The sequence below is a fragment of the Mobula hypostoma genome, assembly GCF_963921235.1.
Source record: "Mobula hypostoma chromosome 30 unlocalized genomic scaffold, sMobHyp1.1 SUPER_30_unloc_7, whole genome shotgun sequence".
Lineage (NCBI taxonomy): Eukaryota > Metazoa > Chordata > Chondrichthyes > Myliobatiformes > Myliobatidae > Mobula > Mobula hypostoma.
In genome coordinates, this window is record NW_026948164.1 from 2,838 (window position 1) to 144,330 (window position 141,493).

Below are 141,493 nucleotides of genomic sequence, written 5' to 3' on the forward strand. Positions count from 1 at the left end.
ATAGTGACAGAGACTGGGAGGTGACGGGTGGATCCAGGTGAGGGGGAGTGATGGACAGACGGAGGAGGGGAGAGTGGGAATAGTGACAGAGACTGGGAGGTGACGGGTGGATCCAGGTGAGGGGGAGTGATGGACAGACGGAGGAGGGGAGAGTGGGAATAGTAACAGAGACTGGGAGGTGACGGGTGGATCAGGTGAGGGGGAGTGACGGACAGACGGAGGAGGGGAGAGTGGGAATAGTGACAGAGACTGGATGGATTGTGATCCATTTCAGTGATGGATTGAGTGAGGTTATCCTCACTGGTTCAGGAGCCTGATGGTTGTGGGTAATAACTGTTCCTGAACCTGGTGGTGTGAGTCTTGAGGCTCCTGTACAACCTTCCTGATGGCAGCAGTGAGAAGAGAGCATGTCGTGGGTAGTGGGGGTCCCAGATGATGGATGCTGATTTTCTACAACAGTGTTTCGTGTGGATGTGTTCAATGGTTGGGAGGGCTTTTCCCGTGATGGACTGGGCCATGTCCACTGCTGTTGTAGATTTCCTGGAAGAGTACATTATTATATATGCAAATATGATGATGCAGAATAAAGTGTAAAATTACAGAGTAAGTGCAGTGCAGATAAACGATAACGTGCAACATCATAACAAGGTAGATTGTGAGGCCAAGAGTCCATCTTATCGTATAAGAGTCTGATAACAGTTGGGTAGAAGCTTTCGTTGCGCCTGGTGGGACGTGCCTTCAGGGTTTTGTATCTTCTGCCTGATGGGAGGGTGGCAAAGAGCGAATGTCTGGGTTGGGTGAGGTCCTTGAACATACTGGGGCAGTGGGAACTGTAGGCAAAGTCCGTAGAGGGGTGGCTGGTTTCCATGATGTGCTGAACTGTCCACAGCTCCCCACGGTTTTTTGCAGAGCAGTTGCCGATGGAAATAGAGGGCAATGGTGAACTTTGTTTTCACACAGGGAGTGGAACTCGCTGTCAGAGGGGGTGATGGCATTGCTGTGTTTAGGAGACATTTACACGGACACTTATGTAGGGAAGACTTAGAGGGATAGAGTACTAACCTAAGTAAATGGGAGTAGTGTGAATAGGCGAAGGGCTAGCAGGGACATGCTGGGCAGAAGGGCCTGCTTCTGCACTGTGTGACACTCATTCTGGGGCTGTGCGAGCTTACAGATTTTATGTTAATCAACGAATCTACTGTAAGTTTGGCGTGGAGAAGTGGTGCCAAGGTGAAATGTTGCAGTCGGGCTGCTCGTACTGCGGGTTGGATGCTGACCTCCGGCCCTGTGTGTGTTTTTGGAGTTTTCACTCTCTCCTTGTCACGTCGTGGGTTTCCCCCGGAATCTCCGGTTCCCTCCACATCCCAGCGACGTGGGCAACGCCTCGGCCACTGTCTGAGTGACCGGGTGAATCCGGCCGCAGACTTGATGAGAATGTGGGGGGCGGCGGGATTGTTCACAGCGTTAATGCAATTGATGCTGATGTTCTGAGACATTTGGAAACACACGGCACGGAAACAGGCCCCGTCGCCCGCCGGGAAGCTGATCGGACATGGCACCAACTCTTTTTTGTGTGGAGACAGGAATTCATTGAGAGAGAGCCGGCATTGATTCGATGCACTGAATGGCCGCCTTCTATCATAATGTCAGCTGCTTTTCCCCGAGAAAGTCGGTGCCTGGACCAAACGTCTGTTCCACCGCGCCCAGAGAGATCCCAGGCCAGGGTGTCTGACGCCGCCCGGGAGGGTTGAGCCGACACCTCTGGAGATGGAGGAACTCGCGGAGCCCGGAACCAAAGTGCCGCCCTCGGAGGTTGTCCGGCCGGACGGGTCGCACAGGTGCACACAGGGAGGAAGATGGCGGCGCGGTGCAGCCACGTTTGGATCGGAGAAGAAACGGGCATTCTCAAAGGTGAGAGTCGTGGGAGGGCAGGGGGAGAGAGAGAGGGCAGGGGGAGAGAGAGAGAGGGCAGGGGGAGAGAGAGAGGGCAGGGGGAGAGAGAGAGGGCAGGGGGAGAGAGAGAGGGCAGGGGGAGAGAGACAGAGGGCAGGGGGAGAGAGAGAGAGGGCAGAGGGAAGGAGAGAGAGGGCAGGGGGAGAGAGAGAGAGGGCAGAGGGAGAGAGCAGGGCAGAGGGAGAGAGCAGTGACAGAATGAGGGAGGGAGGGCAGGGGGAGAGAGCAGTGACGGAATGAGGGAGGGAGGGCAGGGGGAGAGAGCAGTGACGGAATGAGGGAGAGAGGGCAGGGAGAGAGAGCAGTGACAGAATGAGGGAGGGAGGGCAGGGGGAGAGAGAGAGAGGGCAGAGGGAGGGAGGGCAGAGGGAGAGAGCAGTGACAGAATGAGGGAGGGAGGGAGGGCAGGGGGAGAGAGAGAGAGGGCAGAGGGAGGGAGGGCAGGGGGAGAGAGCAGTGACAGAATGAGGGAGGGAGGGAGGGCAGGGGGAGAGAGCAGTGACAGAATGAGGGAGGGAGGGCAGGGGGAGAGAGCAGTGACAGAATGAGGGAGGGAGAGAGGGCAGGGCAGGGAGAGAGCAGTGACAGAATGAGGGAGGGAGGGAGGGCAGGGGGAGAGAGCAGTGACAGAATGAGGGAGGGAGGGCAGGGGGAGAGAGCAGTGACAGAATGAGGGAGAGAGGGCAGGGGGAGAGAGCAGTGACAGAATGAGGGAGAGAGGGCAGGGGGAGAGAGCAGTGACAGAATGAGGGAGGGAGGGCAGGGAGAGAGAGCAGTGACAGAATGAGGGAGGGAGGGCAGGGGGAGAGAGCAGTGACAGAATGAGGGAGGGAGGGCAGGGGGAGAGAGCAGTGACAGAATGAGGGAGGGAGGGCAGGGGGAGAGAGCAGTGACAGAATGAGGGAGGGAGGGCAGGGGGAGAGAGCAGTGACAGAATGAGGGAGGGAGGGCAGGGGGAGAGAGCAGTGACAGAATGAGGGAGGGAGGGCAGAGGGAGAGAGCAGTGACAGAATGAGGGAGGGAGGGCAGGGGGAGAGAGCAGTGACAGAATGAGGGAGGGAGGGCAGGGGGAGAGAGCAGTGACAGAATGAGGGAGGGAGGGCAGGGGGAGAGAGCAGTGACAGAATGAGGGAGGGAGGGCAGGGGGAGAGAGCAGTGACAGAATGAGGGAGGGAGGGCAGGGGGAGAGAGCAGTGACAGAATGAGGGAGAGAGGGCAGGGAGAGAAAGCAGTGACAGAATGAGGGAGGGAGGGCAGGGGGAGAGAGAGAGGGCAGAGGGAGGGAGGGCAGGGGGAGAGAGAGCAGTGACAGAATGAGGGAGGGAGGGCAGGGGGAGAGAGCAGTGACAGAATGAGGGAGAGAGGGCAGGGGGAGAGAGCAGTGACAGAATGAGGGAGGGAGGGAGGGCAGGGGGAGAGAGCAGTGACAGAATGAGGGAGGGAGGGCAGGGGGAGAGAGCAGTGACAGAATGAGGGAGGGAGAGAGGGCAGGGGGAGAGAGCAGTGACAGAATGAGGGAGGGAGGGCAGGGGGAGAGAGCAGTGACAGAATGAGGGAGGGAGGGCAGGGGGAGAGAGCAGTGACAGAATGAGGGAGGGAGGGCAGGGAGAGAGAGCAGTGACAGAATGAGGGAGGGAGGGCAGGGGGAGAGAGCAGTGACAGAATGAGGGAGGGAGGGCAGGGGGAGAGAGCAGTGACAGAATGAGGGAGGGAGGGCAGGGGGAGAGAGCAGTGACAGAATGAGGGAGGGAGGGCAGGGGGAGAGAGCAGTGACAGAATGAGGGAGGGAGGGCAGGGGGAGAGAGCAGTGACAGAATGAGGGAGGGAGGGCAGAGGGAGAGAGCAGTGACAGAATGAGGGAGGGAGGGCAGGGGGAGAGAGCAGTGACAGAATGAGGGAGGGAGGGCAGGGGGAGAGAGCAGTGACAGAATGAGGGAGGGAGGGCAGGGGGAGAGAGCAGTGACAGAATGAGGGAGGGAGGGCAGGGGGAGAGAGAGAGAGGGCAGAGGGAGGGAGGGCAGAGGGAGAGAGCAGTGACAGAATGAGGGAGGGAGGGCAGGGGGAGAGAGAGAGGGCAGGAGAGGGAGGGAGGGCAGAGGGAGAGAGCAGTGACAGAATGAGGGAGGGAGGGCAGGGGGAGAGAGAGAGGGCAGAGGGAGGGAGGGCAGAGGGAGAGAGCAGTGACAGAATGAGGGAGGGAGGGCAGGGGGAGAGAGCAGTGACAGAATGAGGGAGGGAGGGCAGGGGGAGAGGGCAGTGACAGAATGAGGGAGAGAGGGCAGGGGGAGAGAGAGCAGTGACAGAATGAGGGAGGGAGGGCAGGGGGAGAGAGCAGTGACAGAATGAGGGAGGGAGGGCAGGGGGAGAGGGCAGTGACAGAATGAGGGAGAGAGGGCAGGGGGAGAGAGAAGTGACAGAATGAGGGAGGGAGGGCAGGGGGAGAGAGAGAGAGGGCAGAGGGAGGGAGGGCAGGGGGAGAGAGAGAGAGGGCAGAGGGAGGGAGGGCAGGGGGAGAGAGCAGTGACAGAATGAGGGAGGGAGGGCAGGGGGAGAGGGCAGTGACAGAATGAGGGAGGGAGGGCAGGGGGAGAGGGCAGTGACAGAATGAGGGAGGGAGGGCAGAGGGAGAGGGCAGTGACAGATTGAGGGAGGGAGGGCAGGGGGAGAGAGAAGTGACAGAATGAGGGAGGGAGGGCAGGGGGGAGAGAGAGAGGGCGAGAGAGAGGGAGAGGGAGGGAGGGCAGGGGGAGAGAGCAGTGACAGAATGAGGGAGAGAGGGCAGGGGGAGAGAGCAGTGACAGAATGAGGGAGGGAGGGCAGGGGGAGAGGGCAGTGACAGAATGAGGGAGGGAGGGCAGAGGGAGAGGGCAGTGACAGAATGAGGGAGAGAGGGCAGGGGGAGAGAGAGAGAGGGCAGAGGGAGGGAGGGCAGGGGGAGAGAGCAGTGACAGAATGAGGGAGGGAGGGCAGGGGGAGAGAGCAGTGACAGAATGAGGGAGGGAGGGCAGGGAGAGAGAGCAGTGACAGAATGAGGGAGGGAGGGCAGAGGGAGAGAGCAGTGACAGAATGAGGGAGGGAGGGCAGGGGGAGAGAGCAGTGACAGAATGAGGGAGGGAGGGAGGGCAGGGGGAGAGAGCAGTGACAGAATGAGGGAGGGAGGGCAGGGGGAGAGAGCAGTGACAGAATGAGGGAGGGAGGGCAGAGGGAGAGGGCAGTGACAGAATGAGGGAGAGAGGGCAGGGGGAGAGAGAGAGAGGGCAGAGGGAGGGAGGGCAGGGGGAGAGAGCAGTGACAGAATGAGGGAGGGAGGGCAGAGGGAGAGAGCAGTGACAGAATGAGGGAGGGAGGGCAGGGGGAGAGAGCAGTGACAGAATGAGGGAGGGAGGGAGGGCAGGGGGAGAGAGCAGTGACAGAATGAGGGAGGGAGGGAGGGCAGGGGGAGAGAGCAGTGACAGAATGAGGGAGGGAGGGCAGGGGGAGAGAGCAGTGACAGAATGAGGGAGGGAGGGCAGGGGAGAGAGCAGTGACAGAATGAGGGAGGGAGGGTAGGGGGAGAGAGCAGTGACAGAATGAGGGAGGGAGGGCAGGGGGAGAGAGCAGTGACAGAATGAGGGAGGGAGGGCAGGGGGAGAGAGCAGTGACAGAATGAGGGAGGGAGGGCAGAGGGAGAGAGCAGTTACAGAATGAGGGAGGGAGGGCAGGGGGAGAGAGCAGTGACAGAATGAGGGAGGGAGGGAGGGCAGGGGGAGAGAGCAGTGACAGAATGAGGGAGGGAGGGCAGGGGGAGAGAGCAGTGACAGAATGAGGGAGGGAGGGCAGGGGGAGAGAGCAGTTACAGAATGAGGGAGGGAGGGCAGGGGGAGAGAGCAGTGACAGAATGAGGGAGGGAGGGAGGGCAGGGGGAGAGAGCAGTGACAGAATGAGGGAGTGAGGGCAGGGGGAGAGAGCAGTGACAGAATGAGGGAGGGAGGGCAGGGGGAGAGAGCAGTGACAGAATGAGGGAGGGAGGGCGGGGGAGAGGGCAGTGACAGAATGAGGGAGGGAGGGCAGAGGGAGAGGGCAGTGACAGAATGAGGGAGAGAGGGCAGGGGGAGAGAGAGAGAGGGCAGAGGGAGGGAGGGCAGGGGGAGAGAGCAGTGACAGAATGAGGGAGGGAGGGCAGAGGGAGAGAGCAGTGACAGAATGAGGGAGGGAGGGCAGGGGGGAGAGAGCAGTGACAGAATGAGGGAGGGAGGGCAGGGGAGAGAGCAGTGACAGAATGAGGGAGGGAGGGCAGGGGGAGAGAGCAGTGACAGAATGAGGGAGGGAGGGCAGGGGGAGAGGGCAGTGACAGAATGAGGGAGGGAGGGCAGAGGGAGAGGGCAGTGACAGAATGAGGGAGAGAGGGCAGGGGGAGAGAGCAGTGACAGAATGAGGGAGGGAGGGCAGGGGGAGAGAGCAGTGACAGAATGAGGGAGGGAGGGCAGGGGGGGAGAGCAGTGACAGAATGAGGGAGGGAGGGCAGGGGAGAGAGCAGTGACAGAATGAGGGAGGGAGGGCAGGGGGAGAGAGCAGTGACAGAATGAGGGAGGGAGGGAGGGCAGAGGGAGAGAGCAGTGACAGAATGAGGGAGGGAGGGCAGGGGGAGAGAGCAGTGACAGAATGAGGGAGGGAGGGCAGGGGGAGAGAGCAGTGACAGAATGAGGGAGGGAGGGCAGGGGGAGAGAGCAGTGACAGAATGAGGGAGGGAGGGCAGGGGGAGAGAGCAGTGACAGAATGAGGGAGAGGGCAGTGACGAGGGAGGGAGGGCAGGGGGAGAGAGCAGTGACAGAATGAGGGAGGGAGGGCAGGGGGAGAGAGCAGTGACAGAATGAGGGAGGGAGGGCAGAGGGAGAGGGCAGTGACAGAATGAGGGAGGGAGGGCAGGGGGAGAGAGAGAGAGGGCAGAGGGAGGGAGGGCAGGGGGAGAGAGCAGTGACAGAATGAGGGAGGGAGGGCAGGGGGAGAGAGCAGTGACAGAATGAGGGAGGGAGGGCAGGGGGAGAGAGAGAGAGGGCAGAGGGAGGGAGGACAGGGGGAGAGAGCAGTGACAGAATGAGGGAGGGAGGGCAGGGGGAGAGAGCAGTGACAGAATGAGGGAGGGAGGGCAGGGAGAGAGAGCAGTGACAGAATGAGGGAGGGAGGGAGGGCAGGGGGAGAGAGCAGTGACAGAATGAGGGAGGGAGGGCAGGGGGAGAGAGCAGTGACAGAATGAGGGAGGGAGGGCAGGGGGAGAGAGCAGTGACAGACTGAGGGAGGGAGGGCAGGGGGAGAGAGCAGTGACAGAATGAGGGAGGGAGGGCAGGGGGAGAGAGCAGTGACAGAATGAGGGAGGGAGGGCAGAGGGAGAGGGCAGTGACAGAATGAGGGAGGGAGGGCAGGGGGAGAGAGAGAGAGGGCAGAGGGAGGGAGGGCAGGGGGAGAGAGCAGTGACAGAATGAGGGAGGGAGGGCAGGGGGAGAGAGCAGTGACAGAATGAGGGAGGGAGGGAGGGCAGGGGGAGACAGCAGTGACAGAATGAGGGAGGGAGGGCAGGGGGAGAGAGCAGTGACAGAATGAGGGAGGGAGGGCAGGGGGAGAGAGCAGTGACAGAATGAGGGAGGGAGGGCAGGGAGAGAGCAGTGACAGAATGAGGGAGGGAGGGCAGGGAGAGAGAGCAGTGACAGAATGAGGGAGGGAGGGCAGGGGGAGAGAGCAGTGACAGAATGAGGGAGGGAGGGCAGGGGGAGAGAGCAGTGACAGAATGAGGGAGGGAGGGCAGGGGGAGAGAGCAGTGACAGAATGAGGGAGGGAGGGCAGGGGGAGAGAGCAGTGACAGAATGAGGGAGGGAGGGCAGGGAGAGAGAGCAGTGACAGAATGAGGGAGAGAGGGCAGGGGGAGAGAGCAGTGACAGAATGAGGGAGGGAGGGAGGGCAGGGGGAGAGAGCAGTGACAGAATGAGGGAGAGAGGGCAGGGGGAGAGAGCAGTGACAGAATGAGGGAGGGAGGGCAGGGGGAGAGAGCAGTGACAGAATGAGGGAGGGAGGGAGGGCAGGGGGAGAGAGCAGTGACAGAATGAGGGAGGGAGGGCAGGGGGAGAGGGCAGTGACAGAATGAGGGAGGGAGGGAGGGCAGGGGAGAGAGCAGTGACAGAATGAGGGAGGGAGGGAGGGCAGGGGGAGAGAGCAGTGACAGAATGAGGGAGGGAGGGCAGGGAGGGCAGTGACAGGAGGGAGAGCAGTGACAGAATGAGGGAGGGAGGGCAGGGGGAGAGAGCAGTGACAGAATGAGGGAGGGAGAAGAGCAGTGACAGAATGAGGGAGGGAGGGCAGGGGGAGAGAGCAGTGACAGAATGAGGGAGGGAGGGCAGAGGGAGAGAGCAGTGACAGAATGAGGGAGGGAGGGCAGGGGGAGAGAGCAGTGACAGAATGAGGGAGGGAGGGCAGGGGGAGAGAGCAGTGACAGAATGAGGGAGGGAGGGCAGGGGGAGAGAGCAGTGACAGAATGAGGGAGGGAGGGCAGGGGGAGAGAGCAGTGAGAATGAGGGAGGGAGGGCAGGGGGAGAGAGCAGTGACAGAATGAGGGAGGGAGGGCAGGGAGAGAGAGCAGTGACAGAATGAGGGAGGGAGGGCAGGGGGAGAGAGCCGTGACAGAATGAGGGAGGGAGGGCAGGGAGAGAGAGCAGTGACAGAATGAGGGAGAGAGGGCAGGGGGAGAGAGCAGTGACAGAATGAGGGAGGGAGGGAGGGCAGGGGGAGAGAGCAGTGACAGAATGAGGGAGAGAGGGCAGGGGGAGAGAGCAGTGACAGAATGAGGGAGGGAGGGCAGGGGGAGAGAGCAGTGACAGAATGAGGGAGGGAGGGAGGGCAGGGGGAGAGAGCAGTGACAGAATGAGGGAGGGAGGGCAGGGGGAGAGAGCAGTGACAGAATGAGGGAGGGAGGGAGGGCAGGGGGAGAGAGCAGTGACAGAATGAGGGAGGGCAGGGGGAGAGAGCAGTGACAGAATGAGGGAGGGAGGGCAGGGAGAGAGCAGTGACAGAATGAGGGAGGGAGGGAGGGCAGGGGGAGAGAGCAGTGACAGAATGAGGGAGGGAGGGCAGGGGGAGAGAGCAGTGACAGAATGAGGGAGGGAGGGAGGGCAGGGGGAGAGAGCAGTGACAGAATGAGGGAGGGAGGGAGGGCAGGGGGAGAGAGCAGTGACAGAATGAGGGAGGGAGGGCAGGGGGAGAGAGCAGTGACAGAATGAGGGAGGGAGGGCAGGGGGAGAGAGCAGTGACAGACATGAGGGAGAGAGGGCAGGGGGAGAGAGCAGTGACAGAATGAGGGAGGGAGGGCAGGGGGAGAGAGCAGTGACAGAATGAGGGAGGGAGGGAGGGCAGGGGGAGAGAGCAGTGACAGAATGAGGGAGGGAGGGCAGGGAGAGAGAGCAGTGACAGAATGAGGGAGGGAGGGCAGGGGGAGAGAGCAGTGACAGAATGAGGGAGGGAGGGCAGGGGGAGAGAGCAGTGACAGAATGAGGGAGGGAGGGCAGGGGGGGAGAGCAGTGACAGAATGAGGGAGGGAGGGCAGGGGGAGAGAGCAGTGACAGAATGAGGGAGGGAGGGCAGGGGGGGAGAGCAGTGACAGAATGAGGGAGGGAGGGAGGGCAGGGGAGAGAGCAGTGACAGAATGAGGGAGGGAGGGCTGGGGGAGAGAGCAGTGACAGAATGAGGGAGGGAGGGCAGGGGGAGAGAGCAGTGACAGAATGAGGTAGGGAGGGCAGGGGGGGAGAGCAGTGACGGAATGAGGGAGGGAGGGCAGGGGGAGAGAGCAGTGACAGAATGAGGGAGAGAGGGAGGGCAGGGGGAGAGAGCAGTGACAGAATGAGGGAGGGAGGGCAGGGGGAGAGAGCAGTGACAGAATGAGGGAGGGAGGGAGGGCAGGGGGAGAGAGCAGTGACAGAATGAGGGAGGGAGGGAGGGCAGGGGGAGAGAGCAGTGACAGAATGAGGGAGGGAGGGCAGGGGGAGAGCAGTGACAGAATGAGGGAGGGAGGGCAGGGGGAGAGAGCAGTGACAGAATGAGGGAGGGAGGGCAGGGGGAGAGAGCAGTGACAGAATGAGGGCAGAGGGAGAGAGCAGTGACAGAATGAGGGAGGGAGGGCAGGGGGAGAGAGCAGTGACAGAATGAGGGAGGGAGAGCAGTGACAGAATGAGGGAGGGAGGGCAGGGAGAGAGAGCAGTGACAGAATGAGGGAGGGAGGGCAGGGGGAGAGAGCAGTGAGAATGAGGGAGGGAGGGCAGGGGGAGAGAGCAGTGACAGAATGAGGGAGGGAGGGCAGAGGGAGAGAGAGCAGTGACAGAATGAGGGAGGGAGGGAGGGCAGGGGGAGAGAGCAGTGACAGAATGAGGGAGGGAGGGCAGGGGGAGAGAGCAGTGACAGAATGAGGGAGGGAGGGCAGGGGGAGAGAGCAGTGACAGAATGAGGGAGGGAGGGCAGGGGGAGAGAGCAGTGACAGAATGAGGGAGGGAGGGCAGGGGGAGAGAGCAGTGACAGAATGAGGGAGGGAGGGCAGGGGGAGAGAGCAGTGACAGAATGAGGGAGGGAGGGAGGGCAGGGGGAGAGAGCAGTGACAGAATGAGGGAGGGAGGGCAGGGGGGAGAGAGCAGTGACAGAATGAGGGAGGGAGGGCAGAGGGAGAGAGCAGTGACAGAATGAGGGAGGGAGGGCAGGGGGAGAGAGCAGTGACAGAATGAGGGAGGGAGGGAGGGCAGGGGGAGAGGGCAGTGACAGAATGAGGGAGGGAGGGCAGGGGGAGAGAGCAGTGACAGAATGAGGGAGGGAGGGCAGGGGGAGAGAGCAGTGACAGAATGAGGGAGGGAGGGCAGGGGGGAGAGAGCAGTGACAGAATGAGGGAGGGAGGGAGGGCAGGGGGAGAGGGCAGTGACAGAATGAGGGAGGGAGGGCAGGGGGAGAGAGCAGTGACAGAATGAGGGAGGGAGGGCAGGGGGAGAGAGCAGTGACAGAATGAGGGAGGGAGGGCAGGGGGAGAGAGCAGTGACAGAATGAGGGAGGGAGGGCAGGGGGAGAGAGCAGTGAGAGAATGAGGGAGGGAGGGCAGGGGGAGAGAGCAGTGACAGAATGAGGGAGGGAGGGCAGGGAGAGAGAGCAGTGACAGAATGAGGGAGGGAGGGCAGGGGGAGAGAGCAGTGACAGAATGAGGCAGGGGGAGAGATCAGTGACAGAATGAGGGAGGGAGGGAGGGCTGGGGAGAGAGAAGTGACAGAATCACGGAGGGAGGGCAGGGGGAGAGAGCAGTGACAGAATGAGGGAGGGAGGGCAGGGGGAGAGAGCAGTGACAGAATGAGGGAGGAAGGGAGGGCAGGGGGAGAGGGCAGTGACAGAATGAGGGAGGGAGGGCAGGGGGAGAGAGCAGTGACAGAATGAGGGAGGAAGGGAGGGCAGGGGGAGAGAGCAGTGACAGGGGAGAGAGCAGTGACAGAATGAGGGAGGAAGGGAGGGCAGGGGGAGAGAGCAGTGACAGAATGAGGGAGGAAGGGAGGGCAGGGGGAGAGAGCAGTGACAGAATGAGGGAGGGAGGGCAGGGGGAGAGAGCAGTGACAGAATGAGGGAGGGAGGGCAGGGGGAGAGAGCAGTGACAGAATGAGGGAGTGAGGGCAGGGGGAGAGAGCAGTCACAGAATGAGGGAGGGAGGGCAGGGGGAGAGAGCAGTGACAGAATGAGGGAGAGAGGGCAGGGAAGAGAGAGCAGTGACAGAATGAGGGAGGGAGGGCAGTGACAGAATGAGGGAGGGAGGGCAGGGGAGAGAGCAGTGACAGAATGAGGGAGGAGGGAGGGCAGGGGGAGAGAGCAGTGACAGAATGAGGGAGGGAGGGCAGGGGGAGAGAGCAGTGACAGAATGAGGGAGGGAGGGCAGGGGGAGAGAGCAGTGACAGAATGAGGGAGGGAGGGCAGGGGGAGAGAGCAGTGACAGAATGAGGGAGGGAGGGCAGGGGGAGAGAGCAGTGACAGAATGAGGGAGGGAGGGCAGGGGGAGAGAGCAGTGACAGAATGAGGGAGGGAGGGCAGGGGGAGAGAGCAGTGACAGAATGAGGGAGGGAGGGCAGGGGGAGAGAGCAGTGACAGAATGAGGGAGGAGGGAGGGCAGGGGGAGAGAGCAGTGACAGAATGAAGGGAGGGAGGGGGAGAGAGCAGTGACAGAATGAGGGAGGGAGGGCAGGGGGAGAGAGCAGTGACAAAATGAGGGAGGGAGGGCAGGGGGAGAGAGCAGTGACAGAATGAGTGAGGGAGGGCAGGGGGAGAGAGCAGTGACAGAATGAGGGAGGGAGGGCAGGGGGAGAGAGCAGTGACAGAATGAGGGAGAGAGGGAGGGCAGGGGGAGAGAGCAGTGACAGAATGAGGGAGGGAGGGCAGGGGGAGAGAGCAGTGACAGAATGAGGGAGGAGGGAGGGCAGGGGGAGAGAGCAGTGACAGAATGAGGGAGGGAGGGCAGGGGAGAGAGCAGTGACAGAATGAGGGAGGGAGGGAGGGGGGAGAGCAGTGACAGAATGAGGGAGGGAGGGCAGGGGGGGAGAGCAGTGACAGAATGAGGGAGGGAGGGCAGGGGGAGAGAGCAGTGACAGAATGAGGGAGGGAGGGCAGGGGGGGAGAGCAGTGACAGAATGAGGGAGGGAGGGAGGGCAGGGGGAGAGAGCAGTGACAGAATGAGAGCAGTGACAGAATGAGGGCAGGGGGAGAGAGCAGTGACAGAATGAGGGAGGGAGGGCAGGGGGAGAGAGCAGTGACAGAATGAGGGAGGGAGGGCAGGGGAGAGAGCAGTGACAGAATGAGGGAGGGAGGGCAGGGGGAGAGAGAGCAGTGACAGAATGAGGGAGGGAGGGCAGAGGGAGAGAGCAGTGACAGAATGAGGGAGGGAGGGCAGGGGGAGAGAGCAGTGACAGAATGAGGGAGGGAGGGAGGGCAGGGGGAGAGAGCAGTGACAGAATGAGGGAGGGAGGGCAGGGGGAGAGAGCAGTGACAGAATGAGGGAGGGAGGGCAGGGGGAGAGAGCAGTGACAGAATGAGGGAGGGAGGGCAGAAGGAGAGAGCAGTGACAGAATGAGGAGGGAGGGGAGAGAGCAGTGACAGAATGAGGGAGAGGGCAGGGGGAGAGAGCAGTGACAGAATGAGGGAGGGAGGGCAGGGGGAGAGAGCAGTGACAGAATGAGGGAGGGAGGGAGGGCAGGGGGAGAGAGCAGTGACAGAATGAGGGAGGGAGGGCAGGGGGAGAGAGCAGTGACAGAATGAGGGAGGGAGGGCAGGGAGGAGAGGGACAGAATGAGGGAGGGAGGGAGGGGGAGAGAGCAGTGACAGAATGAGGGAGGGAGGGCAGGGGGAGAGAGCAGTGACAGAATGAGGGAGGGAGGGCAGGGGGAGAGAGCAGTGACAGAATGAGGGAGGGAGGGCAGGGGGAGAGAGCAGTGACAGAATGAGGGAGGGAGGGCAGGGGGGGGGAGAGAGCAGTGACAGAATGAGGGAGGGAGGGCAGGGGGAGAGAGCAGTGACAGAATGAGGGAGGGAGGGCAGGGGGAGAGAGCAGTGACAGAATGAGGGAGGGAGGGCAGGGGGGAGAGAGCAGTGACAGAATGAGGGAGGGAGGGCAGGGGGAGAGAGCAGTGACAGAATGAGGGAGGGAGGGCAGGGGGAGAGAGCAGTGACAGAATGAGGGAGGAAGGGAGGGCAGGGGGAGAGAGCAGTGACAGAATGAGGGAGGAAGGGAGGGCAGGGGGAGAGAGCAGTGACAGAATGAGGGAGGAAGGGAGGGCAGGGGGAGAGAGCAGTGACAGAATGAGGGAGGAAGGGAGGGCAGGGGGAGAGGGCAGTGAGTGGAGGGAGGGAGGGGGAGAGAGCAGTGACAGAATGAGGGAGAGAGCAGGGGGAGAATGCAGTGACAGAATGAGGGAAGGGAGGGCAGGGGGAGAGAGCAGTGACAGAATGAGGGAGGGAGGGCAGGGGGAGAGAGCAGTGACAGAATGAGGGAGGGAGGGCAGGGGGAGAGAGCAGTGACGGAATGAGGGAGGGAGGGCAGGGGGAGAGAGCAGTGACAGAATGAGGGAGGGAGGGAGGGCAGAGGGAGAGAGCAGTGACAGAATGAGGGAGGGAGGGCAGGGGGAGAGAGCAGTGACAGAATGAGGGAGGGAGGGCAGGGGGAGAGAGCAGTGACAGAATGAGGGAGGGAGGGCAGGGGGAGAGAGCAGTGACAGAATGAGGGAGGGAGGGCAGGGGGAGAGAGCAGTGACAGAATGAGGGAGGGAGGGCAGGGGGAGAGAGCAGTGACAGAATGAGGGAGGGAGGGCAGGGGGAGAGAGCAGTGACAGAATGAGGGAGGGAGGGCAGGGGGAGAGAGCAGTGACAGAATGAGGGAGAGAGGGAGGGCAGGGGGAGAGAGCAGTGACAGAATGAGGGAGGGAGGGCAGGGGGAGAGAGCAGTGACAGAATGAGGGAGGAGGGAGGGCAGGGGGAGAGAGCAGTGACAGAATGAGGGAGGGAGGGCAGGGGGAGAGAGCAGTGACAGAATGAGGGAGGGAGGGCAGGGGGAGAGAGCAGTGACAGAATGAGGGAGGGAGGGCAGGGAGGAGGGACAGAATGAGGGAGGGGGCAGGGGGAGAGAGCAGTGACAGAATGAGGGAGAGAGGGCAGGGGGAGAGAGCAGTGACAGAATGAGGGAGGGCAGGGGGAGAGAGCAGTGACAGAATGAGGGAGGGAGGGCAGGGGAGAGAGCAGTGACAGAATGAGGGAGGGAGGGCAGAGGGAGAGAGCAGTGACAGAATGAGGGAGGGAGGGCAGGGGGAGAGAGCAGTGACAGAATGAGGGAGGGAGGGCAGGGGGAGAGAGCAGTGACAGAATGAGGGAGGGAGGGCAGGGGGAGAGAGCAGTGACAGAATGAGGGAGGGAGGGCAGGGGGAGAGAGCAGTGACAGAATGAGGGAGGGAGGGCAGGGGGAGAGAGCAGTGACAGAATGAGGAGGAGGGCTGGGGGAGAGCAGTGACAGAATGAGGTAGGGAGGGCAGGGGGGGAGAGCAGTGACAGAATGAGGGAGGGAGGGCAGGGGGAGAGAGCAGTGACAGAATGAGGGAGAGAGGGAGGGCAGGGGGAGAGAGCAGTGACAGAATGAGGGAGGGAGGGCAGGGGGAGAGAGCAGTGACAGAATGAGGGAGGGAGGGCATAGAATGAGGGAGGGAGGGAGGGCAGGGGGAGAGAGCAGTGACAGAATGAGGGAGGGAGGGCAGAGGGAGAGAGCACTGACGGAATGAGGGAGTGAGGGCAGGGGGAGAGAGCAGTGACAGAATGAGGGAGGGAGGGCAGGGGGAGAGAGCAGTGACAGAATGAGGGAGAGAGGGCAGGGGAGAGAGCAGTGACAGAATGAGGGAGGGAGGGCAGGGGGAGAGAGCAGTGACAGAATGAGGGAGGGAGGGCAGGGGGAGAGAGCAGTGACAGAATGAGGGAGGGAGGGCAGAGGGAGAGAGCAGTGACAGAATGAGGGAGGGAGGGCAGGGGGAGAGAGCAGCAGTGCAGGGGGAGAGAGCAGTGACAGAATGAGGGAGGGAGGGAGGGCAGGGGGAGAGAGCAGTGACAGAATGAGGGAGGGAGGGCAGGGGGAGAGAGCAGTGACAGAATGAGGGAGGGAGCAGGGGGAGAGAGCAGTGACAGAATGAGGGAGGGAGGGCAGGGGGAGAGAGCAGTGACAGAATGAGGGAGGGAGGGCAGGGGGAGAGAGCAGTGACAGAATGAGGGAGGGAGGGCAGGGGGAGAGAGCAGTGACAGAATGAGGGAGGGAGGGCAGGGGGAGAGAGCAGTGACAGAATGAGGGAGGGAGGGCAGGGGGAGAGAGCAGTGACAGAATGAGGGAGGGAGGGCAGGGGGAGAGAGCAGTGACAGAATGAAGGGAGGGCAGGGGGAGAGAGCAGGAGGGAGGGAGAGCAGTGACAGAATGAGGGAGGGAGGCAGGGGGAGAGAGCAGTGACAGAATGAGGGAGGAGGGCAGGGGAGAGAGCAGTGACAGAATGAGGGAGGGAGGGCAGGGGGAGAGAGCAGTGACAGAATGAGGGAGGGAGGGAGGGCAGGGGGAGAGAGCAGTGACAGAATGAGGGAGGGAGGGAGGGCAGGGGAGAGAGCAGTGACAGAATGAGCAGTGGAATGAGGGAGGGAGGGCAGGGGGAGAGAGCAGTGACAGAATGAGGGAGGGAGGGCAGGGGGAGAGAGCAGTGACAGAATGAGGGAGGGAGGGCAGGGGGAGAGAGCAGTGACAGAATGAGGGAGGGAGGGCAGGGGGAGAGAGCAGTGACAGAATGAGGGAGGGAGGGCAGGGGGAGAGAGCAGTGACAGAATGAGGGAGGGAGGGCAGGGGGAGAGAGCAGTGACAGAATGAGGGAGGGAGGGCAGGGGGAGAGAGCAGTGACAGAATGAGGGAGGGAGGGCAGGGGGAGAGAGCAGTGACAGAATGAGGGAGGGAGGGCAGGGGGAGAGAGCAGTGACAGAATGAGGGAGGGAGGGCAGGGGGAGAGAGCAGTGACAGAATGAGGGAGGGAGGGCAGGGGGAGAGAGCAGTGACAGAATGAGGGAGGGAGGGCAGGGGGAGAGAGCAGTGACAGAATGAGGGAGGGAGGGAGGGCAGGGGGAGAGAGCAGTGACAGAATGAGGGAGGGAGGGCAGGGGAGAGAGAGACAGAATGAGGGAGGCAGGGGGGAGAGAGCAGTGACAGAATGAGGGAGGGAGGGCAGGGGGAGAGAGCAGTGACAGAATGAGGGAGGGAGGGCAGGGGGAGAGAGCAGTGACAGAATGAGGGAGGGAGGGCAGGGGGAGAGAGCAGTGACAGAATGAGGGAGGGAGGGCAGGGGGAGAGAGCAGTGACAGAATGAGGGAGGGAGGGCAGGGGGAGAGAGCAGTGACAGAATGAGGGAGGGAGGGCAGGGGGAGAGAGCAGTGACAGAATGAGGGAGGGAGGGCAGGGGGAGAGAGCAGTGACAGAATGAGGGAGGGAGGGCAGGGGGAGAGAGCAGTGACAGAATGAGGGAGGGAGGGCAGGGGGAGAGAGCAGTGACAGAATGAGGGAGGGAGGGCAGGGGGAGAGAGCAGTGACAGAATGAGGGAGGGAGGGCAGGGGGAGAGAGCAGTGACAGAATGAGGGAGGGAGGGCAGGGGGAGAGAGCAGTGACAGAATGAGGGAGGGAGGGCAGGGGGAGAGAGCAGTGACAGAATGAGGGAGGGAGGGCAGGGGGAGAGAGCAGTGACAGAATGAGGGAGGGAGGGCAGGGGGAGAGAGCAGTGACAGAATGAGGGAGGGAGGGCAGGGGGAGAGAGCAGTGACAGAATGAGGGAGGGAGGGCAGGGGGAGAGAGCAGTGACAGAATGAGGGAGGGAGGGCAGGGGGAGAGAGCAGTGACAGAATGAGGGAGGGAGGGCAGGGGGAGAGAGCAGTGACAGAATGAGGGAGGGAGGGCAGGGGGAGAGAGCAGTGACAGAATGAGGGAGGGAGGGCAGGGGGAGAGAGCAGTGACAGAATGAGGGAGGGAGGGCAGGGGGAGAGAGCAGTGACAGAATGAGGGAGGGAGGGCAGGGGGAGAGAGCAGTGACAGAATGAGGGAGGGAGGGCAGGGGGAGAGAGCAGTGACAGAATGAGGGAGGGAGGGCAGGGGGAGAGAGCAGTGACAGAATGAGGGAGGGAGGGCAGGGGGAGAGAGCAGTGACAGAATGAGGGAGGGAGGGCAGGGGGAGAGAGCAGTGACAGAATGAGGGAGGGAGGGCAGGGGAGAGAGCAGTGACAGAATGAGGGAGGGAGGGCAGGGGGAGAGAGCAGTGACAGAATGAGGGAGGGAGGGAGGGCAGAGGGAGAGAGCAGACACAGAATGAGGGAGAGAGGGCAGGGCGAGAGAGCAGTGACAGAATGAGGGAGGGAGGGCAGGGGGAGAGAGCAGTGACAGAATGAGGGAGGGAGGGCAGGGGGAGAGAGCAGTGACAGAATGAGGGAGGGAGGGCAGGGGGAGAGAGCAGTGACAGAATGAGGGAGGGAGGGCAGGGGGAGAGAGCAGTGACAGAATGAGGGAGGGAGGGCAGGGGGAGAGAGCAGTGACAGAATGAGGGAGGGAGGGCAGGGGGAGAGAGCAGTGACAGAATGAGGGAGGGAGGGCAGGGGGAGAGAGCAGTGACAGAATGAGGGAGGGAGGGCAGGGGGAGAGAGCAGTGACAGAATGAGGGAGGGAGGGCAGGGGGAGAGAGCAGTGACAGAATGAGGGAGGGAGGGAGGGCAGGGGGAGAGAGCAGTGACAGAATGAGGGAGGGAGGGCAGGGGGAGAGAGCAGTGACAGAATGAGGGAGGGAGGGCAGGGGGAGAGAGCAGTGACAGAATGAGGGAGGGAGGGCAGGGGGAGAGAGCAGTGACAGAATGAGGGAGGGAGGGCAGGGGGAGAGAGCAGTGACAGAATGAGGGAGGGAGGGCAGGGGGAGAGAGCAGTGACAGAATGAGGGAGGGAGGGCAGGGGGAGAGAGCAGTGACAGAATGAGGGAGGGAGGGCAGGGGGAGAGAGCAGTGACAGAATGAGGGAGGGAGGGCAGGGGGAGAGAGCAGTGACAGAATGAGGGAGGGAGGGCAGGGGAGAGAGCAGTGACAGAATGAGGGAGGGAGGGCAGGGGGAGAGAGCAGTGACAGAATGAGGGAGGGAGGGCAGGGGGAGAGAGCAGTGACAGAATGAGGGAGGGAGGGCAGGGGGAGAGAGCAGTGACAGAATGAGGGAGGGAGGGCAGGGGGAGAGAGCAGTGACAGAATGAGGGAGGGAGGGCAGGGGGAGAGAGCAGTGACAGAATGAGGGAGGGAGGGCAGGGGGAGAGAGCAGTGACAGAATGAGGGAGGGAGGGAGGGCAGGGGGAGAGAGCAGTGACAGAATGAGGGAGGGAGGGCAGGGGGAGAGAGCAGTGACAGAATGAGGGAGGGAGGGCAGGGGGAGAGAGCAGTGACAGAATGAGGGAGGGAGGGCAGGGGGAGAGAGCAGTGACAGAATGAGGGAGGGAGGGCAGGGGGAGAGAGCAGTGACAGAATGAGGGAGGGAGGGCAGGGGGAGAGAGCAGTGACAGAATGAGGGAGGGAGGGCAGGGGGAGAGAGCAGTGACAGAATGAGGGAGGGAGGGCAGGGGGGAGAGAGCAGTGACAGAATGAGGGAGGGAGGGCAGGGGGAGAGAGCAGTGACAGAATGAGGGAGGGAGGGCAGGGGGAGAGAGCAGTGACAGAATGAGGGAGGGAGGGCAGGGGGAGAGAGCAGTGACAGAATGAGGGAGAGGAGGGCAGGGGGAGAGAGCAGTGACAGAATGAGGGAGGGAGGGCAGGGGGAGAGAGCAGTGACAGAATGAGGGAGGGAGGGCAGGGGGAGAGAGCAGTGACAGAATGAGGGAGGGAGGGCAGGGGGAGAGAGCAGTGACAGAATGAGGGAGGGAGGGAGGGCAGGGGGAGAGAGCAGTGACAGAATGAGGGAGGGAGGGCAGGGGGAGAGAGCAGTGACAGAATGAGGGAGGGAGGGCAGGGGGAGAGAGCAGTGACAGAATGAGGGAGAGGGAGGGCAGGGGGAGAGAGCAGTGACAGAATGAGGGAGGGAGGGCAGGGGGAGAGAGCAGTGACAGAATGAGGGAGGGAGGGCAGGGGGAGAGAGCAGTGACAGAATGAGGGAGGGAGGGAGGGCAGGGGGAGAGAGCAGTGACAGAATGAGGGAGGGAGGGAGGGCAGGGGGAGAGAGCAGTGACAGAATGAGGGAGGGAGGGCAGGGGGAGAGAGCAGTGACAGAATGAGGGAGGGAGGGCAGGGGGAGAGAGCAGTGACAGAATGAGGGAGGGAGGGAGGGCAGGGGGAGAGAGCAGTGACAGAATGAGGGAGGGAGGGCAGGGGGAGAGAGCAGTGACAGAATGAGGGAGGGAGGGCAGGGGGAGAGAGCAGTGACAGAATGAGGGAGGGAGGGCAGGGGGAGAGAGCAGTGACAGAATGAGGGAGGGAGGGCAGGGGGAGAGAGCAGTGACAGAATGAGGGAGGGAGGGCAGGGGGAGAGAGCAGTGACAGAATGAGGGAGGGAGGGCAGGGGGAGAGAGCAGTGACAGAATGAGGGAGGGAGGGCAGGGGGAGAGAGCAGTGACAGAATGAGGGAGGGAGGGCAGGGGGAGAGAGCAGTGACAGAATGAGGGAGGGAGGGCAGGGGGAGAGAGCAGTGACAGAATGAGGGAGGGAGGGCAGGGGGAGAGAGCAGTGACAGAATGAGGGAGGGAGGGCAGGGGGAGAGAGCAGTGACAGAATGAGGGAGGGAGGGCAGGGGGAGAGAGCAGTGACAGAATGAGGGAGGGAGGGCAGGGGGAGAGAGCAGTGACAGAATGAGGGAGGGAGGGCAGGGGGAGAGAGCAGTGACAGAATGAGGGAGGGAGGGCAGGGGGAGAGAGCAGTGACAGAATGAGGGAGGGAGGGCAGGGGGAGAGAGCAGTGACAGAATGAGGGAGGGAGGGCAGGGGGAGAGAGCAGTGACAGAATGAGGGAGGGAGGGCAGGGGGAGAGAGCAGTGACAGAATGAGGGAGGGAGGGAGGGCAGGGGGAGAGAGCAGTGACAGAATGAGGGAGGGAGGGCAGGGGGAGAGAGCAGTGACAGAATGAGGGAGGGAGGGCAGGGGGAGAGAGCAGTGACAGAATGAGGGAGGGAGGGAGGGCAGGGGGAGAGAGCAGTGACAGAATGAGGGAGGGAGAGAGGGCAGGGGGAGAGAGCAGTGACAGAATGAGGGAGGGAGGGCAGGGAGAGAGAGCAGTGACAGAATGAGGGAGGGAGGGCAGGGGGAGAGAGCAGTGACAAGAATGAGGGAGGGAGGGCAGGGGGAGAGAGCAGTGACAGAATGAGGGAGGGAGGGCAGGGGGAGAGAGCAGTGACAGAATGAGGGAGGGAGGGCAGGGGGAGAGAGCAGTGACAGAATGAGGGAGGGAGGGCAGGGGGAGAGAGCAGTGACAGAATGAGGGAGGGAGGGCAGGGGGAGAGAGCAGTGACAGAATGAGGGAGGGAGGGCAGGGGGAGAGAGCAGTGACAGAATGAGGGAGGGAGGGCAGGGGGAGAGAGCAGTGACAGAATGAGGGAGGGAGGGCAGGGGGAGAGAGCAGTGACAGAATGAGGGAGGGAGGGCAGGGGGAGAGAGCAGTGACAGAATGAGGGAGGGAGGGCAGGGGGAGAGAGCAGTGACAGAATGAGGGAGGGAGGGCAGGGGGAGAGAGCAGTGACAGAATGAGGGAGGGAGGGCAGGGGGAGAGAGCAGTGACAGAATGAGGGAGGGAGGGCAGGGGGAGAGAGCAGTGACAGAATGAGGGAGGGAGGGAGGGCAGGGGGAGAGAGCAGTGACAGAATGAGGGAGGGAGGGCAGGGGGAGAGAGCAGTGACAGAATGAGGGAGGGAGGGCAGGGGGAGAGAGCAGTGACAGAATGAGGGAGGGAGGGCAGGGGGAGAGAGCAGTGACAGAATGAGGGAGGGAGGGCAGGGGGAGAGAGCAGTGACAGAATGAGGGAGGGAGGGAGGGCAGGGGGAGAGAGCAGTGACAGAATGAGGGAGGGAGGGCAGGGGGAGAGAGCAGTGACAGAATGAGGGAGGGAGGGCAGGGGGAGAGAGCAGTGACAGAATGAGGGAGGGAGGGCAGGGGGAGAGAGCAGTGACAGAATGAGGGAGGGAGGGCAGGGGGAGAGAGCAGTGACAGAATGAGGGAGGGAGGGCAGGGGGAGAGAGCAGTGACAGAATGAGGGAGGGAGGGCAGGGGGAGAGAGCAGTGACAGAATGAGGGAGGGAGGGCAGGGGGAGAGAGCAGTGACAGAATGAGGGAGGGAGGGCAGGGGGAGAGAGCAGTGACAGAATGAGGGAGGGAGGGCAGGGGGAGAGAGCAGTGACAGAATGAGGGAGGAGGGAGGGCAGGGGGAGAGAGCAGTGACAGAATGAGGGAGGGAGGGCAGGGGGAGAGAGCAGTGACAGAATGAGGGAGGGAGGGCAGGGGGAGAGAGCAGTGACAGAATGAGGGAGGGAGGGCAGGGGGAGAGAGCAGTGACAGAATGAGGGAGGGAGGGCAGGGGGAGAGAGCAGTGACAGAATGAGGGAGGGAGGGCAGGGGGAGAGAGCAGTGACAGAATGAGGGAGGGAGGGCAGGGGGAGAGAGCAGTGACAGAATGAGGGAGGGAGGGAGGGGGGAGAGAGCAGTGACAGAATGAGGGAGGGAGGAGGGCAGGGGGAGAGAGCAGTGACAGAATGAGGGAGGGAGGGCAGGGGGAGAGAGCAGTGACAGAATGAGGGAGGGAGGGCAGGGGGAGAGAGCAGTGACAGAATGAGGGAGGGAGGGCAGGGGGAGAGAGCAGTGACAGAATGAGGGAGGGAGGGCAGGGGGAGAGAGCAGTGACAGAATGAGGGAGGGAGGGCAGGGGGAGAGAGCAGTGACAGAATGAGGGAGGGAGGGCAGGGGGAGAGAGCAGTGACAGAATGAGGGAGGGAGGGCAGGGGGAGAGAGCAGTGACAGAATGAGGGAGGGAGGGCAGGGGGAGAGAGCAGTGACAGAATGAGGGAGGGAGGGCAGGGGGAGAGAGCAGTGACAGAATGAGGGAGGGAGGGCAGGGGGAGAGAGCAGTGACAGAATGAGGGAGGGAGGGCAGGGGGAGAGAGCAGTGACAGAATGAGGGAGGGAGGGCAGGGGGAGAGAGCAGTGACAGAATGAGGGAGGGAGGGCAGGGGGAGAGAGCAGTGACAGAATGAGGGAGGGAGGGCAGGGGGAGAGAGCAGTGACAGAATGAGGGAGGGAGGGCAGGGGGAGAGAGCAGTGACAGAATGAGGGAGGGAGGGCAGGGGGAGAGAGCAGTGACAGAATGAGGGAGGGAGGGCAGGGGGAGAGAGCAGTGACAGAATGAGGGAGGGAGGGCAGGGGGAGAGAGCAGTGACAGAATGAGGGAGGGAGGGCAGGGGGAGAGAGCAGTGACAGAATGAGGGAGGGAGGGAGGGCAGGGGGAGAGAGCAGTGACAGAATGAGGGAGGGAGGGCAGGGGGAGAGAGCAGTGACAGAATGAGGGAGGGAGGGCAGGGGGAGAGAGCAGTGACAGAATGAGGGAGGGAGGGCAGGGGGAGAGAGCAGTGACAGAATGAGGGAGGGAGGGCAGGGGGAGAGAGCAGTGACAGAATGAGGGAGGGAGGGCAGGGGGAGAGAGCAGTGACAGAATGAGGGAGGGAGGGCAGGGGGAGAGAGCAGTGACAGAATGAGGGAGGGAGGGCAGGGGGAGAGAGCAGTGACAGAATGAGGGAGGGAGGGAGGGCAGGGGGAGAGAGCAGTGACAGAATGAGGGAGGGAGGGCAGGGGGAGAGAGCAGTGACAGAATGAGGGAGGGAGGGCAGGGGGAGAGAGCAGTGACAGAATGAGGGAGGGAGGGCAGGGGGAGAGAGCAGTGACAGAATGAGGGAGGGAGGGCAGGGGGAGAGAGCAGTGACAGAATGAGGGAGGGAGGGCAGGGGGAGAGAGCAGTGACAGAATGAGGGAGGGAGGGCAGGGGGAGAGAGCAGTGACAGAATGAGGGAGGGAGGGCAGGGGGAGAGAGCAGTGACAGAATGAGGGAGGGAGGGCAGGGGGAGAGAGCAGTGACAGAATGAGGGAGGGAGGGCAGGGGGAGAGAGCAGTGACAGAATGAGGGAGGGAGGGCAGGGGGAGAGAGCAGTGACAGAATGAGGGAGGGAGGGCAGGGGGAGAGAGCAGTGACAGAATGAGGGAGGGAGGGCAGGGGGAGAGAGCAGTGACAGAATGAGGGAGGGAGGGCAGGGGGAGAGAGCAGTGACAGAATGAGGGAGGGAGGGCAGGGGGAGAGAGCAGTGACAGAATGAGGGAGGGAGGGAGGGCAGGGGGAGAGAGCAGTGACAGAATGAGGGAGGGAGGGCAGGGGGAGAGAGCAGTGACAGAATGAGGGAGGGAGGGCAGGGGGAGAGAGCAGTGACAGAATGAGGGAGGGAGGGCAGGGGGAGAGAGCAGTGACAGAATGAGGGAGGGAGGGAGGGCAGGGGGAGAGAGCAGTGACAGAATGAGGGAGGGAGGGCAGGGGGAGAGAGCAGTGACAGAATGAGGGAGGGAGGGCAGGGGGAGAGAGCAGTGACAGAATGAGGGAGGGAGGGCAGGGGGAGAGAGCAGTGACAGAATGAGGGAGGGAGGGCAGGGGGAGAGAGCAGTGACAGAATGAGGGAGGGAGGGCAGGGGGAGAGAGCAGTGACAGAATGAGGGAGGGAGGGCAGGGGGAGAGAGCAGTGACAGAATGAGGGAGGGAGGGCAGGGGGAGAGAGCAGTGACAGAATGAGGGAGGGAGGGCAGGGGGAGAGAGCAGTGACAGAATGAGGGAGGGAGGGCAGGGGGAGAGAGCAGTGACAGAATGAGGGAGGGAGGGCAGGGGGAGAGAGCAGTGACAGAATGAGGGAGGGAGGGAGGGCAGGGGGAGAGAGCAGTGACAGAATGAGGGAGGGAGGGCAGGGGGAGAGAGCAGTGACAGAATGAGGGAGGGAGGGCAGGGGGAGAGAGCAGTGACAGAATGAGGGAGGGAGGGCAGGGGGAGAGAGCAGTGACAGAATGAGGGAGGGAGGGCAGGGGGAGAGAGCAGTGACAGAATGAGGGAGGGAGGGCAGGGGGAGAGAGCAGTGACAGAATGAGGGAGGGAGGGCAGGGGGAGAGAGCAGTGACAGAATGAGGGAGGGAGGGCAGGGGGAGAGAGCAGTGACAGAATGAGGGAGGGAGGGCAGGGGGAGAGAGCAGTGACAGAATGAGGGAGGGAGGGCAGGGGGAGAGAGCAGTGACAGAATGAGGGAGGGAGGGCAGGGGGAGAGAGCAGTGACAGAATGAGGGAGGGAGGGCAGGGGGAGAGAGCAGTGACAGAATGAGGGAGGGAGGGCAGGGGGAGAGAGCAGTGACAGAATGAGGGAGGGAGGGCAGGGGGAGAGAGCAGTGACAGAATGAGGGAGGGAGGGCAGGGGGAGAGAGCAGTGACAGAATGAGGGAGGGAGGGCAGGGGGAGAGAGCAGTGACAGAATGAGGGAGGGAGGGCAGGGGGAGAGAGCAGTGACAGAAATGAGGGAGGGAGGGCAGGGGGAGAGAGCAGTGACAGAATGAGGGAGGGAGGGCAGGGGGAGAGAGCAGTGACAGAATGAGGGAGGGAGGGCAGGGGGAGAGAGCAGTGACAGAATGAGGGAGGGAGGGCAGGGGGAGAGAGCAGTGACAGAATGAGGGAGGGAGGGCAGGGGGAGAGAGCAGTGACAGAATGAGGGAGGGAGGGCAGGGGGAGAGAGCAGTGACAGAATGAGGGAGGGAGGGCAGGGGGAGAGAGCAGTGACAGAATGAGGGAGGGAGGGAGGGCAGGGGAGAGAGCAGTGACAGAATGAGGGAGGGAGGGCAGGGAGAGAGAGCAGTGACAGAATGAGGGAGGGAGGGCAGGGGGAGAGAGCAGTGACAGAATGAGGGAGGGAGGGCAGGGGGAGAGAGCAGTGACAGAATGAGGGAGGGAGGGCAGGGGGAGAGAGCAGTGACAGAATGAGGGAGGGAGGGCAGGGGGAGAGAGCAGTGACAGAATGAGGGAGGGAGGGCAGGGGGAGAGAGCAGTGACAGAATGAGGGAGGGAGGGCAGGGGGAGAGAGCAGTGACAGAATGAGGGAGGGAGGGCAGGGGGAGAGAGCAGTGACAGAATGAGGGAGGGAGGGCAGGGGGAGAGAGCAGTGACAGAATGAGGGAGGGAGGGCAGGGGGAGAGAGCAGTGACAGAATGAGGGAGGGAGGGCAGGGGGAGAGAGCAGTGACAGAATGAGGGAGGGAGGGCAGGGGGAGAGAGCAGTGACAGAATGAGGGAGGGAGGGCAGGGGGAGAGAGCAGTGACAGAATGAGGGAGGGAGGGCAGGGGGAGAGAGCAGTGACAGAATGAGGGAGGGAGGGAGGGCAGGGGGAGAGAGCAGTGACAGAATGAGGGAGGGAGGGCAGGGGGAGAGAGCAGTGACAGAATGAGGGAGGGAGGGCAGGGGGAGAGAGCAGTGACAGAATGAGGGAGGGAGGGCAGGGGGAGAGAGCAGTGACAGAATGAGGGAGGGAGGGCAGGGGGAGAGAGCAGTGACAGAATGAGGGAGGGAGGGCAGGGGGAGAGAGCAGTGACAGAATGAGGGAGGGAGGGCAGGGGGAGAGAGCAGTGACAGAATGAGGGAGGGAGGGCAGGGGGAGAGAGCAGTGACAGAATGAGGGAGGGAGGGCAGGGGGAGAGAGCAGTGACAGAATGAGGGAGGGAGGGCAGGGGGAGAGAGCAGTGACAGAATGAGGGAGGGAGGGCAGGGGGAGAGAGCAGTGACAGAATGAGGGAGGGAGGGCAGGGGGAGAGAGCAGTGACAGAATGAGGGAGGGAGGGCAGGGGGAGAGAGCAGTGACAGAATGAGGGAGGGAGGGCAGGGGGAGAGAGCAGTGACAGAATGAGGGAGGGAGGGCAGGGGGAGAGAGCAGTGACAGAATGAGGGAGGGAGGGCAGGGGGAGAGAGCAGTGACAGAATGAGGGAGGGAGGGCAGGGGGAGAGAGCAGTGACAGAATGAGGGAGGGAGGGCAGGGGGAGAGAGCAGTGACAGAATGAGGGAGGGAGGGCAGGGGGAGAGAGCAGTGACAGAATGAGGGAGGGAGGGCAGGGGGAGAGAGCAGTGACAGAATGAGGGAGGGAGGGCAGGGGGAGAGAGCAGTGACAGAATGAGGGAGGGAGGGCAGGGGGAGAGAGCAGTGACAGAATGAGGGAGGGAGGGCAGGGGGAGAGAGCAGTGACAGAATGAGGGAGGGAGGGCAGGGGGAGAGAGCAGTGACAGAATGAGGGAGGGAGGGCAGGGGGAGAGAGCAGTGACAGAATGAGGGAGGGAGGGCAGGGGGAGAGAGCAGTGACAGAATGAGGGAGGGAGGGCAGGGGGAGAGAGCAGTGACAGAATGAGGGAGGGAGGGCAGGGGGAGAGAGCAGTGACAGAATGAGGGAGGGAGGGCAGGGGAGAGAGCAGTGACAGAATGAGGGAGGGAGGGCAGGGGAGAGAGCAGTGACAGAATGAGGGAGGGAGGGCAGGGGGAGAGAGCAGTGACAGAATGAGGGAGGGAGGGCAGGGGGAGAGCAGTGGGAGGGAGGGAGGGCAGGGGGAGAGAGCAGTGACAGAATGAGGGAGGGAGGGCAGGGGGAGAGAGCAGTGACAGAATGAGGGAGGGAGGGCAGGGGGAGAGAGCAGTGACAGAATGAGGGAGGGAGGGCAGGGGGAGAGAGCAGTGACAGAATGAGGGAGGGAGGGCAGGGGGAGAGAGCAGTGACAGAATGAGGGAGGGAGGGCAGGGGGAGAGAGCAGTGACAGAATGAGGGAGGGAGGGCAGGGGGAGAGAGCAGTGACAGAATGAGGGAGGGAGGGCAGGGGGAGAGAGCAGTGACAGAATGAGGGAGGGAGGGCAGGGGAGAGAGCAGTGACAGAATGAGGGAGGGAGGGCAGGGGGAGAGAGCAGTGACAGAATGAGGGAGGGAGGGCAGGGGGAGAGAGCAGTGACAGAATGAGGGAGGGAGGGCAGGGGGAGAGAGCAGTGGAATGAGGGAGGGAGGGCAGGGGGAGAGAGCAGTGACAGAATGAGGGAGGGAGGGCAGGGGGAGAGAGCAGTGACAGAATGAGGGAGGGAGGGCAGGGGGAGAGAGCAGTGACAGAATGAGGGAGGGAGGGCAGGGGGAGAGAGCAGTGACAGAATGAGGGAGGGAGGGCAGGGGGAGAGAGCAGTGACAGAATGAGGGAGGGAGGGCAGGGGGAGAGAGCAGTGACAGAATGAGGGAGGGAGGGCAGGGGGAGAGAGCAGTGACAGAATGAGGGAGGGAGGGCAGGGGGAGAGAGCAGTGACAGAATGAGGGAGGGAGGGCAGGGGGAGAGAGCAGTGACAGAATGAGGGAGGGAGGGCAGGGGGAGAGAGCAGTGACAGAATGAGGGAGGGAGGGCAGGGGGAGAGAGCAGTGACAGAATGAGGGAGGGAGGGCAGGGGGAGAGAGCAGTGACAGAATGAGGGAGGGAGGGCAGGGGGAGAGAGCAGTGACAGAATGAGGGAGGGAGGGCAGGGGGAGAGAGCAGTGACAGAATGAGGGAGGGAGGGCAGGGGGAGAGAGCAGTGACAGAATGAGGGAGGGAGGGCAGGGGGAGAGAGCAGTGACAGAATGAGGGAGGGAGGGCAGGGGGAGAGAGCAGTGACAGAATGAGGGAGGGAGGGCAGGGGGAGAGAGCAGTGACAGAATGAGGGAGGGAGGGCAGGGGGAGAGAGCAGTGACAGAATGAGGGAGGGAGGGCAGGGGGAGAGAGCAGTGACAGAATGAGGGAGGGAGGGCAGGGGGAGAGAGCAGTGACAGAATGAGGGAGGAGGGCGGGGGAGAGAGAGGGAGGGAGGGCAGGGGGAGAGAGCAGTGACAGAATGAGGGAGGGAGGGCAGGGGGAGAGAGCAGTGACAGAATGAGGGAGGGAGGGCAGGGGGAGAGAGCAGTGACAGAATGAGGGAGGGAGGGCAGGGGGAGAGAGCAGTGACAGAATGAGGGAGGGAGGGCAGGGGGAGAGAGCAGTGACAGAATGAGGGAGGGAGGGCAGGGGGAGAGAGCAGTGACAGAATGAGGGAGGGAGGGCAGGGGGAGAGAGCAGTGACAGAATGAGGGAGGGAGGGCAGGGGGAGAGAGCAGTGACAGAATGAGGGAGGGAGGGCAGGGGGAGAGAGCAGTGACAGAATGAGGGAGGGAGGGCAGGGGGAGAGAGCAGTGACAGAATGAGGGAGGGAGGGCAGGGGGAGAGAGCAGTGACAGAATGAGGGAGGGAGGGCAGGGGGAGAGAGCAGTGACAGAATGAGGGAGGGAGGGCAGGGGGAGAGAGGGACAGAATGAGGGAGGGAGGGCAGGGGGAGAGAGCAGTGACAGAATGAGGGAGGGAGGGCAGGGGGAGAGAGGGCAGGGGGAGAGAGCAGTGACAGAATGAGGGAGGGAGGGCAGGGGGAGAGAGCAGTGACAGAAGAATGAGGGAGGGAGGGCAGGGGGGAGAGAGCAGTGACAGAATGAGGGAGGGAGGGCAGGGGGAGAGAGCAGTGACAGAATGAGGGAGGGAGGGCAGGGGGAGAGAGCAGTGACAGAATGAGGGAGGGAGGGCAGGGGGAGAGAGCAGTGACAGAATGAGGGAGGGAGGGCAGGGGGAGAGAGCAGTGACAGAATGAGGGAGGGAGGGCAGGGGGAGAGAGCAGTGACAGAATGAGGGAGGGAGGGCAGGGGGAGAGAGCAGTGACAGAATGAGGGAGGGAGGGCAGGGGGAGAGAGCAGTGACAGAATGAGGGAGGGAGGGCAGGGGGAGAGAGCAGTGACAGAATGAGGGAGGGAGGGAGGGCAGGGGGAGAGAGCAGTGACAGAATGAGGGAGGGAGGGCAGGGGGAGAGAGCAGTGACAGAATGAGGGAGGGAGGGCAGGGGGAGAGAGCAGTGACAGAATGAGGGAGGGAGGGCAGGGGGAGAGAGCAGTGACAGAATGAGGGAGGGAGGGCAGGGGGAGAGAGCAGTGACAGAATGAGGGAGGGAGGGCAGGGGGAGAGAGCAGTGACAGAATGAGGGAGGGAGGGCAGGGGGAGAGAGCAGTGACAGAATGAGGGAGGGAGGGCAGGGGGAGAGAGCAGTGATAGAATGAGGGAGGGAGGGCAGGGGGAGAGAGCAGTGACAGAATGAGTGACAGAATGAGGGAGGGAGGGCAGGGGGAGAGAGCAGTGACAGAATGAGGGAGGGAGGGCAGGGGGAGAGAGCAGTGACAGAATGAGGGAGGGAGGGCAGGGGGAGAGAGCAGTGACAGAATGAGGGAGGGAGGGCAGGGGGAGAGAGCAGTGACAGAATGAGGGAGGGAGGGCAGGGGGAGAGAGCAGTGACAGAATGAGGGAGGGCAGGGGGAGAGAGCAGTGACAGAATGAGGGAGGGAGGGCAGGGGGAGAGAGCAGTGACAGAATGAGGGAGGGAGGGCAGGGGGAGAGAGCAGTGACAGAATGAGGGAGGGAGGGCAGGGGGAGAGAGCAGTGACAGAATGAGGGAGGGAGGGAGGGCAGGGGGAGAGAGCAGTGACAGAATGAGGGAGGGAGGGAGGGCAGGGGGAGAGAGCAGTGACAGAATGAGGGAGGGAGGGCAGGGGGAGAGAGCAGTGACAGAATGAGGGAGGGAGGGCAGGGGGAGAGAGCAGTGACAGAATGAGGGAGGGAGGGCAGGGGGAGAGAGCAGTGACAGAATGAGGGAGGGAGGGCAGGGGGAGAGAGCAGTGACAGAATGAGGGAGGGAGGGCAGGGGGAGAGAGCAGTGACAGAATGAGGGAGGGAGGGCAGGGGGAGAGAGCAGTGACAGAATGAGGGAGGGAGGGCAGGGGGAGAGAGCAGTGACAGAATGAGGGAGGGAGGGCAGGGGGAGAGAGCAGTGACAGAATGAGGGAGGGAGGGCAGGGGGAGAGAGCAGTGACAGAATGAGGGAGGGAGGGCAGGGGGAGAGAGCAGTGACAGAATGAGGGAGGGAGGGCAGGGGGAGAGAGCAGTGACAGAATGAGGGAGGGAGGGCAGGGGGAGAGAGCAGTGACAGAATGAGGGAGGGAGGGCAGGGGGAGAGAGCAGTGACAGAATGAGGGAGGGAGGGCAGGGGGAGAGAGCAGTGACAGAATGAGGGAGGGAGGGCAGGGGGAGAGAGCAGTGACAGAATGAGGGAGGGAGGGCAGGGGGAGAGAGCAGTGACAGAATGAGGGAGGGAGGGCAGGGGGAGAGAGCAGTGACAGAATGAGGGAGGGAGGGCAGGGGGAGAGAGCAGTGACAGAATGAGGGAGGGAGGGCAGGGGGAGAGAGCAGTGACAGAATGAGGGAGGGAGGGCAGGGGGAGAGAGCAGTGACAGAATGAGGGAGGGAGGGCAGGGGGGAGAGAGCAGTGAGGGAGGGAGGGCAGGGGGAGAGAGCAGTGACAGAATGAGGGAGGGAGGGCAGGGGGAGAGAGCAGTGACAGAATGAGGGAGGGAGGGCAGGGGGAGAGAGCAGTGACAGAATGAGGGAGGGAGGGCAGGGGGAGAGAGCAGTGACAGAATGAGGGAGGGAGGGCAGGGGGAGAGAGCAGTGACAGAATGAGGGAGGGAGGGCAGGGGGAGAGAGCAGTGACAGAATGAGGGAGGGAGGGCAGGGGGAGAGAGCAGTGACAGAATGAGGGAGGGAGGGCAGGGGGAGAGAGCAGTGACAGAATGAGGGAGGGAGGGCAGGGGGAGAGAGCAGTGACAGAATGAGGGAGGGAGGGCAGGGGGAGAGAGCAGTGACAGAATGAGGGAGGGAGGGCAGGGGGAGAGAGCAGTGACAGAATGAGGGAGGGAGGGCAGGGGGAGAGAGCAGTGACAGAATGAGGGAGGGAGGGCAGGGGGAGAGAGCAGTGACAGAATGAGGGAGGGAGGGCAGGGGGAGAGAGCAGTGACAGAATGAGGGAGGGAGGGCAGGGGGAGAGAGCAGTGACAGAATGAGGGAGGGAGGGCAGGGGGAGAGAGCAGTGACAGAATGAGGGAGGGAGGGCAGGGGGAGAGAGCAGTGACAGAATGAGGGAGGGAGGGCAGGGGGAGAGAGCAGTGACAGAATGAGGGAGGGAGGGCAGGGGGAGAGAGCAGTGACAGAATGAGGGAGGGAGGGCAGGGGGAGAGAGCAGTGACAGAATGAGGGAGGGAGGGCAGGGGGAGAGAGCAGTGACAGAATGAGGGAGGGAGGGCAGGGGGAGAGAGCAGTGACAGAATGAGGGAGGGAGGGCAGGGGGAGAGAGCAGTGACAGAATGAGGGAGGGAGGGCAGGGGGAGAGAGCAGTGACAGAATGAGGGAGGGAGGGCAGGGGGAGAGAGCAGTGACAGAATGAGGGAGGGAGGGCAGGGGGAGAGAGCAGTGACAGAATGAGGGAGGGAGGGCAGGGGGAGAGAGCAGTGACAGAATGAGGGAGGAGGGCAGGGGGAGAGAGCAGTGACAGAATGAGGGAGTGAGGGCAGGGGGAGAGAGCAGTGACAGAATGAGGGAGGGAGGGCAGGGGGAGAGAGCAGTGACAGAATGAGGGAGGGAGGGCAGGGGGAGAGAGCAGTGACAGAATGAGGGAGGGAGGGCAGGGGGAGAGAGCAGTGACAGAATGAGGGAGGGAGGGCAGGGGGAGAGAGCAGTGACAGAATGAGGGAGGGAGGGCAGGGGGAGAGAGCAGTGACAGAATGAGGGAGGGAGGGCAGGGGGAGAGAGCAGTGACAGAATGAGGGAGGGAGGGCAGGGGGAGAGAGCAGTGACAGAATGAGGGAGGGAGGGCAGGGGGAGAGAGCAGTGACAGAATGAGGGAGGGAGGGCAGGGGGAGAGAGCAGTGACAGAATGAGGGAGGGAGGGCAGGGGGAGAGAGCAGTGACAGAATGAGGGAGGGAGGGGAGGGGGAGAGAGCAGTGACAGAATGAGGGAGGGAGGGCAGGGGGAGAGAGCAGTGACAGAATGAGGGAGGGAGGGCAGGGGGAGAGAGCAGTGACAGAATGAGGGAGGGAGGGCAGGGGGAGAGAGCAGTGACAGAATGAGGGAGGGAGGGCAGGGGGAGAGAGCAGTGACAGAATGAGGGAGGGAGGGCAGGGGGAGAGAGCAGTGACAGAATGAGGGAGGGAGGGCAGGGGGAGAGAGCAGTGACAGAATGAGGGAGGGAGGGCAGGGGGAGAGAGCAGTGACAGAATGAGGGAGGGAGGGCAGGGGGAGAGAGCAGTGACAGAATGAGGGAGGGAGGGCAGGGGGAGAGAGCAGTGACAGAATGAGGGAGGGAGGGCAGGGGGAGAGAGCAGTGACAGAATGAGGGAGGGAGGGCAGGGGGAGAGAGCAGTGACAGAATGAGGGAGGGAGGGCAGGGGGAGAGAGCAGTGACAGAATGAGGGAGGGAGGGCAGGGGGAGAGAGCAGTGACAGAATGAGGGAGGGAGGGCAGGGGGAGAGAGCAGTGACAGAATGAGGGAGGGAGGGCAGGGGGAGAGAGCAGTGACAGAATGAGGGAGGGAGGGCAGGGGGAGAGAGCAGTGACAGAATGAGGGAGGGAGGGCAGGGGGAGAGAGCAGTGACAGAATGAGGGAGGGAGGGCAGGGGGAGAGAGCAGTGACAGAATGAGGGAGGGAGGGCAGGGGGAGAGAGCAGTGACAGAATGAGGGAGGGAGGGCAGGGGGAGAGAGCAGTGACAGAATGAGGGAGGGAGGGCAGGGGGAGAGAGCAGTGACAGAATGAGGGAGGGAGGGCAGGGGGAGAGAGCAGTGACAGAATGAGGGAGGGAGGGCAGGGGGAGAGAGCAGTGACAGAATGAGGGAGGGAGGGCAGGGGGAGAGAGCAGTGACAGAATGAGGGAGGGAGGGAGGGCAGGGGGAGAGAGCAGTGACAGAATGAGGGAGGGAGGGCAGGGGGAGAGAGCAGTGACAGAATGAGGGAGGGAGGGCAGGGGGAGAGAGCAGTGACAGAATGGGGAGGGAGGGAGGGCAGGGGGAGAGAGCAGTGACAGAATGAGGGAGGGAGGGCAGGGGGAGAGAGCAGTGACAGAATGAGGGAGGGAGGGCAGGGGGAGAGAGCAGTGACAGAATGAGGGAGGGAGGGCAGGGGGAGAGAGCAGTGACAGAATGAGGGAGGGAGGGCAGGGGGAGAGAGCAGTGACAGAATGAGGGAGGGAGGGCAGGGGGAGAGAGCAGTGACAGAATGAGGGAGGGAGGGCAGGGGGAGAGAGCAGTGACAGAATGAGGGAGGGAGGGCAGGGGGAGAGAGCAGTGACAGAATGAGGGAGGGAGGGCAGGGGGAGAGAGCAGTGACAGAATGAGGGAGGGAGGGCAGGGGGAGAGAGCAGTGACAGAATGAGGGAGGGAGGGCAGGGGGAGAGAGCAGTGACAGAATGAGGGAGGGAGGGCAGGGGGAGAGAGCAGTGACAGAATGAGGGAGGGAGGGCAGGGGGAGAGAGCAGTGACAGAATGAGGGAGGGAGGGCAGGGGGAGAGAGCAGTGACAGAATGAGGGAGGGAGGGCAGGGGGAGAGAGCAGTGACAGAATGAGGGAGGGAGGGCAGGGGGAGAGAGCAGTGACAGAATGAGGGAGGGAGGGCAGGGGGAGAGAGCAGTGACAGAATGAGGGAGGGAGGGCAGGGGGAGAGAGCAGTGACAGAATGAGGGAGGGAGGGCAGGGGGAGAGAGCAGTGACAGAATGAGGGAGGGAGGGCAGGGGGAGAGAGCAGTGACAGAATGAGGGAGAGGGAGGGCAGGGGGAGAGAGCAGTGACAGAATGAGGGAGGGAGGGCAGGGGGAGAGAGCAGTGACAGAATGAGGGAGGGAGGGAGGGCAGGGGGAGAGAGCAGTGACAGAATGAGGGAGGGAGGGCAGGGGGAGAGAGCAGTGACAGAATGAGGGAGGGAGGGCAGGGGGAGAGAGCAGTGACAGAATGAGGGAGGGAGGGCAGGGGGAGAGAGCAGTGACAGAATGAGGGAGGGAGGGCAGGGGGAGAGAGCAGTGACAGAATGAGGGAGGGAGGGCAGGGGGAGAGAGCAGTGACAGAATGAGGGAGGGAGGGCAGGGGGAGAGAGCAGTGACAGAATGAGGGAGGGAGGGCAGGGGGAGAGAGCAGTGACAGAATGAGGGAGGGAGGGCAGGGGAGAGAGCAGTGACAGAATGAGGGAGGGAGGGCAGGGGGAGAGAGCAGTGACAGAATGAGGGAGGGAGGGCAGGGGGAGAGAGCAGTGACAGAATGAGGGAGGGAGGGCAGGGGGAGAGAGCAGTGACAGAATGAGGGAGGGAGGGCAGGGGGAGAGAGCAGTGACAGAATGAGGGAGGGAGGGCAGGGGGAGAGAGCAGTGACAGAATGAGGGAGGGAGGGCAGGGGGAGAGAGCAGTGACAGAATGAGGGAGGGAGGGCAGGGGGAGAGAGCAGTGACAGAATGAGGGAGGGAGGGCAGGGGGAGAGAGCAGTGACAGAATGAGGGAGGGAGGGCAGGGGGAGAGAGCAGTGACAGAATGAGGGAGGGAGGGCAGGGGGAGAGAGCAGTGACAGAATGAGGGAGGGAGGGCAGGGGGAGAGAGCAGTGACAGAATGAGGGAGGGAGGGCAGGGGGAGAGAGCAGTGACAGAATGAGGGAGGGAGGGCAGGGGGAGAGAGCAGTGACAGAATGAGGGAGGGAGGGCAGGGGGAGAGAGCAGTGACAGAATGAGGGAGGGAGGGCAGGGGGAGAGAGCAGTGACAGAATGAGGGAGGGAGGGCAGGGGGAGAGAGCAGTGACAGAATGAGGGAGGGAGGGCAGGGGGAGAGAGCAGTGACAGAATGAGGGAGGGAGGGCAGGGGGAGAGAGCAGTGACAGAATGAGGGAGGGAGGGCAGGGGGAGAGAGCAGTGACAGAATGAGGGAGGGAGGGCAGGGGGAGAGAGCAGTGACAGAATGAGGGAGGGAGGGCAGGGGGAGAGAGCAGTGACAGAATGAGGGAGGGAGGGCAGGGGGAGAGAGCAGTGACAGAATGAGGGAGGGAGGGCAGGGGGAGAGAGCAGTGACAGAATGAGGGAGGGAGGGCAGGGGGAGAGAGCAGTGACAGAATGAGGGAGGGAGGGCAGGGGGAGAGAGCAGTGACAGAATGAGGGAGGGAGGGCAGGGGGAGAGAGCAGTGACAGAATGAGGGAGGGAGGGCAGGGGGAGAGAGCAGTGACAGAATGAGGGAGGGAGGGCAGGGGGAGAGAGCAGTGACAGAATGAGGGAGGGAGGGCAGGGGGAGAGAGCAGTGACAGAATGAGGGAGGGAGGGCAGGGGGAGAGAGCAGTGACAGAATGAGGGAGGGAGGGCAGGGGGAGAGAGCAGTGACAGAATGAGGGAGGGAGGGCAGGGGGAGAGAGCAGTGACAGAATGAGGGAGGGAGGGAGGGCAGGGGGAGAGAGCAGTGACAGAATGAGGGAGGGAGGGCAGGGGAGAGAGCAGTGACAGAATGAGGGAGGGAGGGCAGGGGGAGAGAGCAGTGACAGAATGAGGGAGGGAGGGCAGGGGGAGAGAGCAGTGACAGAATGAGGGAGGGAGGGCAGGGGGAGAGAGCAGTGACAGAATGAGGGAGGGAGGGCAGGGGGAGAGAGCAGTGACAGAATGAGGGAGGGAGGGCAGGGGGAGAGAGCAGTGACAGAATGAGGGAGGGAGGGCAGGGGGAGAGAGCAGTGACAGAATGAGGGAGGGAGGGCAGGGGGAGAGAGCAGTGACAGAATGAGGGAGGGAGGGCAGGGGGGGAGAGAGCAGTGACAGAATGAGGGAGGGAGGGCAGGGGGAGAGAGCAGTGACAGAATGAGGGAGGGAGGGAGGGCAGGGGGAGAGAGCAGTGACAGAATGAGGGAGGGAGGGAGGGCAGGGGGAGAGAGCAGTGACAGAATGAGGGAGGGAGGGCAGGGGGAGAGAGCAGTGACAGAATGAGGGAGGGAGGGCAGGGGGAGAGAGCAGTGACAGAATGAGGGAGGGAGGGCAGGGGGAGAGAGCAGTGACAGAATGAGGGAGGGAGGGCAGGGGGAGAGAGCAGTGACAGAATGAGGGAGGGAGGGCAGGGGGAGAGAGCAGTGACAGAATGAGGGAGGGAGGGCAGGGGGAGAGAGCAGTGACAGAATGAGGGAGGGAGGGCAGGGGGAGAGAGCAGTGACAGAATGAGGGAGGGAGGGCAGGGGGAGAGAGCAGTGACAGAATGAGGGAGGGAGGGCAGGGGGAGAGAGCAGTGACAGAATGAGGGAGGGAGGGCAGGGGGAGAGAGCAGTGACAGAATGAGGGAGGGAGGGCAGGGGGAGAGAGCAGTGACAGAATGAGGGAGGGAGGGCAGGGGGAGAGAGCAGTGACAGAATGAGGGAGGGAGGGCAGGGGGAGAGAGCAGTGACAGAATGAGGGAGGGAGGGCAGGGGGAGAGAGCAGTGACAGAATGAGGGAGGGAGGGCAGGGGGAGAGAGCAGTGACAGAATGAGGGAGGGAGGGCAGGGGGAGAGAGCAGTGACAGAATGAGGGAGGGAGGGCAGGGGGAGAGAGCAGTGACAGAATGAGGGAGGGAGGGCAGGGGGAGAGAGCAGTGACAGAATGAGGGAGGGAGGGCAGGGGGAGAGAGCAGTGACAGAATGAGGGAGGGAGGGCAGGGGGAGAGAGCAGTGACAGAATGAGGGAGGGAGGGCAGGGGGAGAGAGCAGTGACAGAATGAGGGAGGGAGGGCAGGGGGAGAGAGCAGTGACAGAATGAGGGAGGGAGGGCAGGGGGAGAGAGCAGTGACAGAATGAGGGAGGGAGGGCAGGGGGAGAGAGCAGTGACAGAATGAGGGAGGGAGGGAGGGCAGGGGGAGAGAGCAGTGACAGAATGAGGGAGGGAGGGCAGGGGGAGAGAGCAGTGACAGAATGAGGGAGGGAGGGCAGGGGGAGAGAGCAGTGACAGAATGAGGGAGGGAGGGCAGGGGGAGAGAGCAGTGACAGAATGAGGGAGGGAGGGCAGGGGGAGGGAGAGAGCAGTGAGGGCAGAAGTGACAGAATGAGGGAGGGAGGGCAGGGGGAGAGAGCAGTGACAGAATGAGGGAGGGAGGGCAGGGGGAGAGAGCAGTGACAGAATGAGGGAGGGAGGGCAGGGGGAGAGAGCAGTGACAGAATGAGGGAGGGAGGGCAGGGGGAGAGAGCAGTGACAGAATGAGGGAGGGAGGGCAGGGGGAGAGAGCAGTGACAGAATGAGGGAGGGAGGGCAGGGGGAGAGAGCAGTGACAGAATGAGGGAGGGAGGGCAGGGGGAGAGAGCAGTGACAGAATGAGGGAGGGAGGGCAGGGGGAGAGAGCAGTGACAGAATGAGGGAGGGAGGGCAGGGGGAGAGAGCAGTGACAGAATGAGGGAGGGAGGGCAGGGGGAGAGAGCAGTGACAGAATGAGGGAGGGAGGGCAGGGGGAGAGAGCAGTGACAGAATGAGGGAGGGAGGGCAGGGGGAGAGAGCAGTGACAGAATGAGGGAGGGAGGGCAGGGGGAGAGAGCAGTGACAGAATGAGGGAGGGAGGGCAGGGGGAGAGAGCAGTGACAGAATGAGGGAGGGAGGGCAGGGGGAGAGAGCAGTGACAGAATGAGGGAGGGAGGGCAGGGGGAGAGAGCAGTGACAGAATGAGGGAGGGAGGGCAGGGGGAGAGAGCAGTGACAGAATGAGGGAGGGAGGGCAGGGGGAGAGAGCAGTGACAGAATGAGGGAGGGAGGGCAGGGGGAGAGAGCAGTGACAGAATGAGGGAGGGAGGGCAGGGGGAGAGAGCAGTGACAGAATGAGGGAGGGAGGGCAGGGGGAGAGAGCAGTGACAGAATGAGGGAGGGAGGGCAGGGGGAGAGAGCAGTGACAGAATGAGGGAGGGAGGGCAGGGGGAGAGAGCAGTGACAGAATGAGGGAGGGAGGGCAGGGGGAGAGAGCAGTGACAGAATGAGGGAGGGAGGGCAGGGGGAGAGAGCAGTGACAGAATGAGGGAGGGAGGGAGGGCAGGGGGAGAGAGCAGTGACAGAATGAGGGAGGGAGGGCAGGGGGAGAGAGCAGTGACAGAATGAGGGAGGGAGGGCAGGGGGAGAGAGCAGTGACAGAATGAGGGAGGGAGGGCAGGGGGAGAGAGCAGTGACAGAATGAGGGAGGGAGGGCAGGGGGAGAGAGCAGTGACAGAATGAGGGAGGGAGGGCAGGGGGAGAGAGCAGTGACAGAATGAGGGAGGGAGGGCAGGGGGAGAGAGCAGTGACAGAATGAGGGAGGGAGGGCAGGGGGAGAGAGCAGTGACAGAATGAGGGAGGGAGGGCAGGGGGAGAGAGCAGTGACAGAATGAGGGAGGGAGGGCAGGGGGAGAGAGCAGTGACAGAATGAGGGAGGGAGGGCAGGGGGAGAGAGCAGTGACAGAATGAGGGAGGGAGGGCAGGGGGAGAGAGCAGTGACAGAATGAGGGAGGGAGGGCAGGGGGAGAGAGCAGTGACAGAATGAGGGAGGGAGGGCAGGGGGAGAGAGCAGTGACAGAATGAGGGAGGGAGGGCAGGGGGAGAGAGCAGTGACAGAATGAGGGAGGGAGGGCAGGGGGAGAGAGCAGTGACAGAATGAGGGAGGGAGGGCAGGGGGAGAGAGCAGTGACAGAATGAGGGAGGGAGGGCAGGGGGAGAGAGCAGTGACAGAATGAGGGAGGGAGGGCAGGGGGAGAGAGCAGTGACAGAATGAGGGAGGGAGGGCAGGGGGAGAGAGCAGTGACAGAATGAGGGAGGGAGGGCAGGGGGAGAGAGCAGTGACAGAATGAGGGAGGGAGGGCAGGGGGAGAGAGCAGTGACAGAATGAGGGAGGGAGGGCAGGGGGAGAGAGCAGTGACAGAATGAGGGAGGGAGGGCAGGGGGAGAGAGCAGTGACAGAATGAGGGAGGGAGGGCAGGGGGAGAGAGCAGTGACAGAATGAGGGAGGGAGGGCAGGGGGAGAGAGCAGTGACAGAATGAGGGAGGGAGGGCAGGGGGAGAGAGCAGTGACAGAATGAGGGAGGGAGGGCAGGGGGAGAGAGCAGTGACAGAATGAGGGAGGGAGGGCAGGGGGAGAGAGCAGTGACAGAATGAGGGAGGGAGGGCAGGGGGAGAGAGCAGTGACAGAATGAGGGAGGGAGGGCAGGGGGAGAGAGCAGTGACAGAATGAGGGAGGGAGGGCAGGGGGAGAGAGCAGTGACAGAATGAGGGAGGGAGGGCAGGGGGAGAGAGCAGTGACAGAATGAGGGAGGGAGGGCAGGGGGAGAGAGCAGTGACAGAATGAGGGAGGGAGGGCAGGGGGAGAGAGCAGTGACAGAATGAGGGAGGGAGGGCAGGGGGAGAGAGCAGTGACAGAATGAGGGAGGGAGGGCAGGGGGAGAGAGCAGTGACAGAATGAGGGAGGGAGGGAGGGCAGGGGGAGAGAGCAGTGACAGAATGAGGGAGGGAGGGCAGGGGGAGAGAGCAGTGACAGAATGAGGAGGGAGGGAGGGCAGGGGGAGAGAGCAGTGACAGAATGAGGGAGGGAGGGCAGGGGGAGAGAGCAGTGACAGAATGAGGGAGGGAGGGAGGAGAGGGCAGAATGAGGGAGAGAGCAGTGAGAGAGCAGTGACAGAATGAGGGAGGGAGGGCAGGGGGAGAGAGCAGTGACAGAATGAGGGAGGGAGGGCAGGGGGAGAGAGCAGTGACAGAATGAGGGAGGGAGGGCAGGGGGAGAGAGCAGTGACAGAATGAGGGAGGGAGGGCAGGGGGAGAGAGCAGTGACAGAATGAGGGAGGGAGGGCAGGGGGAGAGAGCAGTGACAGAATGAGGGAGGGAGGGCAGGGGGAGAGAGCAGTGACAGAATGAGGGAGGGAGGGCAGGGGGAGAGAGCAGTGACAGAATGAGGGAGGGAGGGCAGGGGGAGAGAGCAGTGACAGAATGAGGGAGGGAGGGAGGGCAGGGGGAGAGAGCAGTGACAGAATGAGGGAGGGAGGGCAGGGGGAGAGAGCAGTGACAGAATGAGGGAGGGAGGGCAGGGGGAGAGAGCAGTGACAGAATGAGGGAGGGAGGGCAGGGGGAGAGAGCAGTGACAGAATGAGGGAGGGAGGGAGGGCAGGGGGAGAGAGCAGTGACAGAATGAGGGAGGGAGGGCAGGGGGAGAGAGCAGTGACAGAATGAGGGAGGGAGGGCAGGGGGAGAGAGCAGTGACAGAATGAGGGAGGGAGGGCAGGGGGAGAGAGCAGTGACAGAATGAGGGAGGGAGGGCAGGGGGAGAGAGCAGTGACAGAATGAGGGAGGGAGGGCAGGGGGAGAGAGCAGTGACAGAATGAGGGAGGGAGGGCAGGGGGAGAGAGCAGTGACAGAATGAGGGAGGGAGGGCAGGGGGAGAGAGCAGTGACAGAATGAGGGAGGGAGGGCAGGGGGAGAGAGCAGTGACAGAATGAGGGAGGGAGGGCAGGGGGAGAGAGCAGTGACAGAATGAGGGAGGGAGGGCAGGGGGAGAGAGCAGTGACAGAATGAGGGAGGGAGGGCAGGGGGAGAGAGCAGTGACAGAATGAGGGAGGGAGGGCAGGGGGAGAGAGCAGTGACAGAATGAGGGAGGGAGGGCAGGGGGAGAGAGCAGTGACAGAATGAGGGAGGGAGGGCAGGGGGAGAGAGCAGTGACAGAATGAGGGAGGGAGGGCAGGGGGAGAGAGCAGTGACAGAATGAGGGAGGGAGGGCAGGGGGAGAGAGCAGTGACAGAATGAGGGAGGGAGGGCAGGGGGAGAGAGCAGTGACAGAATGAGGGAGGGAGGGCAGGGGGAGAGAGCAGTGACAGAATGAGGGAGGGAGGGCAGGGGGAGAGAGCAGTGACAGAATGAGGGAGGGAGGGCAGGGGGAGAGAGCAGTGACAGAATGAGGGAGGGAGGGCAGGGGGAGAGAGCAGTGACAGAATGAGGGAGGGAGGGCAGGGGGAGAGAGCAGTGACAGAATGAGGGAGAGAGGGAGGGCAGGGGGAGAGAGCAGTGACAGAATGAGGGAGGGAGGGAGGGCAGGGGGAGAGAGCAGTGACAGAATGAGGGAGGGAGGGCAGGGGGAGAGAGCAGTGACAGAATGAGGGAGGGAGGGCAGGGGGAGAGAGCAGTGACAGAATGAGGGAGGGAGGGCAGGGGGAGAGAGCAGTGACAGAATGAGGGAGGGAGGGCAGGGGGAGAGAGCAGTGACAGAATGAGGGAGGGAGGGCAGGGGGAGAGAGCAGTGACAGAATGAGGGAGGGAGGGCAGGGGGAGAGAGCAGTGACAGAATGAGGGAGGGAGGGCAGGGGGAGAGAGCAGTGACAGAATGAGGGAGGGAGGGCAGGGGGAGAGAGCAGTGACAGAATGAGGGAGGGAGGGCAGGGGGAGAGAGCAGTGACAGAATGAGGGAGGGAGGGCAGGGGGAGAGAGCAGTGACAGAATGAGGGAGGGAGGGCAGGGGGAGAGAGCAGTGACAGAATGAGGGAGGGAGGGCAGGGGGAGAGAGCAGTGACAGAATGAGGGAGGGAGGGCAGGGGGAGAGAGCAGTGACAGAATGAGGGAGGGAGGGCAGGGGGAGAGAGCAGTGACAGAATGAGGGAGGGAGGGCAGGGGGAGAGAGCAGTGACAGAATGAGGGAGGGAGGGCAGGGGGAGAGAGCAGTGACAGAATGAGGGAGGGAGGGCAGGGGGAGAGAGCAGTGACAGAATGAGGGAGGGAGGGCAGGGGGAGAGAGCAGTGACAGAATGAGGGAGGGAGGGCAGGGGGAGAGAGCAGTGACAGAATGAGGGAGGGAGGGCAGGGGGAGAGAGCAGTGACAGAATGAGGGAGGGAGGGCAGGGGGAGAGAGCAGTGACAGAATGAGGGAGGGAGGGCAGGGGGAGAGAGCAGTGACAGAATGAGGGAGGGAGGGCAGGGGGAGAGAGCAGTGACAGAATGAGGGAGGGAGGGCAGGGGGAGAGAGCAGTGACAGAATGAGGGAGGGAGGGCAGGGGGAGAGAGCAGTGACAGAATGAGGGAGGGAGGGCAGGGGGAGAGAGCAGTGACAGAATGAGGGAGGGAGGGCAGGGGGAGAGAGCAGTGACAGAATGAGGGAGGGAGGGCAGGGGGAGAGAGCAGTGACAGAATGAGGGAGGGAGGGCAGGGGGAGAGAGCAGTGACAGAATGAGGGAGGGAGGGCAGGGGGAGAGAGCAGTGACAGAATGAGGGAGGGAGGGCAGGGGGAGAGAGCAGTGACAGAATGAGGGAGGGAGGGCAGGGGGAGAGAGCAGTGACAGAATGAGGGAGGGAGGGCAGGGGGAGAGAGCAGTGACAGAATGAGGGAGGGAGGGCAGGGGGAGAGAGCAGTGACAGAATGAGGGAGGGAGGGCAGGGGGAGAGAGCAGTGACAGAATGAGGGAGGGAGGGCAGGGGGAGAGAGCAGTGACAGAATGAGGGAGGGAGGGCAGGGGGAGAGAGCAGTGACAGAATGAGGGAGGGAGGGCAGGGGGAGAGAGCAGTGACAGAATGAGGGAGGGAGGGAGGGCAGGGGGAGAGAGCAGTGACAGAATGAGGGAGGGAGGGAGGGCAGGGGGAGAGAGCAGTGACAGAATGAGGGAGGGAGGGCAGGGGGAGAGAGCAGTGACAGAATGAGGGAGGGAGGGCAGGGGGAGAGAGCAGTGACAGAATGAGGGAGGGAGGGCAGGGGGAGAGAGCAGTGACAGAATGAGGGAGGGAGGGAGGGCAGGGGGAGAGAGCAGTGACAGAATGAGGGAGGGAGGGCAGGGGGAGAGAGCAGTGACAGAATGAGGGAGGGAGGGCAGGGGGAGAGAGCAGTGACAGAATGAGGGAGGGAGGGCAGGGGGAGAGAGCAGTGACAGAATGAGGGAGGGAGGGCAGGGGGAGAGAGCAGTGACAGAATGAGGGAGGGAGGGAGGGCAGGGGGAGAGAGCAGTGACAGAATGAGGGAGGGAGGGCAGGGGGAGAGAGCAGTGACAGAATGAGGGAGGGAGGGCAGGGGGAGAGAGCAGTGACAGAATGAGGGAGGGAGGGAGGGCAGGGGGAGAGAGCAGTGACAGAATGAGGGAGGGAGGGCAGGGGGAGAGAGCAGTGACAGAATGAGGGAGGGAGGGCAGGGGGAGAGAGCAGTGACAGAATGAGGGAGGGAGGGCAGGGGGAGAGAGCAGTGACAGAATGAGGGAGGGAGGGCAGGGGGAGAGAGCAGTGACAGAATGAGGGAGGGAGGGCAGGGGGAGAGAGCAGTGACAGAATGAGGGAGGGAGGGCAGGGGGAGAGAGCAGTGACAGAATGAGGGAGGGAGGGCAGGGGGAGAGAGCAGTGACAGAATGAGGGAGGGAGGGCAGGGGGAGAGAGCAGTGACAGAATGAGGGAGGGAGGGCAGGGGGAGAGAGCAGTGACAGAATGAGGGAGGGAGGGCAGGGGGAGAGAGCAGTGACAGAATGAGGGAGGGAGGGCAGGGGGAGAGAGCAGTGACAGAATGAGGGAGGGAGGGCAGGGGGAGAGAGCAGTGACAGAATGAGGGAGGGAGGGCAGGGGGAGAGAGCAGTGACAGAATGAGGGAGGGAGGGCAGGGGGAGAGAGCAGTGACAGAATGAGGGAGGGAGGGCAGGGGGAGAGAGCAGTGACAGAATGAGGGAGGGAGGGCAGGGGGAGAGAGCAGTGACAGAATGAGGGAGGGAGGGCAGGGGGAGAGAGCAGTGACAGAATGAGGGAGGGAGGGCAGGGGGAGAGAGCAGTGACAGAATGAGGGAGGGAGGGCAGGGGGAGAGAGCAGTGACAGAATGAGGGAGGGAGGGCAGGGGGAGAGAGCAGTGACAGAATGAGGGAGGGAGGGCAGGGGGAGAGAGCAGTGACAGAATGAGGGAGGGAGGGCAGGGGGAGAGAGCAGTGACAGAATGAGGGAGGGAGGGCAGGGGGAGAGAGCAGTGACAGAATGAGGGAGGGAGGGCAGGGGGAGAGAGCAGTGACAGAATGAGGGAGGGAGGGCAGGGGGAGAGAGCAGTGACAGAATGAGGGAGGGAGGGCAGGGGGAGAGAGCAGTGACAGAATGAGGGAGGGAGGGCAGGGGGAGAGAGCAGTGACAGAATGAGGGAGGGAGGGCAGGGGGAGAGAGCAGTGACAGAATGAGGGAGGGAGGGCAGGGGGAGAGAGCAGTGACAGAATGAGGGAGGGAGGGCAGGGGGAGAGAGCAGTGACAGAATGAGGGAGGGAGGGCAGGGGGAGAGAGCAGTGACAGAATGAGGGAGGGAGGGCAGGGGGAGAGAGCAGTGACAGAATGAGGGAGGGAGGGCAGGGGGAGAGAGCAGTGACAGAATGAGGGAGGGAGGGCAGGGGGAGAGAGCAGTGACAGAATGAGGGAGGGAGGGCAGGGGGAGAGAGCAGTGACAGAATGAGGGAGGGAGGGCAGGGGGAGAGAGCAGTGACAGAATGAGGGAGGGAGGGCAGGGGGAGAGAGCAGTGACAGAATGAGGGAGGGAGGGCAGGGGGAGAGAGCAGTGACAGAATGAGGGAGGGAGGGCAGGGGGAGAGAGCAGTGACAGAATGAGGGAGGGAGGGCAGGGGGAGAGAGCAGTGACAGAATGAGGGAGGGAGGGCAGGGGGAGAGAGCAGTGACAGAATGAGGGAGGGAGGGCAGGGGGAGAGAGCAGTGACAGAATGAGGGAGGGAGGGCAGGGGGAGAGAGCAGTGACAGAATGAGGGAGGGAGGGCAGGGGGAGAGAGCAGTGACAGAATGAGGGAGGGAGGGCAGGGGGAGAGAGCAGTGACAGAATGAGGGAGGGAGGGCAGGGGGAGAGAGCAGTGACAGAATGAGGGAGGGAGGGCAGGGGGAGAGAGCAGTGACAGAATGAGGGAGGGAGGGCAGGGGGAGAGAGCAGTGACAGAATGAGGGAGGGAGGGCAGGGGGAGAGAGCAGTGACAGAATGAGGGAGGGAGGGCAGGGGGAGAGAGCAGTGACAGAATGAGGGAGGGAGGGCAGGGGGAGAGAGCAGTGACAGAATGAGGGAGGGAGGGCAGGGGGAGAGAGCAGTGACAGAATGAGGGAGGGAGGGCAGGGGGAGAGAGCAGTGACAGAATGAGGGAGGGAGGGCAGGGGGAGAGAGCAGTGACAGAATGAGGGAGGGAGGGCAGGGGGAGAGAGCAGTGACAGAATGAGGGAGGGAGGGCAGGGGGAGAGAGCAGTGACAGAATGAGGGAGGGAGGGCAGGGGGAGAGAGCAGTGACAGAATGAGGGAGGGAGGGCAGGGGGAGAGAGCAGTGACAGAATGAGGGAGGGAGGGCAGGGGGAGAGAGCAGTGACAGAATGAGGGAGGGAGGGCAGGGGGAGAGAGCAGTGACAGAATGAGGGAGGGAGGGCAGGGGGAGAGAGCAGTGACAGAATGAGGGAGGGAGGGCAGGGGGAGAGAGCAGTGACAGAATGAGGGAGGGAGGGCAGGGGGAGAGAGCAGTGACAGAATGAGGGAGGGAGGGCAGGGGGAGAGAGCAGTGACAGAATGAGGGAGGGAGGGCAGGGGGAGAGAGCAGTGACAGAATGAGGGAGGGAGGGCAGGGGGAGAGAGCAGTGACAGAATGAGGGAGGGAGGGCAGGGGGAGAGAGCAGTGACAGAATGAGGGAGGGAGGGCAGGGGGAGAGAGCAGTGACAGAATGAGGGAGGGAGGGCAGGGGGAGAGAGCAGTGACAGAATGAGGGAGGGAGGGCAGGGGGAGAGAGCAGTGACAGAATGAGGGAGGGAGGGCAGGGGGAGAGAGCAGTGACAGAATGAGGGAGGGAGGGCAGGGGGAGAGAGCAGTGACAGAATGAGGGAGGGAGGGCAGGGGGAGAGAGCAGTGACAGAATGAGGGAGGGAGGGCAGGGGGAGAGAGCAGTGACAGAATGAGGGAGGGAGGGCAGGGGGAGAGAGCAGTGACAGAATGAGGGAGGGAGGGCAGGGGGAGAGAGCAGTGACAGAATGAGGGAGGGAGGGCAGGGGGAGAGAGCAGTGACAGAATGAGGGAGGGAGGGCAGGGGGAGAGAGCAGTGACAGAATGAGGGAGGGAGGGCAGGGGGAGAGAGCAGTGACAGAATGAGGGAGGGAGGGCAGGGGGAGAGAGCAGTGACAGAATGAGGGAGGGAGGGCAGGGGGAGAGAGCAGTGACAGAATGAGGGAGGGAGGGCAGGGGGAGAGAGCAGTGACAGAATGAGGGAGGGAGGGCAGGGGGAGAGAGCAGTGACAGAATGAGGGAGGGAGGGCAGGGGGAGAGAGCAGTGACAGAATGAGGGAGGGAGGGCAGGGGGAGAGAGCAGTGACAGAATGAGGGAGGGAGGGCAGGGGGAGAGAGCAGTGACAGAATGAGGGAGGGAGGGCAGGGGGAGAGAGCAGTGACAGAATGAGGGAGGGAGGGAGGGCAGGGGGAGAGAGCAGTGACAGAATGAGGGAGGGAGGGCAGGGGGAGAGAGCAGTGACAGAATGAGGGAGGGAGGGCAGGGGGAGAGAGCAGTGACAGAATGAGGGAGGGAGGGCAGGGGGAGAGAGCAGTGACAGAATGAGGGAGGGAGGGCAGGGGGAGAGAGCAGTGACAGAATGAGGGAGGGAGGGCAGGGGGAGAGAGCAGTGACAGAATGAGGGAGGGAGGGCAGGGGGAGAGAGCAGTGACAGAATGAGGGAGGGAGGGCAGGGGGAGAGAGCAGTGACAGAATGAGGGAGGGAGGGCAGGGGGAGAGAGCAGTGACAGAATGAGGGAGGGAGGGCAGGGGGAGAGAGCAGTGACAGAATGAGGGAGGGAGGGCAGGGGGAGAGAGCAGTGACAGAATGAGGGAGGGAGGGCAGGGGGAGAGAGCAGTGACAGAATGAGGGAGGGAGGGCAGGGGGAGAGAGCAGTGACAGAATGAGGGAGGGAGGGCAGGGGGAGAGAGCAGTGACAGAATGAGGGAGGGAGGGCAGGGGGAGAGAGCAGTGACAGAATGAGGGAGGGAGGGCAGGGGGAGAGAGCAGTGACAGAATGAGGGAGGGAGGGCAGGGGGAGAGAGCAGTGACAGAATGAGGGAGGGAGGGCAGGGGGAGAGAGCAGTGACAGAATGAGGGAGGGAGGGCAGGGGGAGAGAGCAGTGACAGAATGAGGGAGGGAGGGCAGGGGGAGAGAGCAGTGACAGAATGAGGGAGGGAGGGCAGGGGGAGAGAGCAGTGACAGAATGAGGGAGGGAGGGCAGGGGGAGAGAGCAGTGACAGAATGAGGGAGGGAGGGCAGGGGGAGAGAGCAGTGACAGAATGAGGGAGGGAGGGCAGGGGGAGAGAGCAGTGACAGAATGAGGGAGGGAGGGCAGGGGGAGAGAGCAGTGACAGAATGAGGGAGGGAGGGCAGGGGGAGAGAGCAGTGACAGAATGAGGGAGGGAGGGCAGGGGGAGAGAGCAGTGACAGAATGAGGGAGGGAGGGCAGGGGGAGAGAGCAGTGACAGAATGAGGGAGGGAGGGCAGGGGGAGAGAGCAGTGACAGAATGAGGGAGGGAGGGCAGGGGGAGAGAGCAGTGACAGAATGAGGGAGGGAGGGCAGGGGGAGAGAGCAGTGACAGAATGAGGGAGGGAGGGCAGGGGGAGAGAGCAGTGACAGAATGAGGGAGGGAGGGCAGGGGGAGAGAGCAGTGACAGAATGAGGGAGGGAGGGCAGGGGGAGAGAGCAGTGACAGAATGAGGGAGGGAGGGCAGGGGGAGAGAGCAGTGACAGAATGAGGGAGGGAGGGCAGGGGGAGAGAGCAGTGACAGAATGAGGGAGGGAGGGCAGGGGGAGAGAGCAGTGACAGAATGAGGGAGGGAGGGCAGGGGGAGAGAGCAGTGACAGAATGAGGGAGGGAGGGCAGGGGGAGAGAGCAGTGACAGAATGAGGGAGGAGGGCAGGGGGAGAGAGCAGTGACAGAATGAGGGAGGGAGGGCAGGGGGAGAGAGCAGTGACAGAATGAGGGAGGGAGGGCAGGGGGAGAGAGCAGTGACAGAATGAGGGAGGGAGGGCAGGGGGAGAGAGCAGTGACAGAATGAGGGAGGGAGGGCAGGGGGAGAGAGCAGTGACAGAATGAGGGAGGGAGGGCAGGGGGAGAGAGCAGTGACAGAATGAGGGAGGGAGGGCAGGGGGAGAGAGCAGTGAGCAGAATGAGGGAGGGAGGGCAGGGGGAGAGAGCAGTGACAGAATGAGGGAGGGAGGGCAGGGGGAGAGAGCAGTGACAGAATGAGGGAGGGAGGGCAGGGGGAGAGAGCAGTGACAGAATGAGGGAGAGAGGGCAGGGGGAGAGAGCAGTGACAGAATGAGGGAGGGAGGGCAGGGGGAGAGAGCAGTGACAGAATGAGGGAGGGAGGGCAGGGGGAGAGAGCAGTGACAGAATGAGGGAGGGAGGGCAGGGGGAGAGAGCAGTGACAGAATGAGGGAGGGAGGGCAGGGGGAGAGAGCAGTGACAGAATGAGGGAGGGAGGGCAGGGGGAGAGAGCAGTGACAGAATGAGGGAGGGAGGGCAGGGGGAGAGAGCAGTGACAGAATGAGGGAGGGAGGGCAGGGGGAGAGAGCAGTGACAGAATGAGGGAGGGAGGGCAGGGGGAGAGAGCAGTGACAGAATGAGGGAGGGAGGGCAGGGGGAGAGAGCAGTGACAGAATGAGGGAGGGAGGGCAGGGGGAGAGAGCAGTGACAGAATGAGGGAGGGAGGGCAGGGGGAGAGAGCAGTGACAGAATGAGGGAGGGAGGGCAGGGGGAGAGAGCAGTGACAGAATGAGGGAGGGAGGGCAGGGGGAGAGAGCAGTGACAGAATGAGGGAGGGAGGGCAGGGGGAGAGAGCAGTGACAGAATGAGGGAGGGAGGGCAGGGGGAGAGAGCAGTGACAGAATGAGGGAGGGAGGGCAGGGGGAGAGAGCAGTGACAGAATGAGGGAGGGAGGGCAGGGGGAGAGAGCAGTGACAGAATGAGGGAGGGAGGGCAGGGGGAGAGAGCAGTGACAGAATGAGGGAGGGAGGGCAGGGGGAGAGAGCAGTGACAGAATGAGGGAGGGAGGGCAGGGGGAGAGAGCAGTGACAGAATGAGGGAGGGAGGGCAGGGGGAGAGAGCAGTGACAGAATGAGGGAGGGAGGGCAGGGGGAGAGAGCAGTGACAGAATGAGGGAGGGAGGGCAGGGGGAGAGAGCAGTGACAGAATGAGGGAGGGAGGGCAGGGGGAGAGAGCAGTGACAGAATGAGGGAGGGAGGGCAGGGGGAGAGAGCAGTGACAGAATGAGGGAGGGAGGGCAGGGGGAGAGAGCAGTGACAGAATGAGGGAGGGAGGGCAGGGGGAGAGAGCAGTGACAGAATGAGGGAGGGAGGGCAGGGGGAGAGAGCAGTGACAGAATGAGGGAGGGAGGGCAGGGGGAGAGAGCAGTGACAGAATGAGGGAGGGAGGGCAGGGGGAGAGAGCAGTGACAGAATGAGGGAGGGAGGGCAGGGGGAGAGAGCAGTGACAGAATGAGGGAGGGAGGGCAGGGGGAGAGAGCAGTGACAGAATGAGGGAGGGAGGGCAGGGGGAGAGAGCAGTGACAGAATGAGGGAGGGAGGGCAGGGGGAGAGAGCAGTGACAGAATGAGGGAGGGAGGGCAGGGGGAGAGAGCAGTGACAGAATGAGGGAGGGAGGGCAGGGGGAGAGAGCAGTGACAGAATGAGGGAGGGAGGGCAGGGGGAGAGAGCAGTGACAGAATGAGGGAGGGAGGGCAGGGGGAGAGAGCAGTGACAGAATGAGGGAGGGAGGGCAGGGGGAGAGAGCAGTGACAGAATGAGGGAGGGAGGGCAGGGGGAGAGAGCAGTGACAGAATGAGGGAGGGAGGGCAGGGGGAGAGAGCAGTGACAGAATGAGGGAGGGAGGGCAGGGGGAGAGAGCAGTGACAGAATGAGGGAGGGAGGGCAGGGGGAGAGAGCAGTGACAGAATGAGGGAGGGAGGGCAGGGGGAGAGAGCAGTGACAGAATGAGGGAGGGAGGGCAGGGGGAGAGAGCAGTGACAGAATGAGGGAGGGAGGGCAGGGGGAGAGAGCAGTGACAGAATGAGGGAGGGAGGGCAGGGGGAGAGAGCAGTGACAGAATGAGGGAGGGAGGGCAGGGGGAGAGAGCAGTGACAGAATGAGGGAGGGAGGGCAGGGGGAGAGAGCAGTGACAGAATGAGGGAGGGAGGGAGGGCAGGGGGAGAGAGCAGTGACAGAATGAGGGAGGGAGGGCAGGGGGAGAGAGCAGTGACAGAATGAGGGAGGGAGGGCAGGGGGAGAGAGCAGTGACAGAATGAGGGAGGGAGGGCAGGGGGAGAGAGCAGTGACAGAATGAGGGAGGGAGGGCAGGGGGAGAGAGCAGTGACAGAATGAGGGAGGGAGGGCAGGGGGAGAGAGCGTGACAGTGACAGAATGAGGGAGGGAGGGCAGGGGGAGAGAGCAGTGACAGAATGAGGGAGGGAGGGCAGGGGGAGAGAGCAGTGACAGAATGAGGGAGGGAGGGCAGGGGGAGAGAGCAGTGACAGAATGAGGGAGGGAGGGCAGGGGGAGAGAGCAGTGACAGAATGAGGGAGGGAGGGCAGGGGGAGAGAGCAGTGACAGAATGAGGGAGGGAGGGCAGGGCAGGGGAGAGAGCAGTGACAGAATGAGGGAGGGAGGGCAGGGGGAGAGAGCAGTGACAGAATGAGGGAGGGAGGGCAGGGGGAGAGAGCAGTGACAGAATGAGGGAGGGAGGGCAGGGGGAGAGAGCAGTGACAGAATGAGGGAGGGAGGGAGGGCAGGGGGAGAGAGCAGTGACAGAATGAGGGAGGGAGGGCAGGGGAGAGAGCAGTGACAGAATGAGGGAGGGAGGGCAGGGGAGAGAGCAGTGACAGAATGAGGGAGGGAGGGCAGGGGGAGAGAGCAGTGACAGAATGAGGGAGGGAGGGCAGGGGGAGAGAGCAGTGACAGAATGAGGGAGGGAGGGCAGGGGGAGAGAGCAGTGACAGAATGAGGGAGGGAGGGCAGGGGGAGAGAGCAGTGACAGAATGAGGGAGGGAGGGCAGGGGGAGAGAGCAGTGACAGAATGAGGGAGGGAGGGCAGGGGGAGAGAGCAGTGACAGAATGAGGGAGGGAGGGCAGGGGGAGAGAGCAGTGACAGAATGAGGGAGGGAGGGCAGGGGGAGAGAGCAGTGACAGAATGAGGGAGGGAGGGCAGGGGGAGAGAGCAGTGACAGAATGAGGGAGGGAGGGCAGGGGGAGAGAGCAGTGACAGAATGAGGGAGGGAGGGCAGGGGGAGAGAGCAGTGACAGAATGAGGGAGGGAGGGCAGGGGGAGAGAGCAGTGACAGAATGAGGGAGGGAGGGCAGGGGGAGAGAGCAGTGACAGAATGAGGGAGGGAGGGCAGGGGGAGGGAGAGCGGAGAGAGCAGTGACAGAATGAGGGAGGGAGGGCAGGGGGAGAGAGCAGTGACAGAATGAGGGAGGGAGGGCAGGGGGAGAGAGCAGTGACAGAATGAGGGAGGGAGGGCAGGGGGAGAGAGCAGTGACAGAATGAGGGAGGGAGGGCAGGGGGAGAGAGCAGTGACAGAATGAGGGAGGGAGGGCAGGGGGAGAGAGCAGTGACAGAATGAGGGAGGGAGGGCAGGGGGAGAGAGCAGTGACAGAATGAGGGAGGGAGGGCAGGGGGAGAGAGCAGTGACAGAATGAGGGAGGGAGGGCAGGGGGAGAGAGCAGTGACAGAATGAGGGAGGGAGGGCAGGGGGAGAGAGCAGTGACAGAATGAGGGGAGGGAGGGCAGGGGGAGAGAGCAGTGACAGAATGAGGGAGGGAGGGCAGGGGGAGAGAGCAGTGACAGAATGAGGGAGGGAGGGCAGGGGGAGAGAGCAGTGACAGAATGAGGGAGGGAGGGCAGGGGGAGAGAGCAGTGACAGAATGAGGGAGAGAGGGCAGGGGGAGAGAGCAGTGACAGAATGAGGGAGGGAGGGCAGGGGGAGAGAGCAGTGACAGAATGAGGGAGGGAGGGCAGGGGAGAGAGCAGTGACAGAATGAGGGAGGGAGGGCAGGGGGAGAGAGCAGTGACAGAATGAGGGAGGGAGGGCAGGGGGAGAGAGCAGTGACAGGGGAGAGCAGTGACAGAATGGGAGAGAGGGCAGGGGGAGAGAGCAGTGACAGAATGAGGGAGAGAGGGCAGGGGGAGAGAGCAGTGACAGAATGAGGGAGGGAGGGCAGGGGGAGAGAGCAGTGACAGAATGAGGGAGGGAGAGAGGGCAGGGGGAGAGAGCAGTGACAGAATGAGGGAGGGAGGGCAGGGGGAGAGAGCAGTGATAGAATGAGGGAGGGAGGGCAGGGGGAGAGAGCAGTGACAGAATGAGGGAGGGAGGGCAGGGGGAGAGAGCAGTGACAGAATGAGGGAGGGAGGGCAGAGGGAGAGAGCAGTGACAGAATGAGGGAGAGAGGGAGGGCAGGGGGAGAGAGCAGTGACAGAATGAGGGAGAGAGGGCAGGGGGAGAGAGCAGTGACAGAATGAGGGAGGGAGGGCAGGGGGAGAGAGCAGTGACAGAATGAGGGAGGGTGGGCAGGGGGAGAGAGCAGTGACAGAATGAGGGAGGGAGGGCAGGGGGAGAGAGCAGTGACAGAATGAGGGAGGGAGGGCAGGGGGAGAGAGCAGTGACAGAATGAGGGAGGGAGGGAGGGCAGGGGGAGAGAGCAGTGACAGAATGGAGGGAGGGAGGGCAGGGGGAGAGAGCAGTGACAGAATGAGGGAGGGAGGGCAGGGGGAGAGAGCAGTGACAGAATGAGGGAGGGAGGGCAGGGGGAGAGAGCAGTGACAGAATGAGGGAGGGAGGGCAGGGGGAGAGAGCAGTGACAGAATGAGGGAGGGAGGGCAGGGGGAGAGAGCAGTGACAGAATGAGGGAGGGAGGGCAGGGGGAGAGAGCAGTGACAGAATGAGAGAGGGAGGGCAGGGGGAGAGAGCAGTGACAGAATGAGGGAGAGAGGGCAGGGGGAGAGAGCAGTGACAGAATGAGGGAGGGAGGGCAGGGGGAGAGAGCAGTGACAGAATGAGGGAGGGAGGGCAGGGGGAGAGAGCAGTGACAGAATGAGGGAGGGAGGGCAGGGGGAGAGAGCAGTGACAGAATGGGGGAGGGAGGGCAGGGGGAGAGAGCAGTGACAGAATGAGGGAGGGAGGGCAGGGGGAGAGAGCAGTGACAGAATGAGGGAGGGAGGGCAGGGGGAGAGAGCAGTGACAGAATGAGGGAGGGAGGGCAGAGGGAGAGAGCAGTGACAGAATGAGGGAGGGAGGGCAGGGGGAGAGAGCAGTGACAGAATGAGGGAGGGAGGGCAGGGGGAGAGAGCAGTGACAGAATGAGGGAGGGAGGGCAGGGGGAGAGAGCAGTGACAGAATGAGAGAGGGAGGGCAGGGGGAGAGAGCAGTGACAGAATGAGGGAGGGAGGGCAGGGGGAGAGAGCAGTGACGGAATGAGGGAGGGAGGGCAGGGGGAGAGAGCAGTGACAGAATGAGGGAGGGAGGGCAGGGGGAGAGAGCAGTGACAGAATGAGAGAGGGAGGGCAGGGGGAGAGAGCAGTGACAGAATGAGGGAGGGAGGGCAGGGGGAGAGAGCAGTGACAGAATGAGGGAGGGAGGGCAGGGGGAGAGAGCAGTGACAGAATGAGGGAGGGAGGGCAGGGGGAGAGAGCAGTGACGGAATGAGGGAGGGAGGGAGGGCAGGGGGAGAGAGCAGTGACAGAATGAGGGAGGGAGGGCAGGGGGAGAGAGCAGTGACAGAATGAGGGAGGGAGGGCAGGGGGAGAGAGCAGTGACAGAATGAGGGAGGGAGGGCAGGGGGAGAGAGCAGTGACAGAATGAGGGAGGGAGGGCAGGGGTAGAGAGCAGTGACAGAATGAGGGAGAGAGGGCAGAGGGAGAGAGCAGTGACAGAATGAGGGAGGGAGGGAGGGCAGGGGGAGAGAGCAGTGACAGAATGAGGGAGGGAGGGAGGGCAGGGGGAGAGAGCAGTGACAGAATGAGGGAGGGAGGGCAGGGGGAGAGAGAGTTTGATAATATGTGTACGTAGGGAGACTAGAGACTTTGATAATACGTGTGCATATGGAGATTGTATAGAGACTTTGATAATACGTGTATTTATGGAGACTGTATGGATACTGATAATACGTGTACGTATGGAGACTGTATAGAGACTTTGATACTACGTATACGTAGGGAGACTGTATAGAGACTTTGATAATACATGTACGTATGGAGACTGTATAGAGACTTTGATAATACGTATACGTAGGGAGACTGTATAGAGACTTTGATAATACGTGTACGTATGGAGGCTGTATAGAGACTTTTATAATGCAAACCCCATTTCCAGCAAAGTTGGGATATTTTCCAAAATGCAATAAAAACAAAAATCTGTGATATGTTAATTCACGTGAACCTTTATTTAACTGACAAAAGTACAAAGAAAAGATTTTCAATAGTTTTACTGACCAACTTAATTGTATTTTGTAAAGATGCACAAATTTAGAATTTGATGGCTGCAACACACTCAACAAAAGTTGGGACAGAGTTAAAATAAGATTGAAAAGTGCACAGAATATTCAAGTAACTCGGGTTTGGAAGACTCCACATTAAGCAGGCTAATTGATAGCAGGTGAGGTATCATGACTGGGTATAAAAGTAGCGTCCATCAAATGCTCAGTCTTTGCAAGCAAGGATGGGTTGTGGCTCACCCCTTTGTGCCAAAATTCATGAGAGAATTGTTAGTTCAAAAGGAACATTTCTCAGCGCGAGATTGCAGAGAATTTAGGTCTTTCAACATCTACAGTACACAATATTGTGAAAAGATTCAGAGAATTCAGAGACATCTCAGTGCGTAAAGGGCAGTGCGTAAACCACTGTTGAATGTGCGTGATCTTCGAGCCCTCAGGCGGCACTGCCTAAGAAACCGTCATGCTACTGTGACAACTACAGCCACCTGGGCTCAGGAGTACTTCGGAAAACCATTGTCACTCAACACAGTCCGTCGCTGCATCCAGAAATGCAACTTAAAACTGTATTACGCAAGGAGGAAGCCATACATCAACTCTATGCAGAAATGCCGGCGAGTTCTCTGGGCCCGAGCTCATCTCAGATGGACCGAAAGACTGTGGAACTGTGTGCTGTGGTCAGATTAGTCCACATTTCAGCTAGTTTTCAGAAAAAACGGGCGTCGAGTTCTCCGTGCCAAAGATGAAAACAACCATCCAGGTTGTTATCAGCGAAAGATGCAAAGGCCAGCATCTGTGATGGTATGGGGGTGCATCAGTGCCCATGGCATGGGTGAGTTGCATGTATGTGAAGCTACCATTGACTCTGAGGCGTATATTAGGATTTTAGAGAGACATATGTTGCCATCAAGGTGTTGTCTCTTCCCGGGACGTCCATGCTTATTTCAGCAGGACAATGCCAGACCACATTCTGCACGGACTACAACAGCGTGGCTTTGTAGACACAGAGTGCGTGTGCTTGACTGGCCTGCTGCCAGTCCAGATCTATCTCCTATTGAAAATGTATGGCGCATCATGAAGAGAAGAATCAGATAACGGAGACCACGGACTGTTGAGCAGCTGAAGTCTTATAGAATGGACAAAATTTCCAATTGCAAATCTACTACAATTAGTATCCTCAGTTCCAAAACGATTAAAAAGTGTTATTAAAAGGAAAGGTGATGTAACACAATGGTAAACATGCCTCTGTCCCAACTTTTGTTGAGTGTGTTGCAGCCATCAAATTCTAAATTTGTGTATGTTTTCCATAGAAAAACTACAGCTTTTGGCCCTTCTTGGCTGTGCCAAACCATTTTCTGCCTAGTCCCACTGACCTGCACACGGACCATATCCCTCCATACACCTCCCATCCATGTATCTGTCCAATTTATTCTTAAATGTTAAAAAAGAACCCACATTTATCACCTCGTCTGGCAGCTCATTCCATACTCCCACCACTCTCTGTGTGAAGAAGCCCCCCCAATGTTCCCTTTAAACTTCTCCCCCCCCCCACCCTTAACCCATGTCCTCTGGTTTTTTTCTCCCCTTGCCTCAGTGGAAAAAGCCTGCTTGCATTCACTCTATCTATACCCATCATAATTTTATATACCTCTATCAAATCTCCCCTCATTCTTCTACGCTCCAGGGAATAAAGTCCTAACCTATTCAACCTTTCTCTGTAACTGAGTTTCTCAAGTCCCGGCAACGTCCTTGTAAACCTTCTCTGCACTCTTTCAACCTTATTTATATCCTTCCTGTAATTTGGTGACCAAAACTGAACACAATACTCCAGATTCGGCCTCACCAATGCCTTATACAATCTCATCATAACATTTCAGCTCTTATACTCAATACTTTGATTAATAATGGCCAATGTACCAAAAGCTCTCTTTACAATCCCATCTACCTGTGACGCCACTTTTAGGGAATTTTGTATCTGTATTCCCAGATCCCTCTGTTCTACTGCACTCCTCAGTGCCTTACCATTAACCCTGTATGTTCTACTTTGGTTTGTCCTTACAATGTGCAATACCTCACACTTGTCAGTATTAAACTCCATCTGCCATTTTTCAGCCCATTTCTCCAGCTGGTCCAAGTCCCTCTGCAGGCTCTGAAAACCTTCCTCACTGTCTACTACACCTCCAATCTTTGTATCATCAGCAAATTTGCTGATCCAATTTACCAGATTATCATCCAGATCATTGATATAGATGACAAATAACAATGGACCCAGCACTGATCCCTGTGGCACACCACTAGTCACAGGCCTCCACTCGGAGAAGCAATTCTCTACTACCACTCTTTGGCGTCTTCCATTGAGCCAATGTCTAATCCAATTTACCACCTCTCCATGTATACCTAGCGACTGAATTTTCCTAACTAACCTCCCATGCGGGACCTTGTCAAAGGCCTTACTGAAGTCCATGTAGACAATATCCACTGCCTTCCCTTCATCCACTTTCCTGGTAACCTCCTTGAAAACCTCCAATAGATTGGTCAAACATGACCTACCACTCACAAAGCCATGTTGACTCTCCCTAATAAGTCCCTGTCTATCCAAATGCTTGTAGATTCTGTCTCTTAGTACTCCCTCCAATAACTTACCTACTACCGACGTTAAACTTGCTGGCCTATAATTTCCCGGATTACTTTTCGATCCTTTTTTAAACAACGGAACAACGTGAGCCACTCTCCAATCCTCCAGCACCTCACCTGTAGACAGCGACATTTTAAATATTTCTGCCAGGGCCCCTGCAATCTCAACACTAGTCTCCTTCAAGGTCCGAGGGAACACCTTGTCAGGTCCAGGGGATTTATCCACTTTAATTTTCCTCAAGACAACAAGCACCTCCTCCTTTTCAATCTGTACAGTTTCCATGATCTCACTACTTGTTTCCCTTAATTCCATAGACTTCATGCCGGTTTCCTTAGTAAATACAGACGCAAAAAAACTACTTAAGATCTCCCCCATTTCCTTTGGTTCCGCACATAGCCGACCACTTTGATCTTCAAGAGGACCAATTTTATCCCTTACAATCCTTTTGCTTTTGATATACCTGTAAAAGCTCTTTAGATTATCCTTCACTTTGACTGCCAAGGCAACCTCATGTCTTCTTTTAGCCCTCCTGATTTCTTTCTTAAGTATTTTCTTGCACTTGCTATACTCCTCAAGCTCCTGATTTACTCCCTGTTTCCTATACATTTCATACAACTCCCTCTTCTTCTTTATCAGAGTTGCAATATCCCTTGAGAACCAAGGTTCCTTATTCCTATTCACTTTACCTTTAATCCTGACAGGAACATACAAACTCTGCACTCTCAAAATTTCTCCTTTGAAGGCTTCCCACCTACCGATCACATCTTTGCCAGAGAACAACTTGTCCCAATCCATGCTTTTTAGATCCTTGCTCATTTCTTCAAATTTGGCCTTCTTCCAGTTCAGAACCTCAACCCTAGGACCAGATCTATCCTTGTCCATGATCAAGTTGAAACTAATGGTGTTATGATCACTGGAACCAAAGTGCTCCCCTACACAGACTTCTGTCACTTGTCCTAACTCGTTTCCTAACAGGAGATCCGATATTGCATCCCCTCTAGTTGGTCCCTCTATATATTGATTTAGAAAACTTTCCTGAACACATTTTACAAACTCTAAACCATCTAGACCCCCTAACAGTATGGGAGTCCCAATCAATATATGGAAAATTAAAATCCCTACCACCACAACTTTATGTTTCCTGCAGTTGCCTGCTATCCCTCTGCAGATTTGCTCTTCCAATTCTCGTTGACTATTGGGTGGTCTGTAATACAATCCCACTAATGTGGCCATACATTTCCTGTTTCTCAGCTCCACCCATAAGGACTCAGTAGACAAGCCCTCTAATCTGTCCTGCCTGAGCACTGCTGTAATATTTTCCCTAGCAAGCAATGCTACTCCCCCACCTTTCATTCCTCTGCCTCGATCACATCTGAAACATCGGAACCCTGGAATATTAAGCTGCCAGTCCTGCCCCTCCTGTAGCCAAGTTTCACTAATTGCTATAACGTCATAATTCCACGTGTCAATCCACGCCCTCAACTCATCCGCCTTCCCCGCAATACTCCTAGCATTGAAATATATACACCTCAGAAGATCTTTACCACCACTCACAACCTTTCTATTAGCAGATTTGCTTGAACTTTTAACATCATTTATTTTCACCCCAGCCAAACTGTCAGCTCTGGCACTCTGGTTCCCATCCCCCTGCAAATCTAGTTTAAAGCCTCCCCAATAGCACTAACAAACCTCCCATTCAAGGATATTGGCGTTTCCATGCCAGGCCGTGATGCAGCCAGTTAATATACTCTCCACTACACACCTATAGTTGTTTCTCAAAGTCTCTTCCACATCTTTACAGTTATCTTCTAAATGATGCATTTTAAGGTCATTACGGGCAAGGATATGCTCTTCTTAAAGTGGTACATGTGGCGTATGTCTATCGATCCAAGACTGGTAAGAGGTACAGGAGCCTTGGGTCTCACACCACCAGGGTCAGGAAGAGCTATTAACCTACAACCATCAGGCTCCTGAACTAGAATGGATAACTTCACTCCTCTCAACTCTGAACAGATTCCACAACCTCACTTTCAGGGACTCTATAACTCATGTTCTCAGTATTGAAAAAGGACCTAGTGCTTTCCCAGCGTCTATGATGAATAAACTCTTCTCGGGCTTCCAGCCGAGTACAGGTATAGATAGTAACTGACATTTCAATGAGAAACTCTGCCATCCTCTTCAGGGATGATGTCTGGCCATGTCTAGTCCGGTGGTATTTATACCCCCGTCGTCCATCCCTCCTGATTGGTCAGTCCTCATCCAATCAGGGATTATGTCTGGCCATGTCTAGTCCGGTGGTATTTATACCCCCATCGTCTGTAAATAGTTAAGTTAAAGGAAGTAGAGCAAAAACAGAAATAAAAAAGCAGTGAGGTAGTGTTCATGGGGTCAATGTCCATACAGAAATCTGACGGCAGAGGGGAAGAAGCTGTTCCTGAATCGTTGAGTGTGTGTCTTCAGGCTCCCGTACCTCCTCCCTGATGGTAGCAATGAGAAGAGGGCCTGTCCTGGGTGACGGGGGTCCTTAATGATGGATGCTGCCTTTTTGAGGCATCGCACCTTGAAGACGTCCTGGATGCTGGGGGGCTGGTGCCCATGATGGAGCTGACTGAGTTTATAACTTTCTGCAGCTCATTTCAATCCAGTGCAGTGACCCCCTCCTCCCCATACCAGACAGTGATGCAGCCAGTCAGAATGCTCTCCGCAGTATATCTGTAGAAATTTGTGAGTGTGGTAATAGAGGACCTGGAAGATCTGCGGACGTGGGCCAAGGAATGGCAGATGGAGTTTAACGAGAAGGCGTGCATCTTGTTCAGCGAAGCTTGGACAAGACTTGCACAGTGAATGGCAGGCCACTGGGCAGTGTGGTGGAACAGCAAGACTTTGGGATTCGGGTACGTTGTTCCCCGGCAGGCAACACAGGTAGATGGTGGAGAAGGAGGTGTCTGCCTTCAGTATTCAAGGGACTGGTACAGGAATTGGGTCGCCTTGTTACAGCTGTACAAGATGCTTGTGCAACCACACTTGGAGTTCTGTGCACAGATGTGGTCGCCCGGTTATGGGAAGGATGTCATTAAAGGTGCACAAAAGATTCATGAGGATGTTACTGGAGGGCTTGAGATAGAAAGAAAGGTTAGACAGGCTGGGACTTTTTCCTGGAGCGAAGGAGGAGCCCGAGGGGTGACCATGGGTCAGGGGTTCCCAATCAGACCAATACCATTAAACAAGTGGTCCGTGGGCCCATGTCGGGAACCCCTGCTCTAGAGGTTTACCAAATCATGAGGGGCACACTGTTCCCCAGGGTAGGGGAGTCTGACACTAGAGATCAGAATCAGGTTTAACATCACCAGCATATGTCGTGAAATTTGTTGTTTTGCGGCAGCAGTACAATGCAATACATAATAATAAAAACTGACTTACAGTAAGAAGTATGTAAAAATAAAGAGGAGTAGTGAGGTGGTGTTCCTGGGTTCGATGTCCATTCAGAAACTGGATGTCAAAGGGGAAGAAGCTGTTCCTGAATCACTGAAGGGAGAAAGATTTAAAGGGACCATGAGGGCAAGTTGGGGGTTATATGGGACGAGCTGACAGAGGAAGGGGTGCGGGTGGGTATATTTACAGTGTTTGGACAAGTGCATCGACAGGAAAGTTTTAGATCAGGGATTCTTAACCTTTTTAATGCCATGGACCCATTTGGCAGTCCGGTGAAGCCCAGAAAAAGAATAAAATACACAGGATTACAAAAGCAACATGTTATCAAAATATTACCAAAAGAAACCCTACGTTTGTGATCTAGTAATATATGTGCGTCTTCATTACCACACCAGTGTCTGCAGACGGGAAGACTGCGGTCAAGGTCTATCTAGCAGCAGGTCTCAGAACTGCTGTAATTTTGAAGTAGTGTAGAGCGTGCCATAAATGATATTTTGAGATACTTGTAACGTGGCATGAAAATATCTGTGATTTTTGTTGGTGACAAAGTCACAGGCACGGTGGTTTTGAGGCCTGCGTTCATCACTGAAGGAATTGCTAAATTTCGGTTCCAGGTAAGTGAAAACAGAAACGTAAATTTTTTTTGTCCATGCCCACAGACCCCTGCTTTAGAGGGATTTGGGCCAAACGCAGGCATATCAAGCTAACTGAGATGGCAGTCCTGGTCAGCAGAACGTCTCAGTGCCAAAGGCCCAATTTCTGTGCTGTAGTACTGTCTGGCTGTGTGGCTTTGTGGGGGTCGATGTCACCCACCCAGTCCTGGCTGGCGATGGGAGTGGAAATGTCCTCGGACTGTGTCAGGGGAGCCACTGTTGATGTTTCTCTTGGGGAGGGGGGCAGCCTGACTTTTACTAATGCTCGCGTCTGCCCCCTCCCTAGGCGTCAACCTTCACAAGAAGCAGGCCACCAACTACACGGACGTTTCTGTGCTGAGCCGTGACCAGGAGGTCTGTGCCATGTGCTGGGAGAGCCCCCTGGAGTCTGAGGTAACAGGTTGCTCGGAGACCTGGGCTTCTACCAAAAGCCTCTTGAAGCTAGTGTCAGAGTGTGTGTGCATGTGTGTGTGTCTGACAGAGAGAGATCAGTATGGTCTGCATCTCAGTCAGAGCAACAACCAAACCATTGGAGCAACTCAGGGTCGGCCAGCGTTTAGAACACAGAACATTACATCAGAGTACAGGCCACTCGGCCCACAATGTTGTGCTGACCTTTTAATCTACTCTAAGATCAATCCGGCCCTTCCCTCCTACCTAACCCAGCAATTTCTAATCATCTGTCTCCTCATGTATCTACCTTAACCACCACCTCAGTAGGCACTCCATGCACCCACTACTCTCTGAGTGACAAACTTTCCTCTGGTGACACCCTGTACTTTCCCCCAATCACATTAAAATTATGCCCCCCTCGTATTAGCCGCTTCCACCCTGGGGAAAAAGTCTCTGGCTGTCTACTTGACCTTTGCCTCTTGTCATCTTGTCCTCCAGCAAGTTACTTCTCTGTCAACTTCACTCCAAAGATAAAAGCCTGTTGTCATAAGAGATGGCCTCTAATCCAGGCAGCATCCTGGTAAATCTCTGCACCCTCTCTATCCAGGCAGTATCCTGCTAAATCTCCTCTGCACCCTCTCTAATCCAGCAGGATCCTGGTAAATCTCCTCTGCACCCTCTCTAATCCAGGCAGCATCCTGGTAAATCTCCTCTGCACCCTCTCTAATCCAGGCAGCATCCTGGTAAATCTCCTCTGCACCCTCTCTAATCCAGGCAGCATCCTGGTCAATCTCCTCTGCAGCCTCTCTAATCCAGGCAGCATCCTGGTCAATCTCCTCTGCACCCTCTCTAATCCAGAAGTATCCTGCTAAATCTCCTCTGCACCCTCTCTAATCCAGGCAGCATCCTGGTAAATCTCCTCTGCGCCCTCTCTAATCCAGGCAGCATCCTGGTGAATCTCCTCTGCGCCCTCTCTAATCCAGGCAGTATCCTGCTAAATCTCCTCTGCACCCAAAGGTGATCAGAACTGAACACTATACTGCAAGTGTGCTGGGGCAATTGCATCATCGCGGTGATGCCATTAATAAATTGAGAAACTGATTGGAAAGGCTGGCCCTGTTATAGGAGTCAAACTGGACACACTGGAGGCTGTGGTAGAAAATCCTGGCAATTCTGGACAATGTTTCTCACCCTCTGCATGCCGCCTTGGCTGAACAGAGGAGCACTTTCAGTGACAGACTAAGACAACTGTGCTGCTCCAAAGAACGCTGTGTGAGGTCATTCTTACCCTCGGCCATCAGGCTCTGTAATGAGTCAACCTGCAGCCGGGGAAGTGATGACTCCTGTTAGACGGTTTGAGGTAACTTATTTTTTTATTCTTTCTTACTTCTCTTCTACTATTTATCTGTGCATTTGTGATGCTACAGTGACACTGTAATTTCCTCTGGGATCAATGTTTTATCCAGCTGCAGCAGGTCTACTTTTGTATTTGATGCTCTGACCGGTGTAGGCGAGCACGATCTACACGAGTGTCCACTGTCAGGCACCCCGAGACCCCCCCCCCCCCGGTTAGGTTCCGTGGTCGAATGCCGTACTGAAGTCGTTGTGGTCGGTCCTGCCCCTCCGACGGTGTAGCACTTCCTCGTGCTGGCCCTCTCCAGTGCATCAGCCATTAAAGCTGTTTGTCCCACGTTCAGAGGAATGCGCGGTGGGGGCAGCCCGCGAGTGGCGCCGACATCGCGTGCCCACGACGGGCTGACCCCAACCCCTCGGTCTGGAGGAACCCCACGGAGCCGTCGGGGGGCCGGGGGGGAGCGTGTGAGCTCCTTCCGGAAAGGGGATGAGCAGCGTTCACAAGAAAACGTAAATGTAAACAAATACACGGTTTTTACAAAATAATACCACAATGGGAACGAAGCTGTTGCTGAATCTTGCCCTCTCCCCACTGCTGTACCCGGGCCCCCTGCTCCCCTCTGTGCTTTAGACCACAGCCCTGCCCCACAAAGTCTGGCCTTCGGCTGCCCCTCAGCACGTCCCCCTGCAGCCTGGAATGTGCCAACCGGCAGCTCGCCCTTCCCGACACCGTGTTGTGATGGACGCCAGGTGTGAAGGTGACACGGCTGCATCGTCGGGGAGCGTCCGCTGGGACTGCGAGCCTCAGAGAGGCACCCAGTCAGAATCCAATTCGTTATCACTGACGTATCCTGAAGTTAGTTGTTCTTGTATCAGCAGGACAGTGCAAGACATAAAAAATTACCCTCAGTTGTGATAAATAAATAAGAGGTCGTGTTCATGGACTGTTCAGTAACCTGATGGTGGAAGGGAAGAATCTGTCCTTAAAAGATTGAACGTGTGTGTTCAGACCCCTGTTCCCCCCCCCCCCGCCCCCGGTGGTGGTAATGAGAAGATGACATGTCCTGGGTGGTGGGGGCCCTCAATCATGAAACACCGCCTTTTGAAAATGTCCTCAGTGGTGGGGAAGATTGTGTCTGGCTAAGTTTACAATCGACTGAAGTTTGACTTCTGATCCTGTGCAGTGGAGCCCCTGCCCCAGTCAGAATATTCTCCACTGTACATCTGTAGAAATTTGCATACCGAGCCCAAATGTGTTAGCCTGTACCTCTGGAAGTCATTTTACTCCTCCTCTTCCTGCCCTCCGTCCCTCAGGTGTTCCTGGGCTGTCTGAACGGTACGGTGAAAGTCTTCAGCACGGAAAAGGAGAAGTTCACAGAATTCCGGGATTGCGCCGGAGGGGAAGGGCCGTTCCGAGGCCTGGCGACGTACGACAAGTGAGTACGATGGAGGAACTGGGATTGGTGGGGTGGGAAGGCAAGGTAGGAGGTCTGAATGTGGGAGCAGCGATCGGCAGAGGTATACGGTGACAGGACACTCCGATAATCCAGCATCTGCTCATTCCAAAATCCTGATGGTCTGGCCTCTGGCTCGTCATTATCAATAGATGGTTATGAGAGAGTGAGGCTACTTGGAATACTGGGCTGAGCTCTGGTCGCCTCGTTAGAGGAGGCATGTGAAAGCTTCAGAGATGGTGCGGAGGATATTTGCCAGGACACTGCCTGGAGAGCTTGAATCATGAGGATAGATTGAGTGAACTTGGGCCTCTCTCTTTGGAGGATGAGAGGTGACGACAGAAATGTACAAGATGATCTGAGACACAGATGGAGTGGACAGCCAGAGACTATTCTCAGGGCAGAAATGGCTAATACAAGGGATTGGAGGAAAGTATAGGGGGGCATCAGAGGTAGGTTTGTTACACGGAGAGTGGTGGGTGTGTGGAACGTCCTGCCAGGGGTGGTGTAGAGACAGATACATTAGGGACATTTAAGGTGATCGGGGGTAAGTGGTGGGTGTGTGGAACGTCCTGCCAGGGGTGGGGGTAGAGACAGATACATTAGGGACATTTAAGGTGATCGGGGGTAAGTGGTGGGTGTGTGGGACGTCCTGCCAGGGGTGGTGTAGAGGCAGATACATTAGGGACATTTAAGGTGATGGGAGGTAAGTGGTGGGTGTGTGGAACGTCCTGCCAGGGGTGGGGGTAGAGACAGATACATTAGGGACATTTAAGGTGATCGGAGGTAAGTGTTGGGTGTGTGTGACGTCCTGCCAGGGGTGGTGTAGAGACAGATACTTTAGGGACATTTAAGTGACTTTTAGATGGGTGCATGGGTCATAGAAAAATGGAGGGTTTGTGAGAGGGAAAGGTTAGATTGATTTTAGAGTAGTTTAAAAGGTCTACCCTACATTGTGGGCTGAAGGGCCTGTACTGTTCTGTGCTCTGTTACAGAGGAAATCATCACCCATGCCATCCAGACAGATCAGTCCATACACAAGTACATTGAGGTAGAAAAAAGAAAAACCAAATGCACAGTATATCCTCAGTGGCCACTGAATGTGTGTTTGTGCTCGTCTGCACACCACTGTTGTAACGTGTGGTTATTTGAGTTACTGTCAGCTTGAACCAGTCTGGCCATTCTCCTCTGACCTCTCTCATTAACAAGGTGTTTTCACCCACAGAACTGCTGCTCACTGGATGTTTTTATTTTTCACACCATTCTCCGTAAAGTCTAGAGACTGTTGTGTGTGAAGATCCCAGGAGATCAGCAGTTTCTGAGATACTCAAACCACCCCGTCTGGCACCAACAATCATTCCACTGTCAAAGTCACTGAGATCACATTTCTTCCCCATTCTGATGTTTGGTCTGAACAACAGCTGAACCTTTTGACCGTGTCAGCATGCTGTTATGCATTGAATTGCTGCCGCATGATTGGCTGATTAGATATTTCCATCAACGAGCCGGTGTACAGGTGTACCTGATAAGTGGTCATTTAGGCGGTTGTAGTCTTTCCACAGCCATGATAGTTCTTGGCATATTTTTCTATAGAATGATTGGTTTGCCATTGCCGCCTTCTGGGCAGTGTCTTTACAAGACGGGTGACCCCAGCCATTATCAATACTCTATAGAGATTGTCTGCCTGGTGTCAGTGGTCACATAACCAGGACTTGTGATCTGTACTGGCTGCTCATACGACCATCCACCACCTGATCCCACGGCTTCACGTCACCCTGATCGGGGGCTAAGCAGGTGCTGCACCTTGCCCAAGGGTGACCTGCAGGCCAAGGGAGGTAAGGAGCACCTCACACCTCGTTTGGCAGAGACGTATCCCCACCCTGCCACCCATTGGAGCATAGAACAGTAAAAGACAAGAACAGGCCCTTTGGCCCCGCAGTGTAGTGTTGAACCAACACAGAAGGTAATTAACTGGCCAACTGCATTGTAGATGCGTCATATTCTGCATGGAGGCTGGTGACCCGTGGTGTGCCTCAGGGATCTGTTCTAGGACACCTACTCTCCATGATTTTTATAAATGACCTAGATGAGGAAGTGGAGGGATGGGTTAGTAAATTTGCTGATGACACAAAGGTTGGGGGTGTTGTGGATAGTGTGGAGGGCTGTCAGAGGTTACAACGGGACATCGATAGGATGCAAAACTGGGCTGAGAAGTGGCAGATGGAGTTCAACCCAGATAAGTGTGAGGTGGTTCATTTTGGTCGGTCAAACATGATGGCTGAATATAGCACTAATGGTAAGACTCTTGGCAGTGTGGAGGATCAGAGGGGTCTTGGGGTCCGAGTCCATAGGACAGTCAAAGCTGCTACGCACGTTAACTGTGGTTAAGAAGGCATGAGATTGAGTTTAGGAGCCGAGAGGTAAAGTTACAGCTATATAGGACCCTGGTCAGACCCCACTTGGAGTACTGTGCTCAGTTCTGGTCACCTCACTACAGGAAGGATGTGGAAACCATAGAAAGGGTGCAGAGGAGATTTACAAGAATGTTGCCTGGATTGGGGAGCACGCCTTATGAGAATAGGTTGAGTGAACTCAGCCTTTTTTCTTTGGAGCGACGGGGATGAGAGGTGACCTGATAGAGGTGTATAAGATGCTGAGAGGCATTGATCGTGTGGATAGTCAGAGGCTTTTCCCCAGGGCTGAAATGGCTAACACGAGAGGGCACAGTTTTAAGGTGCTTGGAAGTAGGTACAGAGGAGATGTCAGGGGTTAGTTTTTTACGCAGAGAGTGGTGAGTGCGTGGAATGGGCTGCCGGCGGCCGTGGTGGAGGCGGAAATGATAGGGTCTTTTCAGAGACTCCTGGATGACTACATGGAGCTTAGAAAAATAGAGGGCTGTGGGCAAGCCGAGGTAGTTCTAAGGTAAGGACATGTTTAGCACAGCTTTGTGGACTGAAGGGCCTGTATTGTGCTGTAGGTTTTCTATGTTTCTAATTCCATCTTGCTAATGTCTCGGTACATAATGTCCATATCCATGTGTCTGTCTCAGAGCCCCTTTAATACCCCTATTGTATCTGCCTCCGCTACCACCCCTGGTAACATGTTCAAGGCACCTACCACTTCCTGTGAAAAAGAACAAAGCAACTTGCTCCCTCTCACCTTAATTGCACACAGTCTGGGGATCAGACACAATCTGATGTGAAGAAGAGGAGGAATTCTATATTCATGCAGTACTGTGCAAAATTCTGAGGCACATATATTTGCTGGGGTGACTAAGACTTTTGCACAGTCCTGTGTTTGTCAGTGTGGAGCGGAGAGCGAGTTTGTGAATCTGGCGGGAGCAAAGGATGTGGGGAATGGTGAGGGTGGAGGGCTGCGGGAGGGGTGAGGGACAGGGGGCAGAGAGGGAGTGTCGGGATGCGGGTGGCACAAATGCAGACACACCCAGCATCTTTCATGTTCCCGACTCCAGAAAGCCACGAGTGTCCTCGAGGCTGAGATGAGTGGGTTTGCGGACGCTGGCGAGTTGTGGGGAACGGGAGGGCCACGATCTCAGTGAAGGGCAGGGCAGGTGCAAGGGGCCAGCGTGACTGCAGTCACAAGTGGAGTCTGAAACGACAGGAGGTAACTAGGCCACTCTGCCCATCCAGACTGCTCCGCCATTCAGTCATGGCAGCGTAACGAGGGGAGGGAAGGCGGGAGTGATGGTATTTTTGCACTGGGGATGGGTATTGGGCTGAAGGGTCTGTTGTTACAAGAGGCAAGTGTGACCTCTCATCTCCCCGAGCCTGCCTTTCTCAGTGTGACCCTCCGCGATGTCTGTAACAGTCACCTTTGTCCTTTCTGCAGCTCCCTTATCACCTGCGTGGAGTCGGGACTTCTGAAAGTTTGGCAAGAAGGGTCGACCGATCATGTAAGGATGGTTTGGGGGTGGTGGGGGGTGGTATTGATAGCCTAAAGAAGGGACCCGTGAGAGAGGGAACGCTGCCTCACGTCACCAGGGACCGCTAGTTTCCATTCCAACCCTGGCACTGTCTGTGTGGAGTTTGCACGTTCCCCCAAAGGCCTCATGGTCTCCCCCCCCAACCCCAGAGTGTTCCGGGTTCATCCCATGCTGCGGGGATCAGTGGGTTAATTGCCCTGAGTGCGTGACTGAGGGTAAAAATCTGGGAGGGATTGTGGGGACAGAGGATTACAGAGGCGATTGGTGAGGGAGACAGGATAGAACTGCGACTTGATAGGACTGAATGGCCTTCCCTGTTATAGGAATCCGGGAGCTGGGAGGGGGCCGCGGGGCAGGGGAGCGGGTGATTTTGGGAGGGGCGGGGGTCTGTCGGTGTCCCGATGAGTGAGGTGTTGGAGAGGCTGTGTCTGGGATATTGGAGACAGTGGGGTCCAGAGGGGGTAATCGTCACCAAATCAGGTGGGCAGGAGGCAGGGTCAGTCGGGGGGTGGGGGGTGTAGTGTTCAGGAATCTGGAGCAGATCAGTGGAGAGGTGTCCGCGAACAGAGGACGATGAATTGGGGGAGTTTGGTGGGGGAGTAATGTGTGAACGGGCTTGGTGTGTGCGCAGGGGAGCTCACGTGCATCGTTTTCGCCCTGCAGACCGAGATGCAGGTGGGTGCCAGAGTCTGCCGGATGCGGCAGAACCCGGAGAGGAGGGAGCACGTGGCCACCGGAGGCAAGGAGAACGAGCTGAGAGTCTGGGACCTGCAGAGGCCACAAGAGACTGTGTTCACGGCGAAGAATGTAAGCCCCCGGGGTCATCACACCCCCCTGTCCCCACTCGCCCCAGTCCCCTCTCCTGTCTGCCCCCCTGTCCCCTCTCCCGTCTGCCCCCCCCCGGTCCCCTCTCCTGTCTGCCCCCCCCCGGTCCCCTCTCCTGTCTGCCCCCCCCCCCCCGGCCCCTGTCCGGTCCCTCTCCTGTCTGTCCCCCCGGTCCCCTCTCCTGTCTGTCCCCCCGGTCCCCTCTCCTGTCTGCCCCCCCGTCCCCTCTCCTGTCTGCCCCCCTCCGGTCCCCTCTCCTGTCTGCCCCCCCCAGTCCCCTCTCCTGTCTGCCCCCTCCCCCGGCCCCTGTCCGGTCCCTCTCCTGTCTGTCCCCCCAGTCCCTCTCCTGTCTGTCCCCCCAGTCCCTCTCCTGTCTGTCCCCCCAGTCCCTTGCCCGTCTGCCCCCTGCAGTCCCCTCTCCTGTCTGCCCCCCCCAGTCTCTCTCCCGTCTGCCCCTCCCCCGGGTCCCCTCTCCCGTCTGACCCCCCCCCCCCGGTCCCCTCTCCTGTCTGACCCCCCACGGTCCCCTCTCCTGTCTGCCCCCCCCGGCCCCTGTCCGGTCCCTCTCCTGTCTGTCCCCCCAGTCCCTCTCCCGTCTGTCCCCCCAGTCCCTCTCCCGTCTGTCCCCCCAGTCCCTCTCCCGTCTGTCCCCCCGTCCCTCGCCCGTCTGCCCCCCCCGTCCCTCGCCCGTCTGCCCCCTCCGGTCCCCTCGCCCGTCTGCCCCCTCCGGTCCCCTCGCCCGTCTGCCCCCTCCGGTCCCCTCTCCCGTCTGCCCACTTGCTCCCCCCCGTCCCCTCTCCCGTCTGCCCACCTGCCCCCCCCGGTCCCCTCTCCCGTCTGCCCCCCGTCTCCTCTCTCGTCTGCCCACCCCCACCCGGCCCCTGTCCCCTTCATATATTTTCTCTCCGCCCACCCCTCTCCGATCCTTTCTTCCTCCTTACCCCAGGTCGGTCCGTTTGACGCTGTCTCCTGCTCTATTGAAGGTACGTAATGACTGGTTGGATCTCCGCGTTCCGGTTTGGGTGAGGGACGTACACTTCATCCCAGCTTCCGACAAACTTGTCACCTGTACAGGACACAGCCAGGTGAGTGCTGACTCATCCCTGACCCTGAACTCTCACCAAACGGCCGCATGGTTCACCTCAGAAACTCATATCAAATTCTGGATGACCAGACTGTGGAATCGTGCACATTGTGTGGGAACGATGTTCCCTCTGGGAAGTGCTCAGCCCTGAACTTGGTGATTGATTGTTACACAGTGACAGACCCGTCCCCACCGGTACCCCATCCTGTTTGAACAGAATATCTATTCCGTCAGCAGTGACGTTTTGTGCCCACAGGTCCGTGTCTACGACCCCAGTGCTCAGCGCCGACCTGTTCTGGAGATGACGTATGGCGAGGTTCCATTAACCGCTCTCTCACTGACGTCTGATGCCAAGTGAGTCGGTGCCGTGTTCTTTGCACCTCTCCTTCCTCTGGGAAGGTTTGGTGAGATGATGTACAACGTTCAATCCAATTGTCTGTGTATCACACCCCCCCCAGCCATTTCTTTATCCCTCCCACGCCCTCTATTGCTCTCTCTGCCTCACTGGGACGTCTGTGTCGCTGACGCCATTGTGTTTCTTGCCCCTGCAGTTCAGTCGTTGTGGGTAACACCCATGGGCATCTGGCTGTCCTGGACCTCCGGAAAGGTAGGTGCTGTCTTCTGCGTCCCAGGGGCCTGCCTGAATGACCCCCCCTGACCCCTCTGCCGCGCCCCCCGACCCCTCTGCCGCCCCCCCGACCCCTCTGCCGCCCCCCCGACCCCTCTGCCGCCCCCCCGACCCCTCTGCCGCCCCCCCCGACTCCTCGCCCCCCCGACCCCTCTGCCGCGCCCCCGACCCCTCTGCCGCGCCCCCGACCCCTCTGCCGCGCCCCCGACCCCTCTGCGGCCCCCCGACCCCTCTGCCGCCCCCCCCGACTCCTCGCCCCCCCCGACCCCTCGGCTGCCCCCCCTGCCAACCTGGGCGCAGACTCTTCGGCCTGCCGTGGTGATCAGAGCCTGACACTCCATCTCTCCCCTCCCCTCCTGGATTCGGCTGTTCACTCTGGGCTGCCGGAGGGTCCGCGGTCGTCACAGGGAAGTGTTCAGGTTTCCTGCACCTGAACGACAAGCTCCCGTCGGTAGAAACAGACCAGCCCGCCCGCTGGTGCCTGCCCCACACTTTCCCAGAACAGAAGTGTTCTCCCTGCAGGTCTCGAGCCGAGATGCCGACAATTCCTCCCCCTCACAGATGCTGCTCGACCCACTGAGTTCCAGCAGACTGCCCCCTGCCCCTCATTCCAGTTCCTGCAGTCCTTTCTGTCTTGGGAAGTATATCACTGCAGTTCAGTGACCTTCCATCCCGGGATTCCAGAGGGGCAGAGGTGAAGCCCTTCGGGAGGGCAAACGAGAGGACTCCCGTGGAGACCAGCAGAACAGGGGGATCTGGGAATACAGGTCCAGAGTTCCTCGAAAATGGTGTCACACGTAGACAGGGTCAGAAGGAAAGCTTTTGGCACATTGGCCTTCATAAATCAAAGTATGGAGTACAGGAGATGGGATGTTAACTTGAAGTTGTATAAGATGTCGGTGAGGTCTGATTTGGAGTATTGTGTGTGCAGTTTTGGTCACCGACCCACAGGAAAGCTGTAAACAAGGCTGAAAGAGTACAGAGAAAGTTTACAAGGACGTTGCCTGGTCTGGATGACTTCGGTTGCAGGGAAATATTTAATAGCTTAGCAATTTATTTCTTGGATTGCAGAAGATTTGATAGAGATATACAAAATTATGAGGGGTATAGACAGGGTAAATGCAAGCAGGCTTTTTCCACTGAGGTTGGGTGGGACTGCCACAAGAAGTCATGGGTTGAGGGTGAAAGGTGGAAAGTTTAAGGGAACTTGGGTGGGAACTACCTTCAATTTAAGGTTAGGTGAGGGTGTGGAAAGAGGTACCAGTGGAAGTAGAAGATGCAGGTTGGAGTTCAATATCTAAGCGGAATTTGGACAGGTATATCCATGGCAGGGGTGTGGAGGGCTATGGTCCGGGTGAGGTCGGTGGGACTAAGCAGAGTTCAACACGGAGAGATGGGCCAAAAGGCCTATTTCTGTACAGAAATGTTCCAGGCCTCCGTACCCCTGACACTGCGCCTTCCCAATATCCAGACTGTCCAACCCTGTCAGAAATGAAGAAAGATTCAGTCAAACCTGCTGTCAGTCTCCAAAATGATCAAGGAATCAGGCATCCTCCATTCAGACCTCGTCCACATCAAAACCACGTCCAGCCAATCTGATAGATCTTCTCAATGGCTGGCCTATCATTCATAGTCATAGTCATACTTTATTGATCCCGGGGGAAACTGGTTTTCTTTACAGTAGCACCATAAATAGTTAAATAGTAATATGTAAATTATGCCAGGAAATAAGTCCAGACCAGCCTATTGGTTCAGGGTGTCTGACCCTCCAAGGGAGGAGTTGTAAAGTTTGATGGCCACAGGCAGGAATGACTTCCTATGACGCTCTGTGTTGCATCTCGGTGGAATGAGTCTCTGGCTGAATGTAGTCCTGTGCCCACCCAGTACATTATGTAGTGGATGGGAGACATTGTCCAAGATGGCATGCAACTTGGAAAGCATCCTCTTTTCAGACACTACCGTCAGAGAGTCCAGTTCCATCCCCACAACATCACTGGCCTTACGAATGAGTTTGTTGATTCTGTTGGTGTCTGTTACCCCCAACCTGCCGGCCCAGCATATGCTTTAGGAAACTGTCCACAGTATCCCAGGTGTAGAGAGACCAGAACTGTCCACAGTATCCCAGGTGTAGAGAGACCAGAACTGTCCACATTATTCCAGGTGTAGAGAGACCAGAACTGTACACAATATCCCAGGTGTAGAGAGACCAGAACTGTCCACAATATCCCAGGTGTAGAGAGACCAGAACTGTCCACAATATCCCAGGTGTAGAGAGACCAGAACTGTACACAATATCCCAGGTGTAGAGAGACCAGAACTGTCCACAATATCCCAGGTGTAGAGAGACCAGAACTGTCCACAATATCCCAGGTGTAGAGAGACCAGAACTGTCCACAATATCCCAGGTGTAGAGAGACCAGAACTGTCCACAATATCCCAGGTGTAGAGAGACCAGAACTGTCCACAGTATCCCAGGTGTAGAGAGACCAGAACTGTCCACAGTATCCCAGGTGTAGAGAGACCAGAACTGTCCACAGTATCCCAGGTGTAGAGAGACCAGAACTGTCCACAGTATCCCAGGTGTAGAGAGACCAGAACTGTCCACAATATCCCAGGTGTAGAGAGACCAGAACTGTCCACAATATCCCAGGTCTAGAGAGACCAGAACTGTCCACGGTATCCCAGGTGTAGAGAGACCAGAATAAGGGGTTCAGGAGGCTGGTTGAGATCCAGTGTGCCGTGCGTGAGCCTGCTCTCGTCGATGAAGGTGTTGGCGAGTGTTGGGGCTGTGATGATCCTCTCTCTGTCTCCTCAGGGCGGCTGCTGCGGTGTTTGAAAGGGCAGGCGGGCAGCGTGCGCAGCGTCCAGTGTCACCCGTCCTTGCCTCTCGTGGCGTCCTGCGGGCTCGACCGCTTCTTGCGGGTGCACAATGTGGTCGACAGGAAACTGCTGCACAAGGTGAGAAACCACACTCTTCCCCAGAGAGACCCAGCCCCATCAACACCATCAGAAACATACACGGTCGGGATAGGTCTGATCAGAGACACTCCTCACCATCAGAAACGTACAGTGCAGGAGACCGGTCTGATCAGAGACCCTCACTGTCATAAACATACACTATGGGAGACCGGTCTGATCAGAGACCCTCACTGTCATAAACATACACTATGGGAGACCGGTCTGATCAGAGACCCTCACTGTCATAAACATACACTATGGGAGACCGGTCTGATCAGAGACCCTCACTGTCATAAACATACACTCTGGGAGACCGGTCTGATCAGAGACCCTCACTGTCATAAACATACACTATGGGAGACCGGTCTGATCAGAGACCCTCACTGTCATAAACATACAGTATGGGAGACCGGTCTGATCAGAGACCCTCACTGTCATAAATGTACACTATGGGAGACCGGTCTGATCAGAGACCCTCACTGTCATAAACATACACTATGGGAGACCGGTCTGATCAGAGACCCTCACTGTCATAAACATACAGTATGGGAGACCGGTCTGATCAGAGACCCTCACTGTCATAAATGTACACTATGGGAGACCGGTCTGATCAGAGACCCTCACTGTCATAAACATACACTATGGGAGACCGGTCTGATCAGAGACCCTCACTGTCATAAACATACACTATGGGAGACCGGTCTGATCAGAGACCCTCACTGTCATAAACACAGTATGGGAGACCGGTCTGATCAGAGACCCTCACTGTCATAAATGTACACTATGGGAGACCGGTCTGATCAGAGACCCTCACTGTCATAAACATACACTATGGGAGACCGGTCTGATCAGAGACCCTCACTGTCATAAACATACACTATGGGAGACCGGTCTGATCAGAGACCCTCACTGTCATAAACATACAGTATGGGAGACCGGTCTGATCAGAGACCCTCACTGTCATAAATGTACACTATGGGAGACCGGTCTGATCAGAGACCCTCACTGTCATAAACATACAGTATGGGAGACCGGTCTGATCAGAGACCCTCACTGTCATAAACATACACTATGGGAGACCGGTCTGATCAGAGACCCTCACTGTCATAAACATACACTATGGGAGACCGGTCTGATCAGAGACCCTCACTGTCATAAACATACAGTATGGGAGACCGGTCTGATCAGAGACCCTCACTGTCATAAATGTACACTATGGGAGACCGGTCTGATCAGAGACCCTCACTGTCATAAACATACACTATGGGAGACCGGTCTGATCAGAGACCCTCACTGTCATAAACATACACTATGGGAGACCGGTCTGATCAGAGACCCTCACTGTCATAAACATACAGTATGGGAGACCGGTCTGATCAGAGACCCTCACTGTCATAAATGTACACTATGGGAGACCGGTCTGATCAGAGACCCTCACTGTCATAAACATACACTATGGGAGACCGGTCTGATCAGAGACCCTCACTGTCATAAATGTACACTATGGGAGACCGGTCTGATCAGAGACCCTCACTGTCATAAACATACACTATGGGAGACCGGTCTGATCAGAGACCCTCACTGTCATAAACATACACTATGGGAGACCGGTCTGATCAGAGACCCTCACTGTCATAAACATACACTATGGGAGACCGGTCTGATCAGAGACCCTCACTGTCATAAATGTACACTATGGGAGACCGGTCTGATCAGAGACCCTCACTGTCATAAACATACACTATGGGAGACCGGTCTGATCAGAGACCCTCACTGTCATAAACATACACTATGGGAGACCGGTCTGATCAGAGACCCTCACTGTCATAAACATACAGTATGGGAGACCGGTCTGATCAGAGACCCTCACTGTCATAAACATACACTATGGGAGACCGGTCTGATCTGAGACCCTCACTGTCATAAACATACACTATGGGAGACCGGTCTGATCAGAGACCCTCACTGTCATAAACTGTCATACACTATGGGAGACCGGTCTGATCAGAGACCCTCACTGTCATAAACATACACTATGGGAGACCGGTCTGATCAGAGACCCTCACTGTCATAAACATACACTATGGGAGACCGGTCTGATCAGAGACCCTCACTGTCATAAACATACACTATGGGAGACCGGTCTGATCAGAGACCCTCACTGTCATAAACATACACTATGGGAGACCGGTCTGATCAGAGACCCTCACTGTCATAAACATACACTATGGGAGACCGGTCTGATCAGAGACCCTCACTGTCATAAATGTACACTATGGGAGACCTGCCCTGTTACAGTAAGTATACGCTGCAGTAGTCTCACTCCATCGGAGACCCCCCCGAAACAGAAATACCTTGGCGGATTTGCTCCCCATCAGAAACTCTTCCACACCCAACATCATAGACCCCGGACTAGACCAACTGGAATCCCGTTTGCCATAATGTGGGATATCCTTTTCCAAGCCCTCCTGAACTCCTGACGCCCCCTTATCCGCCCCCGCCCCGATAACCGTCACCACTCACTCCTTCTCTAATTCCATTTTCAGGTTTATTTGAAGTCTCGGCTCAATTGCCTTCTGTTCTCAAGTCGGGACAACTGGGAGGTGAGTGCCCAGTCTGGGGCAACTGAGCTTTTGTGACCAGTCTGGGGCAACTGGGATTTGGCGACCAGTCCGGGGCAACTGGGATTTAGCGACCAGTCCGGGGTAACTGCGATTTAGTGACCAGTCCGGGGTGACTGGGATTTAGTGACCAGTCCGGGGTGACTGGGATTTAGCGACCAGTCCAGGGTGTCTGGGATTTAGCGACCAGTCCGTGGCAACTGGGATTTAGTGACCGGTCCGTGGCAACTGGGATTTAGTGACCGGTCCGGGGTAACTGCGATTTAGCGACCAGTCCGTGGCAACTGGGATTTAGTGACCGGTCCGTGGCAACTGGGATTTAGTGACCGGTCCGGGGTAACTGCGATTTAGTGACCGGTCCGGGGTAACTGGGATTAGCTGACCTGTCCGGGGTAACTGGGATTTAGCGACCAGTCCGGGGTAACTGGGATTAGCTGACCTGTCCGGGGTGTGTGGGAGGTCTGTGTCCAAGCTGGTGGGAGGTGGGTGTGGTGTAGGGCGGAGAGTTCGTGGGGATTCCCGGCTCCGTCAAGCATAGATTAAGTGAGCTGAGACAGCCTCCCGGTCTGTGCTCCCTCCCCACTGACCCTCCCTCAGTACCACCTCTGCCCGAGTGGCAGAACAGTCGGATGTGAGCCTTGCCCACGTCCCACTGGAGCCACATGGAGGGGAAGCTTACCATCCCTCCTGCCAGGACTCCCAGAATGGCCGGAACCGTTCCTGGAACCGGCTGCCCTCCTGCAGCCGGCTGTTGAAATGCCAGTCTGTGTGGGCTGGGCATTCATCTCCAGCTGGCGGTCCGGGCACACAACCGGCCACATCAATGCGGCCAAACCTGGGAGATGTGGACCCCGGAGATAGAGAGCTGGTCGATCCACGAGCCCCCATCCCTTCTGCGCCTCCGTGAGAAAGCTCAGCGGTCAGGGTGAGGACTCCACCAGACATTGACCATGTCCGATGACACGACCAGGTCCCGATGCTCGGCTGCCCTGAGGGCCAGTGCGACCCCTCTCCTCGAGGGTGCAGTTGAAATCGCCGCCCATGGTACGCACTCGCTGCCATCTGTCGACTCCAGCACTGCGGACACCTCTCGGAAGAGGGCCGCCTGCATCGGGCCAGGCTCAGGGGCGTACATGGAGCAGGAAGGGGAATAGGGCCGAGTCAGGGAGATGGGGTGGACGTGAGAGAAAATTCCCAGCTGCACAGGGCCCAGCACCGGCTCCAGCTACATAAAACCCTCCCCACCTTTATCCCCCAACTCAGGGCCAAAACTACACCCCTCGGTGACTTCAAATACAACAGAGTTCTCCTGTTCAGAGCCGCTGCTGCAGCAATGCCCTCACGGCCTCCGACAGTCTCTGCCACGGCCTTTAGGGTGCCATTCCTACAGACTGAAGAAGGCACGGTACACTGCACAGCGGTCTTTAATTTGAACGGGTGGCCCTCTGCGTTGGCTGCCGCTCCTGAGCCGGACTTGGACTGGGCCATCGTGGAGCCCCACCCAGCCACGGCGCAGTTCGAATTCAAAAAGTTCAAACAGTACCACTGGGGGTGAGCAGGGTGGGGACGGAGTCTACAGCCAGCAGAACACCAGCAAACAGTCAAAAAGACAGTTCAGAAACGAGACAGGACGGGAGGGGAGAAGTGGACGGGCAGCAAAGTCCGTTCGGTGTTCCTCAGCAGTCGCGAGGAGATGAAACTTTTCCCCAGCCGGTCCATTGCACCAAACTCCGATTCACCCAGACGCCCTGAGTTGGTGATCCAAACGGGAGACGTTTCGCATTGTTAGAAACTAAATAAATCCGGCCCCAATCCCAGCAGAGCCAGGCTCAAACCGTGGCAATCCACCGGCCACATCTCTGCTCAGCACCGAGAGACACAGACCCACAGTGACCCTCCCTCAGTACCACCCCTCCCAGAGTGTGACCCTCCCTCAGTACCACCCCCCCCACAGTGTGACCCTCCCTCAGTACCACCCCTCCCACAGTGTCACCCTCCCTCAGTACCACCCCCCCCACAGTGTGACCCTCCCTCAGTACCACCCCCTCCCAGTGTGACCCTCCCTCAGTACCACCCCCCCACAGTGTGACCCTCCCTCAGTACCACCCCTCCCACAGTGTGACCCTCCCTCGGTACCACCCCTCCCACAGTGTGACCCTCACTCGGTACCTCCCCTCCCACAGTGTGACCCTCCCTCGGTACCACCCCTCCCACAGTGTGACCCTCCTTCGGTACCTCCCCTCCCACAGTGTGACCCTCCCTCGGTACTGCCCCTCCCACAGTGTGACCCTCCCTCGGTACCACCCCTCCCACAGTGTGACCCTCCCTCGGTACCACCCCACACAGTGTGACCCTCCCTCGGTACCACCCCTCCCACAGTGTGACCCTCCCTCGGTACCGCCCCTCCCACAGTGTGACCCTCCCTCAGTACCTCCCCTCCCACAGTGTGACTCTCCCTCGGTACCACCCCTCCCACAGTGTGACCCTCCCTCAGTACCACCCCTCCCACAGTGTGACCCTCCCTCAGTACCACCCCTCCCACAGTGTGACCCTCCCTCAGTACCACCCCTCCCACAGTGTGACCCTCCCTCAGTACCACCCCTCCCACAGTGTGACCCTCCCTTGGTACCTCCCCTCCCACAGTGGGACCCTCCCTCGGTACCTCCCCTCCCACAGTGGGACCCTCCCTCGGTACCGCCCCTCCCACAGTGTGACCCTCCCTCGGTACCCCCCCTCCCACAGTGTGACCCTCCCTCGGTACCGCCCCTCCCACAGTGTGACCCTCCCTTGGTACCTCCCCTCCCACAGTGTGACCCTCCCTCGGTACCACCCCACACAGTGTGACCCTCCCTCAGTACCTCCCCTCCCACAGTGTGACTCTCCCTCGGTACCACCCCTCCCACAGTGTGACTCTCCCTCAGTACCACCCTCCCACAGTGTGACTCTCCCTCGGTACCTCCCCTCCCACAGTGTGACCCTCCCTCGGTACCACCCCACACAGTGTGACCCTCCCTCAGTACCTCCCCTCCCACAGTGTGACTCTCCCTCGGTACCACCCCTCCCACAGTGTGACTCTCCCTCAGTACCACCCTCCCACAGTGTGACTCTCCCTCGGTACCACCCCTCCCACAGTGTGACCCTCCCTCAGTACCACCCCTCCCACAGTGTGACCCTCCCTCGGTACCACCCCTCCCACAGTGTGACCCTCCCTCGGTACCACCCCACACAGTGTGACCCTCCCTCAGTACCACCCCTCCCACAGTGTGACCCTCCCTCAGTACCACTCCTCCCACAGTGTGACCCTCCCTCGGTACCACCCCTCCCACAGTGTGACCCTCCCTCAGTACCACCCCTCCCACAGTGTGACCCTCCCTCAGTACCACCCCTCCCACAGTGTGACCCTCCCTCAGTACCAACCCTCCCACAGTGTGACCCTCCCTCAGTACCACCCACCCCCACAGTGTGACCCTCCCTCGGTACCACCCCTCCCACAGTGTGACCCTCCCTCGGTACCGCCCCTCCCACAGTGTGACCCTCCCTCGGTACCTCCCCTCCCACAGTGTGACCCTCCCTCAAGACCACCCCTCCCAGGGGCCAGGGTTCCCTCCACACCACACTGAGAGTTCTTTCCCAAGGTTTGCTGTCACTTCTCAGTGGTGAGGGGAAGCTGAACGCTTGCACACAGGAGGCAGATTCTGCTCTCATTGGGGTCAAATTGGGACAAGAGTCCGGTCTGCTTGTCAATCAGGTCTCAAGATGTTATTTTCTGTGAAGATGAGTGGAAGGGCTGTTGGAAAGATTAACAACCAAACCCTGTCATTGTAGTTCAGGGAACTGTTCAAGAGGAGTCAAAGAAGAGAAATTTCATTGTTGTTTGGTATTAGATTGGGTGTCAGGGTGGAGCTGCATCTCTACCAAACGAGGTGTGAGGTGCTCCTCCCCTCCGCTGGCCTGCAGGTCACCCTTGGGCAAGGTGTAGCACCTGCTTAGCCCCCGATCAGGGTCACGTGAAGCTGTGGGATCAGGTGGTGGATGGTCGTATGAGCAGCCGGTGCAGATCACAAGTCCTGGTTATGAGAGCACTGACGCCAGGCAGACAATCTCTGAAGAGTATTGATGATGGCTGGGGTCACCCGTCTTGTAAAGACACTGCCCAGAAGATGACAATGGCAAACCACTTGTGTAGAAAAATTTACCCAGAACAGTCAGGGTCATGAGAGCACGATCGCCCATATCATAACGACACGGCACATAACGATGATGTCATACGACACGGCACATAACGAACGATAGTCTGGGGAATAGACATAATTATCTGTCACAAAGATCGAGTGTCCCAAAGGCTGTGTGTTCTGCCTGCTACCCGGGGTTGGGTAATCTCACCTGACCTGCAGAGCACCTTACCGTGGGAGCGGATTGATCCAGTTGTCTGAGCCATGTGGCTACCAGTGATGTAGAAAGAGGGTCCAGTGGGGTATTTGTGTAGCTGGGGATTAAATTAAAAGGCAGAACCAGGAAGATAGTTGTCAGTGGGTCTGCACACACACAAAGTGCTGGAGGAACTCAGGTCAGGCAGCGTCTGTGGAGGGGAATAAAGAGTTGATGGTTTGAACCGAGTTCCTTCATCAGAACTTCTGGAAGATGTTGAGAGCCAGAGCGGTGGAGGACGCGTGGATACAGCAGCCAGAACGAAGAACGACCTCCTCTCTGCTTGGTGTGCGGGTTTGATTCAGCCTGAGGTGACACAGACAGTCCGCACTCCGCTGCAGAGAAGCACAGACTGTGCTGTGATGATGAACAAGCTCGGGGTGGGGGGAATCACTTTCCAGATGCCTCACCTCACCTCTCTTACGACACCCGGAGCTTTTGAGACCCTGCACACACAGCCTTGGCCATCGTAATGCTCACTGTGAATCTCTTCTCCCTCTTCACAGAGTCACAGAAAAGTACAGTGCAGAAACAGGCCCTTCGGCTCATCTAGTCTGTGCTGAAACATTTAACCTGCCAACTCCCATCGACCTGCGCCAGGACCATAGCCCTCCATAACCCTACCATCCATGTACCTATTCAAACTTCTCTTCAGCTTTGGAATTGATCTTGAGTGTACTTGTACTGGCAGCTCGTTCCACACTCTCACCAGCCTCTGAGTGAAGAAGTTTCCCCTCATGGTCCCCTTAAACATTTCACCTTTCACCCCCAACCCATGACCTCAGTAGAAAAAAGCCTGCTTGCGTTTACCCGATCTATACCCCTCATAATTTTGTATACCTCTGTCAAATCTCCTCTCAATCTTCTCCGTTCCAAGGAATACAGTCCTACCCTATTCAATCTTTCCCTATAAACTCAGGTCTGCCAGTCCAGGCGATACCTCTGTACTCCTTCAACCTTGTTTACATCTCGATCGTTTGCGTTTAGCAGGAGGACGTGGAGCCAGGGGTGGATGCAGACGTGAAGGAGGAGGAGGTTGACGAGATCTGGGACTCCATGGTAACCGTGGGCAGCCGGGCCCCTCCGAAGCGGAAGGCGGAGCAGCCGCGGCAGGTGAAGCAGAAGAAGGCAGGCCGCGATTCCCAGGTGTAATCCGGAGGAGTGGGAACGCTGTATAAAATGGGTTCTTGTGTCGTATATCAGTGCGTGTTCTTTCGTCTGTTGTCTCTCACTCCCCCCACCATCGCAACACACCGCGCTGGGTTGGGATTGGCCTCCAACTGTCGGGGTGTGTGAGGGGCTGCGTTCCTCCCCTCCCTCACGCCCCACCCCACATCCTCCGCCCTCTGTCAGAATGCTCGAGGGCTGCGGATCACTGCCAGGCACACTCACGTAATTCAGAGTGCACCCGGGAAGCCGCCCGCACACACACGTGTAAATGTGCACGTGCACACACAAGCTACATTATGTGCACATTCATAAGTGCACTACACATACTTAGCATGTAAATACACACGCCACATGTATGTATACCCAGCATACTGGCATTCCTACACAAGCTACATGTATGTACATTCCCACACAACATACACACGTGTACACGTTCGTATATACCCACACGGGCAGGAGCTTGGCTGTCCTGCAGCGAGTGACTTGACTTGCCTCGGGACGCTGAGGTGCTTCCACGGGAGGGGCTGTTTGGCTGATGCGTATGTAGTACGGACAGAGTGTGAAGGGGAAGACCCAGGGAGAATGAGAGAGTGTTGCTCTCTGCTCGGCCCGTTATCTTGGAAAGCCTACTCTCAAGGACGAAGGGCCTTTCGTGCCGAAAAATTCTGGCCCACTGTTCCTCACACTGGGTCCATTAGTTTCACAAGCAACGTACATAAAATGCTGGAGGAGTTTGGCAGGAGAGGAATAAAGAGCCAACGTTTCAGGCCGAACCCCCTCATCAGGGGAACTCTTTGTCTCTCTCCATAGGCGCTGTCTGACCCGCTGAGTTCCTCCAGCATTTTGTGTGTGTTACCTGTCTACGTTGACTCTCGCAGTACTTCCAGCTGGCTCGGGAAAGGGGACAACAAAATCGTGGTCCTTGGTCATTCTCTCTTCTCCCCACTCCTGTCGGAGAGAGGCTGACCCACAGCAAATGCTGGAGGAACTCAGCAGGCCAGCCAGTGTCCATGAGGACTGGGCGTTTTGGGCCAAGACCCTTCTTCAGCACTGGAAAGGCAGGAGGGAGAAATCAGAATTCAGCCGTGGAGAGGAGTGAACAGTCAGCCGTTCACTCTGAGGCCTGTCTTCAGCACTGGAAAGGCAGGAGGGGAGAGGGGGTGGAGCACAGGCTCGTGGTTGATGAGTGAATCGAGGTGAGGTGAAGGGAGAGGAAGGTAGGAGGGTGGATGAATGATGTGAGAGGCTGGAAGGAGAAGCAAAGAGCTGAAGATGATAGAATGTGCTCAGAGAGGAGGAGGGGGGACAACCAGAGGGTGGTAGGCAGGGTAAGAGGGGTAAGAGGTTAGGGGCCACGGGGATAAGGAAGAGTAAAAGTGGGGGGAGAGGGGAGTGGGTGCCAGCAGCTGCTACTCATGCCATCAGGTTGGAGGTGACCCACGTTAGAATATGAGGTTTCTCTGCGCCTGGCCTCAATGTGGCAGCACCTGGGTAGACGTGTCAGTGTGACAATGGGAAGACGAATTCAGATATCTGCCTACCTGCAAATCTTGCCTGTTGCGGGCGACAGAGTGAAGGTGCTTGACGACGAAGCAGCCCTCCAAACCCTGTCGGTCGGGTCTCTTTCGCACTGGAGGTAATCGGTGACCCTGACTGGTACCCGTGTGAACTGGAAGGACTGAGTGAGGCTGGGAGAGGAGGTGGAGGGGCAGATGTAGCTCGTAGCACGGTGGCAGGTGGAGGGCGTTTGGGGCGAGGGCAGAGGAGTCGTGGAGGGAGAGTGAAAGGAGAGGGGAGGAAGTACCTGGTGGTGGGATCACGCTGGCGATGGCCAACGGTGCGAGGAATTTGTTGGATCTGGGAGTTTATGGGGTAGTGGGGAACCCTATCCTTGCCACATTGGGGTGAGTTACTGTGTGTTCAAAGTAAATTTATTATCAAAGTACTTTATGTCACCATATACAACCCTGAGATTCCTTTTCCTGTGGGCATACTCTGTAAATCCCTATCAGAATCACTGAAAGACCACACCAACTAGCTGTCTAACCAGCGTCAGCTTTTATATCACCAACATATGTCGTGAAATTTGTTCTTTTTTGGCAGCAGTACACTTCAATACACAAACTAAATTGCAGTAAATACATATATATATATATATATAAAATTAAATAAGTAATGCAATAAGAGAGAAAAAAGCAGTGAGGTACTGTTCATGGGTTCAATGTCCATTCAGAAATCTGACGGCAGAGGGGAAGAAGCTGTTCCTGAATCGTTGAGTGTGTGTCTTCAGGCTCCTGTACCTCCTCCCTGATGGTAGCAATGAGAAGTGTGCCTATCCTGCATGATGGGAGTCCTTCATGATGGATGCCCCCTTTTTGAGGCATCGCTCCTTGAAGACGTCCTGGATGCTGGGGAGGCCGGTGCCCATGATGGAGCTGACTGAGTTTACAACCAGAATGCAAAAGACAACAAACTGCAAATACAAAAAAGAAAATGTAGTAACTATTGAGATCATGAGATGAAGGGTCGATTGGTTGTGGGAACAGTTCAGAACTGGTGTTGCAGTTGCAGGGAAAATGCAGTGCAGGGCGACAGATAAGAACAGGGCCCACAGCACGTTCGCTTGAGAGACCCCTCACCACGCAAAGATCTGTTCCAGAGTCCGATAACCGGGGAAGCAGCCACCCTTGAGCCTGGCGGCAATGTGCTCTCAGGCTTTTGCCCAACAAGCGGGGGCAGAGGAGAGAAGGAGAGGGGTGGGAGGGGGACCTTGATTATGTTGACGGATTTCCTGGGGCAGCGGTAAGTGTAGACAGAGTCCTCGGGGGAGGAGGCTGCTTTCCGTGATGGACTGGTATCCACCACCTTTTGTAGGGTTTTCCATTCAAGAGCGTTGATGTTTCCAAACCAGGCTGATGCAGCCAGTCAATATACTCCCCACCACACACCTATGGTAGTTAGTCAAAGTTTTAGATATCACGACAAAATCTCCGCGACCTCCTAAGGAATTACAGGCACTGCCGTACTTCCTTTGCAATTGCAGTTACGTACTGGGCCCAGGTCAGGTCCTGCGGAACACCCAGGAATTCAAAGTCGCTGACCCCTTCCACCTCTGATCCTGCAATGAGTACCGGCTCATGGACCTCTGGTTTCCCTCTCCTGAAGTCCACAATCAGCTCCTTGGTCTTGCTGACATTGAGTGAGAGGATGTCTTGGCACCACTCAGGCAGATTTTCTATCTCCCCCTACACGCTGGTCCGTCTCCACCTTTGAAAGCAGTGAGAGGCACTGTGTCTGGTCTTTGCACTGCCTGGGATTAACCCAGATCACTTGATTGAGACTCAAACTGCAGATGTTGGAATCTGGAGCAACACACGTTAGAACACTCTTCGGCCCACCATGTTGTGCCTATTTTAACCTACTCCAAGATCAACCTCGGAGTAAATTTAGTGTCAAAGCACATACACTGCCCTGAGATCCATCTTCTTGCGGGCATTCACAGAACAATAGAATCAATGAAGCACTTTACACAAACACTGACAATAACAGTGATAATTTTATTTATGGAGCACTTTGATCTCGAGCAGGATTATAAAACGAAAACGATTCTGTGGTGTACTCTGGTTGCAGAGCTTGAAAAAGAAGTAGGAGAACTTTAACATCAATTCTACAAGATACAGGAAGCCAATGCAAAGTATCTAGGACGGGACTGGTACGCTCCCTCACCCTGGTTTTAGTTAAAACTCTAGCAGCGGTGTTCTGAATGAGTTGAAGTTTGTCAACAGCTTGCTTTGGGAGGCCAGTAAAAAGTGCACTGCAGTAATCTAGTCTTTGATGTAAGGGCGTGAATTCGTTTTCCAGCATCATTATGTCACAGGTTCCCTAAGCCTGTTATCTTTACCTTTTATTCTGACAGGAACACACAATCGCTGTACTCTCCAAATGTCACTTTTAAAGGTCTCCCACTTACCAAGTACACCTTTGCTAGAAAACACCATGCCCCAATCCACACTTGCCAGATCCTTTCTGATACCATTAAAATTGGCCTTTCTCCAATTTAGAATCTCAACCCAGGCCCATCTTTTTGCATATTTACTTAGAAACTAATGACATTGTGGTGACTGGTTGCAAAATGCTCCCCTATACAAACTTCCATCACCTGTCCTGCCTCGTTCCCTAATAGCCAATGAAGTATCGCACTCCTTCTCTTTCTGATTAATGAAACTTTCTGAACACATTTGACAAACTCTATCCCATCTAGTCCTTTTACAGTATGGGAGTCCCTGTCAATATATGGAAGGTTAAGATTACCTTATGTTTCTTTCAACCATCGGCAATCTCTAGAAATTTAATTCCTCCGACTATTTGGTGATCTGTAAAATAGCCCAATTAACGAGGTCATATCTTTCTTATTCTTCAGTTCCAGCCATAACAGCTCACTGACCTGTCCTGACTGAGCACTACCGTGACCTTGTCCCCGACAAGCATCTTCTTCAATCCCTCCCACTCTGTCGTGTCTAAAACAACAGAACCCCACAACACTGAGCTGTCAGTCCTGTCCCTCCTGCAGCCAATCTCACTAACGGCTACAGTATCATAATTCCATGCCCTGAGCTCCTTCCATACTTCTTGCATTGAAACATCTGCAGTTCTGGGTGATATGTCGCACCCCGCTGAACCTTTTGATTCCTGACTTTGAAAGTAGGCTTACCAACACCTGTCTCCACAACCTCTCCACTATCTGGTCTGGCACCCTGGTTCCTATCCTATGTGAACCTAGTTTAATCCCACCCCCCCCCCCGCCCATTCAGCATTAGCAAACCTTTCCGCTGGATATTCGTCCCCCTCCAGTCCAAGTGCAAACCGTCCCTTCTCTACAGATGTGGGCACGTGGCCAAGTGGTTAAGGCATTCGTCTAGTGATCTGAAGGTCGCTAGTTCGAGCCTCAGCTGTGGCAGCGTGTTTGTGTCCTTGAGCAAGGCACTTAACCACACATTGCTCTAGTGTCTGTGTGAGGAGTGGTGCCCACATAGACTTCCAATCTGCGCCTTGTAAGGCATGAAAATGACTGAAGCAGGCCTCTCATGGTCTGAGTCGACATTCCCCCCTCTATACAGATCCCACCTACTCTGGGAGAGAGCCCAATGATCCAAAAATCTTATGTCCTCCCTCCTACACCAACTCCTTGGCCATGTGTTAAACAACAATATTCCTAGTTCTGGCCTCACTAACACATGGCACGGTTAACAATCCTGAGATTACAGTCCTGGAGGTCCTGCCATTTAACTTAGTGCCTAACTCCCTGTGTCGAACCTCGTCATTGGCACCTTCGGGGACCATGACCTCTGGCTGCTCACCCTCCCACTTTAAAAAGCTGACGAACCCTGACCCTGGCACCCAGGAGGCAACATACCATCCGGGAATCTCGTTCGCACCCACAGCGCCTCCTGTCCATTCCCCTAACTAACGAATCCCCCGTCACCACAGCTCGCCTCTCCCCACTTCCCTTCTGACCTGGACGCGGTCTGAAAGAAGCTGCAGCCTATGGTCTCCCCTCTCTCCCCACACCCTCATTCTTCGCTTCATCACATCTCCCCTCCGCCTCCGTTCTCTCTCTCCCCCGCTCTCTTACCTTCTCATAGAACATAGAACAGTACAGCACAGTACAGGCCACAGGGTGCCGACCCTGAAACCCTGCCCCACCTCAAATTCCTCCATATACCTGTCTAGTAGTTTCTTAAATTTCACTAGTGTATCTGCCTCCACCACTGACTCAGGCAGTGCATTCCACGCACCAGCCACTCAAACACATCTCTCCCTCCCTCCCTCCTCTCTCTGCCCCCACCGCCGTTCCCTTGTTACGTCCCCCGCCCTTGCCCCGTCACAAGCGGCGAACGGGGAGGGCGCTTTTTACGCGCAGCCTCCGCTGCGGGCCGGACCGGGAATGGGCTGCGGGGCGTCTAAGAAAAACTTGCCTGTCGAGGCTCCAGGTCGGTGCTCCCACGAACCGGTGCCGCGCCCTCCCTCCCCGTCCCGTCCCGTCCCGAAGTCGCTCCCGCCCCTCCCGGTCCGGCTGCCGAGACCCCGAAACCCCAGGGCAGAACGACCCCCAAACTGAGTGGTGACCCTCACCCTATGGTACCGGGACCCCGCCCGTGACACACTCCCCAAACTGCAGTGACGACCCCGCACCCCTTCCCCCTGTGAACCCCGAGATCTCAGCTTCTCCCCAAACCACAGTGAACCCCAAACCTGAGCACTCATCGTCCCTGTTCAGAGACGGGCTCCCACAAAGTGCCGTGACCCCCCCCAACACTACAGATCAAAGTCACCCCAGAAGCTGCCTACAACCAGCACCCCGAATCTGTGGAGTGAACCATTTAAATTCGTGTCTGCACAGCAACCACAAATCTGTAACACAGCATCACTCTGAAATCCGAACCCCCAGATTGTGGTCTCACACTGAACCCCCAGACTCGCTGTCCGGACACTAAAGACTGCCCCCTCCCCAGGGATAACGAGATTAGCGCCATTGGTCACTTGTCCATTGAAACTGAGAGCGAAATATATCGTTTGTGTCAACGACCCTGAGTCTGTCCTGGGGGCAGCCCACAAGCGTCTCCACACTTCCCAGCATGCCCACAACTCCCCAACCTTAACCGCAGGGCCTTGGAATGTGGGAGGAAACCGGGGCATCCGGAGGGAAACCACTCCTCATAGGCAGCAGAGAGATACAGTCCTGTGCAAAAGTCTCAGCGCGTATGTATAGTTCTGGTGTCCAAGACTTTCGCACAGGACTGTAGTAATTTTATGCATTGCACTGTACTGCTGCCACAAAACACATTTCATGACATGTGAGTGATGATAAACCTGATTCTGATCTGGGTCTCTGTTGTGGACTGAGAGTGGGAAGGGGGCAGGGAGAGGGGAATCGTGGTTGGGAAAAGGGGAAGGGAGAGGGGAGCACCAGGGAGACATTCTGTAATGATCAATAAACCAATTGTTCGGAATCAAATGACCTTGCCTGGTGTCTCAGGGCTGGGTGTGTCTGCACCCCTCCCAGACACTCCTTCTCTGTCACCTGTCCCTCACCCCTCCCACGGCGCCCCACCCTCACCATCCCCAACATCCTTTGTTCCCACCAGATTTACAAACTCACTCTCCGCTCCACGTTGACAAATACGGGACTGTACAGCAATATATCTGTGCCTGTGTTTTGCACTGTTCAGTACAATATGTCCAGCACGGTATTACTGCCACAATAGAACATATTTCAGAGATAATGACCCTAATCCCGAGTTTAATGAACGGAAACGGAAGAGCAAAAATATCATTCTCAGGAGGAGAGGTATCGGGGAGGGTCTGGGGGAGGGGTCCCAGCTGAGGTCCAGCTGTTCCCTTTTAGATGGGAGGGAATCAAGTTTACTCTCTCCAAGTTTGCTGAGTGTTGGCCGTCAGGAGGATGGGGACAGGGGGTTACAATCGACAGGTGAGGACGTGGCAGATGGCATTTAATACGAGGCCATCCACGTTAATAACCAGCTGGAGGCTGGATGGAGATAAGAGGAACAGCCCTCACCTTCTGCCGGGACAGTCCCCGACATAACGGCATCAGCAGTGAATTCTCAAACATCCAGTAACCTTTCCCTCTCTCTGTTACACCCCACTCCCCCCGATCCACCTGGCCCCCAACACCCTATTTCACCACCCTCATAATCTCACCTCTGTCTCTCACCCACACCAGCCCTCCCCTCCCCTCCCCAGCACCCTCCCTTTAATCCAAACTCCAACTCCGCCCCCCCAATCAGATTCCACTCTCTCAAAGGTGGGCAAACTCTCTTTGCAGTGAGTTTGAAAAGAGAGGGAGGGGTGAGAGAGAGAGGAGGCAGGAGTGATGAGAGGGAGGAGGAGTTGGGAGAAAAGGAGAGAGGGAAGGGAAAGAGAAAGGGAGGAAAATTTGTAGGGGGGCTTTCAGAGAGCAGAGAGATGTAATAGAGAGAGGGGAATAATAGAGTGACAGAGAGCTGAAAGAACTGGATGAGAGGTGACAATGCAGTTGTATAAAATTATGAGGCATAGACCCGTCCCTATTCCCACTCTCCCCTCCTCTGTCCGTCCATCACTCCCCCTCACCTGATCCACCCGTCACCTCCCAGTCTCTGTCACTATTCCCACTCTCCCCTCCTCCGTCTGTCCATCACTCCCCCTCACCTGATCCACCCGTCACCTCCCAGTCTCTGTCACTATTCCCACTCTCCCCTCCTCCGTCTGTCCATCACTCCCCCTCACCTGATCCACCCGTCACCTCCCAGTCTCTGTCACTATTCCCACTCTCCCCTCCTCCGTCTGTCCATCACTCCCCCTCACCTGATCCACCCGTCACCTCCCAGTCTCTGTCACTATTCCCACTCTCCCCTCCTCCGTCTGTCCATCACTCCCCCTCACCTGATCCACCCGTCACCTCCCAGTCTCTGTCACTATTCCCACTCTCCCCTCCTCCGTCTGTCCATCACTCCCCCTCACCTGATCCACCCGTCACCTCCCAGTCTCTGTCACTATTCCCACTCTCCCCTCCTCCGTCTGTCCATCACTCCCCCTCACCTGATCCACCCATCACCTCCCAGTCTCTGTCACTATTCCCACTCTCCCCTCCTCCGTCTGTCCATCACTCCCCCTCACCTGATCCACCCGTCACCTCCCAGTCTCTGTCACTATTCCCACTCTCCCCTCCTCCGTCTGTCCATCACTCCCCCTCACCTGATCCACCCGTCACCTCCCAGTCTCTGTCACTATTCCCACTCTCCCCTCCTCCGTCTGTCCATCACTCCCCCTCACCTGATCCACCCGTCACCTCCCAGTCTCTGTCACTATTCCCACTCTCCCCTCCTCCGTCTGTCCATCACTCCCCCTCACCTGATCCACCCATCACTTCCCAGTCTCTGTCACTATTCCCACTCTCCCCTCCTCCGTCTGTCCATCACTCCCCCTCACCTGATCCACCCGTCACCTCCCAGTCTCTGTCACTATTCCCACTCTCCCCTCCTCCATCTGTCCATCACTCCCCCTCACCTCATCCACCCGTCACCTCCCAGTCTCTGTCACTATTCCCACTCTCCCCTCCTCCGTCTGTCCATCACTCCCCCTCACCTGATCCACCCGTCACCTCCCAGTCTCTGTCACTATTCCCACTCTCCCCTCCTCCGTCTGTCCATCACTCCCCCTCACCTGATCCACCCGTCACCTCCCAGTCTCTGTCACTATTCCCACTCTCCCCTCCTCCGTCTGTCCATCACTCCCCCTCACCTGATCCACCCGTCACCTCCCAGTCTCTGTCACTATTCCCACTCTCCCCTCCTCCGTCTGTCCATCACTCCCCCTCACCTGGATCCACCCGTCACCTCCCAGTCTCTGTCACTATTCCCACTCTCCCCTCCTCCGTCTGTCCATCACTCCCCCTCACCTGATCCACCCGTCACCTCCCAGTCTCTGTCACTATTCCCACTCTCCCCTCCTCCGTCTGTCCATCACTCCCCCTCACCTGATCCACCCGTCACCTCCCAGTCTCTGTCACTATTCCCACTCTCCCCTCCTCCGTCTGTCCATCACTCCCCCTCACCTGATCCACCCGTCACCTCCCAGTCTCTGTCACTATTCCACTCACCCCTCCTCCTTCTGTCCATCACTCCCCCTCACCTGATCCACCCGTCACCTCCCAGTCTCTGTCACTATTCCCACTCTCCCCTCCTCCGTCTGTCCATCACTCCCCCTCACCTGGATCCACCCGTCACCTCCCAGTCTCTGTCACTATTCCCACTCTCCCCTCCTCCGTCTGTCCATCACTCCCCCTCACCTGATCCACCCATCACCTCCCAGTCTCTGTCACTATTCCCACTCTCCCCTCCTCCGTCTGTCCATCACTCCCCCTCACCTGGATCCACCCGTCACCTCCCAGTCTCTGTCACTATTCCCACTCTCCCCTCCTTCGTCTTTCCATCACTCCCCCTCACCTGGATCCACCCGTCACCTCCCAGTCTCTGTCACTATTCCCACTCTCCCCTCCTCCGTCTGTCCATCACTCCCCCTCACCTGATCCACCCGTCACCTCCCAGTCTCTGTCACTATTCCCACTCTCCCCTCCTCCGTCTGTCCATCACTCCCCCTCACCTGATCCACCCGTCACCTCCCAGTCTCTGTCACTATTCTCACTCTCCCCTCCTCCGTCTGTCCATCACTCCCCCTCACCTGGATCCACCCGTCACCTCCCAGTCTCTGTCACTATTCCCACTCTCCCCTCCTCCGTCTGTCCATCACTCCCCCTCACCTGATCCACCCGTCACCTCCCAGTCTCTGTCACTATTCCCACTCTCCCCTCCTCCGTCTGTCCATCACTCCCCCTCACCTGGATCCACCCGTCACCTCCCAGTCTCTGTCACTATTCCCACTCTCCCCTCCTCCGTCTGTCCATCACTCCCACTCACCTGATCCACCCGTCACCTCCCAGTCTCTGTCACTATTCCCACTCTCCCCTCCTCCGTCTGTCCATCACTCCCCCTCACCTGATCCACCCGTCACCTCCCAGTCTCTGTCACTATTCCCACTCTCCCCTCCTCCGTCTGTCCATCACTCCCCCTCACCTGATCCACCCGTCACCTCCCAGTCTCTGTCACTATTCCCACTCTCCCCTCCTCCGTCTGTCCATCACTCCCCCTCACCTGATCCACCCGTCACCTCCCAGTCTCTGTCACTATTCCCACTCTCCCCTCCTCCGTCTGTCCATCACTCCCCCTCACCTGGATCCACCCGTCACCTCCCAGTCTCTGTCACTATTCCCACTCTCCCCTCCTCCGTCTGTCCATCACTCCCCCTCACCTGATCCACCCGTCACCTCCCAGTCTCTGTCACTATTCCCACTCTCCCCTCCTCCGTCTGTCCATCACTCCCCCTCACCTGATCCACCCGTCACCTCCCAGTCTCTGTCACTATTCCCACTCTCCCCTCCTCCGTCTGTCCATCACTCCCCCTCACCTGATCCACCCGTCACCTCCCAGTCTCTGTCACTATTCCCACTCTCCCCTCCTCCGTCTGTCCATCACTCCCCCTCACCTGATCCACCCGTCACCTCCCAGTCTCTGTCACTATTCCCACTCTCCCCTCCTCCGTCTGTCCATCACTCCCCCTCACCTGATCCACCCGTCACCTCCCAGTCTCTGTCACTATTCCCACTCTCCCCTCCTCCGTCTGTCCATCACTCCCCCTCACCTGATCCACCCGTCACCTCCCAGTCTCTGTCACTATTCCCACTCTCCCCTCCTCCGTCTGTCCATCACTCCCCCTCACCTGATCCACCCGTCACCTCCCAGTCTCTGTCACTATTCCCACTCTCCCCTCCTCCGTCTGTCCATCACTCCCCCTCACCTGATCCACCCGTCACCTCCCAGTCTCTGTCACTATTCCCACTCTCCCCTCCTCCGTCTGTCCATCACTCCCCCTCACCTGATCCACCCGTCACCTCCCAGTCTCTGTCACTATTCCCACTCTCCCCTCCTCCGTCTGTCCATCACTCCCCCTCACCTGATCCACCCGTCACCTCCCAGTCTCTGTCACTATTCCCACTCTCCCCTCCTCCGTCTGTCCATCACTCCCCCTCACCTGATCCACCCGTCACCTCCCAGTCTCTGTCACTATTCCCACTCTCCCCTCCTCCGTCTGTCCATCACTCCCCCTCACCTGATCCACCCATCACCTCCCAGTCTCTGTCACTATTCCCACTCTCCCCTCCTCCGTCTGTCCATCACTCCCCCTCACCTGATCCACCCGTCACCTCCCAGTCTCTGTCACTATTCCCACTCTCCCCTCCTCCGTCTGTCCATCACTCCCCCTCACCTGATCCACCCGTCACCTCCCAGTCTCTGTCACTATTCCCACTCTCCCCTCCTCCGTCTGTCCGTCACTCCCCCTCACCTGATCCACCCGTCACCTCCCAGTCTCTGTCACTATTCCCACTCTCCCCTCCTCCGTCTGTCCATCACTCCCCCTCACCTGGATCCACCCGTCACCTCCCAGTCTCTGTCACTATTCCCACTCTCCCCTCCTCCGTCTGTCCATCACTCCCCCTCACCTGATCCACCCGTCACCTCCCAGTCTCTGTCACTATTCCCACTCTCCCCTCCTCCGTCTGTCCGTCACTCCCCCTCACCTGGATCCACCCGTCACCTCCCAGTCTCTGTCACTATTCCCACTCTCCCCTCCTTCCGTCTTCCATCACTCCCCCTCACCTGGATCCACCCGTCACCTCCCAGTCTCTGTCACTATTCCCACTCTCCCCTCCTCCGTCTGTCCATCACTCCCCCTCACCTGATCCACCCGTCACCTCCCAGTCTCTGTCACTATTCCCACTCTCCCCTCCTCCGTCTGTCCATCACTCCCCCTCACCTGATCCACCCGTCACCTCCCAGTCTCTGTCACTATTCCCACTCTCCCCTCCTCCGTCTGTCCATCACTCCCCCTCACCTGGATCCACCCGTCACCTCCCAGTCTCTGTCACTATTCCCACTCTCCCCTCCTCCGTCTGTCCATCACTCCCCCTCACCTGATCCACCCGTCACCTCCCAGTCTCTGTCACTATTCCCACTCTCCCCTCCTCCGTCTGTCCATCACTCCCCCTCACCTGGATCCACCCGTCACCTCCCAGTCTCTGTCACTATTCCCACTCTCCCCTCCTCCGTCTGTCCATCACTCCCCCTCACCTGATCCACCCGTCACCTCCCAGTCTCTGTCACTATTCCCACTCTCCCCTCCTCCGTCTGTCCATCACTCCCCCTCACCTGATCCACCCGTCACCTCCCAGTCTCTGTCACTATTCCCACTCTCCCCTCCTCCGTCTGTCCGTCACTCCCCCTCACCTGATCCACCCGTCACCTCCCAGTCTCTGTCACTATTCCCACTCTCCCCTCCTCCGTCTGTCCATCACTCCCCCTCACCTGATCCACCCGTCACCTCCCAGTCTCTGTCACTATTCCCACTCTCCCCTCCTCCGTCTGTCCGTCACTCCCCCTCACCTGGATCCACCCATCACCTCCCAGTCTCTGTCACTATTCCCACTCTCCCCTCCTCCGTCTGTCCATCACTCCCCCTCACCTGATCCACCCGTCACCTCCCAGTCTCTGTCACTATTCCCACTCTCCCCTCCTCCGTCTGTCCATCACTCCCCCTCACCTGATCCACCCGTCACCTCCCAGTCTCTGTCACTATTCCCACTCTCCCCTCCTCCGTCTGTCCATCACTCCCCCTCACCTGATCCACCCGTCACCTCCCAGTCTCTGTCACTATTCCCACTCTCCCCTCCTCCGTCTGTCCATCACTCCCCCTCACCTGATCCACCCGTCACCTCCCAGTCTCTGTCACTATTCCCACTCTCCCCTCCTCCGTCTGTCCATCACTCCCCCTCACCTGATCCACCCGTCACCTCCCAGTCTCTGTCACTATTCCCACTCTCCCCTCCTCCGTCTGTCCATCACTCCCCCTCACCTGATCCACCCGTCACCTCCCAGTCTCTGTCACTATTCCCACTCTCCCCTCCTCCGTCTGTCCATCACTCCCCCTCACCTGATCCACCCGTCACCTCCCAGTCTCTGTCACTATTCCCACTCTCCCCTCCTCCGTCTGTCCATCACTCCCCCTCACCTGATCCACCCGTCACCTCCCAGTCTCTGTCACTATTCCCACTCTCCCCTCCTCCGTCTGTCCATCACTCCCCCTCACCTGATCCACCCGTCACCTCCCAGTCTCTGTCACTATTCCCACTCTCCCCTCCTCCGTCTGTCCATCACTCCCCCTCACCTGATCCACCCGTCACCTCCCAGTCTCTGTCACTATTCCCACTCTCCCCTCCTCCGTCTGTCCATCACTCCCCCTCACCTGATCCACCCGTCACCTCCCAGTCTCTGTCACTATTCCCACTCTCCCCTCCTCCGTCTGTCCATCACTCCCCCTCACCTGATCCACCCGTCACCTCCCAGTCTCTGTCACTATTCCCACTCTCCCCTCCTCCGTCTGTCCATCACTCCCCCTCACCTGGATCCACCCGTCACCTCCCAGTCTCTGTCACTATTCCCACTCTCCCCTCCTCCGTCTGTCCATCACTCCCCCTCACCTGATCCACCCGTCACCTCCCAGTCTCTGTCACTATTCCCACTCTCCCCTCCTCCGTCTGTCCATCACTCCCCCTCACCTGATCCACCCGTCACCTCCCAGTCTCTGTCACTATTCCCACTCTCCCCTCCTCCGTCTGTCCTCACTCCCCCTCACCTGATCCACCCGTCACCTCCCAGTCTCTGTCACTATTCCCACTCTCCCCTCCTCCGTCTGTCCATCACTCCCCCTCACCTGATCCACCCGTCACCTCCCAGTCTCTGTCACTATTCCCACTCTCCCCTCCTCCGTCTGTCCGTCACTCCCCCTCACCTGATCCACCCGTCACCTCCCAGTCTCTGTCACTATTCCCACTCTCCCCTCCTCCGTCTGTCCGTCACTCCCCCTCACCTGATCCACCCGTCACCTCCCAGTCTCTGTCACTATTCCCACTCTCCCCTCCTCCGTCTGTCCATCACTCCCCCTCACCTGATCCACCCGTCACCTCCCAGTCTCTGTCACTATTCCCACTCTCCCCTCCTCCGTCTGTCCATCACTCCCCCTCACCTGATCCACCCGTCACCTCCCAGTCTCTGTCACTATTCCCACTCTCCCCTCCTCCGTCTGTCCATCACTCCCCCTCACCTGATCCACCCGTCACCTCCCAGTCTCTGTCACTATTCCCACTCTCCCCTCCTCCGTCTGTCCATCACTCCCCCTCACCTGATCCACCCGTCACCTCCCAGTCTCTGTCACTATTCCCACTCTCCCCTCCTCCGTCTGTCCATCACTCCCCCTCACCTGATCCACCCGTCACCTCCCAGTCTCTGTCACTATTCCCACTCTCCCCTCCTCCGTCTGTCCATCACTCCCCCTCACCTGATCCACCCGTCACCTCCCAGTCTCTGTCACTATTCCCACTCTCCCCTCCTCCGTCTGTCCATCACTCCCCCTCACCTGATCCACCCGTCACCTCCCAGTCTCTGTCACTATTCCCACTCTCCCCTCCTCCGTCTGTCCATCACTCCCCCTCACCTGATCCACCCGTCACCTCCCAGTCTCTGTCACTATTCCCACTCTCCCCTCCTCCGTCTGTCCATCACTCCCCCTCACCTGATCCACCCGTCACCTCCCAGTCCTGTCACTATTCCCACTCTCCCCTCCTCCGTCTGTCCATCACTCCCCCTCACCTGATCCACCCGTCACCTCCCAGTCTCTGTCACTATTCCCACTCTCCCCTCCTCCGTCTGTCCATCACTCCCCCTCACCTGATCCACCCGTCACCTCCCAGTCTCTGTCACTATTCCCACTCTCCCCTCCTCCGTCTGTCCATCACTCCCCCTCACCTGATCCACCCGTCACCTCCCAGTCTCTGTCACTATTCCCACTCTCCCCTCCTCCGTCTGTCCATCACTCCCCCTCACCTGATCCACCCGTCACCTCCCAGTCTCTGTCACTATTCCCACTCTCCCCTCCTCCGTCTGTCCATCACTCCCCCTCACCTGATCCACCCGTCACCTCCCAGTCTCTGTCACTATTCCCACTCTCCCCTCCTCCGTCTGTCCATCACTCCCCCTCACCTGATCCACCCGTCACCTCCCAGTCTCTGTCACTATTCCCACTCTCCCCTCCTCCGTCTGTCCATCACTCCCCCTCACCTGATCCACCCGTCACCTCCCAGTCTCTGTCACTATTCCCACTCTCCCCTCCTCCGTCTGTCCATCACTCCCCCTCACCTGATCCACCCGTCACCTCCCAGTCTCTGTCACTATTCCCACTCTCCCCTCCTCCGTCTGTCCATCACTCCCCCTCACCTGATCCACCCGTCACCTCCCAGTCTCTGTCACTATTCCCACTCTCCCCTCCTCCGTCTGTCCATCACTCCCCCTCACCTGATCCACCCGTCACCTCCCAGTCTCTGTCACTATTCCCACTCTCCCCTCCTCCGTCTGTCCATCACTCCCCCTCACCTGATCCACCCGTCACCTCCCAGTCTCTGTCACTATTCCCACTCTCCCCTCCTCCGTCTGTCCATCACTCCCCCTCACCTGATCCACCCGTCACCTCCCAGTCTCTGTCACTATTCCCACTCTCCCCTCCTCCGTCTGTCCATCACTCCCCCTCACCTGATCCACCCGTCACCTCCCAGTCTCTGTCACTATTCCCACTCTCCCCTCCTCCGTCTGTCCATCACTCCCCCTCACCTGATCCACCCGTCACCTCCCAGTCTCTGTCACTATTCCCACTCTCCCCTCCTCCGTCTGTCCATCACTCCCCCTCACCTGATCCACCCGTCACCTCCCAGTCTCTGTCACTATTCCCACTCTCCCCTCCTCCGTCTGTCCATCACTCCCCCTCACCTGATCCACCCGTCACCTCCAGTCTCTGTCACTATTCCCACTCTCCCCTCCTCCGTCTGTCCATCACTCCCCCTCACCTGATCCACCCGTCACCTCCCAGTCTCTGTCACTATTCCCACTCTCCCCTCCTCCGTCTGTCCATCACTCCCCCTCACCTGATCCACCCGTCACCTCCCAGTCTCTGTCACTATTCCCACTCTCCCCTCCTCCGTCTGTCCATCACTCCCCCTCACCTGATCCACCCGTCACCTCCCAGTCTCTGTCACTATTCCCACTCTCCCCTCCTCCGTCTGTCCATCACTCCCCCTCACCTGATCCACCCGTCACCTCCCAGTCTCTGTCACTATTCCCACTCTCCCCTCCTCCGTCTGTCCATCACTCCCCCCACACCTGGATCCACCCGTCACCTCCCAGTCTCTGTCACTATTCCCACTCTCCCCTCCTCCGTCTGTCCATCACTCCCCCTCACCTGATCCACCCGTCACCTCCCAGTCTCTGTCACTATTCCCACTCTCCCCTCCTCCGTCTGTCCATCACTCCCCCTCACCTGATCCACCCGTCACCTCCCAGTCTCTGTCACTATTCCCACTCTCCCCTCCTCCGTCTGTCCATCACTCCCCCTCACCTGATCCACCCGTCACCTCCCAGTCTCTGTCACTATTCCCACTCTCCCCTCCTCCGTCTGTCCATCACTCCCCCTCACCTGATCCACCCGTCACCTCCCAGTCTCTGTCACTATTCCCACTCTCCCCTCCTCCGTCTGTCCATCACTCCCCCTCACCTGATCCACCCGTCACCTCCCAGTCTCTGTCACTATTCCCACTCTCCCCTCCTCCGTCTGTCCATCACTCCCCCTCACCTGATCCACCCGTCACCTCCCAGTCTCTGTCACTATTCCCACTCTCCCCTCCTCCGTCTGTCCATCACTCCCCCTCACCTGATCCACCCGTCACCTCCCAGTCTCTGTCACTATTCCCACTCTCCCCTCCTCCGTCTGTCCATCACTCCCCCTCACCTGGATCCACCCGTCACCTCCCAGTCTCTGTCACTATTCCCACTCTCCCCTCCTCCGTCTGTCCATCACTCCCCCTCACCTGATCCACCCGTCACCTCCCAGTCTCTGTCACTATTCCCACTCTCCCCTCCTCCGTCTGTCCATCACTCCCCCTCACCTGATCCACCCGTCACCTCCCAGTCTCTGTCACTATTCCCACTCTCCCCTCCTCCGTCTGTCCATCACTCCCCCTCACCTGATCCACCCGTCACCTCCCAGTCTCTGTCACTATTCCCACTCTCCCCTCCTCCGTCTGTCCATCACTCCCCCTCACCTGATCCACCCGTCACCTCCCAGTCTCTGTCACTATTCCCACTCTCCCCTCCTCCGTCTGTCCATCACTCCCCCTCACCTGATCCACCCGTCACCTCCCAGTCTCTGTCACTATTCCCACTCTCCCCTCCTCCGTCTGTCCATCACTCCCCCTCACCTGATCCACCCGTCACCTCCCAGTCTCTGTCACTATTCCCACTCTCCCCTCCTCCGTCTGTCCATCACTCCCCCTCACCTGATCCACCCGTCACCTCCCAGTCTCTGTCACTATTCCCACTCTCCCCTCCTCCGTCTGTCCATCACTCCCCCTCACCTGATCCACCCGTCACCTCCCAGTCTCTGTCACTATTCCCACTCTCCCCTCCTCCGTCTGTCCATCACTCCCCCTCACCTGATCCACCCGTCACCTCCCAGTCTCTGTCACTATTCCCACTCTCCCCTCCTCCGTCTGTCCATCACTCCCCTCACCTGATCCACCCGTCACCTCCCAGTCTCTGTACTATTCCCACTCTCCCCTCCTCCGTCTGTCCATCACTCCCCCTCACCTGATCCACCCGTCACCTCCCAGTCTCTGTCACTATTCCCACTCTCCCCTCCTCCGTCTGTCCATCACTCCCCCTCACCTGATCCACCCGTCACCTCCCAGTCTCTGTCACTATTCCCACTCTCCCCTCCTCCGTCTGTCCATCACTCCCCCTCACCTGATCCACCCGTCACCTCCCAGTCTCTGTCACTATTCCCACTCTCCCCTCCTCCGTCTGTCCATCACTCCCCCTCCCTGATCCACCCGTCACCTCCCAGTCTCTGTCACTATTCCCACTCTCCCCTCCTCCGTCTGTCCATCACTCCCCCTCACCTGATCCACCCGTCACCTCCCAGTCTCTGTCACTATTCCCACTCTCCCCTCCTCCGTCTGTCCATCACTCCCCCTCACCTGATCCACCCGTCACCTCCCAGTCTCTGTCACTATTCCCACTCTCCCCTCCTCCGTCTGTCCATCACTCCCCCTCACCTGATCCACCCGTCACCTCCCAGTCTCTGTCACTATTCCCACTCTCCCCTCCTCCGTCTGTCCATCACTCCCCCTCACCTGATCCACCCGTCACCTCCCAGTCTCTGTCACTATTCCCACTCTCCCCTCCTCCGTCTGTCCATCACTCCCCCTCACCTGATCCACCCGTCACCTCCCAGTCTCTGTCACTATTCCCACTCTCCCCTCCTCCGTCTGTCCATCACTCCCCCTCACCTGATCCACCCGTCACCTCCCAGTCTCTGTCACTATTCCCACTCTCCCCTCCTCCGTCTGTCCATCACTCCCCCTCACCTGATCCACCCGTCACCTCCCAGTCTCTGTCACTATTCCCACTCTCCCCTCCTCCGTCTGTCCATCACTCCCCCTCACCTGATCCACCCGTCACCTCCCAGTCTCTGTCACTATTCCCACTCTCCCCTCCTCCGTCTGTCCATCACTCCCCCTCACCTGATCCACCCGTCACCTCCCAGTCTCTGTCACTATTCCCACTCTCCCCTCCTCCGTCTGTCCATCACTCCCCCTCACCTGATCCACCCGTCACCTCCCAGTCTCTGTCACTATTCCCACTCTCCCCTCCTCCGTCTGTCCATCACTCCCCCTCACCTGATCCACCCGTCACCTCCCAGTCTCTGTCACTATTCCCACTCTCCCCTCCTCCGTCTGTCCATCACTCCCCCTCACCTGGATCCACCCGTCCTACCTCCCAGTCTCTGTCACTATTCCCACTCTCCCCTCCTCCGTCTGTCCATCACTCCCCCTCACCTGATCCACCCGTCACCTCCCAGTCTCTGTCACTATTCCCACTCTCCCCTCCTCCGTCTGTCCATCACTCCCCCTCACCTGATCCACCCGTCACCTCCCAGTCTCTGTCACTATTCCCACTCTCCCCTCCTCCGTCTGTCCATCACTCCCCCTCACCTGATCCACCCGTCACCTCCCAGTCTCTGTCACTATTCCCACTCTCCCCTCCTCCGTCTGTCCATCACTCCCCCTCACCTGATCCACCCGTCACCTCCCAGTCTCTGTCACTATTCCCACTCTCCCTCCTCCGTCTGTCCTCACTCCCCCTCACCTGATCCACCCGTCACCTCCCAGTCTCTGTCACTATTCCCACTCTCCCCTCCTCCGTCTGTCCTCACTCCCCCTCACCCACCCGTCACCTCCCAGTCTCTGTCACTATTCCCACTCTCCCCTCCTCCGTCTGTCCATCACTCCCCCTCACCTGGATCCACCCGTCACCTCCCAGTCTCTGTCACTATTCCCACTCTCCCCTCCTCCGTCTGTCCATCACTCCCCCTCACCTGATCCACCCGTCACCTCCCAGTCTCTGTCACTATTCCCACTCTCCCCTCCTCCGTCTGTCCATCACTCCCCCTCACCTGATCCACCCGTCACCTCCCAGTCTCTGTCACTATTCCCACTCTCCCCTCCTCCGTCTGTCCATCACTCCCCCTCACCTGATCCACCCGTCACCTCCCAGTCTCTGTCACTATTCCCACTCTCCCCTCCTCCGTCTGTCCATCACTCCCCCTCACCTGATCCACCCGTCACCTCCCAGTCTCTGTCACTATTCCCACTCTCCCCTCCTCCGTCTGTCCATCACTCCCCCTCACCTGATCCACCCGTCACCTCCCAGTCTCTGTCACTATTCCCACTCTCCCCTCCTCCGTCTGTCCATCACTCCCCCTCACCTGATCCACCCGTCACCTCCCAGTCTCTGTCACTATTCCCACTCTCCCCTCCTCCGTCTGTCCATCACTCCCCCTCACCTGATCCACCCGTCACCTCCCAGTCTCTGTCACTATTCCCACTCTCCCCTCCTCCGTCTGTCCATCACTCCCCCTCACCTGATCCACCCGTCACCTCCCAGTCTCTGTCACTATTCCCACTCTCCCCTCCTCCGTCTGTCCATCACTCCCCCTCACCTGATCCACCCGTCACCTCCCAGTCTCTGTCACTATTCCCACTCTCCCCTCCTCCGTCTGTCCATCACTCCCCCTCACCTGATCCACCCGTCACCTCCCAGTCTCTGTCACTATTCCCACTCTCCCCTCCTCCGTCTGTCCATCACTCCCCCTCACCTGATCCACCCGTCACCTCCCAGTCTCTGTCACTATTCCCACTCTCCCCTCCTCCGTCTGTCCATCACTCCCCCTCACCTGGATCCACCCGTCACCTCCCAGTCTCTGTCACTATTCCCACTCTCCCCTCCTCCGTCTGTCCATCACTCCCCCTCACCTGATCCACCCGTCACCTCCCAGTCTCTGTCACTATTCCCACTCTCCCCTCCTCCGTCTGTCCATCACTCCCCCTCACCTGATCCACCCGTCACCTCCCAGTCTCTGTCACTATTCCCACTCTCCCCTCCTCCGTCTGTCCATCACTCCCCCTCACCTGATCCACCCGTCACCTCCCAGTCTCTGTCACTATTCCCACTCTCCCCTCCTCCGTCTGTCCATCACTCCCCCTCACCTGATCCACCCGTCACCTCCCAGTCTCTGTCACTATTCCCACTCTCCCCTCCTCCGTCTGTCACTCCCCCTCACCTGATCCACCCGTCACCTCCCAGTCTCTGTCACTATTCCCACTCTCCCCTCCTCCGTCTGTCCATCACTCCCCCTCACCTGATCCACCCGTCACCTCCCAGTCTCTGTCACTATTCCCACTCTCCCCTCCTCCGTCTGTCCATCACTCCCCCTCACCTGATCCACCCGTCACCTCCCAGTCTCTGTCACTATTCCCACTCTCCCCTCCTCCGTCTGTCCATCACTCCCCCTCACCTGATCCACCCGTCACCTCCCAGTCTCTGTCACTATTCCCACTCTCCCCTCCTCCGTCTGTCCATCACTCCCCCTCACCTGATCCACCCGTCACCTCCCAGTCTCTGTCACTATTCCCACTCTCCCCTCCTCCGTCTGTCCATCACTCCCCCTCACCTGATCCACCCGTCACCTCCCAGTCTCTGTCACTATTCCCACTCTCCCCTCCTCCGTCTGTCCATCACTCCCCCTCACCTGATCCACCCGTCACCTCCCAGTCTCTGTCACTATTCCCACTCTCCCCTCCTCCGTCTGTCCATCACTCCCCCTCACCTGATCCACCCGTCACCTCCCAGTCTCTGTCACTATTCCCACTCTCCCCTCCTCCGTCTGTCCATCACTCCCCCTCACCTGATCCACCCGTCACCTCCCAGTCTCTGTCACTATTCCCACTCTCCCCTCCTCCGTCTGTCCGTCACTCCCCTCACCTGATCCACCCTCACCTCCCAGTCTCTGTCACCATTCCCACTCTCCCCTCCTCCGTCCGTCCATCACTCCCCCTCACCTGGATCCACCCGTCACCTCCCAGTCTCTGTCACTAATCCCACTCACCCCTACTCCGTCTGTCCATCTCTCCTCCTCACCTGATCCACCCGTCACCTCCCAGTCTCTGTCACTATTCCCACTCTCCCCTCCTCCGTCTGTCCATCACTCCCCCTCACCTGATCCACCCGTCACCTCCCAGTCTCTGTCACTATTCCCACTCTCCCCTCCTCCGTCTGTCCATCACTCCCCCTCACCTGGATCCACCCGTCACCTCCCAGTCTCTGTCACTATTCCCACTCTCCCCTCCTCCGTCTGTCCATCACTCCCCCTCACCTGATCCACCCGTCACCTCCCAGTCTCTGTCACTATTCCCACTCTCCCCTCCTCCGTCTGTCCATCACTCCCCCTCACCTGATCCACCCGTCACCTCCCAGTCTCTGTCACTATTCCCACTCTCCCCTCCTCCGTCTGTCCATCACTCCCCCTCACCTGATCCACCCGTCACCTCCCAGTCTCTGTCACTATTCCCACTCTCCCCTCCTCCGTCTGTCCATCACTCCCCCTCACCTGATCCACCCGTCACCTCCCAGTCTCTGTCACTATTCCCACTCTCCCCTCCTCCGTCTGTCCATCACTCCCCCTCACCTGATCCACCCGTCACCTCCCAGTCTCTGTCACTATTCCCACTCTCCCCTCCTCCGTCTGTCCATCACTCCCCCTCACCTGATCCACCCGTCACCTCCCAGTCTCTGTCACTATTCCCACTCTCCCCTCCTCCGTCTGTCCATCACTCCCCCTCACCTGATCCACCCGTCACCTCCCAGTCTCTGTCACTATTCCCACTCTCCCCTCCTCCGTCTGTCCATCACTCCCCCTCACCTGATCCACCCGTCACCTCCCAGTCTCTGTCACTATTCCCACTCTCCCCTCCTCCGTCTGTCCGTCACTCCCCCTCACCTGGATCCACCCGTCACCTCCCAGTCTCTGTCACTATTCCCACTCTCCCCTCCTCCGTCTGTCCATCACTCCCCCTCACCTGATCCACCCGTCACCTCCCAGTCTCTGTCACTATTCCCACTCTCCCCTCCTCCGTCTGTCCATCACTCCCCCTCACCTGATCCACCCGTCACCTCCCAGTCTCTGTCACTATTCCCACTCTCCCCTCCTCCGTCTGTCCATCACTCCCCCTCACCTGATCCACCCGTCACCTCCCAGTCTCTGTCACTATTCCCACTCTCCCCTCCTCCGTCTGTCCGTCACTCCCCCTCACCTGGATCCACCCGTCACCTCCCAGTCTCTGTCACTATTCCCACTCTCCCCTCCTCCGTCTGTCCATCACTCCCCCTCACCTGATCCACCCGTCACCTCCCAGTCTCTGTCACTATTCCCACTCTCCCCTCCTCCGTCTGTCCATCACTCCCCCTCACCTGATCCACCCGTCACCTCCCAGTCTCTGTCACTATTCCCACTCTCCCCTCCTCCGTCTGTCCATCACTCCCCCTCACCTGATCCACCCGTCACCTCCCAGTCTCTGTCACTATTCCCACTCTCCCCTCCTCCGTCTGTCCATCACTCCCCCTCACCTGATCCACCCGTCACCTCCCAGTCTCTGTCACTATTCCCACTCTCCCCTCCTCCGTCTGTCCATCACTCCCCCTCACCTGATCCACCCGTCACCTCCCAGTCTCTGTCACTATTCCCACTCTCCCCTCCTCCGTCTGTCCATCACTCCCCCTCACCTGATCCACCCGTCACCTCCCAGTCTCTGTCACTATTCCCACTCTCCCCTCCTCCGTCTGTCCATCACTCCCCCTCACCTGATCCACCCGTCACCTCCCAGTCTCTGTCACTATTCCCACTCTCCCCTCCTCCGTCTGTCCATCACTCCCCCTCACCTGATCCACCCGTCACCTCCCAGTCTCTGTCACTATTCCCACTCTCCCCTCCTCCGTCTGTCCATCACTCCCCCTCACCTGGATCCACCCGTCACCTCCCAGTCTCTGTCACTATTCCCACTCTCCCCTCCTCCGTCTGTCCATCACTCCCCCTCACCTGATCCACCCGTCACCTCCCAGTCTCTGTCACTATTCCCACTCTCCCCTCCTCCGTCTGTCCATCACTCCCCCTCACCTGATCCACCCGTCACCTCCCAGTCTCTGTCACTATTCCCACTCTCCCCTCCTCCGTCTGTCCATCACTCCCCCTCACCTGATCCACCCGTCACCTCCCAGTCTCTGTCACTATTCCCACTCTCCCCTCCTCCGTCTGTCCATCACTCCCCCTCACCTGATCCACCCGTCACCTCCCAGTCTCTGTCACTATTCCCACTCTCCCCTCCTCCGTCTGTCCATCACTCCCCCTCACCTGGATCCACCCGTCACCTCCCAGTCTCTGTCACTATTCCCACTCTCCCCTCCTCCGTCTGTCCATCACTCCCCCTCACCTGATCCACCCGTCACCTCCCAGTCTCTGTCACTATTCCCACTCTCCCCTCCTCCGTCTGTCCATCACTCCCCCTCACCTGGATCCACCCGTCACCTCCCAGTCTCTGTCACTATTCCCACTCTCCCCTCCTCCGTCTGTCCATCACTCCCCCTCACCTGATCCACCCGTCACCTCCCAGTCTCTGTCACTATTCCCACTCTCCCCTCCTCCGTCTGTCCATCACTCCCCCTCACCTGATCCACCCGTCACCTCCCAGTCTCTGTCACTATTCCCACTCTCCCCTCCTCCGTCTGTCCATCACTCCCCCTCACCTGATCCACCCGTCACCTCCCAGTCTCTGTCACTATTCCCACTCTCCCCTCCTCCGTCTGTCCATCACTCCCCCTCACCTGATCCACCCGTCACCTCCCAGTCTCTGTCACTATTCCCACTCTCCCCTCCTCCGTCTGTCCATCACTCCCCCTCACCTGATCCACCCGTCACCTCCCAGTCTCTGTCACTATTCCCACTCTCCCCTCCTCCGTCTGTCCATCACTCCCCCTCACCTGATCCACCCGTCACCTCCCAGTCTCTGTCACTATTCCCACTCTCCCCTCCTCCGTCTGTCCATCACTCCCCCTCACCTGGATCCACCCGTCACCTCCCAGTCTCTGTCACTATTCCCACTCTCCCCTCCTCCGTCTGTCCATCACTCCCCCTCACCTGATCCACCCGTCACCTCCCAGTCTCTGTCACTATTCCCACTCTCCCCTCCTCCGTCTGTCCATCACTCCCCCTCACCTGATCCACCCGTCACCTCCCAGTCTCTGTCACTATTCCCACTCTCCCCTCCTCCGTCTGTCCGTCACTCCCCCTCACCTGGATCCACCCGTCACCTCCCAGTCTCTGTCACTATTCCCACTCTCCCCTCCTCCGTCTGTCCATCACTCCCCCTCACCTGGATCCACCCGTCACCTCCCAGTCTCTGTCACTATTCCCACTCTCCCCTCCTCCGTCTGTCCGTCACTCCCCCTCACCTGATCCACCCGTCACCTCCCAGTCTCTGTCACTATTCCCACTCTCCCCTCCTCCGTCTGTCCATCACTCCCCCTCACCTGATCCACCCGTCACCTCCCAGTCTCTGTCACTATTCCCACTCTCCCCTCCTCCGTCTGTCCATCACTCCCCCTCACCTGATCCACCCGTCACCTCCCAGTCTCTGTCACTATTCCCACTCTCCCCTCCTCCGTCTGTCCATCACTCCCCCTCACCTGATCCACCCGTCACCTCCCAGTCTCTGTCACTATTCCCACTCTCCCCTCCTCCGTCTGTCCATCACTCCCCCTCACCTGATCCACCCGTCACCTCCCAGTCTCTGTCACTATTCCCACTCTCCCCTCCTCCGTCTGTCCATCACTCCCCCTCACCTGATCCACCCGTCACCTCCCAGTCTCTGTCACTATTCCCACTCTCCCCTCCTCCGTCTGTCCTCACTCCCCCTCACCTGATCCACCCGTCACCTCCCAGTCTCTGTCACTATTCCCACTCTCCCCTCCTCCGTCTGTCCATCACTCACCCCCTCACCTGATCCACCCGTCACCTCCCAGTCTCTGTCACTATTCCCACTCTCCCCTCCTCCGTCTGTCCATCACTCCCCCTCACCTGATCCACCCGTCACCTCCCAGTCTCTGTCACTATTCCCACTCTCCCCTCCTCCGTCTGTCCATCACTCCCCCTCACCTGATCCACCCGTCACCTCCCAGTCTCTGTCACTATTCCCACTCTCCCCTCCTCCGTCTGTCCGTCACTCCCCCTCACCTGGATCCACCCGTCACCTCCCAGTCTCTGTCACTATTCCCACTCTCCCCTCCTCCGTCTGTCCATCACTCCCCCTCACCTGATCCACCCGTCACCTCCCAGTCTCTGTCACTATTCCCACTCTCCCCTCCTCCGTCTGTCCATCACTCCCCCTCACCTGATCCACCCGTCACCTCCCAGTCTCTGTCACTATTCCCACTCTCCCCTCCTCCGTCTGTCCATCACTCCCCCTCACCTGATCCACCCGTCACCTCCCAGTCTCTGTCACTATTCCCACTCTCCCCTCCTCCGTCTGTCCATCACTCCCCCTCACCTGATCCACCCGTCACCTCCCAGTCTCTGTCACTATTCCCACTCTCCCCTCCTCCGTCTGTCCATCACTCCCCCTCACCTGATCCACCCGTCACCTCCCAGTCTCTGTCACTATTCCCACTCTCCCCTCCTCCGTCTGTCCGTCACTCCCCCTCACCTGGATCCACCCGTCACCTCCCAGTCTCTGTCACTATTCCCACTCTCCCCTCCTCCGTCTGTCCATCACTCCCCCTCACCTGATCCACCCGTCACCTCCCAGTCTCTGTCACTATTCCCACTCTCCCCTCCTCCGTCTGTCCGTCACTCCCCCTCACCTGGATCCACCCGTCACCTCCCAGTCTCTGTCACTATTCCCACTCTCCCCTCCTCCGTCTGTCCATCACTCCCCCTCACCTGGATCCACCCGTCACCTCCCAGTCTCTGTCACTATTCCCACTCTCCCCTCCTCCGTCTGTCCATCACTCCCCCTCACCTGATCCACCCGTCACCTCCCAGTCTCTGTCACTATTCCCACTCTCCCCTCCTCCGTCTGTCCATCACTCCCCCTCACCTGATCCACCCGTCACCTCCCAGTCTCTGTCACTATTCCCACTCTCCCCTCCTCCGTCTGTCCATCACTCCCCCTCACCTGGATCCACCCGTCACCTCCCAGTCTCTGTCACTATTCCCACTCTCCCCTCCTCCGTCTGTCCATCACTCCCCCTCACCTGGATCCACCCGTCACCTCCCTGTCTCTGTCACTATTCCCACTCTCCCCTCCTCCGTCTGTCCATCACTCCCCCTCACCTGATCCACCCGTCACCTCCCAGTCTCTGTCACTATTCCCACTCTCCCCTCCTCCGTCTGTCCATCACTCCCCCTCACCTGATCCACCCGTCACCTCCCAGTCTCTGTCACTATTCCCACTCTCCCCTCCTCCGTCTGTCCATCACTCCCCCTCACCTGATCCACCCGTCACCTCCCAGTCTCTGTCACTATTCCCACTCTCCCCTCCTCCGTCTGTCCATCACTCCCCCTCACCTGGATCCACCCGTCACCTCCCAGTCTCTGTCACTATTCCCACTCTCCCCTCCTCCGTCTGTCCATCACTCCCCCTCACCTGATCCACCCGTCACCTCCCAGTCTCTGTCACTATTCCCACTCTCCCCTCCTCCGTCTGTCCATCACTCCCCCTCACCTGATCCACCCGTCACCTCCCAGTCTCTGTCACTATTCCCACTCTCCTCTCCCCTGTCCGTCCGTCACTCTCCCTCACCTGGAACAACCGGCACCTCCCAGTCTGTGTCACTATTCCCACTCTCCCCTCCTCCGTCTGTCCATCACTCCCCCTCACCTGGATCCACCCGTCACCTCCCAGTCTCTGTCACTATTCCCACTCTCCCCTCCTCCGTCTGTCCATCACTCCCCCTCACCTGATCCACCCGTCACCTCCCAGTCTCTGTCACTATTCCCACTCTCCCCTCCTCCGTCTGTCCATCACTCCCCCTCACCTGATCCACCCGTCACCTCCCAGTCTCTGTCACTATTCCCACTCTCCCCTCCTCCGTCTGTCCATCACTCCCCCTCACCTGATCCACCCGTCACCTCCCAGTCTCTGTCACTATTCCCACTCTCCCCTCCTCCGTCTGTCCATCACTCCCCCTCACCTGATCCACCCGTCACCTCCCAGTCTCTGTCACTATTCCCACTCTCCCCTCCTCCGTCTGTCCATCACTCCCCCTCACCTGATCCACCCGTCACCTCCCAGTCTCTGTCACTATTCCCACTCTCCCCTCCTCCGTCTGTCCATCACTCCCCCTCACCTGATCCACCCGTCACCTCCCAGTCTCTGTCACTATTCCCACTCTCCCCTCCTCCGTCTGTCCATCACTCCCCCTCACCTGATCCACCCGTCACCTCCCAGTCTCTGTCACTATTCCCACTCTCCCCTCCTCCGTCTGTCCATCACTCCCCCTCACCTGATCCACCCGTCACCTCCCAGTCTCTGTCACTATTCCCACTCTCCCCTCCTCCGTCTGTCCATCACTCCCCCTCACCTGATCCACCCGTCACCTCCCAGTCTCTGTCACTATTCCCACTCTCCCCTCCTCCGTCTGTCCATCACTCCCCCTCACCTGGATCCACCCGTCACCTCCCAGTCTCTGTCACTATTCCCACTCTCCCCTCCTCCGTCTGTCCATCACTCCCCCTCACCTGATCCACCCGTCACCTCCCAGTCTCTGTCACTATTCCCACTCTCCCCTCCTCCGTCTGTCCATCACTCCCCCTCACCTGATCCACCCGTCACCTCCCAGTCTCTGTCACTATTCCCACTCTCCCCTCCTCCGTCTGTCCATCACTCCCCCTCACCTGATCCACCCGTCACCTCCCAGTCTCTGTCACTATTCCCACTCTCCCCTCCTCCGTCTGTCCATCACTCCCCCTCACCTGGATCCACCCGTCACCTCCCAGTCTCTGTCACTATTCCCACTCTCCCCTCCTCCGTCTGTCCATCACTCCCCCTCACCTGATCCACCCGTCACCTCCCAGTCTCTGTCACTATTCCCACTCTCCCCTCCTCCGTCTGTCCATCACTCCCCCTCACCTGATCCACCCGTCACCTCCCAGTCTCTGTCACTATTCCCACTCTCCCCTCCTCCGTCTGTCCATCACTCCCCCTCACCTGATCCACCCGTCACCTCCCAGTCTCTGTCACTATTCCCACTCTCCCCTCCTCCGTCTGTCCATCACTCCCCCTCACCTGATCCACCCGTCACCTCCCAGTCTCTGTCACTATTCCCACTCTCCCCTCCTCCGTCTGTCCATCACTCCCCCTCACCTGATCCACCCGTCACCTCCCAGTCTCTGTCACTATTCCCACTCTCCCCTCCTCCGTCTGTCCATCACTCCCCCTCACCTGATCCACCCGTCACCTCCCAGTCTCTGTCACTATTCCCACTCTCCCCTCCTCCGTCTGTCCATCACTCCCCCTCACCTGATCCACCCGTCACCTCCCAGTCTCTGTCACTATTCCCACTCTCCCCTCCTCCGTCTGTCCGTCACTCCCCCTCACCTGATCCACCCGTCACCTCCCAGTCTCTGTCACTATTCCCACTCTCCCCTCCTCCGTCTGTCCATCACTCCCCCTCACCTGATCCACCCGTCACCTCCCAGTCTCTGTCACTATTCCCACTCTCCCCTCCTCCGTCTGTCCATCACTCCCCCTCACCTGATCCACCCGTCACCTCCCAGTCTCTGTCACTATTCCCACTCTCCCCTCCTCCGTCTGTCCATCACTCCCCCTCACCTGATCCACCCGTCACCTCCCAGTCTCTGTCACTATTCCCACTCTCCCCTCCTCCGTCTGTCCATCACTCCCCCTCACCTGATCCACCCGTCACCTCCCAGTCTCTGTCACTATTCCCACTCTCCCCTCCTCCGTCTGTCCATCACTCCCCCTCACCTGGATCCACCCGTCACCTCCCAGTCTCTGTCACTATTCCCACTCTCCCCTCCTCCGTCTGTCCATCACTCCCCCTCACCTGATCCACCCGTCACCTCCCAGTCTCTGTCACTATTCCCACTCTCCCCTCCTCCGTCTGTCCATCACTCCCCCTCACCTGATCCACCCGTCACCTCCCAGTCTCTGTCACTATTCCCACTCTCCCCTCCTCCGTCTGTCCATCACTCCCCCTCACCTGATCCACCCGTCACCTCCCAGTCTCTGTCACTATTCCCACTCTCCCCTCCTCCGTCTGTCCATCACTCCCCCTCACCTGATCCACCCGTCACCTCCCAGTCTCTGTCACTATTCCCACTCTCCCCTCCTCCGTCTGTCCATCACTCCCCCTCACCTGATCCACCCGTCACCTCCCAGTCTCTGTCACTATTCCCACTCTCCCCTCCTCCGTCTGTCCATCACTCCCCCTCACCTGATCCACCCGTCACCTCCCAGTCTCTGTCACTATTCCCACTCTCCCCTCCTCCGTCTGTCCATCACTCCCCCTCACCTGATCCACCCGTCACCTCCCAGTCTCTGTCACTATTCCCACTCTCCCCTCCTCCGTCTGTCCATCACTCCCCCTCACCTGATCCACCCGTCACCTCCCAGTCTCTGTCACTATTCCCACTCTCCCCTCCTCCGTCTGTCCATCACTCCCCCTCACCTGATCCACCCGTCACCTCCCAGTCTCTGTCACTATTCCCACTCTCCCCTCCTCCGTCTGTCCATCACTCCCCCTCACCTGATCCACCCGTCACCTCCCAGTCTCTGTCACTATTCCCACTCTCCCCTCCTCCGTCTGTCCATCACTCCCCCTCACCTGATCCACCCGTCACCTCCCAGTCTCTGTCACTATTCCCACTCTCCCCTCCTCCGTCTGTCCATCACTCCCCTCCTCCGTCTGTCCATCACTCCCCCTCACCTGATCCACCCGTCACCTCCCAGTCTCTGTCACTATTCCCACTCTCCCCTCCTCCGTCTGTCCATCACTCCCCCTCACCTGGATCCACCCGTCACCTCCCAGTCTCTGTCACTATTCCCACTCTCCCCTCCTCCGTCTGTCCATCACTCCCCCTCACCTGATCCACCCGTCACCTCCCAGTCTCTGTCACTATTCCCACTCTCCCCTCCTCCGTCTGTCCATCACTCCCCCTCACCTGATCCACCCGTCACCTCCCAGTCTCTGTCACTATTCCCACTCTCCCCTCCTCCGTCTGTCCATCACTCCCCCTCACCTGATCCACCCGTCACCTCCCAGTCTCTGTCACTATTCCCACTCTCCCCTCCTCCGTCTGTCCATCACTCCCCCTCACCTGATCCACTCCCAGTCTCTGTCACTATCCCACTCTCCCCTCTCCGTCTGTCCATCACTCCCCCTCACCTGATCCACCCTCACCTCCAGTCTCTGTCACTATTCCCACTCTCCCCTCCTCCGTCTGTCCATCACTCCCCCTCACCTGATCCACCCGTCACCTCCCAGTCTCTGTCACTATTCCCACTCTCCCCTCCTCCGTCTGTCCATCACTCCCCCTCACCTGGATCCACCCGTCACCTCCCAGTCTCTGTCACTATTCCCACTCTCCCCTCCTCCGTCTGTCCATCACTCCCCCTCACCTGATCCACCCGTCACCTCCCAGTCTCTGTCACTATTCCCACTCTCCCCTCCTCCGTCTGTCCATCACTCCCCCTCACCTGATCCACCCGTCACCTCCCAGTCTCTGTCACTATTCCCACTCTCCCCTCCTCCGTCTGTCCATCACTCCCCCTCACCTGATCCACCCGTCACCTCCCAGTCTCTGTCACTATTCCCACTCTCCCCTCCTCCGTCTGTCCATCACTCCCCCTCACCTGATCCACCCTCACCTCCCAGTCTCTGTCACTATTCCCACTCTCCCCTCCTCCGTCTGTCCATCACTCCCCCTCACCTGGATCCACCCGTCACCTCCCAGTCTCTGTCACTATTCCCACTCTCCCCTCCTCCGTCTGTCCATCACTCCCCCTCACCTGATCCACCCGTCACCTCCCAGTCTCTGTCACTATTCCCACTCTCCCCTCCTCCGTCTGTCCATCACTCCCCCTCACCTGGATCCACCCGTCACCTCCCAGTCTCTGTCACTATTCCCACTCTCCCCTCCTCCGTCTGTCCATCACTCCCCCTCACCTGATCCACCCGTCACCTCCCAGTCTCTGTCACTATTCCCACTCTCCCCTCCTCCGTCTGTCCATCACTCCCCCTCACCTGATCCACCCGTCACCTCCCAGTCTCTGTCACTATTCCCACTCTCCCCTCCTCCGTCTGTCCATCACTCCCCCTCACCTGATCCACCCGTCACCTCCCAGTCTCTGTCACTATTCCCACTCTCCCCTCCTCCGTCTGTCCATCACTCCCCCTCACCTGATCCACCCGTCACCTCCCAGTCTCTGTCACTATTCCCACTCTCCCCTCCTCCGTCTGTCCATCACTCCCCCTCACCGTCACCTGCTCTTCCATCACCTCCGTCTGTCCATCACTCCCCCTCACCTGATCCACCCGTCACCTCCCAGTCTCTGTCACTATTCCCACTCTCCCCTCCTCCGTCTGTCCATCACTCCCCCTCACCTGATCCACCCGTCACCTCCCAGTCTCTGTCACTATTCCCACTCTCCCCTCCTCCGTCTGTCCATCACTCCCCCTCACCTGGATCCACCCGTCACCTCCCAGTCTCTGTCACTATTCCCACTCTCCCCTCCTCCGTCTGTCCATCACTCCCCCTCACCTGATCCACCCGTCACCTCCCAGTCTCTGTCACTATTCCCACTCTCCCCTCCTCCGTCTGTCCATCACTCCCCCTCACCTGATCCACCCGTCACCTCCCAGTCTCTGTCACTATTCCCACTCTCCCCTCCTCCGTCTGTCCATCACTCCCCCTCACCTGATCCACCCGTCACCTCCCAGTCTCTGTCACTATTCCCACTCTCCCCTCCTCCGTCTGTCCATCACTCCCCCTCACCTGATCCACCCGTCACCTCCCAGTCTCTGTCACTATTCCCACTCTCCCCTCCTCCGTCTGTCCATCACTCCCCCTCACCTGATCCACCCGTCACCTCCCAGTCTCTGTCACTATTCCCACTCTCCCCTCCTCCGTCTGTCCGTCACTCCCCCTCACCTGATCCACCCGTCACCTCCCAGTCTCTGTCACTATTCCCACTCTCCCCTCCTCCGTCTGTCCATCACTCCCCCTCACCTGATCCACCCGTCACCTCCCAGTCTCTGTCACTATTCCCACTCTCCCCTCCTCCGTCTGTCCATCACTCCCCCTCACCTGATCCACCCGTCACCTCCCAGTCTCTGTCACTATTCCCACTCTCCCCTCCTCCGTCTGTCCATCACTCCCCCTCACCTGATCCACCCGTCACCTCCCAGTCTCTGTCACTATTCCCACTCTCCCCTCCTCCGTCTGTCCATCACTCCCCCTCACCTGATCCACCCGTCACCTCCCAGTCTCTGTCACTATTCCCACTCTCCCCTCCTCCGTCTGTCCATCACTCCCCCTCACCTGGATCCACCCGTCACCTCCCAGTCTCTGTCACTATTCCCACTCTCCCCTCCTCCGTCTGTCCATCACTCCCCCTCACCTGATCCACCCGTCACCTCCCAGTCTCTGTCACTATTCCCACTCTCCCCTCCTCCGTCTGTCCATCACTCCCCCTCACCTGGATCCACCCGTCACCTCCCAGTCTCTGTCACTATTCCCACTCTCCCCTCCTCCGTCTGTCCATCACTCCCCCTCACCTGATCCACCCGTCACCTCCCAGTCTCTGTCACTATTCCCACTCTCCCCTCCTCCGTCTGTCCATCACTCCCCCTCACCTGATCCACCCGTCACCTCCCAGTCTCTGTCACTATTCCCACTCTCCCCTCCTCCGTCTGTCCATCACTCCCCCTCACCTGGATCCACCCGTCACCTCCCAGTCTCTGTCACTATTCCCACTCTCCCCTCCTCCGTCTGTCCATCACTCCCCCTCACCTGATCCACCCGTCACCTCCCAGTCTCTGTCACTATTCCCACTCTCCCCTCCTCCGTCTGTCCATCACTCCCCCTCACCTGATCCACCCGTCACCTCCCAGTCTCTGTCACTATTCCCACTCTCCCCTCCTCCGTCTGTCCATCACTCCCCCTCACCTGATCCACCCGTCACCTCCCAGTCTCTGTCACTATTCCCACTCTCCCCTCCTCCGTCTGTCCATCACTCCCCCTCACCTGATCCACCCGTCACCTCCCAGTCTCTGTCACTATTCCCACTCTCCCCTCCTCCGTCTGTCCATCACTCCCCCTCACCTGATCCACCCGTCACCTCCCAGTCTCTGTCACTATTCCCACTCTCCCCTCCTCCGTCTGTCCATCACTCCCCCTCACCTGATCCACCCGTCACCTCCCAGTCTCTGTCACTATTCCCACTCTCCCCTCCTCCGTCTGTCCATCACTCCCCCTCACCTGGATCCACCCGTCACCTCCCAGTCTCTGTCACTATTCCCACTCTCCCCTCCTCCGTCTGTCCGTCACTCCCCCTCACCTGGATCCACCCGTCACCTCCCAGTCTCTGTCACTATTCCCACTCTCCCCTCCTCCGTCTGTCCATCACTCCCCCTCACCTGGATCCACCCGTCACCTCCCAGTCTCTGTCACTATTCCCACTCTCCCCTCCTCCGTCTGTCCATCACTCCCCCTCACCTGATCCACCCGTCACCTCCCAGTCTCTGTCACTATTCCCACTCTCCCCTCCTCCGTCTGTCCATCACTCCCCCTCACCTGGATCCACCCGTCACCTCCCAGTCTCTGTCACTATTCCCACTCTCCCCTCCTCCGTCTGTCCATCACTCCCCCTCACCTGATCCACCCGTCACCTCCCAGTCTCTGTCACTATTCCCACTCTCCCCTCCTCCGTCTGTCCATCACTCCCCCTCACCTGGATCCACCCGTCACCTCCCAGTCTCTGTCACTATTCCCACTCTCCCCTCCTCCGTCTGTCCGTCACTCCCCCTCACCTGATCCACCCGTCACCTCCCAGTCTCTGTCACTATTCCTACTCTCCCCTCCTCCGTCTGTCCATCACTCCCCCTCACCTGATCCACCCGTCACCGCCCAGTCTCTGTCACTATTCCCACTCTCCCCTCCTCCGTCTGTCCATCACTCCCCCTCACCTGATCCACCCGTCACCTCCCAGTCTCTGTCACTATTCCCACTCTCCCCTCCTCCGTCTGTCCTCACTCCCCCTCACCTGATCCACCCGTCACCTCCCAGTCTCTGTCACTATTCCCACTCTCCCCTCCTCCGTCTGTCCATCACTCCCCCTCACCTGATCCACCCGTCACCTCCCAGTCTCTGTCACTATTCCCACTCTCCCCTCCTCCGTCTGTCCATCACTCCCCCTCACCTGATCCACCCGTCACCTCCCAGTCTCTGTCACTATTCCCACTCTCCCCTCCTCCGTCTGCCCGTCACTCCCCCTCACCTGGATCCACCCGTCACCTCCCAGTCTCTGTCACTATTCCCACTCTCCCCTCCTCCGTCTGTCCATCACTCCCCCTCACCTCTCATCCCTCCTGATCCACCCGTCACCTCCCAGTCTCTGTCACTATTCCCACTCTCCCCTCCTCCGTCTGTCCATCACTCCCCCTCACCTGGATCCACCCGTCACCTCCCAGTCTCTGTCACTATTCCCACTCTCCCCTCCTCCGTCTGTCCATCACTCCCCCTCACCTGGATCCACCCGTCACCTCCCAGTCTCTGTCACTATTCCCACTCTCCCCTCCTCCGTCTGTCCATCACTCCCCCTCACCTGATCCACCCGTCACCTCCCAGTCTCTGTCACTATTCCCACTCTCCCCTCCCCCCACCTGTCGTCACCTCCCAGTCCATCTCCCCTCCTCGTCTGTCCATCACTCCCCCTCACCTGATCCACCCGTCACCTCCCAGTCTCTGTCACTATTCCCACTCTCCCCTCCTCCGTCTGTCCGTCACTCCCCTCACCTGATCCACCCGTCACCTCCCAGTCTCTGTCACTATTCCCACTCTCCCCTCCTCCGTCTGTCCATCACTCCCCCTCACCTGATCCACCCGTCACCTCCCAGTCTCTGTCACTATTCCCACTCTCCCCTCCTCCGTCTGTCCATCACTCCCCCTCACCTGATCCACCCGTCACCTCCCAGTCTCTGTCACTATTCCCACTCTCCCCTCCTCCGTCTGTCCATCACTCCCCCTCACCTGATCCACCCGTCACCTCCCAGTCTCTGTCACTATTCCCACTCTCCCCTCCTCCGTCTGTCCATCACTCCCCCTCACCTGATCCACCCGTCACCTCCCATCTCTGTCACTATTCCCACTCTCCCCTCCTCCGTCTGTCCATCACTCCCCCTCACCTGGATCCACCCGTCACCTCCCAGTCTCTGTCACTATTCCCACTCTCCCCTCCTCCGTCTGTCCATCACTCCCCCTCACCTGATCCACCCGTCACCTCCCAGTCTCTGTCACTATTCCCACTCTCCCCTCCTCCGTCTGTCCATCACTCCCCCTCACCTGATCCACCCGTCACCTCCCAGTCTCTGTCACTATTCCCACTCTCCCCTCCTCCGTCTGTCCATCACTCCCCCTCACCTGATCCACCCGTCACCTCCCAGTCTCTGTCACTATTCCCACTCTCCCCTCCTCCGTCTGTCCATCACTCCCCCTCACCTGATCCACCCATCACCTCGCAGTCTCTGTCACTATTCCCACTCTCCCCTCCTCCGTCTGTCCATCACTCCCCTTCACCTGGATCCACCCGTCACCTCCCAGTCTCTGTCACTATTCCCACTCTCCCCTCCTCCGTCGTGTCCATCACTCCCCCTCACCGATCCACCCGTCACCCGTCACCCCAGTCTCTGTCACTATTCCCACTCTCCCCTCCTCCGTCTGTCCATCACTCCCCCTCACCTGATCCACCCGTCACCTCCCAGTCTCTGTCACTATTCCCACTCTCCCCTCCTCCGTCTGTCCATCACTCCCCCTCACCTGATCCACCCGTCACCTCCCAGTCTCTGTCACTATTCCCACTCTCCCCTCCTCCGTCTGTCCATCACTCCCCCTCACCTGATCCACCCGTCACCTCCCAGTCTCTGTCACTATTCCCACTCTCCCCTCCTCCGTCTGTCCATCACTCCCCCTCACCTGATCCACCCGTCACCTCCCAGTCTCTGTCACTATTCCCACTCTCCCCTCCTCCGTCTGTCCATCACTCCCCCTCACCTGGATCCACCCGTCACCTCCCAGTCTCTGTCACTATTCCCACTCTCCCCTCCTCCGTCTGTCCATCACTCCCCCTCACCTGATCCACCCGTCACCTCCCAGTCTCTGTCACTATTCCCACTCTCCCCTCCTCCGTCTGTCCATCACTCCCCCTCACCTGATCCACCCGTCACCTCCCAGTCTCTGTCACTATTCCCACTCTCCCCTCCTCCGTCTGTCCGTCACTCTCCCTCACCTGATCCACCCGTCACCTCCCAGTCTCTGTCACTATTCCCACTCTCCCCTCCTCCGTCTGTCCATCACTCCCCCTCACCTGATCCACCCGTCACCTCCCAGTCTCTGTCACTATTCCCACTCTCCCCTCCTCCGTCTGTCCATCACTCCCCCTCACCTGATCCACCCGTCACCTCCCAGTCTCTGTCACTATTCCCACTCTCCCCTCCTCCGTCTGTCCATCACTCCCCTCACCTGATCCACCCGTCACCTCCCAGTCTCTGTCACTATTCCCACTCTCCCCTCCTCCGTCTGTCCATCACTCCCCCTCACCTGATCCACCCGTCACCTCCCAGTCTCTGTCACTATTCCCACTCTCCCCTCCTCCGTCTGTCCATCACTCCCCCTCACCTGATCCACCCGTCACCTCCCAGTCTCTGTCACTATTCCCACTCTCCCCTCCTCCGTCTGTCCATCACTCCCCCTCACCTGATCCACCCGTCACCTCCCAGTCTCTGTCACTATTCCCACTCTCCCCTCCTCCGTCTGTCCATCACTCCCCCTCACCTGATCCACCCGTCACCTCCCAGTCTCTGTCACTATTCCCACTCTCCCCTCCTCCGTCTGTCCATCACTCCCCCTCACCTGGACCCCCCGTCACCTCCCAGTCCCTGTCACTATTCCCACTATCCTCTCCTCCGTCCGTCCGTCCGTCACTCCCCCTCACCTGGATCCACCCGTCACCTCCCAGTCTCTGTCACTATTCCCACTCTCCCCTCCTCCGTCTGTCCATCACTCCCCCTCACCTGATCCACCCGTCACCTCCCAGTCTCTGTCACTATTCCCACTCTCCCCTCCTCCGTCTGTCCATCACTCCCCCTCACCTGGATCCCCCCGTCACCTCCCAGTCCCTGTCACTATTCCCACTCTCCTCTCCTCCGTCCGTCCGTCCGTCACTCCCCCTCACCTGGATCCACCCATCACCTCCCAGTCTCTGTCACTATTCCCACTCTCCCCTCCTCCGTCTGTCCATCACTCCCCCTCACCTGATCCACCCGTCACCTCCCAGTCTCTGTCACTATTCCCACTCTCCCCTCCTCCGTCTGTCCATCACTCCCCCTCACCTGATCCACCCGTCACCTCCCAGTCTCTGTCACTATTCCCACTCTCCCCTCCTCCGTCTGTCCATCACTCCCCCTCACCTGGATCCACCCGTCACCTCCCAGTCTCTGTCACTATTCCCACTCTCCCCTCCTCCGTCTGTCCGTCACTCCCCCTCACCTGATCCACCCGTCACCTCCCAGTCTCTGTCACTATTCCCACTCTCCCCTCCTCCGTCTGTCCATCACTCCCCCTCACCTGATCCACCCGTCACCTCCCAGTCTCTGTCACTATTCCCACTCTCCCCTCCTCCGTCTGTCCATCACTCCCCCTCACCTGGATCCACCCGTCACCTCCCAGTCTCTGTCACTATTCCCACTCTCCCCTCCTCCGTCTGTCCATCACTCCCCCTCACCTGATCCACCCGTCACCTCCCAGTCTCTGTCACTATTCCCACTCTCCCCTCCTCCGTCTGTCCATCACTCCCCCTCACCTGATCCACCCGTCACCTCCCAGTCTCTGTCACTATTCCCACTCTCCCCTCCTCCGTCTGTCCATCACTCCCCCTCACCTGATCCACCCGTCACCTCCCAGTCTCTGTCACTATTCCCACTCTCCCCTCCTCCGTCTGTCCATCACTCCCCCTCACCTGATCCACCCGTCACCTCCCAGTCTCTGTCACTATTCCCACTCTCCCCTCCTCCGTCTGTCCGTCACTCCCCCTCACCTGATCCACCCGTCACCTCCCAGTCTCTGTCACTATTCCCACTCTCCCCTCCTCCGTCTGTCCATCACTCCCCCTCACCTGATCCACCCGTCACCTCCCAGTCTCTGTCACTATTCCCACTCTCCCCTCCTCCGTCTGTCCATCACTCCCCCTCACCTGATCCACCCGTCACCTCCCAGTCTCTGTCACTATTCCCACTCTCCCCTCCTCCGTCTGTCCATCACTCCCCCTCACCTGGATCCACCCGTCACCTCCCAGTCTCTGTCACTATTCCCACTCTCCCCTCCTCCGTCTGTCCGTCACTCCCCCTCACCTGATCCACCCGTCACCTCCCAGTCTCTGTCACTATTCCCACTCTCCCCTCCTCCGTCTGTCCGTCACTCCCCCTCACCTGGATCCACCCGTCACCTCCCAGTCTCTGTCACTATTCCCACTCTCCCCTCCTCCGTCTGTCCATCACTCCCCCTCACCTGGATCCACCCGTCACCTCCCAGTCTCTGTCACTATTCCCACTCTCCCCTCCTCCGTCTGTCCGTCACTCCCCCTCACCTGATCCACCCGTCACCTCCCAGTCTCTGTCACTATTCCCACTCTCCCCTCCTCCGTCTGTCCGTCACTCCCCCTCACCTGATCCACCCGTCACCTCCCAGTCTCTGTCACTATTCCCACTCTCCCCTCCTCCGTCTGTCCATCACTCCCCCTCACCTGATCCACCCGTCACCTCCCAGTCTCTGTCACTATTCCCACTCTCCCCTCCTCCGTCTGTCCATCACTCCCCCTCACCTGGATCCACCCGTCACCTCCCAGTCCTCTGTCACTATTCCCACTCTCCCCTCCTCCGTCTGTCCATCACTCCCCCTCACCTGGATCCACCCGTCACCTCCCAGTCTCTGTCACTATTCCCACTCTCCCCTCCTCCGTCTGTCCATCACTCCCCCTCACCTGGATCCACCCGTCACCTCCCAGTCTCTGTCACTATTCCCACTCTCCCCTCCTCCGTCTGTCCGTCACTCCCCCTCACCTGATCCACCCGTCACCTCCCAGTCTCTGTCACTATTCCCACTCTCCCTCCTCCGTCTGTCCATCACTCCCCCTCACCTGATCCACCCGTCACCTCCCAGTCTCTGTCACTATTCCCACTCTCCCCTCCTCCGTCTGTCCATCACTCCCCCTCACCTGATCCACCCGTCACCTCCCAGTCTCTGTCACTATTCCCACTCTCCCCTCCTCCGTCTGTCCATCACTCCCCCTCACCTGGATCCACCCGTCACCTCCCAGTCTCTGTCACTATTCCCACTCTCCCCTCCTCCGTCTGTCCATCACTCCCCCTCACCTGATCCACCCGTCACCTCCCAGTCTCTGTCACTATTCCCACTCTCCCCTCCTCCGTCTGTCCATCACTCCCCCTCACCTGATCCACCCGTCACCTCCCAGTCTCTGTCACTATTCCCACTCTCCCCTCCTCCGTCTGTCCATCACTCCCCCTCACCTGATCCACCCGTCACCTCCCAGTCTCTGTCACTATTCCCACTCTCCCCTCCTCCGTCTGTCCATCACTCCCCCTCACCTGGATCCACCCGTCACCTCCCAGTCTCTGTCACTATTCCCACTCTCCCCTCCTCCGTCTGTCCATCACTCCCCCTCACCTGATCCACCCGTCACCTCCCAGTCTCTGTCACTATTCCCACTCTCCCCTCCTCCGTCTGTCCATCACTCCCCCTCACCTGATCCACCCGTCACCTCCCAGTCTCTGTCACTATTCCCACTCTCCCCTCCTCCGTCTGTCCATCACTCCCCCTCACCTGATCCACCCGTCACCTCCCAGTCTCTGTCACTATTCCCACTCTCCCCTCCTCCGTCTGTCCATCACTCCCCCTCACCTGATCCACCCGTCACCTCCCAGTCTCTGTCACTATTCCCACTCTCCCCTCCTCCGTCTGTCCATCACTCCCCCTCACCTGATCCACCCGTCACCTCCCAGTCTCTGTCACTATTCCCACTCTCCCCTCCTCCGTCTGTCCATCCTCCCCCTCACCTGATCCACCCGTCACCTCCCAGTCTCTGTCACTATTCCCACTCTCCCCTCCTCCGTCTGTCCATCACTCCCCCTCACCTGATCCACCCGTCACCTCCCAGTCTCTGTCACTATTCCCACTCTCCCCTCCTCCGTCTGTCCTCACTCCCCCTCACCTGATCCACCCGTCACCTCCCAGTCTCTGTCACTATTCCCACTCTCCCCTCTTCCGTCTGTCCATCACTCCCCCTCACCTGATCCACCCATCACCTCCCAGTCTCTGTCACTATTCCCACTCTCCCCTCCTCCGTCTGTCCATCACTCCCCCTCACCTGGATCCACCCGTCACCTCCCAGTCTCTGTCACTATTCCCACTCTCCCCTCCTCCGTCTGTCCATCACTCCCCCTCACCTGATCCACCCGTCACCTCCCAGTCTCTGTCACTATTCCCACTCTCCCCTCCTCCGTCTGTCCATCACTCCCCCTCACCTGATCCACCCGTCACCTCCCAGTCTCTGTCACTATTCCCACTCTCCCCTCCTCCGTCTGTCCATCACTCCCCCTCACCTGATCCACCCGTCACCTCCCAGTCTCTGTCACTATTCCCACTCTCCCCTCCTCCGTCTGTCCATCACTCCCCCTCACCTGATCCACCCGTCACCTCCCAGTCTCTGTCACTATTCCCACTCTCCCCTCCTCCGTCTGTCCATCACTCCCCCTCACCTGATCCACCCGTCACCTCCCAGTCTCTGTCACTATTCCCACTCTCCCCTCCTCCGTCTGTCCATCACTCCCCCTCACCTGATCCACCCGTCACCTCCCAGTCTCTGTCACTATTCCCACTCTCCCCTCCTCCGTCTGTCCATCACTCCCCCTCACCTGATCCACCCGTCACCTCCCAGTCTCTGTCACTATTCCCACTCTCCCCTCCTCCGTCTGTCCTCACTCCCCTCACCTGATCCACCCGTCACCTCCCAGTCTCTGTCACTATTCCCACTCTCCCCTCCTCCGTCTGTCCATCACTCCCCCTCACCTGATCCACCCGTCACCTCCCAGTCTCTGTCACTATTCCCACTCTCCCCTCCTCCGTCTGTCCGTCACTCCCCCTCACCTGGATCCACCCGTCACCTCCCAGTCTCTGTCACTATTCCCACTCTCCCCTCCTCCGTCTGTCCATCACTCCCCCTCACCTGGATCCACCCGTCACCTCCCAGTCTCTGTCACTATTCCCACTCTCCCCTCCTCCGTCTGTCCATCACTCCCCCTCACCTGATCCACCCGTCACCTCCCAGTCTCTGTCACTATTCCCACTCTCCCCTCCTCCGTCTGTCCATCACTCCCCCTCACCTGGATCCACCCGTCACCTCCCAGTCTCTGTCACTATTCCCACTCTCCCCTCCTCCGTCTGTCCATCACTCCCCCTCACCTGATCCACCCGTCACCTCCCAGTCTCTGTCACTATTCCCACTCTCCCCTCCTCCGTCTGTCCATCACTCCCCCTCACCTGATCCACCCGTCACCTCCCAGTCTCTGTCACTATTCCCACTCTCCCCTCCTCCGTCTGTCCATCACTCCCCCTCACCTGATCCACCCGTCACCTCCCAGTCTCTGTCACTATTCCCACTCTCCCCTCCTCCGTCTGTCCATCACTCCCCCTCACCTGATCCACCCGTCACCTCCCAGTCTCTGTCACTATTCCCACTCTCCCCTCCTCCGTCTGTCCATCACTCCTCCTCACCTGATCCACCCGTCACCTCCCAGTCCCTGTCACTATTCCCACTATCCTCTCCTCCGTCCGTCCGTCCGTCACTCCCCCTCAGCTGCATCCACCCATCACCTCCCAGTCTCTGTCACTATTCCCACTCTCCTCTGCTCCGTCTGTCAATCACTCCCCCTCACCTGAACCACCCGTCACCTCCCAGTCTCTGTCACTATTCCCACTCTCCCCTCCTCCGTCTGTCCATCACTCCCCCTCACCTGGATCCACCCGTCACCTCCCAGTTTCTGTCACTATTCCCACTCTCCCCTCCTCCGTCCGTCCGTCCGTCACTCCCCCTCAGCTGGATCCACCCATCACCTCCCAGTCTCTGTCACTATTCCCACTCTCCCCTCCTCCGTCTGTCCATCACTCCTCCTCACCTGATCCACCCGTCACCTCCCTGTCTCTGTCACTATTCCCACTCTCACCTCCTCCGTCTGTCCATCACTCCGCCTCACCTGATCCACCCGTCACCTCCCAGTCTCTGTCACTATTCCCACTCTCCCCTCCTCCGTCTGTCCATCACTCCCCCTCACCTGGATCCACCCGTCACCTCCCAGTCTCTGTCACTATTCCCACTCTCCCCTCCTCCGTCTGTCCATCACTCCCCCTCACCTGGATCCACCCGTCACCTCCCAGTCTCTGTCACTATTCCCACTCTCCCCTCCTCCGTCTGTCCATCACTCCCCCTCACCTGATCCACCCGTCACCTCCCAGTCTCTGTCACTATTCCCACTCTCCCCTCCTCCGTCTGTCCATCACTCCCCCTCACCTGGATCCACCCGTCACCTCCCAGTCTCTGTCACTATTCCCACTCTCCCCTCCTCCGTCTGTCCATCACTCCCCCTCACCTGATCCACCCGTCACCTCCCAGTCTCTGTCACTATTCCCACTCTCCCCTCCTCCGTCTGTCCGTCACTCCCCCTCACCTGGATCCACCCGTCACCTCCCAGTCTCTGTCACTATTCCCACTCTCCCCTCCTCCGTCTGTCCATCACTCCCCCTCACCTGATCCACCCGTCACCTCCCAGTCTCTGTCACTATTCCCACTCTCCCCTCCTCCGTCTGTCCATCACTCCCCCTCACCTGATCCACCCGTCACCTCCCAGTCTCTGTCACTATTCCCACTCTCCCCTCCTCCGTCTGTCCATCACTCCCCCTCACCTGATCCACCCGTCACCTCCCAGTCTCTGTCACTATTCCCACTCTCCCCTCCTCCGTCTGTCCATCACTCCCCCTCACCTGATCCACCCGTCACCTCCCAGTCTCTGTCACTATTCCCACTCTCCCCTCCTCCGTCTGTCCGTCACTCCCCACTCCCCTCACCTGGATCCACCCGTCACCTCCCAGTCTCTGTCACTATTCCCACTCTCCCCTCCTCCGTCTGTCCATCACTCCCCCTCACCTGATCCACCCGTCACCTCCCAGTCTCTGTCACTATTCCCACTCTCCCCTCCTCCGTCTGTCCTCACTCCCCCTCACCTGATCCACCCGTCACCTCCCAGTCTCTGTCACTATTCCCACTCTCCCCTCCTCCGTCTGTCCATCACTCCCCCTCACCTGATCCACCCGTCACCTCCCAGTCTCTGTCACTATTCCCACTCTCCCCTCCTCCGTCTGTCCATCACTCCCCCTCACCTGATCCACCCGTCACCTCCCAGTCTCTGTCACTATTCCCACTCTCCCCTCCTCCGTCTGTCCATCACTCCCCCTCACCTGATCCACCCGTCACCTCCCAGTCTCTGTCACTATTCCCACTCTCCCCTCCTCCGTCTGTCCATCACTCCCCCTCACCTGATCCACCCGTCACCTCCCAGTCTCTGTCACTATTCCCACTCTCCCCTCCTCCGTCTGTCCATCACTCCCCCTCACCTGATCCACCCGTCACCTCCCAGTCTCTGTCACTATTCCCACTCTCCCCTCCTCCGTCTGTCCATCACTCCCCCTCACCTGATCCACCCGTCACCTCCCAGTCTCTGTCACTATTCCCACTCTCCCCTCCTCCGTCTGTCCATCACTCCCCCTCACCTGATCCACCCGTCACCTCCCAGTCTCTGTCACTATTCCCACTCTCCCCTCCTCCGTCTGTCCATCACTCCCCCTCACCTGATCCACCCGTCACCTCCCAGTCTCTGTCACTATTCCCACTCTCCCCTCCTCCGTCTGTCCATCACTCCCCCTCACCTGATCCACCCGTCACCTCCCAGTCTCTGTCACTATTCCCACTCTCCCCTCCTCCGTCTGTCCATCACTCCCCCTCACCTGATCCACCCGTCACCTCCCAGTCTCTGTCACTATTCCCACTCTCCCCTCCTCCGTCTGTCCATCACTCCCCCTCACCTGATCCACCCGTCACCTCCCAGTCTCTGTCACTATTCCCACTCTCCCCTCCTCCGTCTGTCCATCACTCCCCCTCACCTGATCCACCCGTCACCTCCCAGTCTCTGTCACTATTCCCACTCTCCCCTCCTCCGTCTGTCCATCACTCCCCCTCACCTGATCCACCCGTCACCTCCCAGTCTCTGTCACTATTCCCACTCTCCCCTCCTCCGTCTGTCCATCACTCCCCCTCACCTGATCCACCCGTCACCTCCCAGTCTCTGTCACTATTCCCACTCTCCCCTCCTCCGTCTGTCCATCACTCCCCCTCACCTGATCCACCCGTCACCTCCCAGTCTCTGTCACTATTCCCACTCTCCCCTCCTCCGTCTGTCCATCACTCCCCTCACCTGGATCCACCCGTCACCTCCCAGTCTCTGTCACTATTCCCACTCTCCCCTCCTCCGTCTGTCCATCACTCCCCCTCACCTGATCCACCCGTCACCTCCCAGTCTCTGTCACTATTCCCACTCTCCCCTCCTCCGTCTGTCCATCACTCCCCCTCACCTGGATCCACCCGTCACCTCCCAGTCTCTGTCACTATTCCCACTCTCCCCTCCTCCGTCTGTCCATCACTCCCCCTCACCTGATCCACCCGTCACCTCCCAGTCTCTGTCACTATTCCCACTCTCCCCTCCTCCGTCTGTCCATCACTCCCCCTCACCTGATCCACCCGTCACCTCCCAGTCTCTGTCACTATTCCCACTCTCCCCTCCTCCGTCTGTCCATCACTCCCCCTCACCTGATCCACCCGTCACCTCCCAGTCTCTGTCACTATTCCCACTCTCCCCTCCTCCGTCTGTCCGTCACTCCCCCTCACCTGATCCACCCGTCACCTCCCAGTCTCTGTCACTATTCCCACTCTCCCCTCCTCCGTCTGTCCATCACTCCCCCTCACCTGATCCACCCGTCACCTCCCAGTCTCTGTCACTATTCCCACTCTCCCCTCCTCCGTCTGTCCATCACTCCCCCTCACCTGATCCACCCGTCACCTCCCAGTCTCTGTCACTATTCCCACTCTCCCCTCCTCCGTCTGTCCATCACTCCCCCTCACCTGATCCACCCGTCACCTCCCAGTCTCTGTCACTATTCCCACTCTCCCCTCCTCCGTCTGTCCATCACTCCCCCTCACCTGATCCACCCGTCACCTCCCAGTCTCTGTCACTATTCCCACTCTCCCCTCCTCCGTCTGTCCATCACTCCCCCTCACCTGATCCACCCGTCACCTCCCAGTCTCTGTCACTATTCCCACTCTCCCCTCCTCCGTCTGTCCATCACTCCCCCTCACCTGATCCACCCGTCACCTCCCAGTCTCTGTCACTATTCCCACTCTCCCCTCCTCCGTCTGTCCATCACTCCCCCTCACCTGATCCACCCGTCACCTCCCAGTCTCTGTCACTATTCCCACTCTCCCCTCCTCCGTCTGTCCATCACTCCCCCTCACCTGATCCACCCGTCACCTCCCAGTCTCTGTCACTATACCTGCTCTCCCCTCCTCCGTCTGTCCATCACTCCCCCTCATTCCTATGTAGTTGCTGACTGACCTGTTGTGCATTTTTTTCCTTATCAGTGTTTGCATCACGATCGAAGTGAGAGTGAAAATGCGGTTCTTTGTCAGATGCACAAGTGCAACAAAAACTTTTGTAAAGAACAAAAACATTCATTTTACATCAATTGTCTGCATGTTGTACAATCACACAATTTGAACACAAAGTCTATTCTAGTGGAAGGTGATCACAGGTTGCTATACTCAGGCCAGCATTCCCTCTCAGTTTTGCGGGTTCACAGCCACACAGTAACTGAAATGCTCCTGCACACATCGCCTTTTTCACTACGCAGTTGGAATGAAGACAGAAGAGAAAACGTTTACGAAAAGTGGATCATTTGCTTTGTTGTTCTGTACTTCATTACACCCTTCAATTCCTCAACAAAATCAAACATGTGATTTTTCAATTTTCATTCTAAATATTATTAGTTTACATTTTATAATGAAAAAAATATTTTAAATGCTGCTCAGTTTCAAAAATTCCTGCACCGGGTGATGTCTGGTCCTTGCAGCTGTGTAAAAAAAAACACAGAGGGAGCATTGACTGAGGTGGTGATGACTGTGGAGATGTTTGACGGTGGGGATGTTTGACGGTGGAGATGTTTGACGGTGGAGATGTTTGATGGTGGGGATGTTTGCATGTGGAGATGTTTAACGGTAGGGATGTTTGATGGTGGGGATGTTTGATGGTGGAGATGTTTGACAGTGGAGATGTTTGACGGTGGGGATGTTTGACGGTGGAGATGTTTGACGGTGGAGATGTTTGATGGTGGGGATGTTTGCATGAGGAGATGTTTAACGGTAGGGAAGTTTGATGGTGGAGATGTTTGATGGTGGGGAAGTTTGACGGTAGGGATGTTTGACGGTGGAGATGTTTGATGGTGGAGATATTTGATGGTGGGGATGTTTGACGGTGAAGATGTTTGATGGTGAAGATGTTTGATGGTGAAGATGTTTGATGGTGGAGATGTTTGATGGTGGGAAAGTTTGACGGTGGGGATGTTTGACGTTGGGGATGTTTGATGGTGGGGATTTTTCACGGTGGGGATGTTTGACGGTGGAGATGTTTGATGGTGGAGATATTTGATGGTGGGGATGTTTGACGGTGAAGATGTTTGATGGTGAAGATGTTTGATGGTGAAGATGTTTGATGGTGGAGATGTTTGATGGTGGGAAAGTTTGACGGTGGGGATGTTTGACGTTGGGGATGTTTGATGGTGGGGATTTTTCACGGTGGGGATGTTTGACGGTGGAGATGTTTGATGGTGGAGATATTTGATGGTGGGGATGTTTGACGGTGAAGATGTTTGATGGTGAAGATGTTTGATGGTGAAGATGTTTGATGGTGGAGATGTTTGATGGTGGGAAAGTTTGACGGTGGGGATGTTTGACGTTGGGGATGTTTGATGGTGGGGATTTTTCACGGTGGGGATGTTTGATGGTGGAGATGTTTGATGGTGGAGATGTTTGACGGTGGAGATGTTTGATGGTGGAGATGTTTGATGGTGGGGATGTTTCACGGTGGGGATATTTGATGGTGGAGATGTTTGATGGTGGAGAAGTTTGATGGTGATGGTGTTTGACGGTGGGGATGTTTGACGGTGGGGATGTTTGATGGTGGAGAAGTTTGAAGGTGGGGAAGTTTGACGGTGGGGATGTTTGATAGTGGAGATGTTTGATGGTGGAGATGTTTGATGGCGGAGATGTTTGACTGTGGAGATGTTTGATGGTGGAGATGTTTGATGGTGGAGATATTTGACGGTGGAGATGTTTGATGGTGGGAATGTTTCACGGTGGGGATGTTTGATGGTGAGGGTGTTTGACGGTGGAGATGTTTGATGGTGGAGATGTTTGATGGTGGGGATGTTTGATGGTGGAGATGTTTGATGGTGGGGATGTTTGATGGTGGAGAAGTTTCACGGTAGGGATGTTTGATGGTGGAGATGTTTGATGGTGCAGAAGTTTGATGGTGAGGGTGTTTGACGGTGGAGATGTTTGATGGTGGAGATGTTTGACTGTGGAGATGTTTGAAGGTGGAGATGTTTGATGGTGGGGATGTTTGATGGTGGAGATGTTTGATGGTGGGGATGTTTGATGGTGGAGAAGTTTGACGGTGGGGATGTTTGATGGTGGGGATGTTTGATGGTAGAGATGTTTGACGGTGGGGATGTTTCACAGTGGGGATGTTTGACGGTGGAGATGTTTGATGGTGGAGATGTTTGATGGTGGAGATGTTTGACGGTGGAGATGTTTGATAGTGGAGATGTTTCACGGTGGGGATGTTTGACGGTGGAGATGCTTGACGGTGGGGATGTTGTTTGACGGTAGGGATGTTTGATGGTGGGGATGTTTGATGGTGGTGAAGTTTGATGGTGGGGATGTTTGATGGTGGGGATGTTTGATGGTAGAGATGTTTGACGGTGGGGATGTTTCACAGTGGGGATGTTTGACGGTGGGGATGTCTGACGGTGGGGATGTTTGATGGTGGAGATGTTTGACGGTGGAGATGTTTGATAGTGGAGATGTTTGACGGTGGGGATGTTTGACGGTGGAGATGTTTGATGGTGGAGATGTTTGACGGTGGAGATGTTGTTTGACGGTAGGGATGTTTGATGGTGGGGATGTTTGATGGTGGTGAAGTTTGATGGTGGGGATGTTTGATGGTGGAGAAGTTTGATGGTGAGGGTGTTTGACGGTGGGGATGTTTGACGGTGGGGATGTTTGACGGTGGGGATGTTTGATGGTGGAGAAGTTTGACGGTGGGGAAGTTTGACGGTGGGGATGTTTGACGGTGCAGATGTTTGACGGTGGAGATGTTTGATGGTGGAGATGTTTGACTGTGGAGATGTTTGATGGTGGAGATGTTTGATGGTGGGGATGTTTGATGGTGGGGATGTTTGATGGTGGTGAAGTTTGATGGTGGGGATGTTTGATGGTGGAGAAGTTTGATGGTGAGGGTGTTTGTCGGTGGGGATGTTTGACGGTAGGGATGTTTGACGGTGGGGATGTTTGATGGTGGAGAAGTTTGACGGTGGAGAAGTTTGACGGTGGGGAAGTTTGACGGTGGGGATGTTTGACTGTGGGGATGTTTGACGGTGGGGATGTTTGACGGTGGGGATGTTTGACGGTGAGGATGTTTGATGGTGGAGATGTTTGATGGTGGAGATGTTTGACGGTGGGGATGTTTGATGGTGGAGATGTTTCACGGTGGGGATGTTTGATGGTGGAGATGTTTGTTGGTGGAGATGTTTCACGGTGGGGATGTTTGACGGTGGAGATGTTTGATGGTGGACATGTTTGATTGTGAGGGTGTTTGACGGTGGGGATGTTTGACGGTGGGGATGTTTGATGGTGGGGATGTTTGATGGTGAGGGTGTTTCACGGTGGGGATGTTTCACGGTGGGGATGTTTCACGGTGGGGATGTTTGATGGTGGGGATGTTTGATGGTGGAGATGTTTGACGGTGGGGATGATTGACGGTGGAGATGTTTGATGGTGGAGATGTTTGACGGTGGAGATATTTGACGGTGGGGATGTTTGACGGTGGGGATGTTTGATGGTGAGGGTGTTTCACGGTGGGGATGTTTGATGGTGAGGGTGTTTGACGGTGGAGATGTTTGATGGTGGAGATGTTTGACTGTGGAGATGTTTGACGGTGGAGATGTTTGATGGTGGGGATGTTTGATGGTGGAGATGTTTGATGGTGGGGATGTTTGATGGTGGAGAAGTTTGACGGTGGGGATGTTTGATGGTGGGGATGTTTGATGGTAGAGATGTTTGACGGTGGGGATGTTTCACAGTGGGGATGTTTGATGGTGGAGATGTTTGATGGTGGAGATGTTTGACGGTGGGGATGATTGACGGTGGAGATGTTTGATGGTGGAGATGTTTGACGGTGGAGATATTTGACGGTGGGGATGTTTGACGGTGGGGATGTTTGATGGTGAGGGTGTTTCACGGTGGGGATGTTTGATGGTGAGGGTGTTTGACGGTGGGGATGTTTGATGGTGGAGATGTTTGAAGGTGGAGAAGTTTGATGGTCGAAATGTTTGATGATGGGGATGTTTGATGGTGGAGATGTTTGATGGTGGAGATGTTTGATGGTGGGGATGTTTGATGGTGGAAAATTTTGACGGTGGAGATGTTTGATGGTGGGGATGTTTGATGGTGGAAAAGTTTGACGGTGGGGATGTTTGACGGTGGGGATGTTTGATGGTGGAGAAGTTTGATGGTGGGGATGTTTGATGGTGGAGAAGTTTGATGGTGGGGATGTTTGATGGTGGAGATGTTTGATTGTGAGGGTGTTTGACGGTGGGGATGTTTGACGGTGGGGATGTTTGATGGTGGAGAAGTTTGACGGTGGGGAAGTTTGACGGTGGGGATGTTAGATGGTGGAGATGTTTGATGGTGGAGATGTTTGATGGTGGAGATGCTTGACTGTGGAGATGTTTGATGGTGGAGATGTTTGACGGTGAGGGTTTTTGATGGTGGAGATGTTTGATGGTGGAAATGTTTGATGGTGGAGAAGTTTGATGGTGGGGATGTTTGATGGTGGGGATGTTTGATGGTAGAGATGTTTGATGGTGGGGATGTTTGACGGTGGGGATGTTTGACGGTGGGGATGTTTGGCGGTGGAGATGTTTGATGGTGGAGATGTTTGACAGTGGGAATGTTTGATGGTGGGGATGTTTGACGGTGGAGATGTTTGATGGTGGAGATGTTTGATGGTGGAGATGTTTGACGGTGGGGATGTTTGATGGTGGAGATGTTTCACGGTGGGGATGCTTGATGGTGGAGATGTTTGATGGTGGAGATGTTTGACGGTGGAGATGTTTGATGGTGGAGATGTTTGATTGTGATGGTGTTTGACGGTGGGGATGTTTGACTGTGGGGATGTTTGACGGTGGGGATGTTTGATGGTGAGGGTGTTTCACGGTTGGGATGTTTCACGGTGGGGATGTTTGACTGTGGGGATGTTTGATGATGAGGGTGTTTGACGGTGGGGATGTTTGATGGTGGAGATGTTTGATGGTGGAGAAGTTTGATGGTGGAGAAGTTTGATGGTGGAGATGTTTGATGATGGGGATGTTTGATGGTGGAGATGTTTGATGGTGGAGATGTTTGATGGTGGGGATGTTTGATGGTGGAAAAGTTTGACGGTGGGGATGTTTGATGGTGGAGATGTTTGATGGTGGAGATGTTTGACGGTGGGGATGTTTGATGGTGGAGATGTTTCACGGTGGGGATGTTTGACGGTTGAGATGTTTGATGGTGGAGATGTTTGATTGTGAGGGTGTTTGACGGTGGGGATGTTTGACGGTGGGGATGTTTGATGGTGAGGGTGTTTCACGGTGGGGATGTTTGACTGTGGGGATGTTTGATGGTGGGGATGTTTGATGGTGAGGGTGTTTGACGGTGGGGATGTTTGATGGTGGGAATGTTTCACGGTGGGGATGTTTGATGATGAGGGTGTTTGACGGTGGGGATGTTTGATGGTGGAGATGTTTGATGGTGGAGAAGTTTGATGGTGGAGATGTTTGATGGTGGGGATGTTTGATGGTGGAAAAGTTTGATGGTGGAGATGTTTGATGGTGGGGATGTTTGATGGTGGAAAAGTTTGACGGTGGGGATGTTTGACGGTGGAGATGTTTGACGATGGAGATGTTTGATGGTGGGGATGTTTGATGGTGGGGATGTTTGATGGTGGGGATGTTTAATGGTGGAAAAGTTTGACGGTGGGGATGTTTGACGGTGGGGATGTTTGACGGTGGAGAAGTTTGATGGTGGAGATGTTTGATTGTGGAGATGTTTGACGGTGGGGATGTTGTTTGACGGTAGGGATGTTTGATGGTGGGGATGTTTGATGGTGGAGATGTTTCATGGTGGAGAAGTTTGATGGTGGGGATGTTTGATGGTGGAGAAGTTTGATGGTGAGGGTGTTTGACGGTGGGGATGTTTGACGGTGGGGATGTTTGAAGGTGGGGATGTTTGATGGTGGAGAAGTTTGATGGTGGGGATGTTTGACGTTGGAGATGTTTGATGATGGAGATGTTTGATGGTGGAGATGTTTGATGGTGGGGATGTTTGACGTTGGAGATGTTTGACGGTGGGGATGTTTGACGGTGGGGATGTTGTTTGACAGTAGGGATGTTTGATGGTGGGGATGTTTGATGGTGGAGATGTTTGATGGTGGAGAAGTTTGATGGTGGGGATGTTTGACGGTGGAGAAGTTTGATGGTGAGGGTGTTTGACGGTGGGGATGTTTGATGGTGGGGATGTTTGATGGTGGAGAAGTTTGATGGTGGGGATGTTTGATGGTGGAGAAGTTTGATGGTGAGTGTGTTTGACGGTGGGGATGTTTGATGGTGGAGAAGTTTGATGGTGGGGATGTTTGATGGTGGAGATGTTTGACAGTGGGGATGTTTGACGGTGGGGATGTTTGATGGTGGAGATGTTTGACGGTGGGGATGTTTGATGGTGGGGATGTTTGATGGTGGAGAAGTTTGATGGTGAGGGTGTTTGACGGTGGGGATGTTTGATGGTGGAGAAGTTTGATGGTGGGGATGTTTGATGGTGGAGATTTTTGACAGTGGGGATGTTTGACGGTGGAGATGTTTGACGGTGAGGATGTTTGACGGTGGAGATGTTTGATGGTGGGGATGTTTGATGGTGGACGCTGCCCTCCTGAAACAGCCCCTCCTGTAGATACGACCGGTGGGGAGGGACGTGACCGTGATGTACCGGGCTGCATCCTCTCGTGATCCTGTGCATTTGAATTGCCGTTCCAGACCTTAATACAACCGGTCAGGATACAGTACTTTAATCTGCAGAAGTCAATAGGTATTTTGTTAATTTTTTTTCTTCTTCTTGACAGAGACTGCACCTGGCATCGTTGCGGCGGTACCGGACGGGAGGAGGATTAAGATGAAGCTACGGTCCGTCCCCGAGGGCACGGGCGAAGAGGAGGAGCCGCTGGAAGCAAAGGCCACGTCCAAGAAAGATCTTCCTGAAGTCCTCCTGGATCCCATGGCGGGGACACCAGCACAGTACAGGGGGCTCCAGCGCCAAGACAAGGCACTGGACTGGCTCCCTGATCTTCGTCCTCTGGAGATTTCACCTCAGGTCCTGCGCCTCGCTCCCGTGCAGCATCAAGCCTCGCCCGAGCGAGCCCGCAAGCACAAGCAAACCCCGAGAAAGACCAACCTCGGCCGATTCCCCATGACCTCGGACCACCAGGACAAGGACACAGGTTCTACCAGCAGCCAGCCGCAAGGCAAGAGACTCCCAAAACACCCCGGCTGCTGGTCGGGGGAGCGTGAGCCCCCGGAAATGAGGCGGGCAGCGCAAGGTCCCAACGCCGCCGTTCCTGGGAGGGCAGCCGAAGCCCAGAAGCCGAACCCCAGAACCCCGTTTCCTGCGCCCGTCGCACCAGAGGCGGGGAGGGGTCCGGAGAACGCGCCGGTAAAACTCACCGCGCACCAAGCAGCTCGGTCCGCGCCTCCCAAGACTATCACTCAGAGAGCGATAGATTCCCTCAGACCCAAGGCCGATACCGCGGGCAGAGGGACAGGACCCCTGAAACCCAAAGCGGTCACTCCAGGAGCGGGAAACGATCCCCCCATACCCCAGACCGTCACTCCGGAGAGAGCTGCGCAGCCCCTCAGACACCAAACAGTCCCTCCAGATATGGACACGGAATCCCTTGAATCCCAAATTGTCAGTCCGGAGACGGGGAGGCAACCCCCCGAACCCCAGACTGTCACTCCGGGAACTGGGGAGGGGTTGGAATCGCTGAAACCCGGAACTGTCCCGCTGGCGACAGCGATGGGATCAGCATCCCCGAAATCCAAGATGGACACAGAATCCCTTAAAACCCAAGCTGTCACTCCAGAGGCGGGAGCGGGATTGGTAACCCTCGATCCCAAAACTGTCACACCACAGGGAGAGGCCAACTCCCTGAAAACCAAAAACGTCACTCCGGAGACTGGGAAGGGATCGGAACCCATCAAATCCAATCCTGATACTCCGGAGTCTGGAATGGGATTGGAATCCCTCAAATCCCAAAGTGACATTCCGGACATTGGGATGCAAGTGCTGGAACCCAAAACTGTCACTCCAAAGTCCGGAATGGGATCGGAACCCCTCAAATCCAAACCTGTCACTCCGGAGACTGGAATGGGATCGGAATCACTCACATCCAAACCTGTCACTCCGGAGTCTGGAATGGGATCGGAATCACTCAAATCCAAACCTGTCACTCCGGAGACTGGAATGGGATCGGAATCACTCACATCCAAACCTGTCACTCCGGAGTCTGGAATGGGATCAGAAATCCTCAAATCCATACCTGTCTCTCCAGAGTCTGGAATGGGATCGGAACCCCTCACATCCAAACCTGTCATTCCAGAGACTGGAATGGGATCGGAATCCCTCAAATCAAAACCTGTCTCTCCGGAGTCCGGAATGGGATTGGAACCCCTCAAATCCAAAACTGACACTCCAGAGTCCGGAATGGGGTTGGAAACCCACAAATCCAAACAACTCACTCTGGAGTCTGGAATGGGATCAGAATTCCTCAAATCCAATCCTGACACTCTGGAGACTGGAATGGGATCGGAACCAGTCAAATCCAAACCCGTCTCTCTGGAGTCTGGAATGGGATTGGAATCACTCACATCCAAACCTGTCACTCCAGAGGCTGATTCAGAAACTCAGAAACTCACCACTGTCAGTCCGGAGGTCGAAACGGAATCTCTCACATCCAAACCCATCTCTCCAAATTCTGGAATGGGATCAGAACCGCTCAAATCCAGACAACTCACTCCGGAGTTTGGAATGGGATCAGAATTCCTCAAATCCAATCCTGACACTCCGGAGACTGGAATAGGATCGGAATCTCTCAAATCCAAACCTGTCTCTCCAGAGTCCGGAATGGGATTGGAACCCCTCAAATCCCAAACTGACATTCCAGACATTGGGATGCAAGTGCTGGAACCCAAAACTGTCACTCCAAAGTCTGGAGTGGAATCGGAACCCCTCAAATCCAAACCTGTCACTCCAGAGACTGGAATGGGATCAGAAATCCTCAAATCCAAACCTGTCTATCCAGAGTCCGGAATGGAATTGGAACCCCTCAAATCCAGACAACTCACTCCGGAGTCTGGAATGCGATCAGAATTCCTCAAATCCAATTCTGACACTCCAGAGACTGGAATAGGATCGGAACCAGTCAAATCCAAACCTGTCTCTCTGGAATCTGGAATGGGATCAGAAATCCTCAAATCCAATCCTGACACTCCGGAGACTGGAATAGGATCGGAACCAGTCAAATCCAAACCTGACACTCCAGAGTCTGGAATGGGATCAGAATTCCTCAAATCCAATCCTGACACTCCAGAGACTGGAATAGGATCGGAACCAGTCAAATCCAAACCTGACACTCCGGAGTCTGGAATGGGATCAGAATTCCTCACATCCAAACCTGTCACACCGCAGTCTGATTCGGAATCCCTGAAACCCACTGCTGTCAGTCTGGAGACTGGGACGGAACCTCTCAAACCCCAGACTGTTATTCCAGAGCCTGGAATGGGATCAGAATCGCTCAAACCCAAAACTGTCACTCCAGAGATGGGAATGGGATCAGAATGCCTCAAATCCAACGCTGTCTCTCCAGAACAGGGAACGAAATTCCCAAAAATCACAACTGTTACTCAGGAGTTGGGAACGGGATCCCTGAAACTCCAAACTGACATTCTGGATACTGAGACAGGATCATTGAAATCCAACAGTGTCACTCTCGAGATGGAAACGGAATCCCTTAAAACCAAAACTGACACTCCGGATACGAGAACATAACCCCTCGAACCCCAAACTGACATCCCAGAGAGTGAGATGGTGTCCTTGAAACCCAAAACTGTTGCACTGAATACTGGGATGGGATTGGAATCTAACACTCCAGAGATGGAAACGGAATTCCTTAACAGCCAGACTGTCACCCCAGAGATGGGAACGGAAGTGGAATCTCATAAACCCAAAACTGCCACTGTGGGAATGGGAAAGGAATTCTCAAAATCCCAGACTGTCACTCCGGAGGTGAGAATGGGATCAGATTTGCTCGGATCCAGAATTATCTCTCCGGAACTAAGGAAGGATTCCCCAAGACAGCAAGCTGTCACTCTGGACACTGGGACGGGATTCCGGAAACTCCACACTGACATTCCAGAGATTGGGTCTGAATCCCTGAAGCCCAGCACTGTCAGTCCGGGGATGGATTTGGAATCCCTCAATCGAAAAGGTGCAGCGGAACCCCAGGAAGATGAACACCTCACACTGCAGAGGAAATCTCAATCCCACAGCTCGAAACCCCAAGAATTTGAATCCCAGAAATCAGGAACACAAGATGCAAACCATTTACCATCGGAGAGGTCTGCTGCTCCTCAGGAAACAGATCCTGAGAATTCTGATCTCACTGAAAGAGTGACTGAACCCCAGAACTCAGAACCCCACTCTACAGAGACAGTGACTGAACCCCAAAACTCAAAATCCCTCTCGACAGAGACAGTGACTGAACCCCAGAACTCAGAACCCCTCTCTACAGAGACAGTGACTGAACGCCAAAACTCAAAACCTCTCTCTACAGAGACAGTGACTGAACCCCAAAACTCAAAATCCCTCTCTACAGAGACAGTGACTGAACCCCAAAACTCAAAACCCCTCTCTACAGAGACAGTGACTGAACCCCAAAACTCAAAACCCCTCTCTACAGAGACAGTGACTGAACCCCAAAACTCAAAATCCCTCTCTACAGAGACAGTGACTGAACCCCAAAACTCAAAATCCCTCTCTACAGAGACAGTGACTGAACCCCAAAACTCAGAACCCCACTCTACAGAGACAGTGACTGAACCCCAAAACTCAAAACCCCACTCTACAGAGACAGTGACTGAACCCCAAAACTCAAAACCCCTCTCTACAGAGACAGTGACTGAACCCCAAAACTCAAAACCCCTCTCTACAGAGACAGTGACTGAACCCCAAAACTCAAAACCCCTCTCTACAGAGACAGTGACTGAACCCCAAAACTCAAAACCCTTCTCTACAGAGACAGTGATTGAACCCCAAAACTCAAAACCCTTCTGTACAGAGACAGTGACCGAACCCCAAAACTCAAAACCCCTCTCTACAGAGACAGTGACTGAACCCCAAAACTCAAAACCCCTGTCTACAGAGACAATGACTGAATCCCTCTCTACAGAGACAGTGACTGAACCCCAAAACTCAAAACCCCTCTCTACAGAGACAGTAACTGAACCCCAAAACTCAAAACCCTTCTCTGCAGAGACAGTGATTGAACCCCAAAACTCAAAACCCTTCTGTACAGAGACAGTGACAGAACCCCAAAACTCAAAACCCCTCTCTACAGAGACAATGACTGAAACCCACTCTACAGAGACAGTGACTGAACCCCAAAACTCAAACCGCCACTCTACAGAGACAGTGGCTGAACCCCAAAACTCAGAACCCTTCTCTGCAGAGACGGTGACTGAATCCCAAAACTCAGAACCCCTCTCTACAGGGACAGTGGCTGAACACCGAAACTCAGAACCCCACTCTACAGAGACAGTGACTGAACTCCAAAATGCATAACCCCTCTCCACAGAGAGACTGAACCCCAAAACTCAAATCCCCTCTCTACAGAATCAGTGACTGAACCCCAAAACATAACGCTTCTCTACAGAGACAGTGACTGAACCCCATAACTCAGAACCCTTCTCTGCGGAGAGACACTGAACCCCTAAACTCAGAACCACTCTCTACAAGAGAGAGAAACTGAACCCCAAAACTCAGAACCCCTCTCTAA

General features: G+C 58.2%; 1 protein-coding gene across 2 annotated transcripts; it reads left to right on the top strand.

Annotated features, from left to right (window-relative positions):
• Nucleotides 1–1,797: 1,797 nt before the first annotated feature.
• On the top strand, nt 1,798–82,460 carry wdr74 (WD repeat domain 74). Of its 2 annotated transcripts, none has more exons than XM_063039231.1 (11): nt 1,798–1,911; nt 61,869–61,975; nt 64,643–64,764; nt 68,632–68,695; nt 69,389–69,532; nt 70,534–70,635; nt 70,891–70,988; nt 71,186–71,241; nt 74,078–74,220; nt 76,767–76,823; nt 82,257–82,460. In XM_063039231.1, exons 1-11 carry the CDS (start codon nt 1,857–1,859, stop codon nt 82,419–82,421), a joined length of 1,113 nt encoding a protein of 370 aa, XP_062895301.1. In that variant the 5' UTR covers nt 1,798–1,856; the 3' UTR covers nt 82,422–82,460. The 2 variants fall into 2 exon arrangements, with proteins under 2 accessions (XP_062895301.1, XP_062895302.1); XM_063039232.1 differs by having other exon boundaries at nt 82,260–82,460.
• The last annotated feature ends 59,033 nt before the right edge of the window (nt 82,461–141,493 follow it).

Coding starts and splice junctions, on each gene's coding strand:
- wdr74 (XM_063039231.1), top strand. CDS start 1,857: ATGGCGGCGCGGTGCAGCCACGTTTGGATCGGAGAAGAAACGGGCATT. Junction 61,976..64,642: donor AGAGCCCCCTGGAGTCTGAG/GTAACAGGTTGC, acceptor TCCGTCCCTCAG/GTGTTCCTGGGCTGTCTGAA. Junction 71,242..74,077: donor TGTCCTGGACCTCCGGAAAG/GTAGGTGCTGTC, acceptor CTGTCTCCTCAG/GGCGGCTGCTGCGGTGTTTG.